Here is a 144,179-nt window from a genome sequence, read left to right as displayed (position 1 = left end):
TTCATTACTGATCCATAAATATGGATATTCCCTTTTATGATGAAGATTTTACCCCCTAATGATGTCTTATGTGTAACCATGACACAAAACCATGACATGATCTCATCACCAAGTCTCTGATAACCAGCCTTTCTGAACTTAGCAAGCCTGATTCATCAACAACAAAGGCACACAAAAATTAACATCAGTTCCCGTCTCAGAAATTTTTGGCTTTGTAGAACCAGAACTTGTATTCAATTGGCAAAAACTTCAAAAGCCTAGCATCACCTCCACATTATGGTGAGGCAATAGAATGGGTCTTTATATAAATAAGACAATGATGATTATGATAACCAACTGAAATGGAATAGTGGATAGAGTACTGGCATTTGCATCAGAATAAAAGTCTGAAATCCTCTTTCTGGCATACAATAGATTGGAAAATTTTGGTGTTGTTTGTTTGTTTGTTTTCTGCAGCTTAGTTTTCCTGGATCAAATAAGCTGTCCATGCTTTAGCAATACTTGTTCCCTTGGACTAATCCTCTTTCCCTCCTGCCCTGCCCCTTTCCTTGGGTAAGTATTCCATATCTGGAATCTTCTATGCCTAGCATTACCCAAGCTAAAACTTTTCCCTTTCCTAGCTGAATGGCCCCTCCTTGCTTGTGAGTTCAGAGGTTAGAAATTTAGTAGGATCTTAGCCATCCCTACAAATTCCCTGATCCATGAGCTACCCTGAAGAATGAAGATAGACCTATGAGTCCCACTGAGAATTTGGTGTATTGATGTACCAACTGCCTCATAACAAATTTTTGACATGATCATTGTAAATTCCTCCTCTTCCTCAGAAGCACAATGCAAAAGGCTCTCCAGCAATATCCCTGTTGCTATGTAATCCACACACACATATCTCTGTTTACTTTGAATTCATCAAAGTCCCAATGTGGCATTTTAGCAGTCTGTCTCAGATTTGGAAATGGAAGTCATGGTCCAAAGTTTTATTGTTTTGGTTTTTTGTTTTGTTTGTTTTGCTTTGTTTTGTTTTGGTGTCATCGCAGAGAGGAAGGAGGTAAGCTCAGTTTTGTAACTAGAGCTGTTATTTCAATTTAGTAAATGTTATGATGCACTGGTACTACTCAGCAAATAGTAGACATAGTGCTTAGAGTTGAGTCAGAAAGACTTGAATTCGAATATTACTATGGAGACTTGAATTATTTATGATATAATATGTGATATAATATATGTATATACAAATATATGTATAAATAAATATATACAAATACAAATATATATATATATTTATATATACATATACTTAATATATATGTATATATTATGTATCATATTGTATAATATAAATTTAAGTATCTGTGGTTGTATATATATAATATCCAAGCATATATGTACACATGTGTCTCAGTTATGTCACATATCTATGACTCTCCACTATCATCTATCTATCTATCTATCTATCTATCTATCTATCTATCTGTCTGTCTGTCTTATGTTCAAGATACCCATACTCAGTTCCTCATCTGTAAAAATGAGGATAATAGTGGCACAGAGTTCTTTTGGGGATCAAAAGAGATGTTATATTTAGAGTGATGTGTAAACTAAGTTCTATATAAGTTTTGTATTTCCTTTTGTGTGAAGAGACAATGTGACCTCTCATTATTTAATTTATTGCTACTAAACCTATGAATTTTTTGTAGAAATTTATTCTACCAATACATATTGGTACCTGCTTTATAACTCCTGGTCTTAGAGAGTTGCCTGCAGGACCAAATGTTTAAATAATTTGCACAAGTTCACACAGCCCTGTGTACTAGAGTCATTGAACTCAGGTCTTTCTTATTCTGAGATCAGCTTTCTATTCTGTATTACCTCCTGCCCTAACTTAAAATAAATTGCACTATTCCTTCCTTTATTGTCTTTCATAATCTGAGTGTTTGGTGAATCCCCTTTAAGCTTCAGCAATAGAACCAGCAAAATTAGATATGTGATCATGGGCAAGTATTAACCTCTCAGACCCTCAGTTTTCTCATCTGCAATATGAGGATAATAATGCTTATAGTACTAACCTCACAGAGTTGTAGTAAGGCTTTAATGACAAAGCATATAGAGAGTGATTTTCAATCTTTAAAGTACTACATAATGATATTTGCTGAATTGTTAAGTTTACAAAGAATGTTCCTCCCACAGCAGCCCTGTGGGAGAAACAGTGTATTAACTTCTCAATTTACCAAAAAAGGAAACTGAAAGTTCAGGCTAAGCAGCTTATCTAACATCAAAAGGCTAGTGTCAGAGCAGGTTCTACTTAAGACCTTGTGAATCCCAAGTAAATGCTAAACACAAATACAGAGTGGAATATTATAAAAGCATAAAAGACGTCCTAGGTTGTACAGTTTATAAAAGGTTGAATATTTGACTTGCCTCCCAGATAAAATCTCTAGTTTCTTTGGACCACTGACATGCTATTTCCATGTTTTTTATCAGGCACCAGGAAAAATGAAGATCCCATATGATACTTGGTTGTCTTCTTATCTAACTTATTAATACAGTCAAATGGAATGTTATTGAATTATCTGCAACCATTTTCTTTTAATGACTGCAACATATTACACCAAAGGTTGGAATTCCATTAATGATTTCCTGAACATGTACCTTTTATGTTTTCCTGAGTGATGCTCAAATCAAAGAGAACACAAACAGAAACAGTCTTTGGGTAAGGAACTTATACACATTTTCAACTGGTGCCCGAAGGAATATTCTATCATATTGGAAAAACACACCAAAATTGATTTTTAATGAGTACTTCAATAAAGCCTGCCTAATACATAAATATGAAAAAGTACTGGTTTATCAAAACAGCTCTCAGTCTACTGCTTCCTTTACTTATTCAGAGTAAACAGTTTAAAATTTTAAAGGCACAAGTGAAATTCTTTAATCTTCATTCATAACCAGACCATCTTGTTCAAATGATGCATTTGTGCCATTTTTCTCTTTGTTTGTTTTTCTGCTGCAGTATCATAAGATCAATGATTTAAAACATGCTGATATCTTTACTATCACATAGATCAACTCTCTCATTTTAAAAATCTGGAAAATGAGGGCCAGAGCAATTAAGTGGCTGGCTTTGGGTCACACAGATAAGAGGGAGAGGCAGCATTTGAACCAAGATCCTCAGACTCCTAATCTGCTACTTTTTCCAGTTTACCACACTGCTTCATATTTCTCTTTCCTGAACCAAAAGCATAAATATTCCACCTATGTTCCCTGTGTCATTGCTTTATCAATATCTCTACTACCTATGCCTTCTCTTGTCATTCCATCTCTAACTGGGAAAAAATAATAAAAGTATTTTATAACAAGAATTGTTACATCTGGGGCTTTCTGGGAGGACAACTATAAACAAATAGTGCCAGATGATTGTGTGGGCTGTCAAGGGTGGGAAAGTAACAACAATTTCCCCTGAATATGATATAGTAGACAGAATAAACTCCTGGGAAATAAAGGGATATTTTGTTCCGTGTTAAATCTGCCACTTGAGCAAACAATGCCATCCTAAGTGCACTAGAAATCTTTAATACTCAGTGCTGTGGAAAAAAAAATATGACTTTTTAATTCTCTCTATGGAATTCTTTTAATTCATTCTAAGGAAAATTGTGCAGTAAGAAGAATTTGTTTTAAACATCTGTTCACTTTCACTCTCAGGCACCCAGGATCCTCATGCCACCACTTACCCTTCTAGAAGCCTCCCAGGGCAATTTCCTGTTGACATCCTTAGCACTTAACCCTTTATCTTCATTAGAACTGAAATAATGAAAAGTCCACTGTATTTAGAGTTACAGAAGTACAGCATCTCAGATTTCAAAGGGACCCCAGTGTCCATTCAATACATTTACTTAGTCAAAACAAGGCCTAAACAAATATATATATATATATATATATATATATATATATATATATATATACATATATATATATATATATATATATGTATATATATATGTGTGTGTGTGTGTGTGTAATTAATTTTTAATTTTCAACGTTCTTTCTACAAGATTTTGAATTTTGAATTTTCTCCTTCACCCTTTCCTCCCCTCTCCCCAAGACAGCATGTAATCTGATATATCCTCTACTTATACATTCATATTAAACATATTTTCATATTAGTCATGATGTAAAGAAGAATTAGAATAGGAGGAACCACAAGAAAGAAGAAACAAAACAAAAGCAACAGAAGAAAAAGAGAGCAAATAGTATGCTTCCATATGCATTCAGACTCCTATGTTCTTTCTCTGTATGTGGATAGCATTTTCCATCATGAGTATTTTGGAGCTGTCTTAGATCCTTGCATTACTGAGAAGAGCTAAGTCTTTCAAAATCAGTCATTGCACAACGTGGCTGTTACTGCATACAATATTCTCTTGGTTCTGCTCATTTCACTCAGCATCACTTCATATAAGTTCTTCCAGGTTTTTTCAGAAGTCTCCCTGCTCATCATTTCTTATAGCACAATAGTATTCCATTATATTCATATACCAAAATTTGTTCAGCCACTTCCCAATTGATGGACATCCCCTCAATTTCTAATTCTTTGCCACCACAAAAAGAGATGCTATAAATATTTGTGTACATGTACGTCATTTTCCCATTTTTATGATCTTCCTGGGATACAGACCTAGAAGTGGTATTGCTGGGTCAAAGGGTATGCACAATTTTATAGCCCTTTGGGCATAGTTCCAAATTGCTTTCCAGAATGGTTGGATCAGTTCACAATTCCACCAACAATGCATTAGTGTTCCAATTTCCCCACATCTTCTCCAACATTTGTCATTTTCCTGCTAACAAGAATTCTTGGTATAACATGCCTGACAAATGACCACCCAAGCCATTTGGCCTTGCAGATCATTTGTCTTTTCAAAGACTACTACCTCTAATAGCAGTGTTTTCCACTCTTACATATATAGAGATAGATAGATATAGATATCTATATGTATATATATGAAGAAATTCCCCCCTTGAACCTAGATTAAATCTATCTTTCTTAAATTTCCACCTATTCTTCCCAGTTTTCTCATAAAATATTGGCTGAATGACCAGCTCCAATGTATAGCATCTATATGACTTTGCTCTAGTCCCAGGTAAAAGTTTACCTACTTCAACTCATTTATTTTACAGTTGTGGAAACTGAGCACCAGAAAGTTTGTTATGGGGAAGGCCAGAATTTGAAGGATGATCTTTTTATCCTTTCCACTAAATTGCATTTATAAGAGGTGATACTTCAACTGGATCTTAATTGGAATTACAGAATCCAAGATATAGAGGTGAAGAATGATAAAGGCAATCTGCATGAACACATGGTATTAGAAAATTTTATAAAACATATAAGGTGAAATGAGGACACATTGGTTTAGACTATCTGTGTATAACTTTTGTGAAAGGAAAATGCAGTTCATAACTACCAAAGATGATAAACTTTAAAGGAACATTGACAGGTACTTTATAGCATTCCTAGTATAAGTTCAGAGGTTAGGGTTAGAGTAAAGAGGAAGCTTGTAAGATGTGCACTAAACTTCTTAAGATAAGGAATTGTAGATGACATAGGGGCTCCTAGATAACAGCTCCTGAGACCTGAAAAGAGCAATCTGTTTTGATGGAATGAACCTTAAAAGGAGCAAATTCTGGGTAATAGAGGCAGTCAATTAATCCTACTGACCTAGTATATCAGGAAGCATGAGAGAAAAGAGATCAAATATTGGACCAGATGATGAAGTTTATCTTTAACGTTCAAATTTCAACGATTGAAAAAAGATGAAAAAAGTGAACAGAAAATGACAACTCAAAAGTCAATGAGAGTTGCAGACAGCATAATGGAAAATGAAGATGGAGAAGTAAAAATACCAGGAAAAGATAGGGCTGAGATTGATGAGTGATTGAAGAGCAGTAGTTGGGTGAAGGGAGATTTTGCTTAGACACCCTTTAATTCTGAATAATAGTTGTCTTAAATTCTGCTGTCATACCCCTGCCCAAATGACTGTACTGCGCCCCTGTTTAATAAAATCCAGTGATCCTTAATGTCTCCAGAAGCAGATTAAACTCTTTTGGAATTTAAAATATTTTACAATCTGCTACTTTATTATATGTTATTTTCCTTCTATGTCCTAGTCAAGTTGGCTTTTACTTTTTCACACAAATGATTACCTTCTGTACCTTGTTAATTTACTAGTGTTCAAGTTGTCTTCATAGTCTAGAATGTTTTCTCTCTTCAACTTTGCCAGTTTCAATGTCATTTTTTTCTTTCAAAGCTTATCTCAAATGCCACCTCCTACATCTAGCTTTTTCTAATTTTCCAATTTGTCCATGCCCCCACTCCCCCCAAAAAATAATGAAAAGTCATCATATTTATTTTGTATGTATTTTTCATTTCTCCATATTGTCTCCCCAGTTAAATATAAGGTCTTCCAGGGAAGATATGGTTTCATTTAAGTCTTTGTGTTCCCAATGTTTCTTAATAAATATGCATTGGTTGCTGATTAAGAATTTGGCAGAAAGAATTAAAAGAAAGGATGCTCATCAATTGGGAAATGGCTGAAGAAGTTGTGGTATGCGAATGAAATGGAATTACTATTGTGCTATAAGAAATGATGGACAGAGGGGTCTTCTGATTCTGGGAGCCAAGATGGTGGGGTAAAAAGGTAAAACCTCTCACCCTCCCCTATCAACCTCTGAAAACCCAGAAACTATCACCCCAGGAAAAAAAACCTGGAACAGCTGAACTAGAAGAAAGACACAGAATAGTAGTGCAGCAGCTCAGCAAACAGGTCTCCCAGTGCCTCAGCAAAAACAAGGGAAGCAGCACTACAAAGGGCCCCAGGCAGATAAGCACCCTGCAGCATTCATCTGAAAGGAGGCTAAGAAAGCAAACTAAAGTCTTCATAAATCCCCAGCCTTACTGATTACAACCTAACACCAGGTAAGCTGTCAGAATCCCAGGAAAAGATCCTGAAGCCCAGGTGGTAGAGCAGGCAAACACCAACACCTGGACCTACGAGTGCCTCAGTGAGGGCAGGGGAACTGGTGAAAACCAGCTCAGAAAACCACCAGGTGCCTCAGCACTCTACCACAAATAAATCTCCCAGTGCATTAGCAGAAAGGAGGGAGGCAGCATTACAAGGGGCCCCAGGCAGATGAACACCTTTGCAGCACCCATCTAAAAGGAACTGAAGAAAGCTAAAGGAAAGGAAAAGCAGTCAATCTAGAATTGCCTGAAAGTTCAGGCCTTTCTGATTCCAACCCAACAATAGGTAAGTTACCAGAACCCTACAGCTTCCAATTGCCAACATAAGAGGCCCCAGCACACAAAACCAGTGAGAAAGACCTAGGCTCCCAGCACAAGAAGCTTCAGTCAGTGCCCTCTGTTCCTCAGCTGGAGAGCTCAATCTTTTTAAAGGCCAAGGTATAAAGAAACATCATGAGTAAAAAAAGAAAAGTATCATAGATTCATATTATGAGAAGAGTGAAGATCAAGACAGAAATTCTGAAGAGGACAACATTGTCAACAAACCCACATCTGCAACATCAAAAGGGAATATGAACTGGTCTGAAGCCCAAAAAACCTTCTTAGAAGAGCCCAAGCAGGATTTTAAAAGCATAATGAGAGAGGTAGAACAGTCCTTAAAAAATACAATTGGCCAGTTGGAAAAAAGTACACTGAAGAAAACAAGTCCCTAAAAAACACAATTGGCAAACTGGAAAAAAAGTACATTGAAGAAAACAAATCCCTTAAAAATACAATTGGCCAATTGGAGAAGGAAGTACAAGAACTAACAGAAGAAAACAATCTGTTAAAAACTAGAACTGGACAAATGGAAACTAATGACTCTATGAAAGAGCAAGAATCAGTCAAACAGAAACACAAAAAGAATGAAAAAATAGATGAAAACTTAAAATACCTCATCGCTAAAACAACTGACCTGGAAAATCAATCCAGGAGAGACAATTTAAAAATCATTGGACTACTTGAAAATCATGATGACAAAAAGAGCCTGGACAATATCTTTCAGGAAATCATAAAAAAAAAAAAAACTGCCCCGAAGTCCTAGAACCAGAAGGTAAAATAACCATAGAAAGAATACAACAGTCACCACCTCTAAGAGATCCCAAATTGGAAACGACAAGAAATATAATAGCAAAATTCCAAAAGTACCAGATGAAAGAGAAGGTGCTGCAAGCAGCCAGAAAGAAATAATTTAAGTATCATGGAACTACAGTCAGGATTTATATAAGACCTTGCAGCTTCTACATTAAAATACTGCAGCGCATGGAACATGATACTCTGCAAGGCAAAGGAGCTTGGATTGTATCCAAGGATAAACTACCCTGCAAAGACGAGCATGATTTTTCAAGGGAGGAAATGGATATTCAATGAAATAGGGGCTTCCAAACCTTCCTGACAAAAAGACCAGAGCTCAACAAAAATTTTGATCTTCAAGTACAAGATTCAAGAAAGACATTAAAAGGTAAATGGGACAGAAAGATACAATATGTTGTTAATAAGGGTAGACTGTTTACATCCCTACAAGGGCAGATGACACTTGCAACTCTTGAGAACTGTATTGCTATTACACCATGTTAAAGGAGTAAATATAAAGGGGGTGGATAATAGTTGACTTTGACATAATGATAAAAAAAATCTAATGAAGTGGGTTAAATGGATCCGAGTTAAGTGGATTAGTCTAATTTTAGAAAATGTACTGAGAAAAGAGGAGGTAGACAAGAGTAAATTACATTACAGGAAAACACACAAAATCCTATTACAGTAGAGGGAAAGAAGGAAGGGGGGGCAATGTTTGAACCTTACTCTCATCAGATTTGGCTCAAGAAGGGAATAACATAATCAGCTAGGTATAGAAATCTAACTTGCCCTATAGGCAGTAGGAGGGGAAAGAAAAGGGAGTGTGGGGATTGAAGGGAGGGAAGAAGCAATAAGGCTAAAGGGTGAGAAAAGAGAAATGGAGGGAGGGACTGAGGGAGGCAGTGTTCAAAAGCAAAACACTAGTGAGTAATTTTTACTTACAACTTCACTAATGTGAAAATATGTTTAATAGGAATGTAAATGTATAGCCTATATCAGATTGTGTACTGTCTTGGGGAGGGTGGTAGGGAGGAAGGGGGAGAAAAATTTTTAACTCAAAAGCATATGGAAGTGATTGTTGATAAATCAAAATGAATTAATAAAATAAAAAAAAAGAAGGAAGGTAGGAAATTGGGAAATAATTTTTACAACCAGTCTCTCTGATAAGGGCCTCATTTCTAAAATACATAGAGAATTAAAACAAATTTATAAGAATACAAGCCATTCCCCAATTGATAAATGGTCAAAGGATATGAATAGACAGTTCTCAGATGAAGAAATTAAAGCCATCTACAGTCATATGAAAAAATGCTCTAAATCATTATTGATTAGAGAAATGCAAATCAAAACAACTCTGAGGTACCACATCACACCTATCAGATTGGCCAACATGACAAAACAGAAAACTGTTCAATGTTGGAGAAGATATGGGAAAATTAGAACACTAATATATTGTTGGTGGAGTTGTGAAATGATCCAACCATTTTGGAGAACAGTTTGGAACTATGCCCAAAGGACAACAAAAATGTGCATACTCTTTGGTCCAGCAATAGCACTTCTAGGGCTATATCCCAAAGAGTTCAAACAAATGGGAAAAGGACCCACATGTACAAAAATATTCATAGTGGCTGTTTTTGTGGTGGCAAAGAATTGGAAACAGAGGGGATGCCCTTCAATTGGTGAATGGCTGAGCAAGATTTGCTATATGAATGTAGTGAAATACTATTGTGCTATAAGAAATGATGAACAGGCTGACTTCAGAAAAAAAAAAAACCTGGAAAGACTTGTATGGTCTGATGCTGAGTGAAGTGAACAAAACCAAGAAAACTTTGTACACAATAGCAGCCATGTTATGCAATGACTAAAATTGACAAACTTAACCCTTCTCAGCATTACAAGGATCTAAGACATCTCCACAGTTTGATCGGTGTGATGTGGTACCTCAGTTATTTTGATTTATATTTCTCTAATCAGTAGTGATTTCCAACATTTTTTTCATGTGACTATAGATGTTTTAATTTCTTCATCTGAGAACTGCTTGTTCATATCCTTTGAGCATTTATCAATTGAGAAATGTATATTTTAGAAATGAGGCCCTTATCAGAGACACTGGTTGTAAAAATTCCCAATTTTCTACTTTCCTTCTAATCTTGGTTGCATTCGCTTTGTTTGTGCAAAAACTTTGCAGTGTAATATAATCAAAGTTATCCATTTTGCATTTCATAATGTTCTCTATCTCCTGTTTGGTCACAAATTCTTCTGTTCTCCATAAATCTAATAGGTAAAATATTCCTTGCTCTCCTAGTTTTCTTACAGTATCAGCCTTTATATCTAAGTCATGGACCAATTTTGACTTTATTATGGTGTATGTTGTCAGATTTTGATTTATGCCTAGTTTTTGCTATACTCTTTTCCAGTATTCCCATCAGTTTTTGTCAAAGAGTGAGTCCTTATCCCAGAAGCAAGGGTCTTTGAATTTATCAGATATTAGATTACTATAGTCATTGACTACTGTGTCTTACATACTTTACCTATTCATCTGATCTACCACTCTATTTCTTAGCCAGTACCAAGAAGTTTTGATGATTGCTGCTTTATGATACAATTTAAGATCTGGAATGGCTAGGCCATCTTCCCCTGTATTTCTTTTCATTAGTTTCCTTGACATTCTGTACCTTTTGTTATTCCAAAGGAATCTTTTTATTATTTTTTCTAACTACAAAATACTTTTTGGTAGTTTGCTATGGCCTGTTTTATTTTTTAAGGAATTCCTTTCCTTAGTGAGTTTTTGTGTCTTCTTTTCTGTTTGACCAATTCTACTTTTTAAGGATTTGTTTTCTACAGTTAATTTTTGTGTTTCCTTTTCCAAGCTATTAAGTGTCTTTTACATACCTCTCATTTCTTTTCCCAATTTTTTTCTACCTCTCTTATTTGATTTTTAAAATCCTTCTTGAGCTCTTCCAAGAAGACCTTTTTGATTTCAGATCAATTCATATTCCCTTTTGAGGTTCCAGATGTGTGGTTGTTGACAATGTTGTTCTCTTCAGAATTCCTGCCTCAATCTTCACTGTTCTCATAATATGAATCAATGGTACTTTTCATTTTGCTCATGATGTTTACTTATTTCCTGCTCTTTAAAGAGATTGAGCTCACTTGCTGGGGAACAGAGGGCACTGACCCAAGCTTTTTGTGTTTGATGCCTACGGCCTGGTCACTGGCTTTGTGTGCTGGTGCCTCCAACGTTGGCAGTTGGAGGCTTTAGGGTCCTGACAGCTTACCTGGTGTTGGGCTGCAATCAGCAACACTGGAACTCTAAGGATAGGATTGGGTACTGTGGCCCCTGGAGGTTGCCTGCTCACCCTGGCTTTTCTTTCCTTTTGTTTTCTTCAGCTCCTTTCAGATGGATGCTTCAGAATGTTTGTCTACTTGGAACCCTTTGTAGCACTGCTTCCCTTTGTTTGTTTTTTTAGCTTTTACTTGTTGTTGTTGTTCTTGTTGTTGTTGTTGTTGTTGTTTTCTTGGTGAGGCAATTGGGATTAAATGACTTGCTCAGGGTCACTTAGCTAGTGAATGTTATGTGTCTGAGGCTGGATTTGAACTCAGGACCTCCTGACTCCAGGGCCATTGCTCTATCCACTGAACCACCTAGCTGCACCAAGCTTCCCTTAGTTTTATTGGGAGATCTGGTTGCTGTAGAATGCCAAGGCACCTGGTGGTTTCCACCAGTTCCACTGCCCTCACTGAGGGACTCGGGGGTCTGGGTGTTGGTATTTGCTTGCTCCACCACCTGGGTTTCAGAATCTCTTCCTGGTTTGCTGAGGTGGGGCTTTCCACAACTTGGTGGGATGCCTCTCATTCTGTACTGCTACCCTTTCCCCCAGCACAAAGAGGGCATTTCTCATTAATCCCTCAAGCTACCTTGGCTACTGGACTGCTGCACCCTGTCTTTCTTCTAGTTTAGCTGTTCTAGGGTTTTTCCTGAGACAATCATTTCTGGGCTATCAGAGGTTAATAAGGGATGGCAAGAGTGACTTACTTCTTACTCCACTATCTTGGCTCTTGAAAGCAGGATCTCCCAATTCTGATTTTCAAGGAGTCATTTTCTTCCTTAAGATTCTAGATCTCCTTTTCTGATTGATTGACTTTCTTTTCATAATCTTGTATTATTCTTATTTTTTTTTTCTTTTTAGTTTTTCCTTAGTCTCTCTCATTTGATTTTTAAAGTCTTTTTTAAGTTCCTCAATGGGTTCTTTCTGGGCAGGTGACCATCTGACATTACTCTTTAAGGTAAAAGAGGGTTTCTTTGTTTCAGTATCCTCCTCTGAAGACAAACTCCAATCTTCTCTATTCTCATAATGACTCTTTGTGGTTGGATTCTTTCTCCTTTGACTGAGCATTTTTGCTTTTGGTAATAATTTAGTTTTTATAATTACTTCTAGACCTGGGGTATGGGAGATGGTACCTCTAATCCTCTTCAGTTCACCCTTCTGACCTGGAACTCAAACAAAGACCTCCAGCCTCCTTTAAGTGCCCACAGCACATGTGTTCCCACTGCATTGCTTCTGCTCTCACTAGGCATGTTCTGGTTCATTTTCATCCCCACTGCATGTCCTCATCACAGCTGGGTCTGTCAGAAGAGGTTACTTGTCAGAAGAGTTTCCCTTGATCTTCTTAAAGTCAGATGCCCAAACCCCCAGCTATCATGAGGGTAAAAGTTCTTGTGGCTGGGGCCCAGGCAACCTCTCAAATCAGCTTACCCCCAGGGCTTGCAACTTGTGGTTCAAGGAGTTTACAGGTCATTGTTGATGCAGACTGTAGCCAGGAGATGTTTACTCTTTACAGTGAGGAAATCTAGACCAGGATTTTTCTACAGATCTTCTCCAATTGTCCCAGAAGTGACCCTCTTGTGCCCCTCTTCTGATTTATTTTCATGGCTCTATGTTCACCCAGATGCACGATTTTATCTCTTTTGTGGAGGAAAATCTTGAGAGCTTGAAATTTTCTGACCTGCTCTGCCATCTTCCCAGAATCCTCTCTTCTTTATAATGTGTTGAGCTATGTCTAAGCTCTTCTCTTGTTTGTAGCTTTCTAATAATTGTTAAATTGTCTATTCATTATTTTCTAAGTCATTTGTTTTTACTATGAGCTATTTCTCTTTTTCTTTTAGTTACAGTATTTTTACTTTATTTTATTATTTCTTGATGTCTTACTCAGAAATAGCTTCTACTTGGCCAATTATTATATTTTCATGGAATTATTTATTTCAGAAAGCTTTTATACTTCTTTCCCACCATTTTGTCAGTTATGATATTGAAATAGTTATTTTCTTTAGTCTTTTTTACCTCTTTTACCATTTGACCAATTCTAGTTTCTGAGGCATTATTTTTTTCATTTTTTTCTTTATTAAAGCTGTTAATTCTTCTTTTATAATTATCTTGTATAGCTCCCTCTTCTTTTATCATAGTTTCAATAATAATAGCCTTTTAATATGTAAAAAATTCAAGAAGGAAAAACCCTTATTATGAGTTTCTTTTTTAAATGTGCTCCTTAACTGTTGGCCATTTTTTTCCTTATAAATTTATTTAGGATTTTGTCAAGCCTTGTATAGAAATCCACAATGGGTATTGAATTAAATAAAAGGCAGCAAGCATTGCCTAGCAGGTAGCAAATAAGTCTTTGGATAAAAAAGAGCCTGGGTCAAGTGATTCCTTTGGCACGTACTTGTTTATGTGATAATGAGCAAGTTATATCACCTCAGTGTTCCAAAGCAATTCCCTAAAACTAAAAGCTGTAGAATGTTTCTTATATGTATTAGTAGAGTGAGTTTCTCCCCTTTCACTACTTTATGAAATCACAAAGCTAGAGAAAAAATAATTAATTTTCAAAATACATGTGGGAAATACAGATTTTTTTTTTTCACTCTACCAATTAGGTCTATCCATGGATATTTAATGTTTCTGTAGTTGTTCATGTCCTTGTTTATTTTGGTTATTTTAGTTTTATATTTCTTATGCAGGTTCTATTTATTCTAAAGTTACGAGTGAGGGAATAAATTACCAAGTGTTTGGTGGATTTTATTCTGATTATAAATAGGATTTATTTTTATTTGATTTTTGTTATATTTATTACTAGCATATGAGAATTTCAATATTTTTATTAGGTCAGTTTTTATCTTGATATTTGGTCAAACATTTATAATCTTCATTAGTAGTGATATTTTGACTTTGGATTTATAATAGAAATATCACTTTCATCTCCTTTCAAACTTATTGGAATTGCTAAACTTTTCAATAGTTTGTCACTTAAAGGCAGCACTGATGATGAGTAGAGAGCCACTGAGAGATTTAGGAATACCACCATTCAGTTCCTCTGTCATATACGTGCATTGTGATCCTGGGCAAGTTATATAACCTCTGAATTCTACAGACAACTCTCTATAGCTCATATTATAAGAGTATCAAACATACACAAGATTGTTTTTTTAACCTGTATGTCTTTTTAACTTTTTTAGTTAATTTAATACTTTTCTTCCAATTACATGTAAAAGCAATTTTTAACATTCATTATTTTTTTAAATTTTGAGTTCCAAATTCTCTCCCTCCCCTCCCCCTTTGTTGAGAAAGGAAGCAATTTGATATAGGATAGGTAGTACATGTTCACTCAAGCAAAACATGTTTCCAAGTTAGTCATGTTGTGAAAGATAGCATAGACTTTAACTTTAAAGAAAGTTAAAGGAACAACAACAATAACAACAATGCTATGCTTCAATCTACATGCAGACTCTACCAGTTCTTTCTCTGGAGGTAGATAGCATTTTTCATCATAAGTCCCATGGAATTGTCTTGGATCATAGTATTGATGAGAATAGCTGTGTCATTCACAATATAGATTGTTGTTACTCTGTATGGTTGTTTTCTGGTCCTGCTCATTTAACTTTCCATAAGTTCCTGTAAATTTTACTAGGTATTTCTGAAATCAACCTGCTCGTTACTTCTTACAGCACAATGGTATTCCATTGAAATCATATACAACAACTTGTTCAGTCATTCCCCAATTGATGGGCATTCCCTCAGTTTCCAATACTTTGCCACCACCAAAAGAGCTATTATAAATATCTGTGCACATATGTGCTCCCACCCCTTTTTGTTTCTTTTTGAGATACATAGTTGGTAGTGGTATTGCTGGATCAAAGGGTATGCATGCTTTTATAGCCCTTTTGGCATCATTCCAAATTATTCTCCAGAGTGGTTGAATCAGTATATAACTCCATCAATAGTATGTTAATGTCTACAGGAAATTATACATCACCCAATAACTTCAAATTGACACTGATTGAAGAAGTTTCCTCATGAAGAATTATCTATGACAAAGGTGTCAACCTTGCAGCTAGGCCAAGACTCCCAGGGCTGCCAGAACAAGATTTAAAAAAATAGTAATAATTAGGAGAGGCAGCTAGGTGGCACAGTGGGTAGAGCACTGGCCCTGGATTTAGGAGGACCTGAGTTCAAGTGTGGCCTCAGACATATAACACTTACTAGCTGTGTGACCTTGGGCAAGTCGCTTAACTCCATTGCCTAACCAAAAATAATAATAATAATTAGGGAGTGCTTAACAAAATAAATACAAAATAACATAGATAAGAGAATATAACATACTATAATATAATATAAGAGCTATTAATTTGTTATGTTTGAAGTCAATACGTAGACTAAAGTCATCTTTTCCTATTTGATTTTGATACTACTGCCCTACATTAATGATTCATAGTTACAAACTACAAGGAAAAACAGATGAAGCAAAATATAGATAGGTCTCAATTACTGCAAAATTACTTAAGTGGATACATGTGTTCAAATTCATACTATTCAGAGTTACGTAAAATATGGTAATTAGTTCTACCCAAATAGAGACATACATTGTGAATTTGAATACTGTTGCCACTTAAGGGGATTCCTTACTCCTATTAATCAAGATCTAGCTGTAAAAGTAGGCAGGTTAACCATACTTCGTAACTGTTTTTAGTAGAAAATTTTTTTCTAATATTTCTCCCTTACTAATTACTCCCTTTCTAATATGTCTCCTCTCTTCTGACATTTCTTTTCAGGAAGATTTTTTTTAATCATATCAAGGAAAATTTCCTCTATCTATTTTACTCTTAGTCTAGTTATCAAGAATGCCTTTTGGCTCATACTGAATTATTTTTCTATCACTATTGTCATAATTAAATGCTTCTTTTTGAATTTTTTCCATTTATATGTTTAATTTGGGTCACAGAATTTCTGATTCTGAAGATTTTCAGATTTCAAATATACTATTTTGGAAAAAAGACTTTCTTGGTTGTACACATGGTGAAGTGTATAAATAGCCAGTCACAGGGTCAGAAAGACCTGACTAAACCTCTGTTCAATTTGCCACACATCTGACATATGACCCTAAGGAAGTTATTTAATTGCTTATGTCTCAGGCAATTATTATAAAAATAAGGCAAAGAGTAATTGTGTATCTATATTTGTACATCAGGAGGAAAAAGCAATGAAATTAGAATTCTGGACAACATTTTTTTTAAATTTTATTATACTATGGCCTCAAAATCCAAGAGGTATTTCTGGCATTTTGTAATGTGTAGTACTTCTGTATTATTTCAATCATTAAACCATTCAATCATTTTTTTTTTAAAAAACCGACCATTTCTATTTATTAATCAATGTTTTTTCAATGTTTCCCTGGGGTTTAAGTCACATTCTTAATATGAATAATGAATTTTGCTTTTATAATTCCAAAGAACTTTTCATTTTTTCCCATTTTTGTTTTAGTACTATTGTTTCCCATATGTATTAAACATTTTTTAGCATTAATACACTATAATACCTAATACAAATAATACAATAAACAATTTGATGTAATTCAAAATACAGATTTTTTTTCAATCTGAATAAGGTGCTTGTTTCTATTACATTTAGAGAAAAAATAAGACTTATTTTGATGATACACATATTCACATGCATAATTATGCACATGCATTTACTCTGAACTGTGATTTGAATAAACAAAGTATACTTTCATTTAAATTGTTATTTCTTCCTCTGCTTATAGAGATCTCTTTAGTTATGGGTTCTATTAATAAACATTCTACTTGTTGTCAGCCTGAAATAAATTCTATTTTAAAATAATTCTATTTTATATTTCATTGTGCTTGTATCCTAAAAATATCTGTCTCTATTTCTGTCTCTCTGTCTCTCTGTCTTGTGATGTCTCTGTCTATCTTTCTCTATCTCTGTGTCTCTCTGCCTGTGTCTCTTTCTCTATCTCTTTCTCTCTCTCTGCCTCTCCCTGTCTTTCTGTCTCTGTCTCTCTCTCTGTCTCTCTCTCTCTCTGTTTCTCTCTCTGTGTCTCTCTTTCTGTCTGTCTCTCTCTCTGTCTCTGTCTCAGTCTCTCTGTCTCTCTCTCTGTCTCTGTCTCTGTCTGTCTGTCTGTCTGTCTCTCTCTCTCTCTGACTCACTCTCTGTCCTTTTCTCTCACTGTATAATGAGATCCTAGTCTTTAGACTGTGTGTAATGTTTTTACCTTTTTCCTAATCCAGATGGAGCCTTGATGAACCTATTTCTGAGAAGGCATAATGGAGGGAACAATATCCATCTTCAAAAAATCTACAGTAACCTTTGTCTCTTTTCCTCTTTACTGTTTTGGTGATGAGATGTGTTTCAATTAGCTGCAGTGCAGTACTTAAACTGCCTTTGCCCTAGAATGGCTTGAATGAATGGACGAATCCTCTTTTTCTTACCCAAAGACCGCTATAAGCCTACGTACAAATGATTTGTGTTAATAAAATGACCTATAATTATACAAATATTTACAACATATTCCTAAATAGTATCTGGTAACTATAATAGTTCCAGAAATACAAGATTGAGTCACATTTGCTGCAACTCTTACATTGGAAATTCAACATCTTACCACACCAAAGTCACCTGAGTGACCCAATTTCAATACTGCCCTAGTGTGTAAGAGTCTTTTTTTTCCCCCTTTTTCAAGATAGGAGCTAGGAAGTTTCTAAATTATTTTTTCACCCTCTCATGCATCCTGTACATTGCATCACCTAAGCATATTCAGATATAAGCCAAAATTAAAAAGAAGTTTGTTCTGATGGCCACTTTGATCAGAAAAAAAATAATGAAGTTGATATTTGCTGAAAGAGATAATGCAATGAGATAATGGGACAGATTTTTCCATTGATGCTTATCAAAGGTCTTGTTGTTGTTGGAAGCCTCAGTTATAAATTACCTCTTTTTAACTTATTTTCCTTTTTAATTTTACTTCAGAGATAAATGTTCCACTACCTCTGTCCACCTTTTTCTCTTTATAAATATACCTTGACATAGAAATGGCAGGATTATAATAACCTTCTTTTGTTTAATTCATCAGTAATTTCTCAAAGGAAACCATATTATGGACTTATTAAGGAGTAGAAGGATTCTCCTCTCTTTGTACTTCTGAGCTTGGTCAGCTTTTGAAGAACCTCATCTTGATTTTATCATCCAATTTGTCATCCCCATTTACCTACTCAAAATCACCAGCAAAATGATTTAACTCCCCTCAATACTTTGTAAAGATGCAGATCTCACTGCCTTCTTTTCCCAACTTATTCCTTGTCAGGGCTGCAATCTCTTTCAACCTCATGTACCTCAGAATAGCTAGCGGTGCAAAGGCCTTTTTGTCTTTCAATTCCATCAACAAAAGGCCCTATCAGTGCCCAAACGGGAATAAAAGCACCAGTGGTGTGCTGGGACTGGCTCAAATGTTTATATTTTCATTGTTTGCCTTTACACTTTGGCCATAGCTAGAGTGGTTCAGTGGATTACAGTGCCAGGTTTGGAGTCAGAAAGACTTCAGTTAAAAGACAGCCCCAGACATTTGTTAGCTAGTGACACTGGTGACCCTGGGCAAGTCACATAATCTTTTTTTGCCTCAGTTTCCTAATCTATAAAATGCACTCGAGAGAAATGGCAAACTACTCCAGTACCTTTGCCAAGAAACCTCAAAATGGCATCACAAAGAGTTGGACATGACTGAAACAAGTGAACAACAGCAAGCAAGTGATAAAGAAAATGTTAATACAGACTAAGCTTAAAAGTTTCTTGTATATACATTTTTTAAGTGGAGAGTCAGTTCTTAAAGATGGCCAGCATGTCCCCAGCAAAGAACGCACATACTGACAAGACAGGAAGCATTGGGAAAAACCCTGATACTTGGAAAAATTTAAGACAAAAAAGAAGGGGATGACAGATGATGAGATGGATAGTTAGTTTCATGGGAGCTATGAACATGAGTTTGGACAGACTTTGGGAAATTATGGAGAAGGGCCAGGCATCACACTATAATTCATGGGGTCATGAAGAGTTGGACATAACTCAGTGACTGAACAAGAAGATTTTAATGTAACTATATATATATATATATACACATATGTATACTCATATGTATGTGTACATATATATACACATATGTGGACATTGATATAAAATATAGACATACTTCCCTGTATATATGCGTATGTGTGAGAGATAAATGATTTTATAAAATATAAAATAAATATTATATATACATATATACATACATGTAATATATCAATACATATAATTTCAAATACTTTTATAAAAATAGATGATCTACTAGGGCATAGAAAAAGTGTAAAAATTTTTAAATGTAGAAATATGGAACATTTTTCTAGATCATAATGTAATTAAAGATTAATATAAATGATTTCAGGGGATGCAAACAAAAGATACAATTCCAAATGGAGAATAAATAATGATAAACTGAATAAATACTAGGTCAATGAATGAATACATCACACAAATATTAAACAACAACCATATGAAAGGGAATAATTATTAGACAATATACCAAAATTTCAGGCAAGCTGGTACATTACTTTCCAGTGTGTTTGTGATATGACAGGAAGGGAAGGGTTTGAACAAGTAGCCATTAGATTGTTAGAGATTAAAGATAAGTGAGAGTATGCAGATGGTAGAGAGGGCAATCTGGTGGAGAAGATAAGATAGAATGGGACCCTTTGTGGTTATTGAGGAATTTGTCTTGGCTGGGAGAAGGCCAATGCATTTTCACATGTGGAGTGGAATACCTTGGCAAAGGGAAACAGAATGTATTAAATATGTGAGAGAGGATTGAAGGAGGAAATAGTAGCAGAAGATATATATATGTATGTATGTATGTATGTATGTATACATATATATGTATGTATACATATATATGTATGTATGTGTGTGTATGTATATGCATATATGATATAAGATAATGAGGAGGTGAGATGAGAGAGATCTGTGCACATGACATCAGTTAAAAAAATCAGTAAATTACAAGACTTGGTTCTCAGTTGAGAGTTGGGAAGAGATAGAACTATAGGAGTTTTGAGGAGGGATGCAAATATTTGGGAAAGATCCTATAGTGAATGAGATAATGAATTGATTGAGGCAAGGAGACCAATCAGAAGGTTTAGATGTAAAGGAGGGTGGGGCGAGCTTGTTTAAGAGAAATTTATAAGAGAATTCTATCAAATATATATGTAGTGGAATGTGGGTGTGTGAAGCAGTGCCTTTTAGGTGAACTTGGGGAGTAATGTGCTGCTCATCACTCCTCTCCATTTTTGCTTCATTTCATTATTAATTCTCTCCCTCCAGGTTCAAAGGAGTGCTGTGGAATAATCTCAATAAGTTATTCAAGTTGTAGAAACTATCAATAATCATTTCTTACCCCAGCCTAAAGTAAAACATACATATCTTCATTTTGTTTATGTGATAGTTTCTTCTCAAAATCAAACCATGCATTTATAGGCTTAGACAAAAATCATTGTTAATGACAGGAATATAATAGCAACATTAACTTACATACAAATGCTGATAAACATTCACATACTTTCCTGGTTGGTCTCAGAGTAGTCTCTAAGGAAAACAACTGAGATTTAAATTCTGTGATAAAAGAAGTTATGAATATAATTTTTGATTGTACTTCATTTTTAACAACTGTCACACCTACTAGTTTGGCCTGATCTCAGCTACAGTGCAAATTGTCATATTCTCTCCTTTTGGTCTCCACCCTACACACTTATCCACTCATATCTTGTTATTGCCTCTCTGATTCCTATCTGGAACCCCCAATGCCATAAAAAATCCAGAGGGAGAGCAAATTGAACCCTCCTGAATTTCTGCAAACCTTCTAAGTACAGTATTCTCTAACATCTCTGAAAGGTTTCATCAGAGAGATCTCCAAAAGTCTCCATTATCATGAATCTCAGCAACCCAAAGCTACAATATAATGGAATATTAAACCAACAAATTAATAAAATGAACAAGTTTTTAGAACTAAGGCAACATCGTGCACTATGTACATAGGTATGAAGCTCATTATAGAAAAAAGTATGGCAAACTGAAATGATAACTAAAAAACAAAAGGACCAAATGAAAAATTATCAAAATAATGAAGGACAAGGATTCATAATAGATGTGTGAATAGTCCATGCAACTACAATTCCACATTATAGTGAAAGTAATACAAGTAGCTCTAGGTGACAATATGGACAACATGGTAAAAAAAGTTTTACTTTTTAGTTGGAAATGGCTATGAAACTATATTCTTCTATACTTTTAACCAATAGATAAGAAGATCAGAGGGTTTTTTTGCCCATAAATACAAGGAATGAGGAAGTTTAAATCTGCTGGAATTAGCAGTTTCTCCATACACCCCCTTCCTAATCAAGGCCTTACAACCCATTCATCCACAGAAAGGGGGCCAGCTCAATTTTATAGCATATTGTAGACATAATTTCAGGATTTGTCCATTAAGCAAATCTTGAGCAGGAGATAAGTCACTCTTGTTCGTGATGACAAGCAGATGTTCAGAGCAGCTTGTGTCCGATTATGACGCAAATATTTAAAGTCTGCAGTTGATAGACAGTCATGAGTCTTTGTAATCAGAAACAAAGATGAGGGTGCTTATTCATAAGCTGTATCTTAATAGCATTATCATGGTGAACACGAGCTACAGTGGATAAAGTGAATGCTGACAGGTGGCACAGAATGTGAAGATGAACTACATTTCTGTATTCCACAGTGTGGTTTTATGGTCATGTTTTATTTACATTCCTTTATTTCACCTCACCACATTGAACACACTGACCTCAGATCATCCTCATGCTTCTTCAAATTGTGCTATGAGGCAAGTGGATTGTAGTAGAATCTATAGTTTCAAGTAACAAAAGATCAGGAGATTTGATAAGAAATTGGATTTGGAGGGAAATCAGTGACATTTTAAAAAGGTCTAGAGCCCTGCAGTTTTGCAATGTCATTAGCCTTAGAGGTAAAGTCATCCTTTAAACATAAGCTGTTTGAAGGAAAGGATAATTCCCTTTGTATAAATCTAGTACAATAATGATAGCATTTGTGTCATGGCTAAAGATGTAAATGAGCTATTTTTTCAAACAAATATTTTAATTAATTATTTCAAACAATGTAATGAAATGGGTTAAGGTTTTAAATGACCATGACATATAATTATAGAACACATTCACAAGCAATGGAACAAGCACTCTCCAAGAGACATAACAAGTTTGGACTCATTTACCAGTATTTTCTTGCCTAGAATTCCTAACAGAAGAGCTGTTAGCAATCATTTTGAAGTTAGGGTGCTGTTTATATTGTTATTTTCAACTACAGTTATTTGATCATTGGATAGAAGCATCACTACTAATAATTGCACGTTGATGAGGAAAAAATGTAAAATTTAAATTCACAAATATATGAGGAATTTAGTCTTTTATTTCCTACCAGGGGTATTTGAATTGTAATGGCAAAGTCTTATGTAAGCCAATATATTATTATATATTAAAATAAGACGGAAAATGACTGGTTTAGTGAGTTGGTGACTAAGTTTTTTTCTCCTAATTCTGAACATCCAATCAAGTCTCGAGATATAACATTTTGATATTGAGATATAATAAATGATATTGATAAGATATGAAAATATAATACTTTTAATGATGGAGGAAGTATAGTTGACTCTCAGGAAGTGTTATAAAAATTTATTTTCTTCAGTTGTAATTTAACATGCTGTTAAAATGAGAATAAAACTACACACCACTGAAATTTACATACTCACTTTTGGTGTCCTGGGTGACTTTCTAAGAATATAGAATAAATTAAGATAAGATATTAAGTCTTTGTCAGTGGAGTGAAATTCTACATTAAAAGCTCCATTTTGGTTCCAAGATGGAGGAGTAAAAAGCAAATTACTCTCTCCTTCCCTTATTGACCTCTGAAAGCCTAGAAAATATAACCTCAGAAAAATCCTGGAAAGCTGAGCCAGCAGAAAGATGACATACAGGAGTCTTCTAGCTGAGGAAGCTTGAGGGATTAATAGGAAAGGCCCCTCTACCTCTGGAGGGAGGAGAGCAGAACAGGATGGGATGTATCCCAGCAAGACAGTGGCAAACCCCACCTCAGCAAACCAGAGGAAGATCCTGAGCCCTAGGGTGGTGTAGCAGAGGGCACCAACACCAGGCCCCCCAAGCGCCTCAGTCAGGTGAATCAATAGATAGGAGCTCAGAAAACCACCACATAAGACAATGTTCTCCAGCAGCTAAATCTCCCTGTGCCTCAGCAAAACTCCAAGAGGCAAAGCTTCAGGGTGACAGACATCCTCCAGCAGCCAAACATTGAGTGCAAGACCAAGGTGAGCTTCCATCCCCCAGGTGCCAGACTCCCCACCACTACTGCAAGAGCTCCAGTGTTGCTGACCCCAGCCCAGCACCAGGTAAGTAACCAGAATCCTGACAGCCTCCAACTGCCAGCACCTGAAGCACCAGAACACAAAGCCAGTGGTCCCAGCACAAGAAACTTGGGTCAGTACACCCTGTGCCCTAGTAGGAGAGCTCAACTTTAAAAAAAAAAATGTCAAGAAATAAGCAAGCACCATGAGCAAAAAGCAGAAGGAGACAATGACCACAGATTCTTACTATGGGGACAGGAAGATCAAGGCACAAATTCAGCTGAGAGCAACACTGTTAATATATCCACATCCGAATCCTTAAAGGGGAATATGAACTGATCTCAAGTCCATAAAGCCTTTTTAGAAGACCTCAAGAAAGATTTTTAAAGTCCAATAAGATAAGTAGAAGAAAAAATGGAAAAAGAAATGAGAAGTATGCAAGAGAGAGTCAATAGCTTAGAAAAGAAAGAACAAGAGTTCCATTTTGAATTGTCACAGTCACATAGCCAGGATATTTCTGGGATGGGACTTGAACCTAGACCACCTAATTCCAAAATTAGCTTTTATCCAGTATGCCTTGCTATCTACACCTAACAGGTCTGGACAAAAACCAACATTTAAAAAAAATGTTTTGTGCTATCTCTTATCATTCAACTTTCCTTCGTGGAGCTTAACTATTTCATGAAGCTCTGAGAAGGCTGGAATTTCAGAATATCCAGCTGTAAATTCTCCGTCATTGTTCACAGTGGAGATGAGGCAAGAAGGCTATACTATTAGATGAGTGCAGAAATATCATCTCTATTGGAGAGCATTTGCTCCATTGCTTATGGGTGTGTTAGACAACCACATCTGAAGGACATTTCAATCATTAATCCATTCCATTTAATTGTTTGAAATAAACTTCTATTAAAGGTACTGTCCAAGGCCACAGATTAATTAAACAACTCAACACTCAACTGCCTAGTGCAATGGGGTGGCAAACAAGTATTAATCATTACCATTGTACTGATGGAAAAACTAGAGCCTTAAAATATGTTGAATGGTTTTCACAAGAACACATGATAACCCGGGAGGGGGGGAGGTCAGAGCACTAACAATCCCCTAGGCTGCCAGATCGAAATAAATCCTTTTATTGTAAAGACATTTAGAGGAAGAAAGACATTTCCAATTTTATGAGGTTCTACCTATCAATTAATGGGAACTTTGTCATAACAAAAAATGAACATTCCCCCATTTTTAGGTAGATCATGATCCTTGAACATGAATTTCCTTTATGAAAATCTGATTTCAGAGGATGTATTAATCATTAGAGATTGATTTATTGTACTTAATTTCTTTCTTAAAACTAAACTTTCTGGGCACTGCAATGTAACTGTCATTTTTTTTCATAAAAATGATGGTTATCATTTTCAATGCCAGAACTAAAGCCTAGAAATAAATAGGAAAACAGGGTTGCAAATAAAGAAATTCATTTTCCAGGTAATTTTTCAGAAATGTATCTCATTTGTATATCAAATGATGCTTATGTGTCAAAAGGTCATTGTACTTTACAATAATAAACAAATATTTTTATTTGATGCTGGAGGTATTAGAGAGCCACTGGGGTTTATTGACTATGGAAGTGGCATGGCCAGACTTGAGCTTCAAGATAATTACTTTGGTGGCTGAATGGAGGATAGATTAGAGTAGAGAAAGAGTTAAGGAAGGCAGGCTCACCAGAAGGATACTGTAATAGTCCAGGTGTGAGGTGATGAGTACCTGCACTGTAGCAGTATCAGTGTTAGAGGAGAGGAAATTATACACACACACACACACACACACACACACACACACACACATACACATATACACATATTTATTTATTCAAGAGATGCTGCAAATGTGTAGCAGATAAATGTAGGTGACAAGTTACGTACAGTGAATGAGATATAATGAGGAGTCAGATGATTCTTAGCTTGTGAACCTGAGGGACTGGGAGGATGGTGTTGCCCTCTACAGTAACAGAGAATATAAGAGGTGGCAAGGGTTTAGGGGGAAAATAATAATACAGACAGAGATAGAGATGGAGATAAACAGAGAGACAAAGAGAGACACTGAGAGCAGAGATGAAGAAAGAGGCAAAGAAATTTATTTTCCAACTTAAATTGAACTTCCTAGGGAACTCTTCCTCTTCAGATCACAGCCATTTCAGACACAGCAGCCCTCCCCTCACTGCCTAGTGATGAGGCCACACAGGAAGAGACCTAGTACCTCTGGTCAACATATGCTTTTTTAGCAATTGGTAAGTGCCACAGAAAGTGACTAAGGAACAGCCTCAGCTCCATGTGAAGTACCGTAGTCTAGCAAGAGGGCTGATTAACCCCTCCCAATCATCCTCATTGTCAAGATATTAGGTCTAAGTCTCACAAGAGATAGGTAAATGTAAGGTAATTTGAGGAAGGAGAAAGTAGAAATCCCTATATAGCCCTGGGGAAAAAGGAGGGATCCAAGAAGACTTACTAGAGAAAGTGGCACATGAGAAGAGCCATGAAGCAAAATAGGAGTTAAAAGAAGTAAAAGCTTGTGGAATGAGTTTTTTGTCCCCATATCATGATAATATTATTTCTCTCTTTATGGTTATGTCAGTAGGTTATTCAACAAGCATTTATTAAGTGCCTAAAATATTCAAAACACTGTACTAAGCATTGTAGATGTAGAGAAAGGTCCAAACGGTCCTGCCCTCATATGTATATATATATATATATATATATATATATATATATATATATATATATATATATATATATGTATGTATACACACACACACACATATATATGTGTGTGTGTGTGTGTGTGTATATATATATACATACATAAAGAGAGACATTGAGAGAGAGAATCAATAATTTTAGAGCATCTTGTTTATGCTTTTCTTTCTCTTTTTTCCCTTTCCCTCCTCACCAGTGTTTTCCTTTGGACCATTGCCTCCCTCAGTCCCACCTCCCATCTATTAACCTCCTCCTTTTCTTCCCCTTTATCCTTACTACTTCTTCCCTCCCTTCTATCCCCACTCCCCTTTTTTCCCCTTTTCCCTCCTACTGCCTATAAGGCAAGTTATATTTCTATACCTGATTAAGTTATTCCCTCCTTGAGCCAAATCTGATGAGAGTAAAGTTCAAACAATATTGGTTCCTCTCCCTCCCTTCTTTCCCTCTACCGTAATATGTTTTTGTACCTTTTCATGTATTGTAATTTGCCCTTGTCTGCCTCCTGCTTTCCTTTTCTGCAACTACAATCCTTTAATTAGATCAGACTAATCCAATTGCTTAGATCCATTTAACCTACTTGATAATATTGTTTTATCATTATATCAAAGTCAACTTATACCCACTCCCTCTATAGAAACCCTTTAAAAAATGGTGTAATAACAATACAGTTCTCAAGAATTACAAGTGTCATCTTCCCTTGTAGGGATGTAAACAGTTTGCCCTTATTAACAATATGCTTGGTTTTTTTTCTTTCCCATTTACCTTTCTATGTCTCTCTTGAGCCTTATATTTGAAGATCAAATTTCCTCTTGAGCTCTGGTCTTTTTATCAGGAAGGTTTGGAAGTCTCCTATTGCACTGAATGTCCAATGTCCACCTCCTTTCTTGAAGGATTATGCTCATTTTCACTGGGTAGTTGATCCTTGGTTATAATCCAAGCTCCTTTGCCTTAGGGAATATAGTATTCCACACCCCACAGTCTTTTAGTATAGAAGCTGCAAGGTCCTGCGTAATCCTGACTGTGGTTTCATGATATTTAAATTGTTTCTCTCTGACTGCTTGCATTATTTTCTCTTTGAACTGATAATGGTGGAATTCAGTATCTACATTCCTTGGCATTTTCATTTTGGGATCTCTTTCAGGAGATGATTGGTGGATTCTTTCTATGGCTATTTTGCCCTCTGGCTCTAGGACCTCAGCAGAGTTTTCCTTGATGATTTCCTCAAAGATGCTGTCCAGGCTCTTTTTTTCATCTTGATTTTCAGGTAGACCAATAATTTTTAAACTCTCTCTCTTGCATCTATTTTCCAAGTCAGTTATTTTACCAGTGAAGTATTTTATGTTTTCATCTTTTTTTCATTCTTTTAATTCTATTTCATTGATTCTTGCTCTCTAATAGAGTTATTAGCTTCCATTTACCCTATTCTAATTTTTAACAAATTGTTTTCTTCTATTTTATTTTGTACCTCCTTTTCCATTTGGCCCATTTTATTTTTTAAGGAATTCTTTTCCTGGGGCAGCTAGATGGCACAGTGGATAGAGCACTGGCTCTGGATTCAGGAGGACCTGAGTTCAAATCTGACCTGAGACACACAACACTTACTAGCTGTGTGACCCCAGGCAAGTCACTTAACCCCATTGCCTAGCCAAAGAGAGAGAGAGAGAGAGAGAGAGAGAGAGAGAGAGAGAGAGAAATAAAAAAAAATATATATATAGGAATTATTTTCCTCAGTTAGTTTTTCTGTCTCCTTTTCTGTTTGGCTAATTCTGCTTTTAAAGGAATTGTTTTCTAAAGTTAATTTGTGTCATTCCTTTTGCAAGGTATTGACTCTCTTTTGCATACCTCTCATTTATTTTCCCAATTTTTCTTCTACCTCTCTTATTTGACTTTGCTTTCAGTATTATGGATTCCTTTACTAATCTGTCAAAAATCTTTTCTCAGAATAAGGTTTTGAAATAAAATATATAAGCTTACCATTTTTTTTTTGGAAAAGTTCACAGATCCTAGGTTGAGAAACCCTGACTTAATATTTTCCTTCTTTTAAATGGGCAATTTCAATAGCATCCCAATATATTCCATGGCCATAGAGAAAAATTGTCATCAAATGTTTTATAGCTGGAGGAGACTTTAGGGTCATCTTGGACAACACCTTATTTTTATTTATTTATTTATTTGTTTACTTTTAGTTTTCAACATTCACTTCCACAATATTTTGCGTTCAAAATTTTTCTCCATCTCATCACTCCCCTACCCCAAAATGGCATGCATTCTGAATACCATCTCACCTAATCTGCCCTCCCCTCTATTTCTGCTCCCCCCCTTTTCTTATCCCCCTCCACTTCAATTTTTTTTGTAAGGCAGGATAGATTTATATAACCCATTGCCTGTATATCTTATTTCCCAGTTATATGTAAAAACAATTTTTAACATTTTTTTAAAACTTTGGGTTCCAAATTTTATCCCTTTCTCCCTCCCCACCTACCCTCATTGCGAAGGCAAGCAATTTGATACAGGTTATACATGTGTAGCCATGCAAAGCACTTCCACAGTAGTCATGTTGTGGAAAACTAACTATATTTCCCTTCATCCTATCCCTCCCCCTTTTTATTCTGTTCTTTCTTTTGATCCTGTCCCTCCTTTAGAAGTGTTTGCTTTTGATTATCTCCTCCCCCAATATGCCCTCACCTCTATCATCCCCCCTGCTCTCTTGTCCCATTCTGCCCCCCTTGTTCTCCTGTAGGGTAAGATAGATTTTCACGCTCAATTTAGTGTATATGCTATTCCCTCCTTAAACTAAATCTAATGAGAATAAGATTCCATCTCACTTTTCCCCCTTCCCCTCCACTGTAAAAACCTTTTCTTGTCTGTTTTATGTCAGATAATTTATCCCATTCTACCTCTCCTTTTCTCCTTCTCCCAGTGTAATCCTCTCTCCCCTCTTAATTTTAATCTCTAGATATCACCCATTCATCTAAAACTCACCCTGTGCCATCTATCTATCTATCTATCTATCTATCTATCTATCTATCTATCTACCTACGTACCTATAAATATGAAGATATATACATACATATGATTTTTTTCCCTCCAATTACCCTAATATTGACAAAGGTCTCATGAATTGTAAATGTCATCTTTCCACACAGGAATGTACACATTTCAGTCTTCATAAGTCTCTTATGATTTCTCTTTCTTGTTTACCTCTTCATGGTCCACTTGTGTCTTGTATTTGAAAGTCAAATTTCCCATTCAGCTCTGATCTTTTCATCAAAAATGCCAAAAAGTCCTCTATTTCATTGAATGTCAATTTTTCCCCTGAAGGATTATACTCAGTTTTGCTGGGTAGGTGATTCTTGGTTGTAATCCTATCTCCTTTGCCCTCCAGAATATTGTATTCCATGCCCTGCAGTCCCTTAATGTAGAAGTTGCTAAATCCTGTCTTATCCTGATTGTGTTCCCATAATATTTGATTTATTTCTTTCTGGTTGCTTGCAATATTTTCTCCTTGACCTGAGAACTCTGTAATTTGGCTACAATATTCCTAGGAGTTTTCTTTTGGGGATCTCTTTCAGGAGGAAATTGGTGGATTCTTTCCATTTCTATTTTGCCCTCTGGTTCTAAAATATCAGGGCAGTTTTCCTTGATAATTTCTTGGAAGATGATGTCTAGGCTCTTTTTTTGATCATGGCTTTCAGATAGTCCAATAATTTTTAAGTTCTCTCTCCTGGATCTATTTTCCATGTGAGTTGCTTTTCCAATGAGATATTTCACATTCTCTTCTATTTTTTTATTCATTTGGATAGATGTTACAGTGCCTTGATTTTTCAAATTGTCACTAGCTTCCAATTTCTCCATTCTAATTTTTAAAGAAATATTTTCTTCAGTAAGCTTTTGGACTTCCTTTTCCATTTGGCCAATTTTGCTTTTGAAGGCATTCTTCTACTCATTGGATTTTTGGATCTCTTTTGCCATTTGGGTTAGACTATTTTTAAGGTGTTATTTTCTCCAGTAGTTTTTCTTTTTTCTCATAGTGTCTGCTTATTTCCTGGTTTTTAAAAAGACTGAACTCTCCTCCTGGGAAGTAGGGGGCACTGGCCCAAGTTTCCTGTGCAGAGAGGCTGGGGTCTGGTCACTGGGCTTCTGTTGTGGGGCCTCTGATACTGGCAGTTGGAGGCTATAGTGTTGTGGCAGGTTACCTGGTGTTGGGCTGGAATCACTACCACTGGAACTCTAGGGATAGGATTAGGTGGTCTGACACCTGGAGGTTTCCTGCTCACCTGCACCTTTCTATCCTTCCTTTCATTTTCTTCAGCTCCTTGTAGATGCATGTTTGTCCTCCTGGGGCTTTTCCCCTTTGAACACTTCCCAGAGTTTTGCTGAGGCACTGGGAGACTTGGCTGCCATAGAACACCAAGGCACATGATGGCTTTCTGAGATAGTTTCCACTAGTTCCCCTGCCAGTACTGATGCACTTGGGTGTCCTGGTGTGGTACTTGCTTACTCCACCACCTGAGATTCAGGATCTCCCCTTGGTAAGCTGAGGTGGGGCTTTCTGCTAGCTTGCTTTGATACCTCTCATTCTCTACTACTCTCCCTCCCACAGGTCAAGAGGGGCCTTTCCCATTATTCTCTCAAGCTACCTGGCCTACTGGACTGCTGCACCCTGTCTTTCCACTGGTTCAGCTGTTCTATGGTTTTTCTGGGGGCAGTATTTTCTGGGCTTGAGGATGTTAATAAGGGAGGGTGAGAGTAACTTACTTCTTACTCTGCCATCTTGACTGCCAGAAGCAAAAATCTAGAATATCTTAATGCAGAAGGTACTATCAACTAGGGAGACTGGGAAAGGTCAACTGAAGAAGGAAGGATTTAAACTGAATCTTCAAGGAAGTCAGGGAAGCCAGAATGCATAGATAAGGAAGGGCAGCATTTTAATCATGGAGAAGAGCCAGTAGAAAGTCATTGAGATTGGAGAGATTGTGCCTGTGCACAAGGAGCATGAGATTTTAGAGTGAATGGAGGGAAGGAAATATAAGGTACATACATGTAACAAATAATTGTGAACCTGAAAATAAAGAGTACTGCTTCTTATACATTTATCCTGGTGGAAGATAGCAATCTCATATTTAGCATATTTAGTTAAAATTGACAATGCTGTATCTTCATATGTGGGTCTCTGTGTGTATGCATACATACACACATGTATGTATATGAATGTATGCATGTCTAAATGCACGAGTATGTATATGCATGTAATGTATTTATGTGCATTGCTACATATATCCACACATGCAGTTACATATTGCTTGCACCTGTGCTGTGTAGACACATGCTTGTATATGTACACATATACTTGTGTGCATGTAGATTTTTATTGCACATGCACATAAATACACAATATACATATGTGCATATCTGTGTATATATGTGTGTGCATATACACATGTGTGTATGCATGTATATTTGTATAAACATGATGTCAAGAAATTCACCCATATGTACTTTATTCCCAGTTCTCTTCTAAAGTGGATTCCATGTATTCAATCTTTGTAATGCTGGTCTACAAACCAATCATCTTTCAAGTGCCCTATACTCCAAGAAGGAAGAATATACATTACTTTTTTTTTCTGTGAGTGATGACTTCTCTTATGATACTTTCTCATTGATAGAGAGCCAAAACTGAAGGAAATGCCTTTTTGCATTGTTCTCTCCTTGTGAGCCAAATGGAAAATAGAAATGTTTTTAAACACCTGTTTTCAGATTCTTCTAGCTGCTTAATATGGCTGAGTATGGTACAGATAAGCAGAGACAATAATCTTGGATTTGAAAAAAAATCTAAATGATATTTAACAGTGCAGGAAAATTTGAACAAAAGATGAGAATGTTCATGGATCTTCTAGGAACAGATTCAATGAATGTTAAATAAAGCATTTCTCTGTCTACAATACTATGGTTGCCTGAGATTTGGGGCCCCATCTGTTTCATACAGTGACTTTTTCTCCCTGTGAGTTCAGGCACATTCCTCAGAGTAAACACTTCTTTTAAACATATAGAACTCTCATTATGGTAAATAACATATGAGAAACCCACTAAGACCTTGAATTTGGGCAGAGGAAGATGATGGGAGATATTAATGCTATCCTAATTCATAGACTTGATCTTGTCCCCCACAATCAATAAGTCAGCACCAATTGCAGCACCTTTGGCAATCACAGCACATGGTGAATCAAAAGTCCCCCAATGAGTGCAAAAAACTCATTCACACATTCTCAAGTTTCAAGTACAAATTAAATCTTATCTCAGTGAATAACCAACACTGAACCATGATGTTAAACAGAGATATAACAAAAAATCTGCCTATCTGCTGTAATTTAAGGGGCATTTGGCAGAACATCAATCCTGCTCCTAAAATATGTGTTGCATCATTTTTCCATGAAGCCTGGTCTTCTGTGATTAGAGATTTCATTCAGTTCAACCATTTTCCCCTGTTAAAATACAAATACCTCTGAAAAAAATAGTACATTAGAGTACTATCAGTACCTAACACTGTTTTGTGAAATCATTTCTCATATCCCTTTCAGACTGACAGCTAATGGAAGACAAAGCCCTGTTAGGATATTGATAGGAAAGGTGAGAGGGTCCAGAATAAAATGTTGCCTTATTCAACTTTACTGAAGTCTACCTTGGACCACTGAACACAATAAACAACTCAGTATAATGAAAATATTCCCCAAATGAAGTTATTATGGAACTGTGGCAATGTTTGTTTGTTTTCTCACAGAGATTATAACCAATAATGACAGTTAAATTCTCCCTACCCCACATCCTTGTCACTATAATAGTCATTGTCTGTAACAAAAATACAACACTTGACTATATGATAGAATCACAGAAATAGAAACTAATACTGTTGGCATGTTGGGAAAGAAATTGAATCTTACAGCCTCTTTTGGATAAAGGATGGGTCTCTTATTTTATTGGTAGAGATAAATTTGGGGTAAGGAAATTCACATGGTCAATGCAAGCTAGTACTTCTTTTTCAACTTAGAGTCATAAAAGTTACATAGAGCACTAAACCTTTAATTAAATGACTTGCCCAGTGTCTCAAAATCAGCATGTGTTGGAGGGACAGCTTGAACCTTTGTCTTTCTTGCTCAAATTCTGTGTAGACTTTCCTTCAAAAAACTCTTCTCAATCTCGCTGGGTCTTAGCACTGCCTCCCTTCTCAAATTATTTTGACTTTACTTATCTGCGTTCATGTTTTACCTTCCCAATTAAATGCATTTTCCTTGAAGTCAGTAGACATTTTAAAAATTTACGTGTGTACTTGCATGTATATGTGTGTATACATGTATATACACATACATACTTATATGTATGTGTGTATACACATGCATATATATATATATATATATATATAAATGTGTGTGTGTATGTGTGTGTATTCCCTTCCCAAGCACAGGGCCTTGAAACTAGAAGCATCTTAAAAACAAAAAAGTAGAAGCATCTTAAAACAATGTTAATATTTAATCTCTCTCTCTCTCTCTCTCTCTCTCTCTCTCTCTCTCTCTCTCTTTCTCTCTCTCTCCTTCTCTCTCTTTCTCTCTGTCTTGGTTTCTCTATTTCTGTCTCTCTCTCTTATACCCTGACAACAGGGCTGATTTTACATGAAGTAGAAGAGATAAATGCGATATAAAAGAAGTGCCAGAAATTCTACCCTCCAAAAAAATATTCCCACTGTGTAGATCTGACATTCCATTTGCAGGTTATTATTATTATTAATATTGTTAATATTAGTATTGACTTCTCATCCTCTTATAACAGGTAAAAGCCTCTAAATGGATTAGCGAGTAATTCTTAAGTGAGAATGAGTTTTTTTCTTTTGCATCACATTCTATACTGAAGTGGGGTACCAGGCATTTTGAATGCATAGTGACAATGCCTTAGAACTGTCTTAGCTATGGGCAGCCATTGTTCAGGAGAAAGTGAAATTCCCTAAACCAAAGGTTATCACTACAGAACTAGGGAATAAGCCATTACTTTCTGTTTCCATCCCACATGTGTGCAGAGAAGATGTCTCTTCCTTTCACAAGTTTCTGTGATATAGGATAATATGGAGGTTTTCCTCATACTAATTATGCTTGAGTTACTTGAACTCTTTTCAGCTTTACTGGGAGTGCTTCTTCTGGAAATAGCACTGTTAAATTTGTCTGGAATATGTTTTGTTTAGAAAGTCTAACTCTATAGTATATAGTGCAGAGGTTCTTAATCTGGGATTCATAAGTTTTTAAAAATATATTTGATAACTGTTTCAATAAAATTTATATCCTTTTTAATCTTATGAATTTTATTTCTACAGATTTAATAAAAAAAATATTCTGAGAAGTGGATGTAGGCATCACTGGACTGCCAAAGTTTCCTATAATAAAGAAAAGGTTGATCTCTTCTCCCTCCTCCCTCCTTTGCCTCCATATGCCCTTCCACAGTGCTGAACTTCACCTTCTACCTGTATTGTGAGTGAATGTATTTACTTCTTCACTGGACATTCATTCAGGAGATGTATGGGTGTTCATTTGTAACACCAAGATGATATAAATCCCTAGCAGGAATACCTTGGTCTGTCTTTGCTGAAAATTGTAGTAGAGATGTTCAATTTACAGAAGGCAGGAGTCATTGATGATAATTAGCCTAATTCTATTTTGCTTGGATTCATGTCTAAGATTGAGTTTCTGAGATCATGCCTTACATTGACCACCAAAGAGAAATAATGGGGAAGGAGTAGTATTATCACATATGCTCCCATCAGACAAATGGTTATAGAAGATCTTATCATACCTATATTGTCTATAGACAAAATGGCCACTTATTGAGGGAATCTAGATTACAACCATTTCATATACATCCCTTTGCTTTCCTGGGTAAAATGAATGTTAGTGTTAGTACTTAATGCTACCTAAAAAGCAAATAAACAAAATGTATCCATTCATTACAGAGAAAATTTGGCTAAAACTGAAGAACATGTCTACCCCACTGATGCTTATTTTCATATGTTTTGGCCTATATTGACAACGATATATTTGTCTGGCATGGTGAGCACAGAGAAAGAAATCACAAGCACTTATGTAGGTGCAGCAGCTGCTATTTTCCCCCACTAATAGCTAATTTCTTTCAGAAACCAGGGCACAGGCTGTCAGGAACCTTCTTCTGTATTCTGTGCCTTTCACTGCTGGGTCAGCAGGTAATAACATTTTCCCCATACATTATCTAATCATGGGTGAGGCTCCTCATTTTATTGCAATTGCTATGCTGGATGATAGAATAGGACTATTATTGTCTTAGCTTTCCCATGCTGGTAAAAAGTGGGGAAGAAGTACTGCTTTGAGAATTTTTCTCAGCTTCAAGAAGCATTTCTCCCCATAGTCACATTGCTGTTTGACTCTTAGACATGACTGAGGCTAAGAAAAAAAGTTAGCAATGGATTGTGCTGATCTTGCTTATATTTCTAAGTTGACATTATTGAACATATTTCCAACTGAGCCTCTTATCTGTGCTCCCTAAAATTTAGTCTTAGGAAATTCAAAGACTTTGGGTAATATTATGAAATTTACTCAATGCTCATAGTTCACTTTAATAACTAGACATGATATAAAATGAAAAACATTGAGGACTAGAATTTAGGGTTAAGATTAGGGACACACAGAAGTAGATCATAATGACTTGCATCAGCATGACTGTTTCAAGCCATACCAAAGGGATATGTATGGATACATATATACATAGATACATACATACATATATGCGTATATGTGTGTGTATATGAGTGTGTGTGCATGTATGTGTGTCAGCATATTTCATAATTTGGCTAAGTAATAGTATGAACATTATCTTCATTCTCTTGAGTCAACTTAATCTTTGCCCAGTTTGTCCTGAACTTCTTAATTCCTACTTATGAGTCCACATTTATCTCCAACTTGACAGAATCAAAACTAATCATCAGCAATAGCCCTTGAGGTGAAAGATTACTTGAATAACAGTCAGAAGACCAGAAAGAATTCATGATGAAATGTGTAGGCCATAGAATCATAGATTTAAAGCCAGAAGAGTCTTCAAGGTCATGAAGTCCAACTCCTTCATTTTCCAGTTAAAGAAACAGGCTCATTGGGAATAAATGATTCAGGACTTTGTAATCATAGATTTAGAAATAATGTGGACCCTAGAGGCCATTTTGTTTAAATTTCTCACTTTTGAGATGAGGAATTGGGACACAAAGAGGTTAAATGATTTACCAAAGTTCACATTGTTAGTTAGTAATTGCCAGGTATTTTCACTGAAAATACAGCTTTCTTTATATTACATCACATTGAGCATTGGGGTTGGAGTCAGGAAGATGTGTGTTCAATTTTTACTTCTGATTCTTACTATCTGGGTGAGTATAGACAAGTCAGTGGGTTGCTATAAATATCAGTCTGTTTCACTCAGGGACTGGAAAATGCTTAAATTTTGTACTTTTTATTTTCACAGTACTCCAGGGCCTTATCAGACAAAGTACTCCAAAAAGGATCCAGACAAATAAATTAAGCTGTGTGGAAAAGACAGTGTCTAATTTTGTGATGTTACCTAATTCAGCTTTGGTCTGGTATTATTTAATATATTGGATGATTGCCCAAACATTTCACATAATGGACATATTTTTGTTAATCCAAAGAAAACATAATCCTGCCTTTCAAAATAGAACCTGGAAGATAAATGAATGGTGATATCAAAATATGGTTTGAAATGAAAGGATCCTGTCCTGTCAGGGGCCTGACTATTTAACCTTGGCAATGATGCCATTGCTGATCCATACTGCACTCTGTGCATCTGCTCCCACTAACCTTCTGCCAGGATAATGAGACTTGGAAAAGGGGTGGCCATGGGCCTTGTGTCAGGATGAAGAAATAACTTTCTGTAGTTAACAGGATAGAGTCCACTTCTAAAAAATAACTTGAACTCAAAGGGACAACACTCCCAGTAACTCTCAAATCTGCTACAGAGCTTAGAAATCTTAAGTTTTCACTCTAATTCTCTGTTTTCTCTGTGTCTGTCTCTGCCTCTCTCCCTCTGTCCTCTCTCCTCTCTTTCTGCTTTTTTTAATGTATTTTTTCTACCTGATGTATTTTCTTTCTTGCTTTGTACATTAGGGCAGAACTCTTGAAGGAGAACTGGTTTTCCTTTCTGATGGTCAGACCATCAACTAGGAAAAGCAATCTATTCTTAGCCTATTGGCAGAAGTGTTTATATAAATGTAGGACTAATGTTCAAGCATATTCTTGATTTTTAGAAGTAACTTTTTGCAGATTTACTTTATTTGAATTGACCAATTTTTTCCTAAATTCCAAGTATTTGCTTGTCCTTATTAAATAACATTTTGATTTCCACTTTTCACACATACTTGTGTGTATGTTGTTGAATGAGATTTAGTCAGATATTCAGTTAATTAACATTTACCAAGTGCCTGCTATGTGCTAGACACTGTGCCAAGTGCTGGGGGTACAAATACAATTAAAGATTCAGTCACCTGCCATCAGCTCTTTTCTTGAGAAAAAAAATCTCAAATTGCTTCATCATTGACTAAGGTGGATTGTCAGTAGAACTCAAAGTATGCCCATAGCATTATTTCTAACAATCTGTTGAGAATATGGGCACTGAATCTGAAAAGACTGAAGAATTAAATATTACTTTATAACCTTGGTATATTACTTGGTATGTTATTTTAAAACTTTGTCATCCATTTGGATTGTTATCAGTTTGACAAATATTTATACATGTATGCTACTTAAATCTTAACAAATCACTCAATTAATCAAAGAATTTAATAAATAAATATCTGAATATAGAAAAAAGAGGGTGCTCATTAATTAGGGAATGACTAAACAAATTATTGTATATAAATGTAACAATATCATTGACTCATAAGAAATGACTAAAATTAGAGTTTCAAACAAACTTTGTGGAGTAAAGTGGTCAGAACCAGGAGAAAAAAATATATATTATAAACAACATTGAAAAGGAAAATAAGTTTAAAAGACAAGAATACTGATCAGTGCAATGACTTGACCATGATGAGAGAAAACATGATAAATACCCTACCCACCTAATTGACAGAGAGGGTTTCAGACATGGAAAAATATGTTGTTTTGTCTGACTTGGTTACAAGGCCATCTTTCTTGTTATACTATGTTATATTACTTTTCTCACAAAAATATTTTCTTTGTTTTTTTGTGATGGGGGTAGGATACATGCCATAATAGTTATTCTTTTTGCTTTACAGTAGAGATTTCACTTCTGTGCAACAGATAAGTATTTGGTGAATATTTATTGAGTTAAAAAAATGAAATTGAATTTGGCTTATTATAAAGGATAAATTTGTTGTATGGTTTTTTATATACAGATACTAAATTTTCTTTTGTATCCTTTTATAAGCATATTTTATATAATTTTTTTGAAAATAATTACACTAAAATCTTCAAGTGGAATAATGGTTATAAAAATATTTCAAATAAAATTTAAATGCAATACTCCTGTATTCCATATATGCTAGCACAGGAAATTGGGTTTTATATATATATATATATATATATGTATATATATATATATATATATATATATATATATATATATATATATATTTGGGCCAGTGACACAGTTTTATCTTCAAGGAAATTATATTTTATTGAGAAAGGGGTGTATTATATACATGTGTACATACATACACACACACACATATATATGTTAAAAGTAGATTAAACTAGACATATAAGAAAATTAAAATGACGTGTTACATGTAATTAGAAAAAAGGAAGAATTTAAGGGTACTGGGAAAAGATTTATGAAATGTACCTTTAAGGAAGAAAAATATTGCAAGGAGAGGTGGGTCATTGAGGGGAGAGGGGAATTTTATCACATACAGAATTGTTTGTTATTAATCATTTTTACTACTTATTTTTAATTTAAAATATTTTTGAATTTTTGTTGTTTGTTATTATTACTAAACAAATGTTTTGAGGGTGAAGAGGGTGGATGAGATTGGAGGATAGAGTCCAGTTTGTTTTGACTATAAAATACATGGAAGGGTTAATGTGAGATAAATTTATTTAAGTGGGCTAACCACCACTTTGATTTAATAAGGATAAGCTCATTTTATTGTGACTTTCCATCTCTCTGCATGGTGAGATTCACTGGACTTTTAACTCAAAGAAGCAATAAAAGAAAAAAAAGAAAAAAGAAATGAATGATTATTTGTGCCATCTTTATTGTCCATTCAGTAAGTAATTCAATATCCCTGATTGGTAATGTGCTGATTGCAGCTAATTAGCTGACAGTATAAGAAATAGAGCACCTACACTTTCTAACAGACAAGAGGTTTTTAAATATCTATTGACCAAAGGTTGGGATATGGCGAGTGGTTTGAATAAATGAGAAAAGAAAGACTGTTAGTCAATAAATTGCTAAAAATGTTTCCCAAATTCTTTCTTCAAAGTAATTTTGAATGAAGCCCTGAAATTCAGGGAGCTGAGAAACTCAATTCAATGGCAATTCAGAAAAGTTTTTTTTTTTTTTAATGTTGGGGGTCAATTTGATTTGATGTTATACCAAGGCCCTGAAAAGTTTCTGAGCTTGGAAGAATTGGACAAACAGGCAAACAAAATTCTAACATCTTATAGAGGTGAATGAGTTTCAGCTGGGACCTCCAGGGTAGTGAAGGGGAAATAATCATTCAGAGAATCTAGTTTTTATATAAGGTCAAAAGGTCAGATGTCAGGAAATTGGACAAATAAATAGAATGTACTCTGTGTTAAGGAATAAAGGCCAAAACTAAGGGATTTTCAATAAAAATGATAATGAGTAGGGTCCATATAGGACTAAGAATAATAAATAAAAAAATCATCTGACAAGAAATACAATTCTACACTTTTTGAGAAGATGCAGAAAAGACATTTCAAAAAAAGTCCAATGAGAAATTGGGAGTCATGGGGCTAGGTTGCATATTAAATAATGTCCTTTCACCTTAAAGGACTTTAGATATAAATCACCAAATTGATCTAGACCTCTGTGGTGGAAGAAATAGGTTACTGAATAGTTAACAAGCCTGCCTCACAAAATTGTGCCCAAAGAACAGCTGGGCACAACTCACCACAGCTGTTGGTGTTCAGGAAGAGGCTATTCATGTATTCTTCATGGAAACAATTCAAGTGTTTGGCAGAACAGCCTAAAAAAATTAGTTGTCACTTTAAACTAATTGCAGGTTTTTACACTCATATTAACATTTAAAAATATCCAAAAAAGCAATTCTAATTCACTAACTTTCTAGGCTGTTTGGGACAGTCATTCAAATTCCCTGTTAGAAAATGAGTACATCTCTGGCATTGACTTTAGATAAGATGACTGAGAAATGCTTATCAGGAACCTTGCAAGAAGTTTAATTGAAGCAGTATTATTCATATAGCTGATGAGAAGCTCTATGAGCTTTTCTCTAACAACTGATTATTATTATTATTAGAGATTATAACTCAACCTGAAGAAGAATACTACTTGTTATGAAAGTGGAAAAGTGACTTTTAATTCATGAGAACATATTTATTGAATTTAATTCAATTCAGCAGAACAAGTAAATGTTTGCCATTATTTTAGGATATTAGTTGGCTAAGTTATTTAGTAGATGAAGTCATAAAAACCAAAGAAAAAAATGTGAGGTAGTTTCTGACTTTAGGGAGCAAACATTGGACTGGATATGACATAGATTAATAAACTTAAAATATTTTGATCACAGAGATCATTGATAACTGGGGTGCAGAATACTAGGTGGCAACTGAGCTAAGTCTCAAGGGCAGTTAAAGAAGCATAGGTGAGAACAAAGGGCACTGCAAGTGTAGAGATCAGTTTGCTCAGTGGGTCAGAGGACAGGATGGAAGGTATACTTTAGAGATTTAGAGGATGGCAAATAAAACAATTTGACTGGGGCATAAAAAAATGCATGAAAGGAGCAATGGGAAATAAGTCTTAAAAGGTAGTCTAGAATGAGATTATGGGGGACTTAAAGTACTAAACCAAAAGTGTACTTTTTGGGGACAATATGGAATCACTGCTATCTTTCAAAAACAGTTTCATGATCAAATTTGAAATATTAATTCAGCACCTATGTGCTGGATTTTAATATTGAAGAAGGAAAAGATTGAGAGAAATGATACCAGTTAAGACACTATGTCAATAACTTAAAGGTAACATAAGTCTGAAATTCAGTCATGGCTACTTAAGTAAAGAAAAAAAGGAAGGGTAAATTCAGTTTAAATGAAGAATCCATGGTAACATCAAAATTTTGGAGCTGGGTTGCTTTGAGAACTGTGTGTCATCTTTAATAAACCTAATAAATTTAGAGAGAAATAGTTCTATTTAGTGGGAGGAGTGAGAATATTAATTCAATTTTGAACATGTTATATACATGTCACCCCTTCATTTCTCATTCCCCCACTTTCCACCACAGAGACTTTGTGAGAACTGAGGCAAATACCAAGCAGTAGCCTTGGTCATCCAAATTCTTAAAGAAAAGTTAAATAAATTATAGGAGGAAATAGAGAGCAAAATTATACAAGTGGGCAAACTCAAACTTCCCCTCTAAGAGCTAGATAAATCCAACCACAAAATAAATAAGAAAGAAGTCAAGGAAATAAAGCTAATTTTGTAAGATTTTAAAATGATAGACCTTTGGAGAAAAAAAATGAACAAGAATAGAAGAGTATACCTTTTTGTCATCTGTATATGGCATCTCCATAAAAATTAACTATGTATAAAAACTTCAAAATCAATTGCAGAAAAGCAGAAATGTAAAATGTACTTTGTTTAGACCATAATGCAATAAAATTACATTTAATAAAGGGCTATGGAAGCAACTATTAAAAGTTAACTTGAGGGGCAGAGCCAAGATGGCAGTGTAAAAGAAGTGACTTGCTTGAGCTCTCCCCTAAACCCCTGAAAATACTTGTAAAAATTGTTCTAAACACATTATAGAGAAGCAGAACCCACAAAAAGACACAGTGAAACAAATTTCCAGTCCAAGGCAACCTAGATGGTTGATTGGAAAGGTCTATTGCACTGGGCTGTGATAGGAATGCAGTTCAAAGTGGGCATGCAGGCAAAGAACAGGCCTCAGCCAACCTGGAGAAGACCTCAGAGAACTTAATTACAGACAACTTTGTCAGAATCCAGACTTCTCAATGTAGAAATGCCAAAGACAACTTAGAAGGTCAGTAAGAAAAGTCTGTGACCATGGTGAAAGAGAAGCTTGGTCCCCATTGGGAGCAATCCCAGGGTGGTGGATTCTTCCTGAGCTCAGACCACAGTCTGAGGGGGAATCAATTGTGTGGCTAATTAGGGGGGGATTGCATGGATCTCTTGGCTGCCACTGAGGCAGGATTCTCTTCCTTTTCCCAAGCTTGGATCTGGGTTGCAGTTCTGGCTAGCAGTCTTGGGTGAGGAGGAAGGCTGGCATGGTACTGCTTGTAAAAGAGGTACACAGCAAATCCTCCTCACAGTTCCAAGGCAGAAAGGAGTGCTTGTTGTAACTCATGGACCAGAGCACAGGCCAGGAAAGGAGTAAAGACCTCATCATTGATCATAACACCTTGGAAGAATGGAAAATTTGCAGGTCCTTTGAAGTATCTCTGAAAACAGCTGCACAAAACCCCTGAAGCTTGGAACAGTACTTCTCTCTTTTTTTTTCTTGATATATTATTTTATTAATTTATTTTGATTTATCAAAAATCACTTCCATATGCTTTTGAGTTTAAAATTTTTCTCCTCCTTCTTCCCTCCCTCCCCAAGACAGTGCACAACCTTATTTATGCTACACATTTAGATTCCTTTTAAACATATTTTCACATTAGTGAAGTTGTAAGTAAAAATTAAAACCAATAAGAAGATCCATCAGAAAGGAAACAAAACTCAACAGAAGAGAAAAAGAAAAAGATAGTGATTCAACTTCTATGGTTCTTTCTTTGGATGTGGATAGCATTTTCCATCATGAGGCCTCTGGAGATGTCTAAGATCCTTGTATTGCTGAGAAGGGCTAAGTTTATCAATATCAGTCATCACATAACATGGCTGTTACTGTGTACAACATTCTCTTGTTTCTGCTCATTTCACTCAGCATCAGACCACACAAGTTTTTCCAGGTTTTTCTGAAGTCAGCCTGTTCATCATTTCTTAAAGAACAATAGTATTCCACTACATTCATATACCACAACTTGTGCAGCCATTCCCCAATTGATGGGCATCCTCTCAATTTCCAATTCTTTGCCACCACAGAAAGAGTTGCCATGAATAGTTTTGTACATGTGTGTCCTTTTCCCATTTGTATAATCTCTTTGGGACATAGGCCTAGAAGTGCTATTGTTGGGTCAAAGGGTATGCACATTTTTATATCCCTTTGGGCACACTTCCAAATTGTTCTCCAAAATGGTTGAATCATTTCAGAAATCCAACACTGCAGTAATGTTCCAATTTTCCCACATCTTCTCCAACATTAATCGTTTTCCTGTTTTGTCATGTTGGCCTATCTGATATGTGTGATATAGTACCTCAGAGTTGTTTTGATTTGCATTTCTCTAATCAGTACTGATTTAGAGCATTTTTTCATATGACATTAGATGGCTTTAATTTTTTTCATCTGAGAGCTGTCTGTTCATATTTTTTGACCATTTATCAATTGGAGTATGGCCTATATTCTTATAATTTTTTTTTTAATTCTCTATACATTTTAGAAATGAGGCCCTTATGAAAGAAACTGGTTGTAAAAATTCTTTGCCAATTTTCTACCTTCCTTCTAATCTTAGTTGCATTAGCTTTGTTTGTGCAAAAACTTTTCAATTTAATGTAATCAAAATTGTCCATTTTGCTTTTCGTAATGTTTTCTATCTCCTATTTGATCATGAATTCTTCTGTTCTCCATAAATCTGATAGGTAAATTATTTTGTCTTCTCCCAGTTTGCTTATGATATCAGCATTTACATCTAAATCATGAACCCATTTTGACTTTATTTAGGTGTATGGTGTGAGATTTGGGTCTATGCTTAGTTTCTGCCATACTCTTTTCCAATTTTCCCAGCAGTTTTTTTCAAAAAGTGGGTTCTTATCCCAGAAGTTGTGGTCTTTGGGTTTATAAAATAATAGATTACTATAGTCATTATCCACTTTGTCTTACATATTTAACTTGTTCCACTGATCCACCACTCTATTTCTTAGCCAGTACCAAGCAGTTTTGATGATTACTGCTTTATAATACAATTTAAGATCTGGAATTGCTGGTCCACCTTCCCCTGTATTTCTTTTCATTAGTTCCTTTGATATTTTGGACATTTTGTTCTTCCAAATGAATCTTGCTATTATTTTTTCTAACTCTATAAAATAATTTTTTGGTAGTTTGATTGGTATGGCACTGAACAAGTAAATGAGCTTAGGTAGGATTGTCATTTTTATTATTTTAGCTCAGCCTACCCATGAGCAACGGATGTTTTTTCAATTATTTAGATAGGAAAGTGTTTCCTATTTCTGTTCAAAGAGTTCCTGGGTTTCTTTCGGGAGATAGACTCCTAAACACTTTATAAGGGACAGTGCATTCTCACATTAGAAGAAGACCTATACCTTAATAAAGAGTTTATAACTCAAGTAATTGGATGGGATCATGAGCAAACCTCACAAAAAGAGTCAGACCATAGAATCTCTTTTTGGTAACAAAGAAGATCAAAATATACAACCAGTAGAAGACAAGAAAGTCAAAGCACCTGCATCCAAAGCCTCCAAGAAAAATATGAATCAGTCCCAGGCCTTGGAAGAGCTCAAAAAGGATTTTGAGAAGCAGTAAAAGAAGTAGAGGAAAAACTGGGAAGAGAAATGACAGTGACGCAAGAAAATCATCAAAAAGAAAAACAGATTTACTGAAGAAAATAACACCTTAAAAAAATAGTTTAACCCAAAAGGAAAAACAGGTCCAAAAAGTCAATAAGGAAAAGAATGCCCTAAAAACCAAAATTGGCCAAATGGAAAAGAAAGATCAAAAGCTTCCTGAAGAAAATACTTCCTTAAAAATTAGAATAGAGTAATTGAAAGCTAGTGACTTTATGAGAAATCAAGACACTGTAAAACAAATCTAAAAGAATGAAAAATTACAAAACAATGTGAAATATCTCACTGGAAAAAAGACCTGACCTGAGAAATAGTTCCAGGAGAGAGAATTGAAAAATTATTGGACCACCTGAAAGCCATGATCAAAAATAAACAAAAAAAAAAAGAGCCTAGACATCATCTTCCAAGAAATTATCAAGGAAAAGTGCCGTGATATTTTAGAACCAGAGGGCAAAATAGAAATGGAAAGAATCCACCAGTCTCCTGAAAGATATCTCCAAAGGAAAACTCCTAGGAATATTGTAGCCAAATTCCAGAGTTCCCAAGAAAAGGAGAAAATATTGCAAGCAGCCAGAAAGAAACAATTCAAGTATTGTGGAAACAAAATCAGGATAACACAGGATTTAGCAGCTTCTACATGAAGGGACTGCAGAGCATGGAATATAATATTCCTGAAGGCAAAGGAGATAGGATTACAACCAAGAATCACCTACCTAGCAAAACTGAGTGTAATCCTTCAGGGGAAAAAGTGATCATTCAGTGAAATTGAGGACTTTCAAGCACTCTTGATGAAAAGACCAAAGCTGAAAAAAAATTTGATTTTCAAAAACAAGACACAAGTGGAACACAAAGAGGTGAACAGGAAAGAGAAATCGTAAAAGACTTGTTAAGGTTGAACTTTTTACATTCCTTCACTGAGATAGATGATATTTGTAACTCATCAGACCCTTGTAAGTATTAGGGTAATTGAAGGGTAAAAAAATTATATGTATGTATACATACACACACATATATACATATATATATAAATATACATACACACATATGTAAACATATGTGTGTGTATACATATATATATACGTGTGTGTGTGTGTGTATATATATATGATATATATATATATATCATATATATATATATATATATATATATATATATATATATATAGAGAGAGAGAGAGAGAGAGAGAGAGAGAGAGAGAGAGAGAGAGAGAGAGAGAGAGAGAGAGAGGGCACAGGGTGAGATGAAGATGAAGGGGTGATACTTGGAGAATAAAATTAAGTGGTGAGAGAGGATTATACTGGGAGAAGGAGAAAGGGAGGGGTACAATGGGGTAAATTATCTCAAAGAAACAGAAAAGAAAAAGTTCTTTACAGTGTAGGGGAAACAGAGGAAAGTGAGAGAGAATGAGTGAATCTTATTGTTATCAGATTTGGCTTAAGGAGTGAATAACATACACACTCAATTGGGTATGGAAATCTATCTTACCCTACAGAATAATGGGGTGGGGGGAAGGGTACAAGAGAGTGGGAGGATGATAGAGGGGAGGGCAGTTTGGGAGAGGGGGCAATCAGAAGCAAATACTTCTGAGGAGGGAGAGGGTCAAAAGAAGGAATAGAATAAAGGGGGGCAAATAGGATTAAGGGAAATAGAGTTAGTTTTTCACAACATAACTACTATGGAAGTATTTTGCATAACTGCAAATATATAACTTGCATTGTGTTGCTTGCCTTTTCAATAAGGGTGGTTGGGGAGGGAGGAAGGGAGAAAATTTGGAACCCAAAGTTTTAAAAACACATGTTTAAAAACATGTTTTCACATGCAACTGGGAAATAAGAAATGTGGGAAATGGGGTATAGAAATCTATCCTACCCTGCAGGAAAATAGGAAGTGAAGGGGATAAGAGAAGGGGAAGAGAGACAGCAGGGAGGGCAGACTAGGGAAAGAGGTATTCAGAATGAATGCCATCTTGGTTGGGGAGAGGAGTGAGATGGGGTGAAAATTTGGAACTAAAAATCTTGTGGAAGTAAATGTTGGAAACTAAAAATAAATAAATTTTAAAAAGACAAAGAAAATAACATCTTAAAAATAGCCTAATGCAAACGACAAAAGAGGTCCAAAAAGCCAACGAGGAGAAGAATGCTTTAAAAAGCTGAATTGGTCAAATGGAAAAGGAGGTACAAAAGCTCCCTGAAGAAAACACTTCTATAAAAATTAAAATTAGAAAATTAGATTTTTACAATCTAGCTACTGCTCTGATTCTTACAATCCAGCCAATAGCTCACTAATGTTCAGACTCCTTAACAGTCTACCCAATATGAATCTTTCCAGGTTTTTCTGAAGTGAACCTGCTCATCATCTCTTATAGCACCACAGTATTCCATTATATTCATGTACCACAACTTTTTCAACTACTCCCAAATTGATGGGCATCCTCTCAGTTTCCAATTCATGGCCACCACAAAAAGAGCTGCTATAAATATTTTGTACATATGGGTTCTTTTCCCATTTGTATGATCTCTTGTTGGGTCAAAGTGTATGCACATTTTTATATTCCTTTGGGCATACTTCCAAATTGCTCTCCAAAATAGTTGCATCGTTTTACAACTCCACCAACAATGCATTAGTGTTCCAATTTTCCCACATCTTCTCCAACATTTATCATTTTCTTGTTTTGTCATCTTGGCCAATCTGATAAGTGTGATGTGGTACCTGAGAGTTGTTTTGATTTGCATTTCTCTAATCAATAGTGATTTAGAGCATTTTTTCATATGACTATAGAAGGCTTTAATTTTTTCATCTATGAACTGTCTGTTCATATCCTATCACCATTTATCAATTGGGGAATGAATTGAATACTTACAAATTGTACTTAATTCTTTATATATTTTAGAAATGAGGCTCATATCAGAAACACTGGCTATAAAAATTCTTTCCCATTTCCTACTTTCCTTCTCATCATAGTTGCATTGGTTTTGCTTGTGCAAAAACTTTTCAATTTAATGTAGTCAAAGTTATTCATTTTGCTTTTCATAATGTTTTCTGTCTCATGTTTGGTCAGGAATTCTTATGTTCTCCATTAATCTGATAGATAAATTAGTACTTGCTCTTTCAGTTTGCTTACAGTATCAGCCTTTATATCTAAATCAGGAAGCCATTTTGACTATATTTTGGTATATGGTGTGAGATTTTAATCTACGTCTATTTTCTACCATACTCTTTTCCAGTTTTTCTAGCAGTTTTGGTTAAAGAGCGAATTCATATCCCAGAAGCTGGCATCTTTGGGTTTATCAAACCCATTGACTACTGTTTCTTGCATACATAACCTATTTCACTGATCCACCACTCTATTTCCTAGCCAGTACCAAGCAGTTTTGATGATTGCTGCTTTATAACACAATTTAAGATTTGGAATGACTATGCCACCTTCACCTCTGTTTCTTTACATTAGTTCCTTTGATATTCTGGACCTTTTGTTCTTCCAAATGAATCTTGTTATCAATTTTTCTAACTCAATAAAATATTTTTTGGTGGTTTGATTGGTATGGCACTGAATAAGTAAATTTGTTTAGGTAGAATAGTCATTTTTATTATATTAGTTCGGCCTACCCATGAGCAACTGATGTTTTACCAGTTATTTAGATCTGACTTGATTTCTGTGAAAAGTTTTGTATTTGTGTTCATATAGTTCCTGGGTTTGTTTTGGGAGGTAGACTCCTAAATATTTTATAATGTCTACAGTAGGTTTAAATGTAATTTCTCTTTCTATCTCTTGCTGTTAGGCTTTCTTGGTAATAAATAGAAATCCCAATGATTTATGTGGGTTTATTTCACAGCCTGCAACTTTGCTAAAGTTGTTCATTATTTCAAGTAGTTTTCTACTTGATTCTCTAGGATTCTGTATCATCATGCCATCTGCAAAGAGTGATAGCTTTGTTTCTTCTTTGCCTATTTTAATACCTTCAATTTATTTTTCTTCTCTTATTCATACAGCTAATATTCCCAGTACCATGTTGAACAACAGTGGTGATAATGGACATCCTTGTTTCACCCCTGATCTTATCAGAAATGCTCCTAGTTTGTCCTCATTACATATGATGACTGCTGAAGATTTTAGGTTGATGCTGTTTATTATTTTGAGGAAGACTACATTTATTTCTATAGTCTCTACTGTTTTTTTTTAATAGCAAATGGTGTTGTATTTTGTCAAATGCTTTTTCTTCATCTATTGAGAGGATCATGTGGTTTCTGTCAGTTTTGGTGTTGATATGATCAATTATGATGATAGTTTTCCTAATATTGAACCACCACTGCATTCGTGATATAAATTCTACCTGGTCATAGTGTATAATTCTTGTGATAAGTTGCTGTAATCTATTTGCTATTATTTTATTTAAAATTTTTGCATCTATGTTCATTAGAGAAATTGGTCTATAATTTGCTTTCTCTGTTTTGACTCTTCCAGGTTTAGGTATCAGCGCCATGTTTGTATCATAAAAAGAATTTGGTAAGACTCTTTCTTCATCTATTTTCCCAAATAGTCTACATAGTATTAGAATTAATTTTTCTTTAAAAGTTTGAGAGAATTTGCTTGCAAATCCATCTGGCCCTGGAAATTTTTCCTAAGGAGTTCATCAATGGCCTGTTCAATTTCTTTTCTGAGATGGAGTTATTTAAATATTTTACTTCCTCTTCTTTTAATCTGGGCAATTTGTATTTTGTAAATATGTATCCAATTCACTAAGATTGTCAAATTTATGGGAATACAGTTGGGAAAAACAGTTCCTAATTATTGTTTTAGTTTGCTCCTCCTTGGTGGTGGATTCACCCTTTTCATTTTTTATGCTGGTAATTTGGTTTTCTTCTTTCTTTTTTTCTAATTAAATTAACCAAAGGTTTATCTATTTTGTTTTTTTTTCATAAAAGCATCTTTTAGTTTTATTTATTAGTTCAATAGTTTTCTTAATTTCAATTTTCTTAATTTTTCTTTCATTTTCAAAATTTCTAATTTGATGTTTAATTGAAGATTTTTAATATTTCCTTTTCTATTATTTTTAGTTGCATGCCCAATTCATTGATCTCCTCTTCCTCCATTTTATTTATGTAAGTCTTTTTGCATTGGATCATGAGGTTTTTATTATCTACTACATGGACAATTTTTGTGTATGTGCCATGTACTGTTGAGAAAAAAAAAGTATATTCCTTTCTATCCCCATTCAGTTTTTCCCAGAGGTCTATCATACCTAATTTTTCTAATGTTCTATTCACCTCCTTAACTTCTTTCGTGTTTATTTTGTGGGTAGATTTTTCTATTTCAGAGAGGAGGAGGTTGAGGTCCCCCACTAGTACAGTTTTGCTGTCTATTTCTTCCTGTAACTCCCTGAACTTCTCCTCTAAGAATTTGGGTGCTATACCATTTGGTGCACATATGTTTACTAACAATATTGCTTCATTTTCTATGGTACCTTTTAGCGGGATGTATTTTCCTTCCTTACCTCTTTTGATAAGATCTAGTTTTGGTTTTGCTTTGTCTGAGATCAGGATTGCTAGCCCTGTTTTTTTTGTTGTTGTTGTTTGTTTGTTTCTTTGTTTGTGATTTTTTTTTTACTTTAGCTGAAGCAAAATATATTCTGCTCCAGCCATTTACCTTTATCCTGTGTGTGGCACTCTTTTTCAAATGTCTTTCCTCTAAACAACATATTGTAAGATTATGGTTTTTAATCCATTCTGCTATCTGCTTCCATTTTATGGGAAAGTTCACCTTATTCACATTAATAGTTATAATTACTAATTGTGTATTTTTCCTTCATCCTTTCCCCCCCATTTATGCTTTTCTTTTTCCTTTCTCCTTTTCCCTCCTCACTAGTATTTTGCTTTTAACCACTGTCTCCCTCAGTCCCGCCTCACTTTTATTAGCCTTTTTTCCTTTTTTTCCCCTTTACTCTTACGGCTTCTTCCCTCCTTTCTTTCCTCCCTCCCTTTTCTTTCCTCTTTTCCCTCCTCCTGTCTATATGGCAAGTTAAATTTCTATACCTAACTGATTATGTTATTCCCTTCTTGAGCCAAATCTGATGAGAGTAAGGTTCAAACAATGCTCATCTCCCTCCCTTCTTTCCCTCTGATGGAATAGGTTTATGTGTCTTTTCCTGTAATGTAATTTACCCTTGTCTGCCTCCTGCTTTCTCAGTATATTTTCTTAGATCAGACTAATCCACTTACTTGATTCCATTTATCCACTTGATTAGATTTCTTTTTATCATTATATCAAAGACAACTTATATCCATTCTCTTTATGTACACTCCTTGAACTTACTGTAATAACAATACAGTTTTCAAGAATTGCAAGTGTCATCTTCCCTTGTAGGAATGTAAACAGTTTGCCCTTATTAACAACACATTGTATTTTTCCATCCCATTTACTTTTTTATGTCTCTCTTGAGTCATGTACTTGAAAATCAAATTTTCTCTTGAGCTCTGGTCTTTTTATCAGGAATGTTTTGAAGTCCCCTATTTCACTGAATATCCATCTCCTCCCCTGAAAGATCATATGTATTTTCTCTGGGAAGTTGATCCTTGGCTTTAATCCAAACTCCTTTGCCTTAAAGAATATCATGTTCCACAGCTTTTAGTCTTTTAATGCAGAAGCTGCAAGGTCCTGTGTAATCCTGACTGTGGTTCCATGATATTTAAATTGTTTTCATTTGTTTGTTTGTTTGTTTGTTTGTTTGTTTTTGGCTGCTTGCAGTATTTTCTCTTTGACCTGGTAATTTTGGAATTTGGTTACTATATTCCTTGGCATTTTGAATTTGGGATCTCTTTCAGGAGGTGAGCGGTGGATTCTTTCTGTGGCTATTTTACCTTCTGCTTCTAGGACTTCAGGGCAGTTTTCCTTTATGATTTCCTGAAAGATACTGTACATGCTTTTTTTCATCGTGATTTTGAGGTAGGCCAATAATTTTTAAATTGTCTGTCCTGTATTGATTTTCCACGTCAGTTGTTTTATCAATGAGGTATTTTATGTTTTCATATTTTTTTTTCATTTTTTTGTTTCTATTTGACTGATTCTTGCTCTCTCATAGAGTCATTAGCTTCCATTTGCCCCATTCTACTTTTTAACAAATTGTTTTCTTCTATTAGAGTTTGAACTTCCTTCCCCAAATGGCCAATTGTATTTTTAAGGGATTTGTTTTCTTTAGTGTACTGTTTTTCCAGTTGGACAATTTTAAGGACTCTTCTACCTCTCTCATTTGACTTTTAGAATCCTTCCTGAGCTCTTCTAAGAAGTCTTTTTGGGCTTTAGACCAGTTTATATTCCCTTTTGATGTGGGAGATGTGGGTTTGTTGACAATGTTTTCCTCTTCAGAATTTCTGTCTTGATCTGCAGTCTTCTCATAATGTGAATCTATGGTATGTTTCTTTTTACTCATGGTGTTTCTTTATTCCCTGGCCTTTAAAGAGATTGAGCTTTCCTGCTGAGGAACAGAGGGTACTGACCCAAGCTTTATGTGTTGGGAGGCTAGGTCTTGGTTACTGGCTTTGTGTGCTGTGGCCTCTGATGTTGGCAATTGGAGGCTGTAGGGTTCTGGCACCTTACCTGGTGTTGGGCTGGAATCAGCAAGACTGGAACTTTCAGGAAATTCTAGGTGGCCTGCTTTTCCTTTCCTTTAGCTTTCTTCAGTTCCTTTCAGGTGGATGTTACAGGGTGTTTCTCTGCCTGGGGTCCTTTGTAGTGCTCCCTCCCTTATTTTTGCTGAGGAACAGGGAGACTGTTTGCTTTAGAATGCCGAGGGACCTGGTGGTTTTCTGAGCTGATTTCCACCAGTTCCCCCATCCTCACTGAGCTACTTGGAGGTCCAGGCGTGCATGCTCCACCACCTGGGTTTGAGGATCTCCTCCTGGTTGGCAGTTGGAGGCTGTGGGGTTCTGGTAGCTTACCTGGTACTGGGCAGGAATCAGGAATGCTGGAACTTTTGGGCAACTCAAGGTTGCTTTCTTCAGCTCCTTTCAGATAAATGTTGCAGGCTGATTCCCTTATTTTTGCTGAGGCACTGAGAGACCCATTTACTGTAGAATGCCAAGGCACCAGTATCTCCTCCTGGTGTGCTCAAGTGGGGCTTTCTACTAGCTGTCTGGGACACCTCCTTTTCTGTACTGCTCCCCTTCCCCCAGGGCAAGAGGGGCCTTTTCCATTAATCCCTCAAGCTACCTGGGCTACTGCACTGCTGCTCCCCATTTTTCTTCTGGTTCAGCTGTTCCAGGGTTTTTCCTGGGATGATATATTCTCCACTTTCAGAGGGTGGTAGGGGAGGGTGAGAGCGACCACCTTTTTACTCTGCCATCTTGGCTCCCAGAAACAATATTTTCTCAAAAATAAACACAAAAATAAACACTGGGAGGGCAAAAAAGTGGCACAGTGGGTTGTGTCCTGTGCCTGGAGACTCCTCTGCCTGAGTTGAAATCTGGATGCAGACAGTTATTGGCTATGTGACCCTGGGCAGTCACTTAACCCTATTTTCCTCAGTTTCCTCATCTGTAAAATTAGCTGAGGAAGGAAATAAATCATTCTAGGATCTTTGCTAAGAAAACCTCAAAAGACATAATGAAGAGTTGGATATAACTGAAATGACTCAATAACAACACCAACTGAGAAATATTAATTGCTCATGGGTTGGTCAAGGCAATAACATAAAAATGACAATTTTACATGAGTTCATTTGTTGATTCATGTCATACCACTCAATTTATCAAAGAGTAATTTATAAAGCTAGAAAAAAATAGCAGAATTCAACTGAAAGAAGAAAAGGTATAGAATTTCAAGGAATCATAGAAACAAAATGTGAAGGAAGGAGACATAACAGTTTCAAATTTCAATATTTGTGCAGTTTTTGTTGTTGTTGTTTGTTATTTGTTGTTTTGGGAATTGTGATCTCATTTGTGGTTGTCTTGGCAAAGATATTAGAGTGATTTGCCATTCCCTTTCCCAGTACATTTTACACATGAGGAAACTGAGGCAAACAAAGTTAGGTGACTTTTCCAGAGTCACATAGCTAGTAAGCATCTGAGTCCAGATATGACCTCATGAAAATGAGTCTTCCTAATGTCCAACCTGGCCCTCTATCCACTATAGAATCAATGGAATAGAATAGCTATGCAGTACACAGTAGTAAATTACCATAGCAATCTAGTGTTTGAGAAACCCAATCATCCAAGGTTTTCAGATAAGAACTCAACATTTGACAAAAATCACAGAGAAAACTCGAAAGTAGTTTGGCATAAATTTGATATGGACATTGTATACCAAGATAAGGTCAAAATTCGTACATGATTTAGACATAAAGGATGATATCATAAACAAATTAAGAGAAAATGGAAAAAAATTGAAAAAAAATAATTTAAAAAAATATATAAAATGTTAGATGTACAGAGAAGATTTTGTGGCCAAACAAGAAATAGAGAGGATCATAGGAATTAAAAAAGATGATTTTGATTACTTGAGAATTGTCCAAACAAAACTAATGTGGTCAAAATTAGAAGGAAAACAGGAAACTGGGAATGGGATTAAAGCAAGTTTCTCTGATAAATTCAGTATTTCTCAAATATATAGGGAAATTAACGAATTTATTTAAAAAAATAGTCACTCCTAACTTGATAAATGGCCAAATGATAAGAAATGGCAGTTTTTAGGAGAAGAAATCAAAATGATTAGTCATATAAAAATATACTCTAAATAATTACTGATTAGAGAAAATAAAAGTTTAAAAAAAATCTGAAATGCCACCTCACACCTACCAGATTTGATAACATGACAAATGATGTAATGACAAATGCTAAAGGAGATATGGAAAAATTGGGACACAAATTCATTGTTGATGGAGTTGTGAACTAGTCATTCTGGAGAATAACTTAGAGCTATGACCAGAGAGCTATAAAATTGTGCATACCTTTCGACTTAGCAATAACCTTACTAGATTCATATCCCAAAGAAATAAAAGGAAAATGATAAAAAGGGCTTACATGCACAAAAAATATTTATAGCACTTCTTTTTATGGTAACCAAATATTGGAAATACAGGGGATTCTCATTAATTAGGGAATGGCTGAACAAGTTCTATATGTTTCTGAGGAAATACCATTGTGTTATAAGAAATGATAAACAAGACAATTTCAGAAAACGAACAAACAAACTTGGGAATAGTTGTATAAATTCATGTAGAGTCAAGTGAGCAGAATAAGAAAAAAATGTATACAATAACAATAATATTGTAAAATTGATCAATAGTGAAAATCTTAGCTGTTCTGAGCAACATAATGATCCAAGATATTTCTAAAATACCCATGATGAAAAATGCTTTCCACATTAGAGAAAGAGTTAGAGAGAGAGAGAGAGAGAGAGAGAGAGAGAGAGAGAGAGAGAGAGAGAGAGAGAGAACTGTTAAATTATAAATGCATATTGAAACTTACTTATTTTTAACTTTTAAATATTTTTACATATGTGTTTTCTTTTGCAACATGGCTATTATGAAAATATGTTTTGCATGACTTCAAAGGTATAGTCATTATAAAATTGTTTGGCTTCTCAAAGATAGGGGCACATCAGGAGGGAAAGATAGAATATGGAATTAAAAGTTAAAAGAAAAAGAATGTTAACAATTTTTGTACATGCAATTGGGAAATACTTAGGAAAATAAAAATAATTTTAAAAATAACAAAATAGTTGTAAGACTGAAAGTACAAAATCAGAGGTGAGAAAGATCATAAGTAAAACAACTGGCCTGAAAAATAGATGAAGGAAAGATAATATAACAATCATTGGACTAAATGAAAACCATGAAGAAACCATGAAGTCAGCATAGACACCTAATTTCAAGAAATTCTAAAGGAAAACTGTCCAAATATCATAGAACTAGAAGGCAAAGTGGAAATTGAAAGAATCCGCTAGCCTCCTCTTGAAAGAAACACCAAATTGCAGTCTCCCCATAATATATCCTAAATCCAGAATTCCTATATCATGGAGAAAATATTGCAAGCAGACAGGAATAGTTCATATACAGTGAAGCAGTAGTCAGGATTACATTAGATTTAGATGTTCCCACCATAAAGGTATAGAGTGATTGGAAATTGAAATTCCAGAATCAGAAGAGCTAGGTTTACTAAAAAGTAAGTTACCCAGAAATGAGCATAACCTTGAAGGGAAAATTTAATGAAAGAGTAGGCTATTAAATCAGTCATTCTTGATTTAAAAACCTGAATAGAAAAGAACTGAATAGAAACTTTGATTTTCAAATTCAAGACTCAAGGAAAGTATAAAAACATAAACATTATTCAGAACCATAATGGACTAAAGAAAACTAGTCTGTCTCCTTTCTACATGAAGAGACACCATATGCTAGTACTCAGAACTTTATCATCACTTGGGATGTTAGAAGGAATCAACTTGGAGGGAATGGATATGATCTTATTATGTTGATACATGATGATGATGATGATGATGATGATGATGATGATGATGATGATGATGATGATTTCAAAAGAAGAATAGAAGAATTATAAAAAGGGATGACCTGGGAGGTGTAAATGGAGAGAAAGAATGGGGAAAATTATTTCACATTAATGGAGCATGCAAAGGAAAATGTATACAATTAGAGTAAGAATGAGCAAGAGGGATTGGTCAACATGAACCAAATATAATTTAACCTACACACTTTCCATTCTAAGAAACAGCTGATTTTCAATCTATACTTCTGATTCAATTCAAATGGTTAGCAATACAATTAAATGTCATAATTCTCATGCTACCTTTCATCTACTAATTTATAACTTACTTGTGCCAATATACATACATATTACTATTCCCTTTAGAATATAACCTCCTTTAAGGAAGTTAATGTGTTTGCTTTTTCATTTTATCTCAATAACTCATCATTATGCCTACCACACAGCAGACACTTAAAAAATGCTTATTGATTGAGTGACTGATATGTACGCTACACTTTTGGAGAATATCTTTCTCATTGTGCATAGCCAGAATAAATCAGAACAGTTGGTCCAGTCAGAATAGTGTTAGAAAGATTAAAGACCAATATGACCTAGGACTTGTGAAATAAATATTAAAGACCAGTAAAGAGAACATTTTTGGCAAGCTATATCATGGGTCAGAACAAGATTAATAAAGAGTCCCTACTTAGAATGGATATAGAGAGCATATGATGGTTGGATTTAAAGCTGAAAGGCATATTAGGCAACACATGTATCTAAATTCTTCATTTTACAATGAGGTGACTAACATCCAGAAAGGTCAAGTGACTTGGCCAAGGTAACAGATCTAAGAAGTTACAGAGGTGAATCCAAATTCAAATCTATGTTGCTTCATGCCAGTGCTTTTTCGACAACACCAAACTTCTTTTCAAATTCATAAGGTAAGGATGCTAATAGGATTGACAATAGAACTGGAATCTAAAATTATCTCAACAGGCTATAACCGTAGGCTGAAATTTTTTTAAAAAAGTTTAATTCCATAGGAATGATTGTAAGATTTACTCTTGAGTTAAAAAAGAAATCACAAGTACATAATGAGAGAGATGGACAAAAACTAGTTTATGTAATAAGCCAAATAAAACTCAAGGTTTTAGTTGATTTAGCAATCAAAGGTCATCAACAGGCAATTCTCAATTGATTAATTAATTAAGAGCCAGGAATTGGGAATAAAATACAAAAGTGAAACAACTATCTGATTTCAAGGAACTTGCATTCAAATATTGTGATACTGTAGTTAAAAGGAGTAATAAAATCACAGACGTTAATACAAGGATAGGGTCAAGTACAAGGCTGAATATAGTCTGCCATCTTCTGCTCTGGCAAAACTACATATGAATTATTATTGTTCAGTTTTGTGCACCACATTTTTGGAAGGGTAGTAAAAAGTTGTAGCATGTGAAGAGGAGGGTAACTCAAACCTATTATAAATAAGGAATAGTTTAAGAAATTGAGCATGATTGATTAGTCTGAATGAAAAATAGTAATGAGTGGGTGTGAGGTGCATTCAACATCTTTAAAACTTGAAGGGACGACTTGTATGTGAGAGAATGAACTTTATTTTTTGGTTGGCCTCAGAGGAAAGAATTAGGATCAAAAAGTGAAAGTTATAGGGAGGCCGATTTTGGCTGAATAGAAGAAAAAAATCATAAGATTAAGAGCTCTCCAAAAATGAAATAAGCTGACCCAGGAAGCAATTTGCCCTATCAATGAATGTCTTTAATCAGAGGGTTATACAGGGGCAGCTAAGTGGTGCAGTGGATAGAGCACTGGCCCTGAGTTCAAATCCGACCTCAGACCAAACACTTGACACTAGCTGTATGACCCTGGGTAAGTCACTTACTCCCAATTGCCTAAAAAAGAATCAGAGGGTTAATTAACTCCTTTTGGGGAAAATCTTGAGGCTTCATCTCTCAGGAATGGGAGGGCTAGAAGACGTCTGAGGTAAGTTCCAACTCTGTAATCTTATTGTTCTATTAAATAAAACACTGTCTCTATTCTGAATTAGCTTTAAATTATTTTTGGTGGGGCAGGGTGAGAATAGACAGAGAGTGTAGTTTGAAAGCCAAGGTAGAAGCTTAGGCAGAATTGTGCTGCAATGGAAAGGTCACTTAATTTCGAGCCAGTGTAGCTGGGTTCAAATCCTGGCTCTGCCTAACAAGCCATTTAAAATCATTCCACATCTCTGGGTCTCATTTTTCTCTCATGTAAAATGAGTCAGCCTAGGTGACCTTTAAAGATTCTTTCAACTCTGTATCTTTGTTCTCAAAGTTAGCATTAAATTGATAGTAAATTGTAGTTGAAATGTATATTTAACCATAGTAGTATGGCAATTGTAAACAATTATTAAATTCCAACTTTTTTCACTGGTGAAGTAGCAGATAGATGTAATTTACTTTAACTCAATGAGTTACTAATAACCTACAGCAAATCCCTTAACATATTTTCTTATTTTTCTTCAAGGAAATGAAATAGCACAAAATTATTAAGTCTCTGATCTTTGCGGCTTCATGATTTCTCAGTCATGCATAGTTGAATGAGACTATTTTCTGATATTTCACTCCAGATTTTTAGGGTCCAAAGCAGTCAACAAGCAGTAATTCTTCCTATATGATAATAGTTGATACTCTTATCTAGCAGGAAATCACCTGTAGTTAACTGTATGTTTTTCTTATTTATCTAGGTACAAACTTGCACAGGTTAGACAACCTTTCAGTCAAAGCTGAGAAAGGTTTTCCTCTATCCAGTCCTAAGACATCATCTTGGTTATATTATAATGGATCCAAAGGGCATATTTGAGCTTTTGTCACTTGCAGTTGCATTTTTTTTACCCAGCTTTTAGTGTTTTATGTAATTTGTAATTTCAGAAAGTTTGAGATCAAAACGCCTGGAGTAATTAGAGATGATGTACAATGAAACAAAACATTGATTTTTTTTTTAGGGGGATGAAATTCTAATATAAGTACTGCATTACATCATTTAGAAACCTGGTTTAATCTCTGTTTGGCCTCCTTTTTCCTTTCAAACAATATTTTTTTAAATATATTTTTATCTTATTAAGTCTTTCTCAATTACATCTAAATTTTTCAACAATTTTTCTTTAGTTCTGAGTTTGAATTTTTCTCCCTTTCTCCTATCTTTCCCCCTTCTTGAGAATGTAAGCAATTTGATATTGATTATATAAGTGAAGTCATGCAAAACATATTTTCATGTTTTAAGAGAACACACAGACAAAAAACCAGAAAAATAAGTGGAAAACTACTATTTGTGCCATAAAAGGAATTTTTAATTTTTTCCAAATGTTTTATATTGTATTATGATTAATTATTTCTTAAATACTTTTTAGAATTCATTTGTAAAATCATTTGATCATAGGGATTTTTTCTTAGGGAATTGACTTATAGATTGTTCAATTTATTTTTCTAAGGTGGAGTTATTTAGTCATCCTAGGTTTTTTTCCTGTTTTTTTTTAAAGTTAAAATTTCTGACCTTTTAATGACCAAGAACAATTTTTATATAATGTAACTTAATAAGCCTCAACACTCTTGTGAGGTAGGTAAGTAAACAATACTACCCATTTAAATATATGGATAGATTAGAGGTATGAGTAAATAATATACTCACATATTAAGCAATGAGAATTGGAATAGAACTCTCTCCCTACCGTTCAACCCCAAGACCATAATAAATTTAACATTAACAATAATGATCTTTAAAGGGTTATTATGATTTAAAATTTTGTCCACTGGTTCTTCATTCACTCTTGCATGTTGGTAGATGCAGGGCTGCTTTTTAAAGTCTGGTCTGTTCTCCTAAATAATGTCCATTAGTTACAACTGTCAAGGTCAACTTCCAAATGTGTCAAATTAAGACATTATCCTGTGAGGACTAACATTCTGCTTGGTAATTTATTTTTAAATTGCAACAAAAGAACTTTCAGTGGGCTTCTATCAGGTGGTGTAAGTGATCATTTTCAGTGAAGGTACACCACAATACCACTAAGAAAGGGAAAGATGCTTTCAGTTTGAATGGACACAGTTACACAAGTATAAGAGGACGCTAACTTCTGAAAATACTAGGTTTTATTCACACCCCAGTGGTAAACAATAACCTTAATAGGATGACTAAGCTTCTTTGTAGATCACTATGTCACATTAAAATACAAAAATCCATAAACAAGCAGACAGTTAACGAACATTAGATGTCTTACTGGAAATTTTTAACCGTATACTAGTCTCTTCTCAAATCAAATTTCAAAATGCTTTGTCTGCTACTTAGTACAAGTCACTGCATTTCTCTAACAAAGTAACGAAGGCACAGCTAGTGCAAGCAGACTTAAACCCATTCAGCTACTGGGCTGAAAAAATACTTTGGTTGGTTCTTCAGAAGGATTTCTTTTTTTTCTAAACCAATATTGGTCTCAAATAACAGTTTGAACAATTTTCGCAGCTGCAGTCTAATAGCTACATAACAAAAGACTTCCCAAGAAACAAACTATGTAGCAATGGACATGCGTTAGGGGATTCACTGCATTCTACATATCCGGCAAAAATTATACTATTAAATTGCTAGGTAGAATGAACCTATAGTTTGAACTGGTTCTTAAACGTTGATTTTTTCTTTTTTTCCTTTTTTAACAAAAATTGTTTACTTGATTCTACCAAGAAAATACAAAACAAGGCTGTAAGTAACTACTAGTTGTGTTTAGGCTGGGACAGTGCAGTAATCCTCAAGGCCACAGCACACACTGCTCACTGCTGCTTGCACTCAGCTGGGTTTGGGTCTTTCTTCAGATCATATTCTGGATCGTTTTCCTCATCAGCTTCTTCTTCCCCTTCCTCATCATCAGCCTCTTCACCTTCTTCATCATAATCATCATCATCATCATCTTCAATAGCTTCTCCTGTGAAGTATAATACTGATCTCAGGACTATACCCTCATGTAAAAAGTGACCAATTTCAAAGTCTGCTGCAAGGATAGCTTCCGCATCATCATCCAGGTCTCCACTCTCAGGAACTTCAGGAGGAGAAAAGAAATTGAAGAAAGAATCATTGGAAACTGTTTTTGTCACAGTTCGAACAGTCCCACGTTCCTTGTGTTTCTGTTTCTTCTTAATAGTTTTCAAAGTGACATTTTTCTCTTTTTTCCAATCTACCTGACACCCTGTGCAACTCATAATTTCTGGTCCATCAAAGGAGAAAGGATCAGAATCATCTGGCTCTGACCACATACGATACGTCTTTGTCAACACCTCATTTGTGAAATATTCATTGCGTTCAAAGTGAAATTCTAATGTAAAACTCATAGGTTGGCCAGCATCTGAGAACTTCACTTTAATATCTTTCAAGTGCTTCAGAATAGGTTCATCATGTTCCTGAACCATATCATTGAGCAAGTCAACATTTTTAAAAACAGTCAGCCAAAATTCAGGAATTCCTTTAGGGTCTTCTTTTTCTTCATCTTTTTTCTCCTCTTCAAGCTTAGCTTTCTCTTTCATTTACTCTGAAATCTCTTCATCATCATCTGGTTTCCATTCACACTCTTCTGTAGGTTCATAAATTGCATTGATGATTTCACTTCTCTTACCAAAAAGTGGCTGGTAAAGAACAGCATACTTTCTTTCAAGAACATGAACTTCCTCATAGAACTCGGCTTCTATCTGTGCACATTTCACCTGAAGGTTTTTGAGGGCATTCACACGCCGCTTAACTGCTTTTGGCAAGCTTTCAATGTATCCAGTTGATGTTCCAACTAAACCATCCAGTCTTTCTTAAAGAGCTGCAAGAATCTGAGGATTCTGCATCATCTGAACAGTCAACTGACGAGCTTTGCTGTTTGCATCTTCACCAGTTTCTTCTTCTTCCACTTCTTCAACATTTTCCATATTTTGCTGGTCATGTTCAGTTTCTTTATTAATCAATGTCCGCCATGTTGTAAGACCTCTGAATATTTGAGATCCGCGGGACCAAGCGGCCGGAGCTGCGCAGGCTGTGACTCAGGGCGGCGGCGGCAGCGGCAGCAGGAGGAGAGGAAGGAGGCTGAGGAGAAGAAGGAGGCAGCGCCCTGAGCAGATGGCGCTAAAAAAGTGTTTTTTTTTTCTTAAGGGAGTATTAATGGTAAACTAAGGTAGCCTAAGACTCTTTAATAAAGTTTTGCCTGATTCACCAGGCAGAAATTCTCTCTCATTCTCGTGAATTTTCAAATATCTTCTAGCATTTATACTACAACTTACAGTAGAATTGTATGCACAACTGGCTTATCTTCTATACTTGAAGGTTATACAAAGGGAGTAAGTAGCAAGGTAACACATTGCCAGACATGTAGGATGTATTTAATGAATGTCTCTTGAATTTATCCATCTATATGTCTTATCTACATGCCCATATAGATAGATTTAAATGTAGATACCAAGATACCTCAATCTCAATATCTATTCAGATATTTGTATCTAGATTTATATCTAGATAGCTATAGCTATCCACAGCCAGCTAACTCAAATTATCTTCCCATATATATCTGTAACTACCTATGGGAAGAAAGGGAAAGAGAGAGAGACAGAGAGAGAGAGAGAAAGAGAGACAGAGAGAGACAGGGAGAGATAAGGAGAGACAGAGAATAATGAGGATGATATCACAGATGAAATAAGATGCTAACACCATTTGTATAGTTGATGGATCCAATTATCCCAATTGAATATGCAGATTAATCTCCAATATTGTTTTAATGTCACAAGGATTTATTGAAGACTTACTATGTCTCAAGAACTACACTAACAAGCATTTATTAAACACTTACTCTATGTCAAGCACTGTTCTAGCGACTGGGTTCTAAACCTTCCTTCAAGTGTAATACACAAAAATGTGTGAAGCAAAGTTTAGTATACATGATAGAGAAACAATTTTGATGTGAGGATTTTTGGGGAGGGTGGTGCATTTTAATTTTAAAGAAAATACTGATGACAAACAATACTGAACCTAGAGCAAAAAAGACCAGGACTTAATCACCATTTCTAACACTAGCTACATGAACATAAGAAAATCATGCAACTTATTTAAACCTTGGTTCCTCCATCTGTAAAATGGAGATAATAGTAAGTACATTACCTACTTCACAAAGTTCTCCTGAGAAACAAAGTACATAAAGGACTTTGAAAAATTTGAAATGCTCTGTAAGTAGCAGTTATTATCATTATCATTAGAAGTATTACTAGGGAAAAACTATCAGGTTATAGGTGTAGAAGAGACAGTTCATGTGGTAGTTGTCCATTAAGTTTTTATTGATTGCTGATGCTAATGTATATCTTCTCAGTAACTAAAAAAAAAATAGGAATTTAATTTAAATTGAGCTTTGTCTTCTAAATTCAACAGAAAAAGAGTATAAATGAATGATGGTGGTTAACATAAGTTTCTATTTGAATAAGTATTTATACAGGTGTACCTTATTTTTCCAAAATAGATATATTCATCTAATGTGTATATTAATTTATATTTTGCAAAACAAAATGAACTAGTGTAGTTTATTTTTTAATAAGTCATCACCTTTATTTCTTTTGAAAATCTGGATTTTCTCTTAAGGTATAGGTACATCTGTATTGATGCTTTTCTTTTTTTATCTCTTGTTATTTTTTCCTCCTTTAATTAATTAATTAATTGATTGATTGATTGATTTTTGGTTTTCAACATTTACTTCTACAAGATTTTGAGCTCCGAATTTTCTCCCCAATCTCCCCTCTCCCCACCCCAAGATGGTGTGCATTCTTAATACCCTTTCCCTGAATCTGCCATCCCTTCTGTCACTGCCTCTCCCACCTTCTCTTATCCCCTTCCCCTTCTGTTTTCCTGTTGGGCAGGATAGATTTCTATCCCCTTTGCCTGTATATCTTATTTAAGAGTTGGTTGTAAAAACAATCTTTAACATTTGTTTTTAAAACTTTGAGTTCCAAATTCTCTCCCTTTCTTCCTTCCCACTCACTCTCATTGAAAAAGCATGCAACTCAATACAGATTATACATGTGTAGTCATGCAAAACACTTTCATAATGGTCCTGTTTATTCTATTCTCTTCTTTGAAGCTGGCCCTTCTCAAAAGTGTTTGCTTCGGATTACCCACTTCCCCAATCTGGACTCCCTTCCATTATCCTCCCTCTCTTATCCCCCCATTTCCCTGTAGGGTAAGATAGATTTCCAAATCAACTGAGTGCATATATTATTCCCTCCTTAAGCCAAATCCAATGAGAGGAAGATTCACTTATTCCCTTTCACCCCACCCCTCTTCTAACTCTAAAAGTTTTTTCTTGCCTCTTTCATGTGAGCTAATTTACCTCATTCTACCTTTTCTTTTCTCCTTCTCCCAGGACAATCCTTTCTCAACTCTTAATTTTATTTTTTTAGATATCGTCCCTTCGTATTCAACTCATCCTGTGCCCTCTGTCCCTAAATATGTATGTATGTATGTATGTATGTATGTATGTATGTATGTATGTATGTATGTATGTATATGCATATACGAATGTATATATGTAAACATATATGTGTGTATATGTATGCATATATGCACACACATTTATACATATATATACATACATACACACATACATATATGTGTGTATGTGTATATGCGTGTGTGTGCGTGTGTGTGCGTGTATGTATAGTCATATCCAAACACTTGCAAAGCAAGAGAATCCTGCCTCAGCACCAGAAAAGAGATCCCTGCAATCCCCCTCTGATCAGCAGCTTGATCCCCCCCACATCATCTGTGGGCCAAGAGCTCCAGAAGAAGCCACTGCCCACCCCAGGGTTGCAGCAGGGCTGGGATTAGAAGAGTCTCCACTCTCATCCTGGTGGGACAGACCTTTACTACCAACCTTCTAACTCTTCTTTGGTTTTGGGGGGTTAGGAAGTCTTGAAACTACCACAGCTGCCAGTGGTTCAGTCCCCTGAGGCCTGCTCCAGTTTCACTGGGGCCCTGTCTTTGCCTTCCTGGTTGAAATAGGGTCTTCTCCCAGCCAGGCACGATAGACCTTTCCCATCAACATCCAGATTTTCTTGGACTGGAAATTTGTTTCACTCTGTCTTTCTGTGGGTTCTGCTGCTTTAGAGTTTGTTTAGTCATTTTTACAGGTATTTGGAGGGCTTTGAGGGAGCGCTCAAGCAAGTAACGGCTTTTACTCCACTATCTTGACTCCCCCTCAATTTTTTTCTTATTTAAGAAAAAAAATTATTTTAATAGGATTTTATTTTATTTTATTTTGTAAAACAATTGGGGTGAAGTGACTTGCCCAGAATCACACAGCTAGTAAGTGTCAAGTGTCTTGTCTGAGACTGAATTTGAGGTCAGATCCTCCTGACTCACGGCCAGTGCTCAATCCACTGTGCCACCTAGCTGCCCCTAGTATTTGATTTTTTGCAATTGCATGTAAAGATAGTTTTCAACATTTTCTTTTCTGAGAGTTTGAGATTCATATTTTTCCCCTTCCCTCCTCTACCTGCTCCCCAATACGGTGTGCAATCAAATATAGGCTACACATGAAAAAGCATATTAAACCTATTTGCACGTTACTCAAGTTGTGAAAGAAGAATCAGAAAAAAAGTGAAAAACCTTGAGAGAAAAAAGTAAAAAAAAGAGAAAATAATGTCCTTCAATCTGCGTTCAGACTCCATAGTTCTTTATCTGGATGTGGATGACATTTTCCGTCATGAGTCTTGGAATTTTCTTAGATCATTGTGTTACTGAGAAGAGATAAGTTTATGGGAGTTGGTTATCATAGTTATTTCTGTCATTATGTACAATGTTCTCCTAGTTCTGCTCACTTCTCTCAGCATTAGTTCATACAAGGCTTTCCAGGTTTTTCTCAAATCTGACTGGTCATCATTTCTTATAGAAAAATAGGATTCTATGACATTCATACACCACAGCTTGTTCAGCCATTCCCTAATTGATGGACATCCCCTCAATCTCCAATTCTTTGCCACTACAAAAAGAGCTGCTATAAATATTTTTTGTACATGTAGATCTTTTCCCCTTTTTTGTAATCTCTTTGGGATATAAACCTAGTAGTGGAATTACAAGATCAAAGGATATGCACAGTTTTATAACCCTTTGGGCATAGTTCCAAATTGCTCTCCAAAATGGTTGGATCAGCTCACTACCCCACCAGCAATGCATTACTGTTCCAATTTTACCAAATCTTCTCCAATATTTATAATTTTGCTATTTTGTCATGTTAACCAACATTATTGGTTTGAGGTAGTACCTCAGAGTTGTTTTTAATTTCATTTCTCTGAGCCACAGTAATTTAGAGCCTTTTTACATATGACTATAGAGGGCTTTATTTTTTTCATCTGAAAAGTGCCTGTTCATATCCTTTGAACATTTATCAATTGGGGAATGATTTGTATTCTTATAAATTTTATGGAGTTCTCTATGTATTTGAGAAATGAGGATTTCATCAGAGACACTGGCTACAAAATTTGTTTCCCAACTTTCTGCTTCCCTTCTAATCTTGGTTGCATTGGCTTTCTTTTTGAAAAATATTTTTAATTAAATATAATCAAAATGATCGATATTGCATTTCATAATGTTCTCTGTCTCTTCTTTATTCATAAATTATTGCCTTCTCCATAGTCAAATAAACTATTCCTTGTTCTCCTAATTTGCTTAACATATCTAAAATATCTAAGGTATCTTTATATCTAAATCATGTACCCATTTTGACCTTATCTTGGTATACGGTATTAGGTGTTGGTCTATGCCCATTTTCTGCGATGTTATTTTCCAGTTTCCCCAGCAGTTTTTGTCATATAGTGAATTCTTGCCACAGCAGCTGGAGTTTTGTGTTTATTAAACAGTAGATTGCTATGGTCATTGAGTACTCTGTCTTATGTACCTAACCCATTCCACTGATCCACCATTCTGTTTCTTAGCCAATACCAAATAGTTTTTGATGATTGCTGCTTTATAATACAGTTTTAGATCTGATACTGCTTAGCCACCTTCCCTTCCATTTATTTTCATCAATTCCTTTGATATTCTGGAAATTTTGTTCTTCCAGATGAAATGTTATTTTTATTTTGCTCCATAAAATATTTTAAGCAATTTTATTCATATGTTACTGAATAAGTAAATTAATTTAGATTAGAATTGTCATTTTTAATTATTTGAGTTCAGCCTACCCATGAGCAGCTAATATTTTTCAAATTACTTAGATCTGACTATTTGTATGAAAAGTGTTTTGTAATTGTGTTCATTTGGTTACTGGGTTTATCTTGGCAAATAGACTCCCAAATATTTTATATTGTTTAAAGTTATTTAAAATGGAATTTGTCTTTCTATTTCTTGCTGTTGAATTATATGAGTTTATTTTATGTCCTGCAACTTTCTTAAAAGTGTTAATTATTTTTTAGTAATTTTTAGTTGATTCTATAGGATTCTCTAAGTCTACCACAATATCATCTGCAAAAAATGATAGCTTTGTTTCTGCATTGCCTATCTTCATTCCTTCAATCTCTTTTTCTTCTTTAATTGCAAAATGTAACATTTCCAGTACGATATGGAATGACTGGTTATAATGGACACCCTTGTTTCACCACTGATATTACTGAGAAACACTCTAGCTAATCTCCATTATGCATAATGCTTGCATAGGTAGATGCTACTCATTTTAAGGAAGACTCCATTTATTGTTATGTTCTTTCATGTTTTTGTTTTATTTTAAAAAGGAATGGGTGTGGTATTTTGTCAAAAGTTCTGTCTGCATCTATTAAGATTATTATACGATATCTGTTTATTTCGTTATTGAAATAGTTAATGTGAAAAGGTATGTATGGGGACCTGGTGTTCACATTTGTCTGCTCCACCACACCTGCCTCAGAACTTTCTGCTGGCTTGCTTAGAAACTTGTCATCCTGGACTGCCCTCCCCTTTTACTTGAGTGATATGAACCTTTTTTGCTGGTCCTACAAGTCCCCGAGACCAAAAGATTTTTCCAATCCATCTTTCTGCTGGCTCAACTCTTCTAGAATCTGTTCTATGGTCTGACTTTTTTTTTTTCAAGGTTTGCTCATGATCCCAGCCAATTACTTGAGTTATAAACTCTTTGTTAAGGTAAGGGTCTACTTCCAGTGTGGAGAATGTACTGTCCCAAGCTTCAGGGTTTTTATGCAGCTATTTTCAGCGATACTTCTAGCAAACTATAAAATTTCAGTTCTTCAAAGTTGGTATGAAAAGAGGTGAGGTGTTTACTTCTTTCCTGGCCTGTGCTCTGGTCTCTGAGTGACCGCAAACACTCTTTTCTGCCTTGTAACTGTGAGGAGGATTTTCTCTTCACCACTACTACAAACTCCACCATGCCAAGCACTCTTCCTTGCCCCAGGACTGCCACCCAGAACTGCAATCCAGATCCAAGCATGGCAAAGCAAGAGAATCCTGCCTCAGCACCAGCAAAGAAATCCTTGAAATCTCCTTCTCATCAGTCACTCTATTCCCCTTCAGTCTGTGGGCCAGAAGCTCCTAAACCAGCCACTACCCTGTGGCCATGAAGTGGGACTGGGTCTGGGACTCTGTCATCACAGTCACAGACCTATCCTACTGATTTTCTAAGTTGTCTTTGATGTTTGTGGGTTGAGAAGTCTGGAAACCTCCACAGTTGCCCATGATCTGAGGGCTGCTCCAGTTTCAGTGAGGGCTATTTTGTCCGTGCACCCCAGCTAAACTGCATTTCTCTCCTGCCCAGCATGGTATACCTTTCCAATCAACCATCCAGGTTGTGTTGGGCTGGAAATTTCTTTCACTCAGTCTTTTTGTGGGTTCTACAGCTTTAAAATTTATTTAGAGTCATTTTTTACAAATATTTGGAAGGGTTTGGGGGAGAGCTCGAGCAAATCACTGCTTTTACTCCACCACCATGGCTCCCCTCTCAAGATCTGTTCTGGGGTGCTTTTTTATGGTTCTTTGAAGATGAGAATAGGAGAGGTTTGCAGATCTACTGTTTACTGTGCCATCTTGGCTTCCAGAAGTCTATGCTTTTCAATGAACTATATGAGATAAGAAACATGACATAATTATTTATACTAGGCAGGTAGCATATTTAAAATAAGTATAAAAACATTAAAATAGGTAGTACATGGGTAAGTGAATGACTACAAAGACTTTAGTGGAAAAATAAAATACATGTCAAAAATATTACTCAATGCTAGAGGAGGCCAGACAAGGAAAAAATACCACAGATTAGCTTGAAACTAGAAAAAGACCAATATCATGTCGATTTCTAGTAATTATTGCTGAGTATTTGATATTTTTAAGATATTCAGAAATCCCAGGGAAGGGAAGGGAAGAGAAGGAAAGAGAAGAGGAGGGAAGGGAGGGGAAGGGAAGGGAGGGGAGGGGAAGAAAACGTTCAGTGGAGTGGAATGAAAGTAATTGAATTAGAGTTCAGTGGAATGAGAATACAAGTTGAAGTAGGACCCCAGTACTTCAATGGATTTATGGGAGCATATAGACAAGAGTTACATAGGACAAATAGCATGGATGAACTTTGATATATCTCTAAGTATGATAGACTTTTCTCTTCTCAGCGATACAATGATCTAAGACAATTCCAAAAGACTCATGATGGAAAATACTAACCACATCCAGAGAAAAAACTATGTAGTCTGAATGCAGATCAAAGCATAATATTTTCACTATTTTTTATTTTTGTTTTTACTTTCTCATGTTTTTTTTTCACCTTTTTTATGATTCTTCTTTCAAAACATGACTTATGTGGAAACATGTTTAACATTATTGCACATGTATAACCTATATCAGATGTGTTGCTGTCTTAGGGAGAGTAGAAGGAAGAAAATTTAGAACTTTGTTTTTTACAAAAATGAATATTGAAAACAATCTTTCCATGAAATTGGAAAAAATAAAATACTATTAAGGAAAAAAAAAACCTTTAATATATCTTACTTGAGGGAATGTTTTTAACAGTGATATTAGAGGTCCTTTGGTACATGGTTCTAAAGAAATGCAAATAATCATATTTAAAAGGAAAAGATTGTTCAAAGTAGAAAAATTCAGTCACAACACTGACTTTTCTGACAACTAGACTTAAATACTAGTCAATGTGTTTCTTCTGTCTAGCTTTGCTTTTCTGTGAAACTTTAAGATTGTCATGCCTTCCTATTTTCCTTTTATGTCTTGGATTGTAGTTGTCACCAATTCAGAGAGCTGCCATGAGTGTCAATGAAGTGACTAGGTAATGCCTGAACTTCTTAGACTAAAGTAAGTTGTCAGTATTGTGCAAAATACTTGCAATAATGACTGCTTTATGGAATCACTGGGTATTCTCTGCCAAGCACACTTGAGAAGTAACCCTTTTCTGAGAGCAAGTTGTTCCATGATGCTGGAGACAAGCTGTCTCATGTGTAAAGGTACATGAAGACATTTAAAAAAAATAATATAGGAGAAAGTTAAGAAAACCTGCATTTTGTCAGTGTTATGAAGAATGCCATTGTAAGAAGAAGAAAAACTTTATATAGGAACCCAGAAGCATCTCTACCAGAGAAAAAGTCAAATGTCCAAACACTGTCAGAAAATAGCAAAGCTATTACCAGTCTTCTAGCAGTTTGGTACAGAAGGGACCTTGTGATCCATCTTCCAGGAAAAAAAAAAAAAACACTGGGAAAACTGAAGCAGAAAATTTCAGTCAATCATCTTAAGTTAATATGAGAAACAAAACCCCTCCTTACCTCCTGAATATTGTCAATGTGAAAAGATAGTGGACTGAACAAAAATACTTTTGGCTAGGTATTAGGAAAATGAAATGAATTAAAATCTGAAGGACAAAATGTGATTTCTGTATTAGGTTATGGAGAAAGTTAAAACTCAATAGCCTGGTACTTAAAATCTTTCCAAGTCAACAGTCCACACAACTTTTCTAGTCTAATTTCTGGAAATTACCTGATATTTACATATTTTTCCCCCTGGTGAAACCTATCCACTGTCCCTTAAGTGCTTTTCTCCTTTTATGTCTTATTCATGACATCCTCCTTGCCTAAATTCCTCCTTCCGTATGTACCGTCCACTATGATATCTCAGTGCCTGCTACACTTAATATCTCTGAAACTAATATGGCATTTGTATTGTACCACATTATATTTCTTTGTCTATATGTCATCTCCCTTAGGGTATCATAAACTCCAGAAGTGAGGGGCTATGGTTTATCTTCTTTTCACCCTCCATGAAGTTAAGCACAGTGTCTTGCATATATACTTGTTGAATGAATGAATGGATGAATGAATGAAAATTGTTAATCCAGAAGTTATGATGAGTTAATTAATTATTCTGTATATTTTATCTACTTGATGAGTTAAATAATCTTTTGCAGGCAAGCTTAAGACACTTATTTTTCTTGGACAGTATAATCTCAGCTCTACTGAATTTGCAAATTATCTTTAATTTTTAAGTCTGAGGCTGTTTGTAAACATGGATGAGAAGTGGATGCTCAATGAAGAACTGAGAAATAACACATATATCACTTAAAGTTGCATAATAATTTACATGAATTCCCTCATTGATTCACAATAACCATATAAGTTAGGAATTATTATCATCTCTATTTGCAAATGGGGAAACTGGGTCATACAGATAATAAGCTATTGAGGCAAGATTTAAAGTAAAAATCTTCCTTAGTTAAAGGCAGTGCTCTATCCATTGAGTAGCTTACCAGCATGTGAAGGATAGCTGTGGCCAAAATATCTACAGAAAAGTGGAGAACTGCTACAGTTGCCTCATCTTCAGATAATTAAAGTGTAACTGCTTGGAGATAGTAGATTCTGGATTTTTTGAAAGTAAATGTCTACAATGCATAATTTCAATTTTTTTTAAACTATGCATTCTATTTATACAATTACTCTGGACAGTATTGCATATAGCAAATGCTGAAAAAATGTTTAGATAATTGAATTAAAATTGCTTCTACCCACCTACAGGATAAACTTCCTTTGGGTATACCACATATCTTCTATGTATTCCATTTCAGTTCATATCATGTCTACTACTTTCCTATCTCAGAGGACTGTAGCTTGCTGTAAGTTATTATATTTGTTTCTCATATCCTCCTCTTGTATTTAATTTATTCTAATTTTGTCAAAGGCATATAAAATGCTTTAAAATATATAATTTAATTCTCCTGATAGCACAGTAGAAGGCCTAGAAAACAAAAGCATAGAAAACAAAAACTACCAATGGCTTATGTGGTTTTCTCCAAGTTATTTCATATGTTATGACAATGTTACAATGGCTTCAAGGCAGTTATTTCAAACGGCTTTGTGGTCAAATAAATTTACAGCTCAACTCTTCCTATTGATAGCATGATAATTAACATTAATATGCCCTCCTTCAACCCTTTGTCACCCAAATGGACAATTACCAATTAAATAGCCTATTTTGTGTTCTATATTTTCTCTGTAGAATATCATACATGGAGAATTAAAAAAAAATATGTTCACAGCTTAGCACCTTGAATTCTAGAGTAATGTGGTGAAATGGAAATATAATAGAATCTAAAATCACAGGATATGAGTTGGAGACATGACTGCTATTTACTACTGGTGTGCTATTAGGCAAATCAGTATGCCTCTTGGGGCCTTAATTTCCCCATGTGTGAAACAAGGTGCTTGAACCAGGTCATCTTTAAGGTGGTCTCTTCCAGTCCCAAATTTATGATCAAGTGACTTAATTAACCTTGTCTCACTATAGAACAAATCTCATTTGAGTTATTTAGATTAATTGTGAATGTATGTATCTTTACAACGGGGCATGAAATGTCCAATTTCTGAATGTCATTCCCACTTAAGAATTGTGCCTGAGAGGCACATTGATTTTTATTTTTTTCATGGATTGCAATGAAATGGCACATAGTGAGCATGACTCATTATAAACAAAGAATTATGGAAAAGAGAATTATGCTGGACATTATCATATCTAATCATGTATTAGATAACTAATCCTATCCATATTTGTGTCAACACCCCGTTAAGTGAACTAGTGAAGACTGCCAGCAAATTGAGTAGACACATTTGGACGGTTTACAAACAGTCATGAACAAAGTCTAACAGGATGGATGGACTATTGTCTGGATTATTAGAAGGAAAATTTGCGTCAGAATCAGAAATCTACTGAAGAGTTGAGAACAAGTAATCAATTGATCAACAAGTATTTATTAAGCCCCTATTATATGTCAGACATTGTGATTAATTATGAAAAAAAGACAAAACTAAAACATGTCCCACCCTCAAGAAACTTACACATTGGAGGAAAGAGAGATAACATGAACACGTATAAGAATACATTATGTATAATATAACATAAATGTCTATATATGTCCAATAACATAATATATAACATGTACTTACACAAATATGTATCATATAGGTAACATATTTTATAACATATATCATATAACTATACAGCTATATCTATCTATCTCTATCATCTCTGTGTCTTTATCCATCTATCCATATATCTATCTAAATGGGGGTACCAGAAGCTGTGGAATTTAGGAAAGCATCATAAGGAACTGGTAAGAAACTAGAAAATCTAAGTTAGAAAGGAAAGGGGGGTGTACACTCCAGGACTGACCAAGAACTATGTATGGAGATTGGAGATAGAGGTTCTGATGTGAGGAAAAGCAAATAAATATATTTGGCTATAATATGTGAAGAAGAGTAACCCTTAAGTCTGGAAAAATAGGTTGGGGCCAGCTTATAATTGCCAAATGATCAAAATAAACACTGAAATATATGGTTTTTACTAGCAAGTAGACTTGAAGTCAGGAGTGCCAGAGTCTGAATCCTACTTCAAACACTTACCTGTGGGACTTAAGGCCTGTTAACTTTCTCTTCCATAAAATGAGAATATAATACAATGAGATAATGTATGTAAAGCACTTTGAAAATTTGAAAAGACTATACACAAACATGAACAATAATGACTATTGCAGATCATTAGTAGATGTCACCTGTAATGGGTATAGAAAGTTTAATTCAACATAAAATACCAAATGCTTTTTACAAAGAGGAAAATGTGATTTTTTTCCAGTTGATTTGTTTTCTGAAAACTCTAGTTTATTCCTTCTTCCCCTCTCTTAAGCACTCATACATTTGTTCCTGGCTGATTTATATTTCCCACACTATTTCAAGGATCTGTGATTTATTCGATGTGAGCACTCCTTGAATCACTGTAGATCCCTCTCTCCTTTAGTAGGGAGGAAATCTTTATCTATCTCTCTAGCTGCCTTTCATCTGTCTCTCTATATGGGAGGCAGCATGGAAAAGTGGATAAAGAATTAGCTTAAGTGCCAGGGAGTCCTTGGTTCACGTCCTGTTTCTGACACATACTATTTGTCCCTAAACAAATAACTTAATATCTCAGTGTTCTAGGCAAATTTCTAAAGTTATAATTTTCAGAGAATATAACAACCTGCATAAGTAAAGAGAGTTTCCTTACTAAGGGAGCTCCCTGTATTAAAGAAATCACAAGTCCAGTATTTGATTTGTTGAATTTTCACTGGGTCTGAAGTCAGGAAGACCCAAATTCAAATCTAACCTCAGACACTTAGTAGCTGCATGTGTTGGGTGAATCACTTAAAGTGTTTGCTCAGTTTCTTCATCTATAAAACAGAGATATTAACAGCATTATATTCCCAGGGTTGTTGAAAGGATCATATGAGAAAATATTTATAGAACAGTTACCACAGTATCTGGCACATAGCAGGTGTTATATAAATGTTAGTGATGATGATGATGATGATGATGATGATGGTGATGATGGTAGTGGTGGTGGTGGTGATGGTGGACCTCTTTGGCAGTTTGATAAAACTTATGAACCCTTTCTTATAATATTTTAATACATGAAATAAACCACAGAGGATTATAAAGGATATCAACTTACTGACATTCAATTCTCTATCTAGGAATACTTAGATGATACAGTTGATAGGGTGCTGGACCTAGAGTCAGGAAGATGTATCTTTATGAGTTCAAATCTGGGCTCAGACATTAACTATCTATGTGACCCTGGGCAAGTCCCTTAACTCTCTTTACCTCAGTTTCCTCATCTGTAAATTTGGCTTGAGTAGGAAATGGCAAACCACTCCATTATCTTTACCAAGAAAACCCTAAATGGGGTCATAAGGAGTTAGAGACAAATTAACAGAGCAACTCTCTCTCTCTCTCTTAAATTCATAGACCTAAGGTGAACAACTTTTGCTCTAAGATGATGAATTTTACAGAGTGTTACACTAATTGTGTAACTTCCTCATCTTATACTAATGAAATCACATGTGAAATCTCTATCCTGGTAGACATAGATTCAGACATAGACAAAGATGATATATGTGTGCATATGTACATAAACATGAGGAAACTCAATGTATGTATCATAAACACATGTATCTTACATATGTGTGCAAATTTAATATACACCCATATCTGTATTATCTGTGTCTTTGTGTGTATATGTATGTGTGTATACAGACATGTGAATATGCAGACAAGTAAACACACAAAAATACCCCTGCAAGCCAGCCCTTTAGTTATTATCCCCTTTCTTATTTACCATGGGCTACAGAGGAGAGACATTTTATCTTTTGCCAAGCTTGGCATTAAAGTCTAAACAGTTCAGTTGGACCTGCCCGAGCTTAGACTCAGCACAATATCCTAGAATCCAGGGTCACTTCCATATCACAGTGAGTCATCATACTGTGGCATTGTGGAATAAAAATTATAACACTCCTTAAAAGTGAAGACAATAGGAATACTGATGGACTCTTGTCAAACTCCTTCAAAAAGGGTCTTCTACTTATTTCTGCCAGCATATTTCAATGCTGATACCTGTGGTTCTGAGATTTTGCCATTTAAAATTGAGTCTCTTGACTCAGTAGGAAAAGCAGAAGATGTTGGAAAGACTTTCTAATCAATCTTAACTGGAATCAGCCTAAAGGTGTCTGATCACTTGATTTCTCTTCATGAACTGACTGAGGGGTGAACTGCATTTTTCATTAAAATAACTCAATTGATTAGAGAAATCATGCAAGCCTTAAGGAGCTACCATAATCATCAAAACAAAACACCTGGTGGTGAGAAGGTATAGAAAGTATAATGGTTCCAGACCTCTAAGTAAGCTAAGTTTTCACAGGCATTTGTATTTTCTAAGGTAGCACTTACAATCTATTATCTGCTACCTCTGCTGCTCTAAGGAGGAAATATGGTAAAAAGAACTCTGGGTTTGAACCCCAGTTCTGACATTTGACATTTATCTGAATTTGTTTCCTCATTTACAAAATGAAACTGTTATGATATATGACATTGGGGTGAACTTTCAGTTCAAAATCAGTAATTGTAAGCTTATCAGATCTGGCTCTCAGATTTTGTTCCTAACCGTTCACCACAGCCATCAATATTTTCTATGTCTGATGGTGTAGTGTCTTCATGAGTTTCATACTATTTCTCATAGCTTTTGATATCTGAAAACTTCATAGCTTACTTTGCTAACCCTCTAATCCTTTCACTATATTAAAAAAAATCCATCTTTATTTGAAAGAAATTTAATCCATCTTTTCTCCTTATTTATTTTTATATTTATTTACAGAACTCAAAGCAAAAAATGTAAGTCACATTACTGTGCTTTTTATTTTAAAATTTACTGTCTATCCAACCATTTTGGAGAACAACTTGGAACTATGCCCAAAGGGCTACAAAAATGTGCATATCCTTTGATCCAGCAATAGCATTTCTAGGGCTATATCCCAAACAGATCAAACAAATGAGAAAAGGACCCACATGTACAAAAATACACATAGCAGCTCTTTTTGTGGTGGCAAAGAATTGGAAATTGAGAGGATGCCCATCAGTTGGGGAATGGCTGAGCAAGTTGTGGTATATGAATATAATGGAATAGTATTGTGCTATAAGAAATGATGAACATGCTGACTTCAGAAAAATCTGGAAAGACTTACATGGTCTGATGCTGAGTGAAGTGAGCAGAACCAAGAGGACTTTGTACACAATAACAGCCATGTTATGCAATGACTAAGATTGTTAAACTGAACCTTTCTCAGCATTATGAGGATCTAAGACATTTCCAGAGGCCCCGGGATGGATAATGCTGTTCACATCCAAAGAAAGAACTATGGAAGTCGAATCGCTATCAATTATTTTTGCCTTCTGTTGAGCTTTGTTTCATCTTTCTGATGGTTCCTCATATTGATTTTAATATTTACTTACAACTCCACTAATGTGAAAACATGTTTAATGGGTATGTAAATGTAAAGCCTATATCAGATTGCACGCCGTCTTGGGGAGGGTGGGGGGAGGAAAAAGGAGAAAAATTTTCAACTCAAAAGCATATGGAAAAAATAAAAAAATTAAAACAAAAAAATTAAAAAAGTTACTGTCTATAAGGAAATGATATTTTCAATGATTAAACATGTATTAAGCATCTACTATGTGTCAGTCACTGTGCTAAGCACTGGGAATACAAAGGCAAATATATTTCTTGCTCTCAAGGAGCTCACAGTTGAATGGAGAGATAATATGTAAACAACTATGTATAAACAAAATATATAGAGAAAAAACTGGAGATAATCAACATATGAAAGGCACTCAAATTGTATTCTTCTGTGTTAAATCAGTTTACTGTCAGCCCCTTGATCTTACCATCGACTCTGGATATTAAACTTCCATGGTCATGAACTCTGAAATTCTGTTAATTGATCAAAATCCTTTTTATAACTTGTTTTTTTTTTAGGTCCCCTAAACCTATTCTTCATCCCCACTGTAACATCTATTTTGATGCCCTCCTCAGTTATTTCCCAAGTCATCACTCTTATGCTAGCTATTCTTTGTGCTATTACCAGGGATACTCTGACAAATCACAGCCCCGGATCACCACCACCAAAATCCTCCTTCACTTCCATTCACATGCTGCTGAAATGAGTTGAAGAAGATCATAAAATCATACCAGGTTGGTTGTGTCCACTACAAATTAGTTATCTAATATGGGTCTTCACAGAAGCAATGAAACCATTTTTTTCTTTCTTAGTTGATTCATTATCCCACTTCCCAAAGTATCTATTCCAAACCTTTCCATCTCTCCTTAAGCCTCAGATGGCCCCCACCCCACTCAACCTTTCTGCTGAGGATACTTAAACAGAATAAAAAAAAATTCATCAAGAGCTCCCTTTTACCTCACCCTCCCAAGTTATGTTACTCAAATATCACACACCACTAACTCCTGTTTCATTTTTGTCTTACATGAAGAAGTGGTATTTCTCTTTGCCAACATCAACCAACCATACTCATATAATTGAATTTCTACTCTCCTGTCCTGTCCAATTATTTGTCCCTAACATCGTCCTCACTCTTTCTATAACTGCAATTTTATTCCACTCCTCCCCGTTGTTTATGAACATGTCCACACTAATCCTCACTTGATCTCAACATTCCTGCAAACCAGCTTGCTATATATCTCCTCCCCTAAAGGAGGCAAAATTCCTTAAGAAATTACACTATATTATATAATGTAACTTTCTCTCCTCTTACTATGTTCTTAATCTTCTACAATCTTCTAGCCTTATCGTTCAACTTAAACTGTATTTTGCAAAGTTACTAGTAACCTCTTACTTACCAAATCTAATAACCTTTTCTAAGTCCTAATTATTCTCGATCTCTACAGTACTTGACATTGTTTACCACCTTCTCTTCCTTGATGGTCTTTTTAAATTTTTTTTTTATTTTAATGATTTGGCTTTTTCTTTGCTCTCTTTGTACTTATCTGACCAGTCCTTAATTTCTTTTACTGGCTCCTCACTCAAATTGTGCCAGCTAACTGTGAGTGTCTCCTGCGACTCAGCCCTGGGCCCTCTTTAATTTTTTTTCACCTATATTATATCACTTAATGATTTGATTAATTGTTTCTGATTGAATTATTGCCTCTATGTGGATGATTCTCAGATCAATTTGGCTTTGATCTCTTTCTTGAACTCTATTCTCACACCAATACCTATACTTTAGATATACTGAATCAGATGTCCCACTGGCATTTCAAACTCAATATATTCAAAACAGCTCTTTATTTCCTTCTTACTAATGCTCCTGTTTTTTTACTTTTCTTCTTCCTGTTGAGGGTATCATTATGCTCCCACTTAACCAGACTTACAGACTACACATTTTCATCAACTCCTCACATTCACTCATGCTTTAAGTAAAATCTTTTGTCAAATCTTTATTTTTTGTGTCCACATCTCTTATTTGATCTCTATTCACATAAGCACCCACCTAGTTCAGACTTTTCTCATCTCACAATTAGAGTATTGCAATAGCCTTCTATTTATTCTCCCTACCTCAAATCTCTCCCTACTCTAATCCTTTATCCAGATTCCAAAGTGATCTTATTAAACACAGATCTAATCATAGTACCTAGCTACTCAATAACCTGCAATGTGTCCTTCACAACCTAGGACCTGCCTACCTTTCTATTTTTTTTTTTACACTTTACCTTTCCACTCCACAAATACTAACAGCTAGGAATTTTGGCCCATACTTCCATTTTACACACACGCGCGCGCGCACACACACACACACACACACACACACACACACACACTCTATTTCTGTACTCTCTACATCTGTACTTGCTGTCTCCAATGCTTATAGTGTTCCCCACTCCCATCTCACTATTGACTCCTTGCTTCCCAGGATTTTTTTAAGACAGCTCAAATCCTGCCTTCCCCTATAGAGGGTCTCCCTGGTTCCTTCTTCCTCTAGTTTACTTTATCTAAGACTATCTTTGGCATAAACTGTTTATATCTTGAATGTCCATAGTTATTTTCATGTTGTCTTCTTTTCTTTGAATCCCTAGTATTTATCATAGCACATAACACATAGTGAGAGTTAATAAATGTTTGCTGCCTAATATAGATGAGGGGATTGAAATCTACAGAAGTTAAGTAATTTGCCCAAAGTCATATAGGAAGCATCAGTGGTAGGATTAGAAATTAGATTATCTGAGTCTGGGGGAGGAAATGGGGAGAGGGAGTTTTGAATTAGGAAACCACTAAGTTTCTTTCTATTTTAAAATTCAATTTAAAGGAAATGGGGAGAGGGAGTTTTGAATTAGGAAACCACTAAGTTTCTTTCTATTTTAAAGTTCAATTTAAAAAAGCATAAATTTATCAAGCAGCTATAATGTATAATATCTTATACTAGGCACTGTTAACAAAAAAATAAAGATGAATAATTCCACTTACCAAAAGATTGTATTTTTATATTCCTACAATCTTTGATCTCATGATTTCCAAAACAAACAAACAAAAAAGTAGAAGAAAAAATTTCTGAAACTGGGAAGTTGTTATTTTTTTTTTCTTTCTTAAATATAGAGTCACTGGACAAGAATATTATTTCTCTAAAAGCACATCCCAAGAATCTAGGGAGTTGAAGAGCATTCTATATTTTTTTCAGAACCAAAAAAAAAAAAAACTAAGATAAAGGATAAAAAGAGTAAAACTGGCATAGACCCTGTGATGCCTAGAGTCAGAGACTAGAGAAAGAAATTACATGTGAAATGAAATGCTTGTATTTCTTGGCAAACTAAATCCATCAGGGGAAAAAAAAAACATGCAAACAAATTAAATTTCTTGTTGCCCAGAAATGAGTGAGTTAACTGATACAAAGGACATGATATGGCAGAATATGTGACCAATCAAAATTAAAGTGGAGCTAAGAAAAATATAAACAAACAAAACCTCTGTAAATTTTAAATCGTCCTATTAAATTTGTAACTTGTCTTTAATGTATATTTTGTGGAGTTCAATAGTAAAAGCTTAACAACACTTAAAGAATAGTTTTGTGTTTTTGTTAGGAATCTAGAAGTGAGGGAGTGGAAGTGGAGGGAGAAGCTGACATCATTGACTGAAACCCAGGCCAAAGAGAAAAGATAGTAACAGCAAGAAACCAGGAGCAAGTGATATTAAGTCAAGTCATGAAGTTTGCTTGTGAGAAAATAAATAAATAAATAAGTCCATAGACTGCAAATTACTTCTGTCACTGCCAAAATGCAGTTCACTTCCCTCTCATCAGTACACTCAGAATTGTCCAATATTGAAGCTTCCTGTTTCACTTTCCTTAAAGCCAGGGGCATCTAAATCTCAGCTCTCACCTGCTGTGGCCCTTTCTCCAGGGGAATAGTAAGTTAGAATGTTTTAAATTCCTTCATCACATTGAGCTCAGTATCTGAACTCCTCTGTAACAGATGATGACCCAAATTTTCAAAATCTTCTTAATTTCTTATATCTCCACTTTTGACTAACCTCAATCTGCATAGCAGTTAGATACTTTCACTAATATAATATACACATGCTTATATGTATGAACATAGCATAGATAGATATGCATAATTATAAGCCATTGTGTGAGTATGCACAAAATAAATTTGCATATAATTCAGTGAAGGGACAATAGGAGGCAGATATTCAAAGAATCAACACATAAATTGAGAGAAGAGAGAAGCAGAGAAGGTGAGAGACAGGCAGGAAAAAAAGGCAGAGAGATACACACATAGAGGCAAATATAGACAGACAGACAAATAGAGAGTTCAGGAGTGAAACAGTATACAGTAGATAGAGGCTGAGTCTCATATCACAGTTTCCGATCTTAAAGATATTAATTATGACTACAAGAGAATAATTTAATCTCTTAGTACCATAAGCACCTACTAAAACCAAAAATTTCAAACTACTGCCAATGTGACAGTTTCTACATATAGAGACAACTTTTTACCTTAGACTCCACACAGTAAAATTCAGAGTTGGGACAAATATATGATATATAGATACATAGAGAAAGAAAGAGGAGGAATCAAGTGGCTGGTCACAGGGGAAATGCAGGAATCTGTTTGCTAGTACTGAGGATTCTCTTGGTATACTTGTGCTTGGATCAGGGTTGCAACTCTGGGTGGTGGTCTTGGGGCAAGGAGTGCTGGCATGGTGGAGCTTGTAGTGGAGGTAGAGAGCCAATCCTCCTCATATTTCCAAGGCAGAAAAGAGTGTTTGTGGTCACTCATAGACTAGAACACAGGCCAAGAAAGAAGTAAACACATCACCCTTCATCATACCATCTTGGAAGAAATGAAAACTTACAGGTCCCTAGAAGTATCTTTGAAAACAGATGCACAAAACCCCCGAAGCTTGGGACAGTACGTTCTCCACACTGGAAGCAGATCTCCACCTTAACAAAGAGTTGAAAACTCAAGTAAATGGTTGGGAACATAAACAAACTGCACAAAAATAGTCAGATCATAGAATCTTTCTTTGTTGATAAAGTAGATCAAAACATACAACCAGAAGAAAACAAAGTGAAAGCTCCTACAACAAAAGCCTCCAAGAAAAATATGAATTGGTCCTAGACCATGGAGGAGCTCAAAAGAAATTTTGAGAAGAAAGTAAGAGAAGTAAAGGAAACACTTGGAAGAGAAATGTGAGTGAAGCAAGAAAATCATGAAAAACAAGTCAACAGCTTGTTAAAGGAGACCCCCCAAAATACTGAAGAAAATAGCACCTTAAAAATAGCTTAACCCAAATGGCAAAAGAGGTCCAAAAAGCCAAATGAGGAGAAGAATGCCTTAAAAAGTGAATTTTTTAAATGGAAAAGAAAGTCCAAAAGTTCACTGAAGAAAATATTTCCTTAAAAAATAGAATAGAGCAAATGGAAGCTAGTGACTTTATAAGAAATGAAAGCATTGTAAAATAAATCCAAAAGAATGAAAAAATAGAAGACAACGTGAAATATCTCATCGGAAAAACAACTGACCTGGAAAATAGATCCGGGAGAGATAATTTTAAAATTATTGGACTTTCTGAAAGCCATGATCAAAAGAAGAAGAAGAAGAAGAAGAAGAAGAAGAAGAAGAAGAAGAAGAAGAAGAAGAAGAAGAAGAAGAAGAAGAAGAAGAACCTAAACATCATCTTTCAAGAAATTATCAGGAAAACTGCATTGATGTTCTAGAACCAGAGGGTAAAATAGAAATTGAAAGAATCCACCAATCACCTCCGGAAAGAGATCCCCAAAGGAAAACTCCTAGGAATACTGTAGCCAAATTCCAGAGTTTCCAGGTCAAGGAGAAAATATTTCAAGGAACCAGAAAAAAATGATTCAAGTATTGTGGAAACATAATCAGGATAACGTAAGATTTAGAAGCTTCTACATTTGGGTACCAAAGGGTTTGTAACATAATATTCTGGAGGTCAAAGGAGTTAGCATTATAACCAAGAATCACCTACCCAGTAAAACTGAGTATAATCCTTCAAGGGAAAAATGGATATTCAGTGAAACAGAGGACTTTCAAGCATACTTGATGAAAATGCCAGAGTTGAATTGAAAATTTGACTTTCAAATACAAAGCTCAAAAGAAGCTTGAAGGGGTAAACAGGAAAGAGAAATCATAGGGGACTTATTAAAGTTGAAACTGTTTACATTCCTACATAGTAAGATGGTATTTGTAATTCATGTGATCTTTGTCAGTATTAGGGTAGTTGGAGGGAAAAAATTATATGTATGTATGTATGTATGTATAGATAGATACATTCATACATGCACACATACAAACATAGAGGTCACAAGGTGAGTTAAAGACAAAGGGGTGATATCTAAAATTTAAAATTAAGGAGTGAGAGAGGAGAAGGAGAAAGGGAGAGGTAGAATGGGGTAAATTATCTCATAAAACAGACAAGGAAAATCTTTTACAGTGGAGGGGAAGTGAGGGAAGGTGAGAGGTAATGAATGAATATCATTCTTATTGGATTTGGCTTAAGGAGGGAATAACATACACACTCAATTGGGTATGGAAATCAATCTTACTTTACAGGAAAATAGGACAAAGGGGATAAGAAAGCAAGGGAATGATAAAAGGGAGGGCACAATTGGGTAGGGGCTAATCAGTACCAAACACTTATGAGGAGGGACTGGGTCAAGAGAAAGAATAGTATAAATGGGGGGTGGGATAGGATGAAGAGACATATGGTTAGTTTTTCAAAACATGATTACTATGGCAGTGTTTTGCATGATTACACATGTATAACCTGTATTGAGTTCCTTGCCTTCTCAATGAGGGTGGTTGAGAAGGGAGGAAGGGAGAGAATTTGGAACCCAAAATTTAAAAAGAAAAAGAAATGTTAAAAATTATTTTCACATGCAACTGGGAAATAAGATACACAGGCAGTGGGGTATAGAAATTTATCCTGCTCTACAGGAAAATAGGAGAAAAGGGTCACAGAAGAGGAAGGGATGACAAATGGGAGGACAGATTAGAGGAAGGGGTATTCAGGATGAATGCTGTCTTGTGAGGGGGAGGGGTGAGATGGGGAGAAAATTTGGAACTCAAAATCTAGTGGAAGTGAATGTTGAAAATTAAAAACAAATAAATATTTAAAATGCATGTATGTGTATGCATATGTGTGTATGTTTAGTTTACTCCTCTACTGGGATAAATTTTAAAAATATAGAAATATTCTCTATCAGCATGAAGTATTGCAGTAGACTTCAGGAAAACTTTGCAGAGGATCAAGTATATTCATAAAATATCTAGTTTGATCTCCTACCAACTTTCTTTAAGTGTCTAGGTATGGCCTGAAGAAGACAGAAATGAGAGGGATAGAGGAAATCTAATCATTAATTCAGAATTTGAGGCAATTTATACAAGTTTTGAACTAAAGTTTGATTTTCTCTGAGAAAAAAAGTAGACAAAACAATTCTTGGAAAGGAAATATTTGAAATTTTAAGATAAAATATTTGAAGTATTTGAAGTACTTTAAAAGTTTATAGAGAAGCAACTGTATTTCAATTACCAGTAATTTCTATTTTCATATACATTCAAAGATATGACTGTACTTCTTTGGGAATATTATATAGTTTGTACTTTTCAACAAATTAAACTGATCAATCCATTTAGTCTGAATTAGTAAAATTTTACTACCTAACGTGTGTGTGTGTGTGTGTGTGTGTATGTGTATTAGTTGAATTAGTAATTATGGTTCCTAACACTTACTACTTTTACATATTTATGTTCTATTTTGTGTTATATTCAAGTCACCAGGTCAGACTCACTCTGGTGAGCCTCCTGCATGAACCTTCTGATGTTACATGCATGTGGTGAATCCACGCTTGCTGGTTTCTGAATCTAGAATAGAGGACAAATAAATACTGTACTGAATAAATAGCCTTCTGATGTGGTAAATTGATGCTGTCCAGTTTCTGAATCTACACTAGATGATGAATAAATATGTTCTGAAATTTTTAAAGATGATTTGAAAATCTGTGATTCTTCATGCCTTTCCCCATCCCTGATCTGTAATGTTCCATTCTCAATGAGCAGCACTGGTTCAGCCTCTATAGGCAATCAACTTTCTGTATTCATCTAATTCATTTAACATGACAAAAATTCACAGCAAAATGTTTCAGAGCTCCCATGTAAGTGATCTATATCCCAGAACCTCCCTTTATATTCAAAAGTCAGGGGGAAAAAATGATAAGTGGAGGGATGCTTATGGTGATGTCCATCTATAGCTCCTGATATAGAACACTGAAAACAAGGTAAAAAATGTGAAGGCAATGTAAAGGTAAAAAAAAAAATTCAGATTAATGTTGAGAGTTAAATTACTCTCCTTGCCTTATTTCCTGCCAAGTAGGCTTTCAAGCGTTATGTATCAGATACTGGAATCAATTTCCACTGTGTAGTCAGGCCAAATTTTCTATATTCGGAGTCTGGAAAACTTCTCTTGATGGCCCATCTTATGGCCTTGGGTCTACGGTCAGTTCTCATACTACTATGAACTAAAGCTATTCTAGTCATAAAAACAACCTTAAATGGTCATTAATGTGGTCTCCAGGAAGTTTTCAATTGTAAGTGCAGAAACTGAAGACAAAGACAAAAGGTACACAAAAAGAAAACTAAATTCAAATATTGTGGAGCCACAATGAGAATCACACAAGACCTAGCAGCAGTGACATTAAAATACCACAGGTATTGGAACACTATATATTGAAGAGCAAAAGAACTGTGGTTCTGACCAAAAATGTCATACTCAGGAAAGTTAAGTATACTTCTGAATGAAAAAAAAAAGTGGATATTCAATGAATTGCCAGATTTTCAGGTTTTTATTGGGAAAAAAAAAAAAACCTCTGAACTTCATACAAGATCCAGAGAAATATAAGGTACATATCAATGACTAATTACAAGGGACTGAATTAGGACAGACTGTTTATACGAGGAAATGTAAAACATATGTCTAAGATTGTTATCACTAATTGGGTAGTTTGAAAGAAAAATTGGGGTAGACTTGAGTATGGTGTGATTATAAAAGTAAAAATATTTAGGAAAAGGTAAAAATAGTAATTATCTTATACAAATGAAATGCAAGAGGAAGAACTGACACAGAGAATTTAGATGGGGGAAAGTTCTGGAACCCTACTCATTGGGAATGGGTTAAAGAGGGAGCAATACATATTTATCTAGAAAGGTATAAAACTCTTTTAAATTTACAAAGAAATAAAAAGTGAAGGGAATAGGGAGGTAGGAGATGATGAGAGAAGAATTTTTAGAAGGAATGCTACTGACATCATATCTCGGTTAAAGAGAAAATGACATACATTTAGAAGAGAATAAAAGTCTTCTAAATGTATAAAGAAATGAGAGAGTGAGGGAATAGAATAAGGGAGGGGCTATAGAAGGGTATTTAGATTAATGGGAATTGGGATAAGGAGGCAATAACATATTTTAACACTTATAAAAGTCTTCTAAATTCAGATAGAAATAATAGGGTAAGAAAAAAGGGTTGGGGTCAGAGGATAAGGTAGGAATCTTGTGAGTAGAGTAGATTAAGTAATAGGAGGGCAAGATAGTGGGTAGAAGTAAAGTAGAGGTGCCAAGAGGTGCCAAGAAATACAGACAAACATAAAATAAAGATTAGAAGTAGAATTTATTAGGGAAAAAAGCAGGGGTGGTAATCTTGATCTCAGACAAAGTTAAAGCTAAAATGGTTTTAATCAAAAGAGAAAAATGGGGAAACTACATTATATGTCAGCCATATTAATAGACACTGTTTTGGACTATTTAAAATAACTAGACAGTATGAGGTTGGAATACTGCTGTTGTGTAGGAAATGATGAGTTGGTGGACTTAGCAAAATATGTGAAGACTTGGACTTATGAAGGAATATGTTATCCATCCTCAGAGAAACAGTGGACAAACACATTTAGTATGGTCTTACATAGATTCATCTGAATATATGTTTCTATGTATGATTATAAATATCTAAATACATGTGTGTATATGTAAATGTATGCATGTGTGTTTATATGTGTGTATACTTAATTATAGCCTTCTTTGCTACATACATATGTATATCTATGTGCATCTATATACATACATGTATATATGTGTGTATATGTATGAATGTGTATATGTATATATGTGTGTGTGTGTGTATGTGTGTCTGTATATATACATATATACAGACACACACACACACACACACACATATATATATATATGTTTATATATATAAATATATATATAAATATATATATATATATATATATATATATATATATATATATATATATTATATATATATATTTAATTGTAGCTTTCTTGGCAGAGGGAGGAGAGGAAGTAATGGAGGGGAACAAGGGGAAAATGCCTAGCAGAGAAAAGAAGAAAACTTACAAGGGAGCAAAGATAAGATAGCTCTGAACAGACTGTGTAATATTTATTATACAGGCTTTCTTGAACTGAAAATTTGTTGTGTATATTTTGAATCTTCTATTACATTCTGCTATGCACATGGCAATGTTTTTTTTTTCTTTCCTTATTTTGAATTTAAATTTCAGCATTTAAGTTTATAATATATTTTTTATTTTCCTATTGCATATTTGTTTTAGTATTTAAGTTTCAACTTAATTAATAAAAAAAAACAAGTAGTACAAGTGATGACAAGTACACCATTCACCAAATGTCATGAGCATCTCTCTTCTTTCACACAATCCTGTCAAGTCATAAGCGTGAAGTATCAATATTTACCTAGTGAAAGAGAGACCAGCACTCTTTGCCCTGGGCCAAATGACAATTTGAGGAGTTATCATGAATATTGGTTACACTTGCCAATGTCTACCTTTTACAGTGAATAGGGTTAGAAAAGAGTGCATGTATCATTGGCTAACTATAATCCATTTCTGTCATTAGAAAAATAACTGATAGGAGTCATTTCTAGGGAGAGGGTGGAGGTGAAAGAAATTAAAGAAAAAAGATAAATGTTTGTGATATCTTTGCTGTGTATTTAGAAGGAATAGCAAGCTGTACATGGTGGATTTGCAGTTTCATATGTAATCTTTTTTTACTGTACTATATTATGGAAGTGCAAAAAAAAGTATTTATTGTACTATGTTATGGAAATGCGAAGAACATGGAGAAAAAGAAAAAAAACTGAAAAACATATGTCTTCTAAATAATAAATCAGCAATAATATTTTCATTGTGAAATACAACATATTCCCATACATTTCAGGCACAATTAAGTGAAATATTTCTGACCTTATAAATTTTTGCCACTTTGAACTCTATTTTATACACTGTAAAATACTATGGTATAGAATACCATTGTATAGAATAGCATAGAATATAATGTATTACCTATACACTATAAGAACACAAAGTGATAGAAAAAAAGTAAGAAAGATTTTTAAAAATCTGTTAATATTTCTATAACACTTTGCTTTCCAATTTAGTTACACTTTTGAACTCTAACATCACTATACTCTGCAACAGGAGACAGCAGGAATGACACAAGAAGCTGATCTTAAATTAGTCTGCACAAAGGAGTTCCTTGCTGTGTCTGGAACAATTCTGAAGACAATTTAGGATTGATTTGCAAGATATCTGCAGATGGAGGAGATATCAATAGCTCAAGGGAATATATATATATATATACATATATATATATATACATATACACACATATATGTATATGTATATATGTACATGTACATATGTATGTATGTGTATATGTATTAAAAGGACAAGTTTTCTATTTATATAGAATGTTTGTAGGAATATTCATTATGAACCAGAATGGTATCCTTGATCAGGCTGTAAGTACAGAATAAGACAACTTACACAGGACATTTTGTATAGCAGATCACAGTATTGCAAGTTTGAAACTGATTTTAAGATACAAAAGGCACAAAATCTCACTTGCCTGTAGTTTGCTGCCTAGAAATCTCTTCCCTCTCCCAAGAGCTGAACAGTCAACTGCCAAATTAATCACCCCAACCATATGCCTACCCAGCTAAATAAAAACAAAACAAAAGAAATAAAAATACTTTAATAACTCCTTATTGCCCATGCCGCAAAATACTGGTACCATGACTTGCTAATTAAGGACCTCCATAATTGATATCCTACTTAATTATCCTTTTCCTCATTTGTAAATATTTATTTCTTGTTTTTGTCTTCCCCAATTAGATTGTAAGCTCCTTGAGGGCAGGGGGTATATTTGCCTCTTTTTGTATCCCTAGAACTTAGCACATAGCCTAGTAAGTAGGAAGTGCTTAATAAATGCATATTTACTAAGTGACTTTCCAGCTACCTCACCTTCTTCCTTTAGTCCATAGTGTTACTGGGGGGTTGAACATAGTATTGGCTAAATTGTGAATTCTTATTCTAGCAACACACGTGTTCCAGAGATGACATCTGGATGCTTTTATGCTTTTATCATGTTCATCACTGAGCACTTAGGAGGCTTGTTGTTTGAATGGATAAAGTAATTACCTTACTGGACACTGATAATGAAAAGCCTTAAAAAGCTCATCAGACCTTAAAATAGTGGGTGACTTTCACCGTCTGATATTTTCCTTTGAAATCTCCATGTGGCAAGTAGCTCTCCTGAGGGAAAGGAGGAAATACACTGCCCTTCCTCTTACCCCAGAAGAAATGACAAATTACCAAACAAATGGAAGCTAAAGCCCATGTCCTACCTAGGGGGAACTAATCCCAAGTTTAAAGTTTTGGGTGGACTTTTCTGTGTTTATTCCTCCTTGATCTTAGGTGAATGAATATTGTTCTTGAGTTGAAAATGCCTATAATTGGAAGTAAACCTTATGAATTCAGTGGTTTCAGAAATATTGACTACTCAGTTGGTGCTGGTTCTATTTAGGAGAACTGACAACTATTCTTGTCTTTTTGGAGATGATGACCCCTGGGCATTTGATGACATTATTCCTTTGCCTGCCTTGTAAGAAGACATAGACATTTAAGGAAACAATGCAGAGCAAAAATGAAATGTGAAATGCCCAAAGGGCATTGCTAAAAATTGCTTATTAGAGCTTCTTGAACTTTTTCAACTTGCCACCCCTTCAGCATTTCTTAAACTATGGGTCGTCACCCCACAGTTAAAGAATGGTTTTAAATATTGACTTCCCAGCTGAGTGTAATACTGGTTAGTTAGCTTCTTGTTTAATCTGAGCCTGTCAATTTCTGCTTATGAATGCTTGAATGTTGAGAATTTATTTTGCATTTAAAAAATAAATATCTACCCCATTCCTTTTTATTACTATACCTCGAATATATATTTTACTACTGTGGAAGTGTTTTGCATGACTACATATGTATGACCTCTATCGAGCTGCTTGCCTTCTCAAAGAGAGTGGGTGGGGAGGGAGGAAGGGAGAAAATTTGGAACCCAAAGTTTTAAAACAAAAGCTAGAAATTGTTTTCTAAAGCAACTGGGAAACAAGATATACAGGAAATTGGTTAGATAAATTTTTCCTGCCCTACAGGAAAATTGAAGGGGAAAGGGATAAGTGAAGGGGAGGGGGAAGAGATAGAAGAGAGATGGCAGATTAGGGGAAGAGGTATTCAGAATGCATGCCATCCCATGGTGGGGGGAGAGATGAGATGGGAAGAAAATTTGTAACTCAAAATCTTGTGGAAGTAAATGTTGAAAAACAAAAAAAAATATTAAATTAATTAAAAAATAAGAAATTATCAAGCAAAACTGCCCTAGTATCCTAGAACCAGAGGGTAAAAGAGAAATTGAAAGAATCTACCAATCACCTCCTGAAAGACTTCCCCAAAGGAAAACTCCTAGGAATATTTTAGCCAAATTCCAGAGCTCAAGGAGTATAAGCAGCCAGAAAGAAATAATTCAATTATTGTGGAAACACAATCAGGATAACACAGGATTTAGCAGCTTCTACATTAAAGGACCACAGGGCTTGAAACATGATATTCTAGAGGGCAAAGGAGATAGGATTACAACCAAGAATCACCTACCCAGCAAAACTGAGTATAATACTTCGGGGGGGGGGGGATGGCCATTCAGTGAAATAGAGGACTTTCAAACATTCTTGGTGAAAAGACCAGAGCTGAATAGAAAATTTGACTTTCAAATACAAGACTCAAATGGAACATGAAGAGGTAAACAGAAGGAGAAATCATAAGGGACTTATTAAGTTTGAACTGTTTACATTCCTACATGGAGAGATGATATTTGTAACTCACGAGACTTTTGTCAGTATTAGGATAGTTGGAGGGAAAAAAATTGTATGTATAGATAGATTGATAGAGGGTGCAGGATGAGTTGAAGATGAATGGGTTATATTTGAAGAATAAAGTTAAGGGGTGAGAGAGGATTATACTGGGAGGAGAAAGGGAGAGGTAGAATAAGTTATATTATCTCACATAAAACAAACAAGAAAAGGCTTTTACAGTGGAGGGAAATTGGGTGAAGGTGAGAGAGAATAAGTGAATCTTATTCTCATTGAATTTGGCTTAAAGAAAGAGTAACATACATACTCAATTGGGTATGGAAAGCTTTTTTACCCTCCAGTAAAATATGGCAGGAGGGAATAAGAGAATGGGGAGATTATAGAGAGGACAGCAGATGAGGGGAGAGGGTAATCAGAAGCAAACACTTCTGAGGAGGGACAGGGTCAGAAGAGAGAATAGAATAAACAGGAGGTGGGATAAGATGAAGGGATATATGGTTAGTTTTCCACAGCATGACTACTATGGAGATGTTTTGCATGACTACACAAGTATAACCTGTATCGAGTTGCTTGCCATCTCAATGAAGCTGAGTGGGGAGGGAGGAAGGGAGAAAATTTGGAACCCAAATTTTAAAAACAAATGTTAAAAATTGTTTTCACCTGAAACTGGAAAATATGATATACCAGCAATGGGGTATGGAAATCTATCCTGCCCTACAGGAAAATAAAGAGGAAGGGGATAAGAGAAAAGGAGAGAGATAAAAAGGAGGGCAGATTAGAGAAAAGGGTATTCAGAATGTGTGTTGTCTTGGGATTGGAGGAGGGATAAGATGGGGAGAAAATTTGGAACTCAAAATTTTGTGGATGTGAATATTAAAAACTAAATATAAATTAATTAATGAATCTTAAAAAAAATAGCATTAAGTAGGACCTTGAATGTTTTCCATTCAAATGCCAAAATCATGAAACATTATTGGAAAACGCTACTAACAGAGATAAGTTTTTTCCACAAATCTGACTCTCGATATGAAGTGGGGAATAGGGTAGGAAGACATGCTCACTCTTGATGTTTGCCACTGTCATTAGAGGTGTGCACTCTGGAATCTAGGTGGAAAAAGTTTTTCTATAAATGATGAAATCCTTTCATTGCTCAGGTATGTAAAGAAAAATACTGGAATGAGAAAGGATGGACTGTTTCTTCTCTGCAGTGTTGGAGGCAGAGTACATGTTGATAAAAGTCACATATATTGAAGATGTAAAAGTGATATGTCAACCAAGTGTAGAATAAAGATGCAGGAAAAAAATACTTCAGTATTTAATTGTAAGAATTGTCAAGCCCCATCATTCTGGAAACAATTTTTGTTGTCCCATGTTCTAAGAATTTTATGTATCTAAATCCTCTTCAAACCATAGGTGAAGATTATTTGCCAATGTAATTTTTTTTAAAATAAATTTGTAATGATCTACTTTTACATCGCCTAAATTTCTCCCTAAGTATCTCATCCTCATGCTTCCAAAGAGTTATGAGGAAGATAAGAAAACCAGCAAAACCAAACTGGACACAAAAAAGTGATAATATATTTAATGTTACACACCCAGAGAACCATCCTGTAAGAAAAGTAGTCAGAGCTGTCTTCTCCTTCGGGCATATACTTGTTCTTTATGATTCTGCAATGTTCATTTTCATGTTCTTGTTTTTGTTTGGGTTGTTCTTTCCTTTTACCTTGTTGTAGTCATTGGGTATATTGTTTTCTTGGTTATGTTTATTTCACTCTACATCAGTTCATATGTCTTTCCATGCTGCTTCATATAAAACGTAGCCATCATTTCTTACAGAATATTATTTTCCTTACATTCATGAAAATAAATTTGCTTACCCATTCCTCTATTAATGGACACTACTTTATTTCTAAGTTTTTGATGGCATACAAAAAAAAAAACTGTTGCTATAAATGCTTTTGTGAACATGGTAAGTGAAAGTATGAGTTAAAGGATAGGGATGCTTTAAGCACATAATTCCAAACTGTTTTCTAAAATGAGAATACGAATTCATAGTTCCAACAGCAACTCACTAACATGTCTATTTTGCCACAACATGTACAGTATTGCTAAGTTTTGTTTTTGTAGTCTTTGCCAATTTGACAGTTTTGAAGTGAAAATTCAACATTATATTGATTTACATTTCCATTATTAATAGTGAATTGGAGCCTTGGAGCCTTTTTTAATATGGTAGATAATAATTTGCAATTCTTATTTAGAGAACTGTTCATATCCTTTGACCAACTATCTATTGGAGAATGTGGGGTTTTTTTGTTGTTGTTGCTTACTTAAACCTATACACACATTTATGCATATGTATGTACCCATGCATATAAATATGTATATGTCATTTGTGTCTATGTATTTAATCTATATCTACAAATCTTTAAACTATCTCTACTTACACTTAATACAAAAACAACTGCTTATGTGAAAAATATCATAAAAAGAATTTTCCTCAGTCTTCCATTTTTTTCTTAATCAAGATACATTAATTTTGTTTGTGCAGTACCTTCCCAGTTTCATAAATTAAAATACTCTATTTCATCTTTTCTCATTGCTTGTATCCCTTGTTTTCTTAGCACACATCTCCTAAAAATAGTTGTAAAAAGTATATCATCTGTGCAACTACTATTTTTTAAGTGATGGCTTTGATATTAAAGTCCATTTTTAATTTACTATTTTTTTAAATTTTATCAATTTATTTTGATTTATCAGCAATCACTTCCATATGCTTTTGAGTTGAAAAATTTTCTCCCCCTTCCTCCCACCCGCCCTCCCCAAGATGGTGCACAGTCTGATATAGGCTTTACATTTACATTCCTATTAAACATATTTTTGTACTAGTGAAGTTGTAAGTAAAAATTAAAAACAATAGGAGGAACCATCAGAAAGACGAAACAAAACTCAACATAAGGTAAAAATAGGTGATAGCTATTGGACTTCCATAGTTCTTTCTTTGAATGTGGATAGCATTTCACATTCTGAGGCCTCTGGAGATGTCTTAGATCCTTGTAATGCTGAGAAGGGTTCACTTTAACAGTATCAGTCATTGCATAACATGGCTGTTATTGTGCACAAAGTCCTCTTGGCTCTGTTCACTTCACTCAGCATCAAATCATATAAGTCTTTCCAGGTTTTTCTGAAGTCAGCATGTTCATCATTTCTTATAGCACAATAGTATTCCATTACATCCATATACCACAACTTGCTCAGCCATTCCCCAGTTGATGGGCATCCTCTCAATTTCCAATTATTTGCCACCACAAAAAAACCTGCTATGTATATTTTTGTACATATGGGTCCTTTTCCCATTTGTTTGATCTCTTTGGGATATAGCCCTAGAAATGCTATAGCTGGATCAAAGGGTATGCACATTTTTGTAGCCTTTTGGGCATAGTTCCAAATTGTTCTCCAAAATGATTGGATCATTTCACCACTCCACCAACAATGTATTAGTATTCCAATTTCCCCACATCTTCTCCAACATTTATCATTTTCCTGTTTTGTCATGTTGGCCAATCTGATAGGTGTGATGTGGTACCTCAGAGCTGTTTTGATTTGCATTTCTCTAATCAATAACGATTTAGAGCATTTTTTCATATCACTATAGATGGCTTTAATTTCTTCATCTGAGAACTGTCTGTCCATATGCTTTGACAATTTATCAGTTGGGGAATGGCTTGCGTTCTCATAAATTTGTCTTAATTCTCTATATGTTTTACAAATGAGGCTTTTATCAGAGAGACTGGTTGTGAAATCGTGCTCATTGTTGCTGGGTAGTTGATCCTTGGCCGCATTCCAAGCTCCTTTGCCTTACAAAATATCATGTTCCATGCCCTGTGGTAGAGATCCCAAATTGAAAATGCCACAGAATATAATAGCAAAATTCCAAAATTACCAGATGAAAGAGACGGTGCTGCAAGTAGCCAGAAAGAAACTGTAAATATCATGGAACCACAGTGAGAATTACACAGGACCTTACAGCTTCTACATTAAAATACCTCAGGGCATGGAACATGTTATTCTGTAAGGCAAGGGAGCTTGGATTGCAAGCAAGGATCAACTACCCTGCAAAAATGAGCCTGATTTTTCAAGGAAGGAGACAGACATCCAGCGAAATACAGAACTTCCAAACCTTCCTGATAAAAAGACCAGAGCTAAACAAAAAAATTGATCTTCAAGTACAAGATTCAAGACAGACATAAAAATGTAAATGGGACACAAAGACACTATATGTTGTTAATAAAGGCAGACTGATTACATCCCTACAAGGGAAGATGACACTTGCAACTTTTGAGAACTGTATTGTTATTACACCATGTTAAAGGAGTATACGTAAAGTGGGTGGACATTAGTTGACTTTGAGAACTGCATTGTTATTACACCATGTTAAAGGAGTATACATAAAGTGGGTGGACATTAGTTGACTTTGATGTAATGGTTAAAAAAAATCTAATCAAATGCATTAAAGGAAAATGTACTGAGAAAGAGGAGGCAGACAAGGGTAAATTACATTAGAAGAAAAAGACAGAAAATCCTATTACAGCAGAGGGAAGGAAAGGAGGGTGGTGATCACTGTTTGAACCTTACTCTCATCAAATTTGGCTCAAGAAGGGCATAACATAATCAGTTAGGTATAGAAATCTAACTTGCCCTATAGGTAGTAGGAGGGAAAAGGGGAAAGAAAAGGGACAGGGGATAGAAGGGAGGGAAGAAGCAGTAAGGATAAAGAGGAAAGAAAAGGGAAAGGGATAATAGAAAGGAGGAGAGACAGAAAGAGGAGCTGGTCAAAAGCAAAACACTAGTGGGGGGGGAAGGAGAAAGGAGAAAGAAAAGCATGAGTAGGGGGAAAATGTATGGAGAAAAAGACACAGATAGTAATAATAACTGTGAATGTGAATGGGATGAACTCTCCTATAAAACAGAAGCAGATAGCAGAATGGATTAAAAACCACAATCCTACAATATGTTGTTTACAGGAAACACATTTGAAAAAGAGTGACACATACAGGGTTAAGGTAAAAGGCTGCAACAGAACATATTATGCTTCAGCTGAAGTAAAAAAAAAGTAGGGGTAGCAATCCTGATCTCAGACAAAGCAAAGGCAAAAATAGATGTAATCAAAAGAGACAAGGAAGGAAACTACATCCTGCTAAAAGTCACCATAGACAATGAAGTAATATCATTACAAAACACATATGCACCAAATAGTATAACATCCAGATTCTTAGAGGAGAAGTTCAGGGAGTTACAGGAAGAAAAAGACAGAAAAACTATACTAGTGGGCTTCCTCAACCTCCCCCTCTCTGTACTAGATAAATCTAACCAAAAAAAAAAAACAAGAAAGAAGTTAAGGAGGTGAATAAAACATTAGAAGAGTTACATATAATAGACCTCTGGAGAAAACCAAACAGGAATAGAAAGGAATATACTTTTTTTTTTTCTCAGCAGTACATGGCACATATACAAAATCTGATCAGGTACTAAGGCATAAAAATCTCATGATCCAATGAAAAAAGGCAGAAATATTTAACGCATTCTTTTCAGATCATGATGCATGAAAATTATATGTAATAAAGGGCCAAGGAAAGATAGACTAAAAAATAATTGGAAACTAAAGAATGTAATCCTAAAAAATGATTGGATGAAACAAGAAATCATAGAAACAATCAATAATTTCTTTCAAGAGAATGACAGTAATGAGATGACATACCAAAACTTATGGGATACAGCGAAAGCAATTCTTAGGGGAAGTTTATATCTCTAAATGCTTACATACATAAAACGGAAAAAGAGGAGATTAATTAATTGAGCATACAACTAAAAAAGCTAGAAAAAGAACAACTTAAAAATCCTCAACTAAACAGTAAATTAAAAATATTGAAAACCAAAGGAAAAATTAATAAACTTGAAATTAAGAAAATTATTAAACTAATGAATGAAGCTAAGAGTGGTTTTATGAAAAAAAAAACAATAAAATAGATAAACCTTTGGTTAATTTAATTTTAAAAAAAAAAGAAGAAAACCAAATTACTAGTATCAGCAATGAAAATGGTGATGCTATCACCAAGGAAGAGGAAATTAAAACAATAATTAAGAATTATTTTGCCCAACTATATGCCAACAAATTTGACAATCTTAGTGAAATGGATGCATATTTACAAAAATATAAATTGCCCAAATTAACAGAAGAGGGATGAAATACCTAAATGACCCCATGTCAGAAAAAGAAATTGAAGAAGCCATTGATGAACTGCCTAGGGAAAAAAAAATCTCCAGGGCCAGACAGATTTACATGGGATTTCTATCAAATAGTTAAAGAATTATTAATTCAAATACTTTATCAACTATTTGGGAAAATAGGTGAAGACAGTCTTACCAAATTGTTTTTATGTTACAAATATGATGCTGATACCTAGACCAGGAAAAGTGAAAGCAGAGAAAGAAAATTATAGACCAATTTCTCTAATGAAATTTTGAACAAAATATTAACAAGTAGACTGCAGCAAGTTATCACAAGAATAATACATTATGACCAGGTATGATTTACACCAGGAATGCAGGGTTGGTTTAATATTAGGAAAACTATCAGCATAAATGAGTGCATCAACACCAAAACCAACAGAAATCATCTCAATAGATGCAGAAATAGCAGATCTTAAATTGTATTATAAAGCAGCAATCATCAAAACTGCTTGGTACTGGCTAAGAAATAGGGTGATGGATCAGGGGTATAGGTTAAGTATGCAAGACACTGTAGTCACTGACTGCAGTAATCTATTATTTGATAAACCCAAAGACCCCAGCTTCTGGGATAAGAATCCACTCTTTCAAAAAAATTGCTGGGAAAACTGGAAAAGACTATGGCAGAAAACAGGCACAGACCCAAATCTCACACCATATACCAAAATAAAGTCAAAATGGGTTCATGATTTAGATATAAAGGATGATACCATAAGCAAACTAGGAGAACAAGGAATAGTTTACCTATCAAATCTATGGAGAGCAGAAGAATTCATGAACAAACAGGACACCAAATATTATGAGAAGCAAAATGGATAATTTTGATTACATTAAATTGAAAAGTTTTTACACAAACAAAGCCAATGCAACTAAGATTAGAAGGAAGGTAGATAATTGGGGGGAAAAAATTTTACAACCAGTCTCTCTGATAAGGGCCTCATTTCTAAAATGTATAGAGAATTAAGACAAATTTATAAGAACACAAGCCATTCCCCAATTAATAATTGGTCATAGGATATGAACAGACAGTTCTCAGATGAAGAAATTAAAGCCACCTGTAGTCATAAGAAAAAAATGCTGTAAATCATTATTGATTAAAGAAATGCAAATCGAAGTAACTCTGAGGTACCACATCACACCTATCAGATTGTCCAACGTGACAAAAGAGGAAAATGGCAAATGTTGGAGAAGATGTGGGAAAATTGGTACACTAATGCATTGTTGGTGGAGTTGTGAAATGATCCAACCATTTTGGAGAACAATTTGGAACTATGCCCAAAGGGCTATAAAAGTGTGCATATCCTTTCAGTCACTAATAGCACTTCTAGGGCTATGTCCCAAAGCGATCATACAAATGGGAAATGGATCCAAATGCACAAAACTATTCATAGCAACTCTTTTTGTGGTGTCAAAGAATTGGAAATTGAGAGGATGCCCATCAATTGGGGAATGGCTGAGCAAGTTGTGGTATATGAATGTAATGGAATACTATTGCACTATAAGAAATGATGAACAGGCTGACTTCAGAAAAAAAACCTGGAAAGACTTGTAGGGTATTAGGCTGAGTGAAGTGAGCAGAACCAAGGGAACATTGAATACAATAACAGCCACATTGTGTGATGACTGATATTGATAAACTTAACCCTTCTCAGCAATACAAGGATCTCCAAGGGCCTCATGATAGAAAATGCTATCCACATACAAAGAAAGAACTATGAAAATTGAATCGCTATCTTTTTTTTTTCTCTTCTGTTGAGTTTTGTTTCCTCTTTCTGATGGTTCTTCTTATTGGTTTAAATGTTTATTTACAACTTCACTAATGTGAAAATATGTTTAATAGGAGTGTAAATGTTTAGCCTGTATAAGATTATGTGCCATCTTGTGGAGGGTATTGGGGAGGAAGGGGAAGAAAAGTTTTAAACTCAAAAGTGTATGGAAGTGATTGTTGATAAATCAAAATAAATTAATAAAAGAAAAAGAAAGAAAAAGAAAAGCAGGACTCAAAGCTCATTTCAGAAGCTACATCTGTGACCTTGGACAAGTCATTTAATCTCTATAAGCCTCAGTTTACTCATCTATATAATGAGGGGCAGATAGACTTGATAGCCTCTCAGGTCCTTCGTAGCTCTAAAGCTATTTTGTTTGGAGCCTACGAAATATAGAGAAAGACTCTATTGCAGATATGCATAACTTGAAAAGGAATTGGGTTGATTATGTCTGATGAATGGGAAAAAACAGATGGACAACCAGAGTGTTACAGAGATGATGAAAAGACCTATAGGAAGTCCTTCTGTGCCCTTGCATGGAGTTGTTACAAATGGATGCTAATGAGAATGATACAAAAATCACAGTGATGGTAGTCAATCTCAAACAGTGATTGGGTTGTTATTCAGCATACCATCATGCAACTGTTGTTTATTGATTACTAAAAACACAGAGAGACATTTGATTGAATAAAGCAAAGTCTTGACTTAAAAAAATTGTTCCTTAAATTTTTGATGGAATTTTCCAGTGAATCCATCATGACTAGGATATTTTTTTTTGGTAGTTTCTTTACAGATAGTTCTATTTGCTTTTCTGAGATAAGATTTGTTGTGATCTCTATTTGATGTTCTCTTTGTCTATTTTTGAAGATTTTTTTTCTATTTGTGTGTGTGTGTGTCAGTTTTGTTAGCATGTGACTATACATTAAAATATTCTAGTACAGACAGTAGTCACTGAAAGCAAATTCACATTATAAATTCAAATTTGTCTAAAGAAAGAAATCTTCATTCCAAAAAAAATTAAAAGGAAACATGTTATCATTTTTATACAGTATTATGTTTGCATACTCTCTCTCTCTCTCTCTCTCTCTCTCTCTCTCTCTCTCTCTCTATCTCTCTCTCTCTCTCCCCTCCCTCTCTCTCCACTCCTGCCCCTTGCCTTGGCCTTCTGTCATCCCATCCCAACAACCCCGTGAAAAAAAAATGTTAAAACCTAAAAACATCCTTGCCAAATTAAAACAAAAAAATGAGTGTTCGAAGACTTCTTCTGTGTGATAGAGAAGACCTTTGCTCACCTGCCCACACTTATGTTCAGCCCCCATTTTTCTGCCCTCCATATGTTTTTCTTCTTGGTTCTGGTCAGGCTCACACGTAGCTGGCCCCACCTCCCACATGGTTCTCCTTCTACTCTTGTTTCTTTGTCCTCAGGCCTCATGTGTCCTTCAGCCATGTGCAGGCCTCCTTCCTCCATGGGCTTAGGGCGTCCTTCCTGCCTCCTTATCTCACTCCCTTCCTCATTCCTTCCATAAAATTCAAATTATATAAAATCACTTTATGTAGAAGTTTGCAAAATGATCCACTTATATAAAGTGAGAACTGTTACAATTATCATTATTATATTTTATATCTTGTAGTTATTCTGTAATTTCATCTTATTAATTTGCTATTTTGCTGATTTGATTTCATGTCCTTTTCTGTGTATTTGTAATCCAAAGAAGTTATCCTATATTTTGTTTCTTTGGAGAGACTTGGCACTGTAGATTTAAGGTTTTTTGTTTGTTTTCTATTCAGCCAATTATGTTTGATGTCCAGGCTATAAATTTTGAGTTCTCCTTAAAATAGTCTTTTTGGTAAGCTTACATTTTGCATTCAAACAATATAGTCAGTCCATCAGAATTGTGCTCTCTGAAACAGAGTTTGAATGCTTGGCAGTTTAGTTCAAGAAAGGACCTCAGTATCTGGAATCTTATCCAGCCATCTTCAGAATCTTACTTAGGCAATTCAAATGGAAGCTATTCAGTTTCCTAACATGGCACTGGTATACTGTGCAGGTTTCACAGACATACAATAATGAAGTCAGCACAATGACTCTGTAGATCTTCAGTTTGGCAGTCAATCTAATACCTCTTCTCTTCCATACTTTCCTTTGGAGCCTCCCAAACACTGAGCTACCTCTGGCAATGCATTCATCAGCCTCATTATCAATGTGTACATCCCTAGAAAGTACATTACCAAGGTAAGTGAACTTATCCACAGCATTCAAAACTTTTCCATTAGTTGTAACTGATGTAAATGGTGTGCTGGTAGCTGATGGAGCACCTGTGTTTTCTTGGCGTTAACTGTTAGGCACAATCATCAGAGAATCAATCCATACTTTGTTTCATCTCAGCTTCAGAGGATACATTGAGTGCACAATTATCTACAAACAGAATATCATGTGCTAACACTCCCTCCACTTTGGTTTTGCCTTGTAGTTCCAATTGAAGAAGAGATCTTGAATGCCATCAGGCTCCTTTCGTGTGGCAAAGCACCTGGTGCTGATTCTATTACAGCTGAGATTTACAAGTTGAAGAATTTGCCATCAGTGTGGTAGTTGATCTTGATATCATATTCATCCTCATTGAAATCATTTGACAACATGGCTGAAAACACCATGCTAAAAAGGATGCCAGCAAGCACACAGACTTGTTTTACTACATTGGTGACTGGAAAAGCACAAGAACATTGCCCATTATCCAGAATTCTGGCAAACATGCCATCATGAAATTGACATACAATGCAGATGAACTTTTTTGGGCAACCAAATTTTGACATAGTTGTCCATACGTCCTTATGACTGACAGTATCAAAGGCCTTGGTCAGATCTACAAACATTGTGTACAGACCTCTGTCCTGCTGCTAACATTTCTCCTGGAGTTATCAGATAGCAAACATCATATCAATTGTTCCCTGACTCTTTCTGAGGCCACACTGGCTCTCAGGTAAATGATCGTCTTCCAGGTGAAGACTGAGCTTAATAAGGAGGCACTGGCAAGAATCTTGCCAGTAATGACTAAGAGAGAGGATTCCCTACCCATGATTGTCACAGGACAATCTATTCCCTTTACTTTTACAGAGATGAACAATGAAGGCATCCTTGAAGACCTGGGGGATAATCTCTTCTTGCCATATAACCTGGAAAATTTCAGTCAGCTTTTGGATGAACAATGGACCCCCTACCTTGTAAATCTCAGCTGGAATAGAATCAGCAACAGGTGCTTTGTCACATGAAAGGAGCTTGATGGCATTCAAAACCTCTTCTTCAGTTGGAACTTCAGCTAGGGAGAGATTGACTTCAATCTGAGATAAATGGTCAATGGCCTCAGCATTTCTTGATGATAGTCTGTTAAGAACACTATGGAAATGTTCAGTCCATGTCTCTGGATCACATCCTTATCACTCATCAATGTGGCTCCATCATCACTAATTAGTTTAGAGGTACCATAGGTCTTTGAATCACAAATAGCATTCAGGGCATCATAAAAGTGCTTTGGATGCTTACTATAGCATATAACTGAATTTTATCTGCCTTCTAACTGAGCCAAGAATCCTGCATCTCTCTAAGGTTTGCTTGTACTTTATTTTTGATGGAATTAAATACTGCCTTCTTAGAGATGGACGAACTATCCTGTTGGTAAATCCCATGGAGTTCTCATTTTTAATTTGGCAGCTTCTGAATTTCCCCATCATTTTCATCAAACCAGTCTTGATGTTTGCAAGTGTTCTGATCCAAATAAGCAAATGCAGTGCTATACACCAAATACCTAAAAGCTGCTTACTCCTTTTCTGCTCCACTGTTGCCAGCTGTATGTTGGCTCAACTTTCCCTCCAAGTTAGCAACAAACTGTTCTTGCTCAGAGGAGAGCTTCTGATCTGTTCACATTAATTCTTCTGGTATTTATTTTGCTTTGGAGCCTCCACTTTTGTTGAATGGGAATATTTAGCTTGGAAAGGATAATTCTATGATTGGTCCAGCACTCTGTGCCACACATTGCCTTCATCACTCTCACATCTTGTCTGTCTCTTCTCCTTACAATCACACAATCTATTAAATGTCAGTGGTTGCTTTGAGGGTGCATCCATGAAGTTTTATTGCATTTAAGTAAATAGAAGACAGTGTTGGTGATGAGAAGGTCATGAGATGCACAGGTCTTCAATAGTAAATGACCATTGCTGTTGCTGTTTCCAATTCCATTATTCACTCAGACTCCCTGCCAAGTCTGGTAGTCTGAGAGTATTCTAGCATTAAACTTACCCAGAATTATAAGTTTATCCTCTTTCAGCACATTGATGATAAGGGTCCCCAGGTCTCAATAAAATTTATCTTTTACCTTGTCAGGCTTCATCATGGTGAGTGCATAGGCACTGATAATGGTGGTGTTATGTTTTCCTACAAGCGGCAATCACATTGTCACGAGCATGTCCTTAATTCCTTTTGGTAGGCATACAATCTTGTTGACTAGATTAATTTTGATTTCAAAACCTATGCCAGCTTCCAGATACTCCCCTTCACTGAAGTCACTCCAGAAAAATGTATATCCAGCTCCAATTCCAGTAAGTTGGCCTTCATTAGCCAGCCTTGTTTCACTTAGGGCTGCTATCTTGATGTGATACCTGCTGAGTTCTCTTGCAACAAGAGCTGATTGCCTTTCAAGTCTACTGACTTTTGCATTGTCAATAAGCGTGTGTGCATTCCACATGCAGATAGCTAGTGGAAACATCTTTGCAGATATTTTTGTAAATGTTTTGTGTTCCAAACACAGAGTGGGATTCACTGCCTACCTTGACAATCAGGCCAGAGTTGGGTAAGCAGACAATTTGAAGGGCACCTTTTCTAGCCCCTTCCTCATACCAGGAAGTAGACAGTGTAATCCTTAAAAGGCTGCTCAGGGGGTTGCTGAATCCCAATGCTGCTTCCAGTAGAAAACAAAAACAAAAACAACCAAAAAAAACCCCATATGCCCTGGGCCACCTGAGTACAGCATTGTGACTATTGCTCAGAGCGTATCCACACCTGCTGCTTCATCACTTGTCAGTTGCCAGATAGGTAACATGGTAAAATAATATAGGTGATGTATTTTGATTTGTGTGTAAATTGGATTTAAGTGAGGCAGAGTTACACAAAGTCATTGGCCTCACTCTATCCTCCAGAGGCATCACAGTCCAATGGCAGGACAGAATCAAGATGACTGGTGATGGCTCAAGATGCAGTGGATTACCTTGGTGTCTTCAATGTCTAACCAAGCTCTAAGCACTCCACAGCACCTGTTTCAGCTGCCTTTGTGGCCACTGGAACAAATTATTCTCTGCACCCATTCCACCAGGGGAATCTTTGAAGTAGATACGTGCTTAATTCACCATTGGGTTTGAGATCCCTTGGTTACTCCCAACCTGGCTTACCCGGCTGCTGAAATAGTTTACTTAGGTGTGGCCATTGGGCATGATTCAGCTTCTTGGGAGGCACAGCTGAGAGTTAGGTGGAACAGGTGGACATGAAAGGTAGAAAGCAGCCCCAAAAAGGGCTCAGCAGCCTTTACACCAGAGGCACTAGTCTTCCCTGAACATATCCTACACCCTAGATCTTCATGGGAATTATGTGTGGAATATACACCCATGGTGAACATATATGTATCAATATTCAAAGAGATATGTGCAGAGGCCATGTGTTATTAAGGTATATATGTGAGAGGACAACTCAAATCTTAGCTGCTCAAAACCTGCCAATGTGTTCTCCTGATTTCTTCATGCTGCACTCTCTCAGATCTGTTCCCTACCATAGCATAGACATTGCTGTCTGCTACTTTTACTTTGGCTGCTACTCATTTTTGCTCTCCTTCCAGGCACTTTTGTTATTATTATTATTAAAACTGGTCAACAATTCTGGCTTTTTGTTTGGAGTCATCTAATACACTGGAATAATATCTATTACAGATGTTGTAGTAGTTGCTTATTCACCAGCTCTTTTAATAATTTATGCCATCCACTTGGGGTGCTGTGGTTAATCTGCTCTACAGATAATATTCTTTAGTATGCTTCTATGCTTTATAGTTCTTTGTTCATATGCTGTTACCTGGGTTCAAAACCTGTCTCGCTTACTGTGTGCCCTTGAAGAAGTCATTTAAAGATTTTTAGCTTTGTTTCTTCATCTTTGAAATAAGAATACTAGTAGCACCTACCTATGAGGCTTTTATGAGGATCAAACGTGATAATATAAATAAAATGCTTTGTTAACCTTAAAGGACATTAGCTAAGATTACTATTGTTAGTGTTACAATTATTAATCTTTTTTCTTGCAAAAAGGGTAGCCACTGTCCTAAGATAGCATTTTTGACCAAAGGTTATCCTGCTTTCTTAAGCTCTGTCAATCAGACTTAGTGGCCCGCAATTATGAAGCTCTCTTGTAGCCTTAGCCAGACTTTTTTCAGCCAATGACCATGAAGATCTGTTGCCCCCTGGGAAGCAACTGAAGGAAGCACAGAAGCCAATTCTGAGATTAGGTTTGCCATTTAACTTCTTGGAATTCTTCTGTTCACAATTTCTCTTCTAAGCTCTTCTCATTTGAACTCTGAACTTTGCTGTGCTGAACTACTTTTAACATCTCCTTAACTTTTATTAACCCTGAACAGAATTGCACTATCATTCCCTGGTTCTTGGAGTTCAACTGTTGCCTAACATGACCATAACTATATTTTAGAATTTGTCATACTCCTTGGCTGAAATAAATCTCACTGGGGCTTCTCTTTCTCAAAAGGAAAGAGGACCAAGAGATGTGGTAAGGCAACTTCTATGTAGTGTAAATTCAGCAGTTTCTTTGTTCAATGCACAATGGTAACTGGTGTGTTGGCTGGAGAATTTTTGGGATACAGTGAAATCATTCTGACATCCTTCAACTAGGTCCCTCTCTGATATCTTTAAGTAAAAGTGACAGATTGGGTACCATTTCTTAAAGTTGAAAAAAAAATATTTCATTTAAAAGGCATATTGTCCTATTATGTAATTGTTATTAAGTGATTGTTTTCAGCAAGAAATTATACAATACTTGTATCCCAAAATTTGGAAGCCTTTTCAGAAATAAACATTTTAAATGAAAGGAGTTTTGTAATACTTTTTGTTTGTATGTTAATAGTTAATAGTCTTCCTTTAATAGAACCCCTTGAAATAGCATAGTTTGTTTACTAAAATTTCATTTTATCCCTCTTTTTGCAAGGATGTGAGTGAGATTTTGATTCTTTCTCCCTATCTAGACCCCTGACCATATTAGTCCAACCTTCTGTTTTTGTAGATGAGAAAACTAAGGAACAGATAAGTTACTTCAGGTCACACAAGTGGTAAGGGGTAGAGTCAGACCTCTAACAAATGTCATCTAACTACAAATATTGTGATTATTTCCAGTGAAATATATTACCTCCTTTATTTTCTTCTGTTCTCAGGGTGGTTATTATTCCAACTGAAAAGTTTACCAACTCTAATATAATTGTTACTTTCTCAGGTCACTGTATGTATATGTTATCAATAAAAGTTCAGTTTAGATCTTCCCTTGTTACCCTTCATCCCCCACCAAAAAAAAATTGCCTTGATTTGAGCCTACTAGGAATCTTTGATGTGTATCAAAGTCTAATAATGAATTTAAAAATATGCACAGGTTGGCCACATGATCCCTGATAATTAGCATTCTCCAATTATGAAGTAATAAGTTGCTGATAATAGAATTCAGAAAAGGAACTTTTCTTTCTGTTAAGAAGAGAAACTCATTGTCAGATCTTACTCTTTCAAAGAATCACTGTGCTAAAGATGTGTGCTGCTAAAGATCATTCTACTGTAGAAGAGTACTGCTGCTAGCTCTCCAGGCACGGAGTTGACAAGTCAGGAAAATATTTAACAGTCTTAGGAGAAACTTCACAAGTAATTTCATCTTGTGACTTGACCAGCTATGTTATATAATTTAATAATCTCTGCTAAGATATCTGATTCTTTTGTTGGTCTTTTTGTCTGTCTGTTTTCATGGCATGGAGGGAACATTCAGCATACGATTATCTATTTAGAGAGTATTTGCTAATAAATGATAGGGAATGTGTGGCAGAGACTGACCATCTTTCCAACTTCTGAAATTATTCCATCAAATCTAGCACAGGTACCATTCAAATACCAAACACATTTCTTGAAGTTACCCATACACAAAAGCCATTATGATACTTAAATAATAATTTACACCTGATTGTTGCATGTTTTTGCACTATTCTCCTTACTTTTCCTCTATTCTGTTCTACCTCTACCCTCCCCCTTTTAGACATCCACTTTCCTCATGTTTTTCCTTTCTCCCCCAAACTAAATAAGCAATTATTAGAAGAAAATGCCTGTCTTTTCCACATTAATATAAATGAAGTTTCCCCTTCAATGAATCCATATAGAAATGGATCTGCTCGGCAGATCCCCTAAAGATATTCATATATTAAATTGAACTCTAATGCCAAAATGAAAGGCCATGTTCTCATTAAAAGGAATTTTTTAGCTCAGTGTATAGTAGGTATTTGGGGTCTTATAGCAAAGGATAGTCTTGAAAATAGTTACCTACCTAGGAATGTAAACACAACATAATATGCATGAATATAAAAGCTAAGAGATACGTTAAGGATTACAATGTCCAATAAATTTTTTACATAGTTATAGAAAATAAGATCCAAAAAATTAAGAGATTTACCCAATATGATACAAATCATTAATAACAAAACCTTAAATAAAAGCATATTTTCTTGACTCTTTGTGATAGGAATAGCATTTGCTAGGATCTTAATGTGTGACTTGGACTAACTTTTTCAGTGCCTTACCCCATGATGGCAAGTTTATTTTACTTTAAGGATCTCTTAATTAGTCCATTCAGCTAAGTATCAAATCATAATTTTGGCTCCTCAGTTGCTTAAATTACTAAATGATGTTAACCTAATATTCAGGGCCCCTTAGCTATGTGGGTGTTTCATTGCCATGTATATTTACATACCCTGCCCTGCCAAGCCAATGTGTTTTTATGTGAAGACAATGTGAACAGTTCTATATACTTGCCATGGTTACAGCTAACTAAATCTCCTTTTGTTATATGTTAAGAAGCTTATGAATATATCATTTCATTGTAATAGCAAACCTGAACTACCATATTGTGTAAAAAATATTTACATTAAAATCTTTTCTTCCACCATTCATTTCATTTTAAGGTACTTAAAGGTACTACACACATCTTAGGGACAGTAACATCACTCATAGCTACCTTCATGTTTTGATTCAATAGAATCAAATTAAGGTCCACAACAATGAATTTACTGATTGAATCAAATCTACTATATTGGAATTCTTAAGTATGTAATGGAATTTCTAAGCCCATGGCAAATTGAGAATCAGATTTAGAGCTGGAAGTGTTTTTAAAAGTCATCAAAGCCAAACTTCTTATATTAGAGATTAAAAAACAGATGCCTAGGGAGGATGTGGCATATCTAGGATTAAAGCCTAAATCTTCTAATTTCAAATCCATATTTCTTTCCACTGAATCATTCCTAGGTTTCCACTGAACTGATGCTCCAAAATCCTCAAGGTTTCCATAACTGAATTATCATTAATAATGTTACAATTTCCATTCAATTTCAAATTAACAATAGCATCAAGTCACATTTAGAACAGACATTTCTAACAGCATCCCTGTGAAGTAACTAAAATTTCATTAAAAGTATTCTTATGGTAATTAGAGTCTGAGGATTCATTACTTGTAACTTATTTTGTTACCTGTTCTGAGATAGGTCTTCTATGTTAGCCTTCTACAACTTTGGCAAACTGCTTGGCCATGGAGAATAAGTAGAGGAGTAGATATCTCAGTATAAGACTGCAAATATTCCAGGGTTAATCTACATTGAAATGAAGATGATATCATTTTATATCTTTGTCTAAAATGATCATCAATTCCTTAAGTGCTTTCCTATTAAAAAAATAGATAAAATAATTTATTTTTTAATCACAAGAATTAAAATTTCTATTTTATTTTTCTTTGACTTTTATCTCATATAAAAAAGCAGAAAATTTTTAGAAATATTTCTAGTATGATTAGTAAGAAAGCATGATGAGTCAGATGCAAAAAATTAGAAAATGTTCATTGCTCATGGGTAGGCCAAGCCAATATAATAACAAAATGACAATTCCACTTAAATTATTTTACTTATTCACTGTCATATCAATCAAACTACTAAAATTATTTTATAGAGCTAGAAAAAATAAAAACAAAATCCATTTGGAAGAACACAAGGACAAGAATTTGAAGGGAATTAATGAAAAAAAAATGTGAAAGTGCCTTGGCTGTATCAAATATCAAATGTATTATACAGAGGAAATCATTGAAACAATCTGGTACTGGCTAAGAAATAGAATGGTGGATCAGTGGAAGAGTTTAAGTACACATTACAGAGTAATAAATGACCAGAGTAATCTAATATTTGAAAAAGATAAATGCTCAGGCTTTTGGGACAAGAACCAATTATTTGACAAAAAAACTTCTATCAAAACTAGAACATAGCTTGGCAAAAGCTAACCAACACTGCACTCAGCATACCAAGGTAAGGTAAAAATAGGCATATGATTTAGACATAAAGCATGATATCATGGACAAATAAGGAGATCATAGACTACTTTAACTTTTAGATCTATGGATGAGCAAAAATATGACTAAATAAGAGATAGAAAGCATTATAAGATGTAAAATGGATAATTTTTATTATATTGTTAAAAAAGATTTTGCGCAACAAAACCAATAAAGCCAAGATTAGAAGAAAAGCAGAAAGTTTTGTGGAAAATTTACAGCAATGAGGGGCAGCTAGATGGTGCAGTGGATAGAGCACTGACCCAGAAATCAGGAGGACCTGAATTCAAATCCTGCCTCAGACCAAACACTTGACACTTACTAGCTGTGTGACCCTGGGCAAGTCACTTAACTCTAATTGCCTAGAAACAAAAAAAAAAAAGAGAAAAAAAAGAAAATTTACACGAAGTGTTTCTGATAAAGAACTCATTTCTCACATATATAGAGAACTGAGTCAAATGTATGTGAATATAAGTCATTTCCAAATTAATAAATTCTCAAAAAATTTGAATAGGCAGTTTTCAGATGAAGAAATCAAAGCTATCTAAAGTCATAAAATGTTCTAAATCATTATTAGTTAGAATAAATGCAATTTTAAAACAACTTTGAGATATCACCTCACACCTATCATATTGACTAATATGAAAGAAATGAAAATGATAAATGGTGGAGATGTGGGAAAATTGGGGCAGTAATGCACTGTTGGTGAAGTTGTGAACTGATCTAACCATTCTGGAGAGCAATTTGGTACTATGCCCAAAGGCCCACAAAACTGTAACCCTTGGACCCAGGAATACAACTACCGGGTCTGTATCCCAAAGAGATAAAAAAAAAAGGACAAAGACCTGTTTGTACAAAAATATATAAAATAACTCCTTTTGTGATGATAAAGAACTGGAAATTAAGGGGATGTCCATTAATTAGAGAGTGGCTGAACAAGTCACATTATGTGATTATAATGGAACACTATTGCGTTATAAGAAATGATGAGAAGACTGATTTCAGAAAAAAAAAACCTGGAAAGACTTGCATAGACTGATTCAGAATGAAGCAGAACTAGGAGAATATTGTACACAGTGACAGCAATATCGTAAGATGATCAACTAAGAATAACCTTAGCTATTCTCAGCAAAATAATGATTCAAGACAATTCCAAAGGATTCGTGATGAAAAATGCTATCCACCTCCAGAGAATGACATGGTGGAGTCTGAATGCAGATGAAAGTATACCATTTTTCCCATTCTTTTTTTTTATTTTTGGGGGGTTGTTGTGCTATCATTTATAACATGACTAACATGGAAATATGTTTTGCATGATTGCACACAGATAACCTACATCAAGTTGCTTGCTGGCCTTTGATGGGGACAGAAAAGTGGGAGGTTGGGTATTTGGAACTCAACTATTTTTAAAAATAATGAATTTTAAAATTGTTTTAACATCAATTGAGAAAATATATTATTAAAAGGGGAGAAGAGCACAATGGCTGTGGCAAACAGTACATAGATTGAAATGTAATATCAAGAATACTTATCAGAGGTATACATGACTTCAAGTAACTTTGTAGCTGAAAGATGAAATTTGAGGTGAGGAGTAGGGGAAGAAATGGACAAGAATGAAAAGAGAAATGGAAGCAGAGCAAGAAGATTCTTAAACTGGTTATTGAAGTTAAAGGAGCATAAATGTCACAGGATAGTTCTGAAGGAATCATAAAGGACTAAGTTATTGAACTTAAAATCTATATTTCATAATGGTGGGAGCCTGCTTATAAAATGTCCCTTTTTCTATCCTCTCTCTTTCAACTACAGTCCTAGAAAATAACCTTCATATATTTCATAAGAAGTTTTGTTCAAAGTATGAAGCTTTTTATTCCATCTTATATTGTATCAGAATTCTAGAAAATCCTTCTCAGATGGTGCCCTGAGGGATAATGGTTAATTTTAAAATGTTGATTCAAGATTTACAGAGCAAGAGCAGAGCCAAGATGGTGGTGAGAAGACAATAAGTTACCTGAGTTCTCCTCAGTTTCCTTCAGAAACAACATTAAGTAAAGCCTCTAAAATAATTCTGGAACAACAAAATCTCCCCCACAGAAGAAAAAGAAGAAGAAAAACAGGAATGAAACAATTTTCCAGCCCAAGAGAACTTAGAAGGACATAAGGAAAGGAATATATCACTTCAGTAAATGGGGAGTGGAGCCCAGCACAGGTGGTGTCCAGGAAAGCCAGTGGGAGGCTCTTAGCCACAACACAGATCAGCAACCTGGCTCAGCAGACCAGCAATGAGGTCTGTAATCACAGTGTCAAAGGTAAATTACTAGCCCAGGAATCCTGATAAGTCAGGAATGATTAGACTGGGCCACCCCAGTGCAATGGACAAGGCACCAGCTCCTCAGGCCCCAGAGCAGAGAACCAGTGACTAGAGCCCTATGCAAACATATGGGAGGCAGTGCAAGTGGTTCTTAGAAGAAAATATATATCTCTAAATCCTTAAATTAATAAAATAGAGAAAGAGGAGATCAATGAATTGGGCATGCAAGTATAAAAGCTAGAAAAAGAACAAATTAAAAATCCCCAATTAAATACCAAATTAGAAATTCTGAAAATCAAAGGAGAAACTGATAAAACTGAAATTAAGAAAATTATTGAACCAATGAAACTAAGAGCTAGTTTTATGGGAAAAATATATAAACTTTTGGCAAATTTGATTAAAAAAAGAAGAAAACCAAATTACCAGTATCAAAAATGAAAAGGTTGAATTGACCATGAATTAAGCTATTTTACCCAACTGTAAATAAATAGATAAATCTGACAATCTAAGGGGAATGGATCAATATTTACAAAAATATAAATTACCCAGATTAACAGAAGAGGACATAAAATACTTACATAACCCCAATTTAGAAAAAAAAAATTCAATAAGCCATCAATTAACTCCCCAAGAAAAATTCTCCAGGGCCAGATAGATGTATAAGTGAATTCTACCAAACATTTAAGGAACAATTAATTCCAACACTATATAAATTCTTTGGAAAAATTGGTGTCCTACCAAATTTCTTTTTCTTTTTTCATTCAAAGTCAAGGTTTATTAGAACATCTGCCATATTAGACAGACTCTTAAGGAGTCTGAACATTAGTGAGCTATTGGCTAGATAATAAGAATCTAAACAGTGGCTAGATTTCAGGAATCTGAGAACCTTAATGGTGAAAAGATAGCCCTTATATATAGAAAGACTGTGGGAGGGGTCTAGGAGCAAATTTAATATACACCCATATCTGAAACAAACCCATTACCAACCAGGTGACTACAGTTTTGACAAATGCGTTTCCAAATTACTTTACACAGAGACTCAACATCTCATCATTAACAGTTAAAACTACAACTTTAAGAAGAGCTTGCTTACCCAAGTTCAGAGACCAGCTTCTTTACCTTGAGCAGGAAGTGCTTAACCTGAGTGATGCTTCCAGGCAAAGGTTGCCCTAAGGCCCACGGCCCACTCTATAGCTGCAGCCTCTCCCACCCCCTTCCTTTCCCAGGTATGGGAGGGCAAAATCAAAGGTGAGGGGTGAAGGGTGAAACTCTCTTCTCCAATGAGAGGGGTTAACAGATACCCTCTTGACTCAAGGGAAGGGAGTGACCAGGTTGTAAAGGTGCTTCAAAACTTCTTAATGATCAATCACAAAACCTCCAGAATATGCCAAGATATTTTCAGCTGTTCTAACTTTCCCTGTAACCTCCATGAAGGAGGATTCAGGGGTGCAGAGGGAAGGGAGTAAGTAAGCCTCAGGGAACCAAAAAGGAATTGCAGTTTTCCTCAGTTCCCTAGCCCCGAGGGAATGAACAGAATTGAGCATACAGTTCCAGATAAAGCATCCATCTTTGTCCTCTATGCTGCAGAAGGTGTACCCAGGTCCATTGTCTTCAACTGACCCAGTGGACCAAGAGCCTGAGAGCATCAGGCTGAGTGCAAAGCAGCTGCGTAACTGTCTGCCCAAAAGGCACCTCCAATCCTTGGTGCTTCGAGAGCAACCCTAACTGCAGAGCAAGAAGGGGGGAGGGGAGGCTCACATACCTTCCAGTCTTGGATGGATAAGAACTTGGGGTTAGACAGTTTCCCTGCACAGGACACCAATATGATGCAGTTTAGGGGTTCAGGGGTCCTGGGACCCCAAAATCACATCATACAGATCCTGCCTGAAAGAATTTGACCTAAGCCTTCTTTCAGCCAAAGCCAAGTTTTATTAGAACATCTTCCATATTAGGCAGACTCTTAAGGAGTCTGAACAATAGGGAGCTGTTGGTTAGATTTTAAGGATCTATACTGTGGCTAGATTTTAAGAATCTAAGCCCCAAATTTATTTTATGACACAAATATGGTACTGATACTTAAACCACAAAGAGCCAAAACAGAGAAATAAAATTATAGGCAAATGTTCCTAATGAATATTGATGCAAAATTTTAAATAAAACATATGCAAAGAAATTATAGCAATTTATCATGAGAATAATTCACTATTACCAGGTGGGATTTATAATAGGAATGCAGGGCAGCTTAAATATTAGGAAAACTATCAACATAATTGAACATATCAATAACAAAACTAACAGAAATCATAATATTACCTCAATAGATGCAGAAAAAGTATTTGAAAAAATACAGCATCCATTCATATTAAAAACACTAAGAACACAGGAATTAATGAAGTTTTCCTTAAAACAACAGGTAGTATCTAAGTAAAACCTTGAGCAAGCATTATCTGTAATGGAGATAAGCTAGAAACTTTTCTAATAAGATCAGGAGTGAACCAAGGATTCCCATTTTCACCACAATTATTCAATATTATACTAGAGATGTTAGCTTTAGGAATAAGAGAAGAAAAAGAAATTGAGGGAATTAGAATAATCAATGAGGAAATAAAACTATCAATCTTTGAAGATGATATTATGGTATACATAGAGAATACCAGAGATTGAACTGAAAAAGAAAACTACTTGAAATAATTAAAAACTTTAGCAAAGTTGCAGGGTATAAAATAAACCCATATGAATCATTGGCATTTCTATATATTACCAACAAAGTCCAGCAGCAAGAGACAGAAAGACAAATTCCATTTAAAGTTCCTGTACATATTATAAAATATTTGAGAGTCTACCTGCCAAGATAAACCCAGGAACTATATGAACACAAATACAAAATACTATTTCCTCAAATAAAGTCAGATTTAAACAATTAGCAAAATATTAATTGCTCATTGGTAGGAAGAGATAATATAATACAAATGACAATTCTACATAAATTGTTTTGTTCACTCAGTGCCGTACATATCACAAAACCAAAAATATTTTATAGAGCTAGCAAAAAATAATAACAAATTCATTTGGAAGAAAAAAAAATTCAAGAATATCATGGGAATTAATGAAAAAAAAGGCAAAGTAGGGTGGCCTCACCATACCAGACATAAAACTGTATTGTAAAGTGACAATCATGTAAATTATTTGGTGCTGGCTTAGAAATAGAGAAATGGATAAAAAAAGAAAAATTAGGTACACAAAAAAATAGTCAATGACAACAGTAATCTACTGTTGATAAACCCAACACCTCCAGCTTCTGGGTTAAGAACTCAGTATTTGACAAAAACTTGTGGGAAAAACTGAAAATGGTATGGCAGAAACTAACCACAGAACAATATCACACATATTATACCATGATAAGGTTTAAATGGGTACATGATTTAGGTATAATAATGATACCATAAGCAAATTAGGAGAGCAAGGAATAGTTTCTGCCAGATCTATGGAGGAGGGGAGAATTTGTGACCAAACAAGAGATAGAGAACATTATGAAATATAAAATGGACAAGTTCAATTTCATTAATTTATATTTTTTTGTGCAAGCAAAAACAATGCAACCAAGCTTAGAACAAAAGTATAAAGCTGGGAAACATTTTTATAGTTAGTGTTTCTGACAAAGGCCTCATTTCTCAAATATATAGAGAATTGAGTCAAATTTATCAGAATACAAGTCATTTCACAATTGATAAATGCTCAAAGGATATGAGCAGATAGTTTTCAAAAGAAATTGAAACTATGCATAGTCATAGGAAAAATTCTCTAAATCACTACTGATGAGAGAAAATTGAAACAACTTCACCCCTACCAGATTAGCTAATATGACAATAAAGGAAAATGACAGATGTTGGAGAAGATGTGTGAAAAATTGAATACTAGTACATTATTTGTGGAATTGTGAACTAATCCAACCATTCTGGAGACCAAGGGACTATAAAATTGTGCATACCCTTAAATTCAGTAATATTACTACTAGGTTTGTATCCCAAAGAGATCATAAAAAAGCAAAAGGACCTACAAAAATATTTATAGTGGCTCTTTTTATGGTGTCCAAGAACTGGAAATTGAGGGGATGCACATCTGGGAAACAGCTGAACAAGTTGTGGTCTATGAATGCCATGGAATACTATTGTGTTATAAGAAAGGATGAACAGATGTTCTGCTTCTGGGAGTCAAGATGGCAGAGTAAGAAGTAAGTCACTCCTAATCTCTCTTATTAACCCCTGAAAGCCTAGAAAATATTGCCCCAAGAAAAACCCTGGAACAGCTGAACCATCATAAAGACAAGATACAGCAGTCCTGTAGTGCAGGAAGCTTGAGGGGTTAACGGGAAAGGGCCCTCTTGCACTGGGACAGGAGGAGAAGTATAGAACAAGAAGCTCCACCTCAGCTTACCAGGGGAGATGATGAGCCCCAAGTGGTGGAGCAGGCAAATACCAACACCAGGACCCCCAATTGCTTCAGTGTTGGCAGAGGAAGCAGAGAAAACTGCCTGGGAAAACCACCATGTGCCATGACATTCTCTGGCAGCCAAGTCTTCCAGTGCCTCACCAAAACTCCAGGAAGTACAGCTCCAAAGGGGAAAGCCCTAGGCTGAGAGACATCCTGTAGCAGTGAAACATTGAGCTTCAAGAAGTCAAAGAAAGCAAAAGGCCTGGGTGAGCAGGAAATCTCCAGGGGCCAGACTATCAAACCCTACCCTTAAAGCTCTAGTGTTACTCATTCCAGCCCAACACCAGGTAAGCTTCCAGAACCTTACAGCCTCCAACTATCAGCATCTGAGGCTCCAACACACAAAGCCAGTGACCAGACCCTGGGTTCCAAGCACCAAAAACTTGGGTCAGTGCCCCTTCCTACTCAGCAGAAGAGCTCAATTTTTTAAAGGCTAAGAAATAAGCAAACATCACTAGCAAAAAAGAAACATACCATAGATTCTTATTATGAAGACAGTGAAGATCAAGGCAGAAATTCTGAAGAGGACAACATTGTCAATAAACCCACATCTGAAACCTCAAAAGGAAATATGAACTGGTCTGAAGGCCAAAAAGCCTCCTTGGAAGAGCTCAAGAAGGATTTTAAAAGTCAAATAAGAGAGATAGAAGAAAAAATGGGAAAAGAAATAGGAGGTAAGCAAGAAAGAGTAAATAGCTTGGAATAAGAAGTACAAAAATTAACTGTAGAAAACAAGCCCTTAAAAAATAAAATTGTCCAACTGGAAAAAAAGTACATTGAAGAAAACAATTCCTTAAAAATTAGAATAGGCCAAATGGAAAGGGAGACAGAAAAACTAACTAAGGAGAAAAACTCCTTAAAAAACGGATCCAATGCAAAAAGGCAGAAATATTAAATGCATCCTTTTCAGATCATGATGCAACAAAAATTATATGTAATAAAGGGCCATGGAAAGATAGACTAAAAAAAAAATTGGAAACTAAATAATCTAATCCTAAAAAATGATTGGGTCAAACAACGAATCATAGAAACAATCAATAATTTCATTCAAGAGAATGACAATAATAAGACAACATACCAAAACCTATGGGATGCAGCGAAAGCAGTTCTTAGGGGAAGTTTTATATCTCTAAATGCTTGCATAAATAAAATAGAAAAAGAAGGGGATTAATGAATTGGGCATACAACTACAAAAACTAGAAAAAGAACAAATTAAAAATCCTCAACTAAACACCAAATTAGAAATATTGTAAACCAAAGGAAAAATTAATAAAATTGAAATTAAGAAAACTATTGAACTCACAAATAAAACTAAGAGCTGGTTTTATGAAAAAACCAATAAAACAGACAAGCCTTTAGTTAATTTGATTAAAAAAAAAAAGAAAACCAAATTACTAGTATCAAGACTGAAAAGGGTAAAGCTACCACCAAGGAAAAGGAAATTAAGACAATAATTAGGAATTACTTTGCCCAAGTATATGCCAACAAATTTGGCAATCTTAGTGAAATGGATACATATTTACAAAACTATAAATTGCCCAGATTAACCGAAGAGAAAGTAAAATACTTAAATAACCCCATCTCAGAAAAAGAAATTGAAGAAGCCATTGATGAACTCCCTAGCAAAAAATCTCCAGGGCCAGATGGATTTACATGTGAATTCTATTAAACATTTAAAGAACAATTAATTCCAATACTATATACACTATTTAGGAAAATAGGTCAAGAAGGAGTCTTACCAAATTCTTTTTATGATACAAATATGGTGTTGATACCTAAACCAGGAAGAGTCAAAATAGAGAAAGAAAATTATAGACCAATTTCTCTCATGAATATAGATGCAAAAATTTTAAACAGAATATTAGCAAGTAGATTACAGCAACTTATCACAAGAATAATACACTATAACCAAATAGGATTTATACCAGGAATGCAGGGTTGGTTCAATATTAAGAAAACTATCAGCATCATTGAGCATATCAACAACAAAACCAACAGAAACCAGATGATCATCTCAATAGATGCAGAAAAAGGTTTTGATAAAATACAACACACATTCCTATGAAATACACTAGAAAGCATAGGTATAAATGGAGTCTTCCTTAAAATAATGAACAGCATCTATCTAAAACCTTCAGCAAGCATTATATGTACTGGGGACAGGCTAGAAGCATCTTATAAGATCAGGGGTGAAACAAGGGTGTCCATTATCACAACTGTTATTCAACATTGTACTGGAAACCTTAGCTTTAGCAATAAGAGAAGAAAAAGAAATTGAAGGCATTAGAATAGGCAAAGAAGAAACAAGCTATCACTCTTTGCAGATGACATGATGATATACTTAGAGAATCCTAGAGAATCAAGTAAAAAACTACTTGAAATAATAAACAACTTTAGCAAAGTTGCAGGCTATAAAATAAACCCACAGAAATCATCAGCATTTCTGTATATTAGCAACAAAGCCCAACACCAAGAGATAGAAAGAGAAATCCCATTTAAACTTACTGTAGACATTATGAAATATTTAGGAGACTACCACCTGAAACAAACCCAGGAACTTTATGAACACAATTACAAAACACTTTTCACACAAATTAAATCAGATCTAAATAATTGGAAAAATCAGTTGCTCATGGGTAGGCGAGCTAATATAATAGACAATCCTACCTAAGCTAATTTACTTATTCAGTGCCATACCAATCAAACTACCAAAAATTATTTTATAGAGTTAGAAAAAATAATAACAAGATTCATTTGGAAAAACAAAAGGTCCAGAATATCAAAGGAACTAATGAAAAGAAATGCAGGGGAAGGTGGCCTAGCAATTCCAGATCTTAAATTGTATTATAAAGCAGCAATCATCAAAACTGCTTGGTACTGGCTAAGAAATAGGGAGGTGGATCAGTGGAATAGGTTAAATATGCAAGACACAGTAGTCAATGAATAGTAATCTATTATTTGATAAACCCAAAGACCCAGCTTCTGGGATAAGAACCCACTCTTTGAAAAAAACTGCTGGGAAAACTGGAAAAGAGTATGGCAGAAACTAGGCATAGACCCAAATCTCACACCATATACCAAAATAAAGTCAAAATGGGTTCAGGACTTAGATATAAAGGCTGATACCATAAGTAAACTGGGAGAACAAGGAATAGTTTACCTATCAGATCTATGGAGAACAGAAGAATTCATGACCAAACAGGAGATAGAGAACATTATGAAAAGCAAAATGGATAATTTTGATTACATTAAATTGAAAAGTTTTTGCACAAAGCCAATGCAACTAAGATTAGAAGGAAGGTAGAAAATTGGGAAAGAATTTTTACAACCAGTCTTTCTGATAAAGGCCTCATTTCTAAAATATATAGAGAATTAAGACAAATTTATAAGAACACAAGCCATTCCCCAATTGATAAATGGTCAAAGGATATGAACAGACAGTTCTCAGATGAAGAAATTAAAGCCATCTATAGTCATATGAAAAAATGCTCTAAATCGTTATTGATTAGAGAAATGCAAATCAAAACAACTCTGAGGTACCACATCACACCTATCAGATTGGCCAACATGACAAAACAGGAAAATGATAAATGTTGGAGAAGATGTGGGAAAATTGGAACTAATACATTGTTGGTGGAGTTGTGAAATGATCCAACCATTTTGGAGAACAATTTGGAACTATGCCCAAAGGGCTACAAAAATGTGCATACCCTTTGATCCAGCAATAGCACTTCTAGGGCTATATCCCAAAGAGATCAAACAAATGGGAAAAGGACCCACATGTACAAAAATATTCATAGCAGCTCTTTTTGTGGTGGCAAAGAATTGGAAATTGAGAGGATGCCCATCAATTGGGGAATGGCTGAGCAAGTTGTGGTATATGAATGTAATGGAATACTATTGTGCTATAAGAAATGATGAACAGGCTGACTTCAGAAAAACCTGGAAAGACTTATATGGTCTGATGCTGAGTGAAGTGAGCAGAACCAAGAGGACTTTGTACACAATAACAGCCACATTATGCAATGACTAAGATTGTTAAACTGAACCTTTCTCAGCATTATGAGGATCTAAGACATTTCCAGAGGCCGTGGGATGGAAATGCTGTCACATTCAAAGAAAGAACTATGGAAGTCGAATCGCTATCACTTATTTTTACCTTCTGTTGAGTTTTGTTTCTCTTTCTGATGGTTCCTCTATTGGTTTTAATTTTTACTTACAACTTCATTAATGTGAAAATATGTTTAATGAGTATGTAAATGTAAAACCTATATCAGATTGTGTGCCGTCTTGGGGAGGGTGGGGGGGAGGAAAGGGGAGAAAAATTTTCAACTCAAAAGCATATGGAAAAAATAAAAAAATTTAAATTAAAAAAATGGATCAAGTGAAGGAGGTACAAAATTTAATACAAGAAAAAAAAATTGTTAAAAATTAGACTTGTGCAGGTAGAACCTAATGGCTCTGTGAGAGTGTGAATAACTCAGAAAATTTGATCTTCAAATAGTAGACTCAAGAGAAACATAAAAAGGTAAACAAGAAAGAAAAAAAAAAAACAACTACAACATATTAGTATTGTTATTAATAAGATCAAACTGTTTGCATCCCAGCAAGGGAAGATGACACTTGTAACTCTTTTTTTTTAAATATAAATTTATTTATTTTAGATTTCAACATTCATTTCCACAAGTTTTTGAGTTCCAAATTTTCACCCCGTCTCACCCCTCCCCCCACTCCAAGATGGCATGCATTCTGAATATCCCTTCCCCTATTCTGTCCTCTTTTCTTTCTCTCCACCCTTCTCTTATCCCCTTCCCTTTCTATTTTCCTGTAGGGGAGGATAGACTTCTGTACCCCATTTCCTGCATTTCTTATTTCCCGGTAGCATGTGAAAACATTTTTTAAACATATGTTTTGAAAACTTTAGATTTCAAATTTTCTCTCTTCCTCCCTCCCCACCCACCCTCATTGAAAAGGCAAGCAACTCAATATAGGTTATACATGTGCAGTTATGCAAAACACTTCCATAGTAGACATGTTGTGAAAAACTAACTCTATTTCCCTTAATCCTATCCTGCCCTCCCATTTATTCTATTCTTTCTTTTGACCCTGTCCTCCTCAGAAGTATTTACTTCTGATTACCCTTTTCCAATCTGCCCTCCTCTCTATCATCCCCCTGCTCTCTTGTCCCCTTCTCCCCCTATTTTCTGTAGGGTAAGACAATTTCCATACCCAATTGAATGTGTATGTTATTCCCTCCTTAAGCCAAATCCTATGAGAATAAGATTCACTCATTCCCTCTCACCTTCCCCTTTCCCCTCCACTGTAAGAGACTTTTCTGTTTTTTTTTTTTGTGAGATAATTTACCCCATTCTACCTCTCCCTTTCTTCTTCTCTGATAAATCCTCCTCATCCCTTAATTTTATTCTCCAGATATGACCCCTTAATCTTCAACTCACCCTGTGCTCTATCTATCTATCTATCTATCTATCTATGTATCTATCTATCTATCTATCTATCTATCTATCTATCTATCTATCTATCATCTGTCTATCTATCTATATATCCATATATTTTTTTTCCTCCAACTACCCTAATACTGACAAAGATCTCATGAGTTATAAATATCATCTTTCCATGCAGGAATGTAAACAGTTCAATCTTAATAAGTCTCTTATGATTTCTCTTTCCTGTTTACCTCTTCATGTTCCACTTGAGTCCTGTATTTGAAAGTCAAATTTTCTATTCAGCTCTGGTCTTTTCATCAGGAATGCTTGAAAGTCCTCTATTTCACTGAATGACCATTTTTTCCCTGAAGGATTATACTCAGTTTTGCTGGGTAGGTGATTCTTGGTTGTAATCCTATCTCCTTTGCCCTCCAAATTATATTCCATGCCCTGTGGTCCTTTAATGTAGAAGCTGCTAAATCTTGTGTTATCTTGATTGTGTTTCCACAGTACTTGAATTGTTTCCTTCTGGCATCTTGTAATATTTTGTCCTTGACCTAGGAACTCTAGAATTTGGGTGTAATATTTCTAGGAGTTTTCCTTTAGGGATCTCTTTCAGGAGGAGATCTGTGGATTCTTTCCATTTCTATTTTGCCTCTGGTTCTACTATATCAGGGCAGTTTTCCTTGATAATTTCTTGAAAGATGATGTCTAGGCTCTTTTTTTGATCATGGCTTTCAGATAGTCCAATAATTTTTAAATTCTCTCTCCTGGATCTATTTTCCAGGTCAGTTGTTTTTCCAATGAGATATTTCACATTGTTTTCTAATTTTTCATTCTTTTGGATTTGTTTTACAGTGTCTTGATTTCTCATAAAGTCACTAGCTTCCAATTGCTCTATTCTAATTTTTAAGGAAGTATTTTCTTCAGTAATCTTTTGGACTTCCTTTTCCATTTGGCCAATTTTTCTTTTTAGGGCATTTTTCTCCTCATTGGCTTTTTGGACCTCTTTTGCCATTTGGGTTAGGCTATTTTTTAAGGTGTTATTTTCTTCAGTATTTTTTGGGTCTTCTTTAGCAAGCTGTTGACTTGTTTTTCATGATTTTCTTGCATCACTCTCATTTCTCTTCCAGTTTTTCCTCTGCTTCCCTTACTTGCTTCTCAAAATCCCTTTTGAGCTCTTCCAAGGCCTGGGACTGATTCATATTTTTCTTGGAGGCTTTGGATGTAGGAGCTTTGACTTTGTTGTCTTCTTCTGGTTGTATATTTTGATCTTCTTTGTTACCAAAGTAAGTTAATATAGTCTGACTCTTTTTGTGCTGCCTGCTCATGAGCCCGGCCAATTTCTTAAGTTTTAAACTCTTTGTTAAGGTAAGAGTCTGCTTCCAATGTGGAGAAAGTACTGTCTCAAGCTTCAGGGGTTTGTATAGCTGTTTTCAGAGATACTTGCAGGGACTTGTAAATTTTCAGTTCTTCCAAGGTGGTATGATAAGGGGCGAGGTGTTTACTCCTTTCCTGGCCTGTGACCGCAAGTATTCCTTTCTGTCCCATAACTGTGAGGAGGGGCTCCTTTCCACAGCCACTACAAGCTCCACCATGCCAGCATTCCTTCTCACCCCAGCACTGCTGCTCAGAACTGTGACCCAGATCCAAACAGGGACAAAGCAAGAGATTCCTGCGTCAGCACTGGCAAAGAGATCCCTGCAATTCCTCTCTTATCAGCCACTGGATTCCCCCTCAGTCTGTGGGCTGGAAGCTTGGGAAGCAGCTGCCCCCAGCCACCCAGGGCCAAGCTCTTGGGGAATGTAGCTGAGACCCTGTCTTCCTTTCTCAGCACTGACAGAAACAGACTTTTCCCACTGACCTTCTAAGTTGTCTTTGGCAATAGTGAATTGAGCAGTCTGGAAACCTCCACTGCTGCCCTTGATTCACTCCTCTGAAGCCTGCTCTATGTTTGCTGCGGCCTGCATGCCCATGCTGCGCTGTGCTCCCAGCCCGGGGTGATACACCTTTCTGATCAATCATCCAGGTTGTCTTGGGCTGGAAATTTGTTTCACTCTGTCTTTTTGTGGGTTCTGCTGCTTCAGAATTTGTTTAGAGCCATTTTTTTATGAGTATTTGGAGGAGTTTGGGGAAGAGCTCAAGCAACTCACTGCTTTCAACCATCTTGGCTCTGCCCCTTCTCAACATTTCTAACTCTTAAGAACTACGTTGTTATTACACCATTTTAAAGGGGTATACATCCATGGGGTGGGTATAAGTTGACCTTTGAGGTAACGATAAAAAAAAATCCAATTAAGTGGGTTAAACTGATCTAAGTAAGTGGAGTAATCTGATCTAATTAAGGACTTGAAGTTGGAGAAAAAGAAAGAAGGAAGCAGACAATTTTAAACTAGGTTACAGGAAAAGGCACATAAACCTATTACAGTAGAGGGAAAGAAGGGAGGCAGGTGAGCATAGTTTGAACTTTACTCTCATCATATTGGGCTCAAAGAGGGAATAACATAATCAGGTATAGAAGTCTAACTTGGCCTATAGACAGTAGAAGGGAAAGGGGGGAAGAAAAGTTGGGAGTATAAAAGGGCATGAAGAAGTAATAAGGGCAAAGGGGAAGAAAAGGGAGGGGGCTAGTAGAAGAGAGGTGGGACTTAGGGAGGTGGTCAAAAGCAAAACACTAGTGAAAAGAGAACTGGCAAAAGGAGAAAGAAAAGAATAAACAAGGGGGAAGTAGGATGGAGGGAAAGACACACATACTCATCATAACTGTGAATGTGAATGGGGTATAAACTCTCTCCTAAAAGAGAAGCAAATAGCAGAATGGATTAAAAATCATAATCCTACAATATGTTGTTTACAGGAAACACATTTGAAATAGGACACACACAGGGTAAATGTAAAAGGCTGGAGTAAAATGTATTATGTTTCAGCTGAAGTAAAAACAATTAAGACAATTAATTCAGACAAGTAATTTTATGAAAAAATAAAATAGATAAAACTTTGGTCAATTCAATTCAAAAAAGAAGACACCCAACGTACCAGCACCAAAAATGAAAAGTGAATCATCCACCAAATAAGAGGAAATTAAAACAATAATTAGGACCTATTTTGCACAATTATATGCTGATAAATTTGACAATCTTAGTGAAATGGATAGATATTTGCAAAAAATATAAATTGTCCATATTAAAAGAAGTAAAATACTTAAATAACCCCATCTCAGAAAAAGAAATTGAACAAGCCATCAATGAATGAGTCAAAATAGAAAGAAAATTATCGACCAATTTCCCTAATGAATGTAGATGCAAACATTTTAAATGAAATATTAGCAAATACATTATAGCAACTTATCACAAGAATAAGACACTATTGAGGTAGGATTCATACCAGGGATGCATGGCTGGTTCAATATTAGGAAAACTATAAGCATAATTGATCATATCACCAACAAAACTAGCAGAAACCACATGAACATCTCAATAGATGCAGAAAGAGCTTTTGATAAAATACAACACCCAATTCTATTATAAACACTGGAGACTATAGGAATAAATGGTGTATTTCTTAAAATAATAAGTAGCATCTATTTAAAACCTTCAGTAAGCATTATATGTATTGGAGATAAAGTAGAAACCTTTCCAATAAAATCAGGGGTGAAAGAAGGATATCCATTACCACTACTGTTGTTCAGTGTGGTACTGGAAGCATTATATTTAGCAATAAGAGAAAAAAAAAGAAATTGAAGGAATTAGAATAGGCAAAGAAGAAACAAAGCTATCACTTTGAAGATGATATGATGATATACTTAGAGAATTCTAATGAATCAAGTGAAAAACTACTTGAAATAATCAACAACTTTAGCAAAGTTGCAGGCTTTAAAATAAACCGAGATAAAACAGTGGCATTTCTATGTATTACCAACAAACCCTACAGCAAGAGATAGAAAGAGAAAATCCATTTAAACTTACTGTAGACATTATAAAATATTTAGGATTCTACCTCCCGAAACAAACCCAGGAACTATATGAACACAATTACAAAACACTTTTCACACAAATACTGTCAGATCTAAATAATTGGAAAAAACATCAGTTGCTTATGGGTAGGCTGAGCTAATATAATAAAAATGACTATTCTACCTCAGCTAATATCAAAAATTATTACATAGAGCTAGAAAAATAATAAGAAGATTCATTTGGGATTACAAAAGGTCCAGAATATCAAAGGAAATAATGAAAAGAAATTCAAGGGAAGGTGGCCTAGCTATCCAAGATCTTAAATTGTATTACAAAGCAGCAATCATCAAAACTGCTTCATACTATATAAGAAAGAGAGTAGTTCATCAGTGGAATAGATTAGTTATGCAACACACAGTAATCAATGGTATGGTAATCTAGTATTTGACAAACTTAAAGACCCCAGCTTCTGAGATAAGAACTCACTATTTGGCAAAAACTCCTGGGAAAATTGGACAAGAGCATGGCAGAAAGTAGGCCTAGACCAAAATCTCACACGATATACCAAAATAAAGTAAAAATGGGTTCATAATTTAGATATAAAGGCTGATACTATAAGTAAACTGGGAGAGCAAGGAATATTTTACCTACCAGATCTATGGAGAACAGAAGAATTCATGACAAAACAGGAAGTAAAGAATTTTATGAAATGCAAAATATGTAATTTTGATTACATTATATTGGAAAGCTTTTACATGAACAAAGCCAATGTGACCAAGATTAGGAGGGAAGCAACAAATTTGGAAAGAATTTTTACAACCAGTGTCTCTGATTATGGCCCCATTTCTAAAATTTACGGAGAACTAAGTCAAATTTATAAAAAATAAGAGTCGTTCCCCAATTGATAAATGGACAAAAGATATGAACAGGCAGTTCTCAGATGAAGGAATTAAAGCCATCTATTGTCATATGAAAAAAAATGTTCTAAATCACTATTAGAGAAATGCAAATCAAAACAACTCTGAGGTTACTGCAGCACACCTATCAGATTGGTGAACATGACAAAACAAGTAAGTTATAAATGTTGGAAAAGATGTGGGAAAATTGGAACATCAGTCCATTATTGGTGGAGTTGTGAAATGATCTATCCATTTTGGAGAGTAATTTGGAACTATGCTATAAAAATGTGCATAACCTTGGACCCAGCAATACCACTTCTAGGTCTGCATCTCTAAAAGATCATAAAAACAGGAAAAGGACCCACATGTACAAAAATATTTATAGCAGCTCCTTTGTGGTGGCCAAGAATTGGAAATTGAGGACATGTCCAGCAATTGGGGAATGGCTGAACAAGTTGTGATATATTAATGTAATGGTATACTATTGTGCTATAAGAAATGATGAGCAGGCAGACTTTGGAAAAACCTGGAAAGACTCATATGGACTGATACTGAGTGAAGTGAGCAGAACCAAAGAACGCTGAATTCAGTAAGTCATGTTGTGTGATGGCTAACTTTGATAGACTTAGCCCTTCTCAGCAATGCAAGGATCTAAGACATCTTCAAAAGTTTCTTGATGGAAAATGCCATCCACATACAAGGAAAAAGCTATGGAGTTTGAATGCAGATTGAAGCATATCATTTACTATTTTTTCTTCTGTTTTTTTTTCCTCTTTCTTGTAGTTCCTCCCGTTGGTTCTAATTCTTGCTTGCAACATGACTAATGTGAAAAAGAAAGAAAGAAATGATGAGCAGGCAGATTTCAGAAAAACCTAAAAAACCTATATGAGCTAATGCTGAGTGAAGTGAGTAGAATCAGTATAATATTGTACAATGTAATAACAGTGTGTGATGATCAACTATGATAGACATGACTTTTCTTAGCAATACAATGTTACAAGACATTTCTGAAAGACTCATGATGGAAAATCCTATCCACATCTAGAATAATAACTATACAGTCTGAATGCACATGGACACATACTATTTTCACCTTTTTTTTCCATGATTTTTTCCTTTTGTTCTGAGTCTTCTTTCACAACATGACTAATATGGAAATATGATTAATATAATTATGCATGTACATCCTATATCAGATTACTTGTTGTCTTGGGAAAGGGGGAAGGAAGGGACTGAGGGGGGGAATTTGGTACTCAAAATCTTATAAATGAATGTTGATAATTATCTTTATATGTAATTAAAAATAAAAACAAGACTTACAGATACCTTGATACGCAAGTTGTATAAGCAATGATCTCCATTTTACAAATTAGGAAATATAAGTTCCTTCCCTTGCTTGAGGTCATGCAGTAAGTGTTACAGAAAGATTTCGACTCAAGTCTGTAATCTCTAGAACCAATTTCTTTTGCTTGTTTTATGATTTTTTTAATATCATACTGCTTCTCCTGAAGAGTATTTAGATGGACACTGAAAAAATAGATAGAACTGCTCATCTAACCAGAAAAGATTTATCAGGTTTTTTTTTTTGTTTTGTTTTAGTCAGAACTTAACATTATCAATGCTCCAGAAATGAATTTTTTATTTGGGTTGTGAATCAAAGAAGAAATAATACCCATTTAGGAGGTCCAAAAGGACTCTAGTCTGGTACTGTTCCCTTTGCTTTTATGAACAAGACAATCTATCTCCTGACTTCGGGCATTTTCACTAGCTGCAACTTATGCTGGAATCCTTCCATCCCTTTTCCTGGCTTCCCTGACTTACTTCAAGCACCAGTTAAAATTAAACTTTCTGCAAAACTTCCCTCAATCTCCTTCAATTCTAGTCTTTTCTGTATGTTATTTCAAATTTATCCTAAATGTATCTTTTTTGTAAATAGTTGTCTGCAGGTTGTCTCCTTAATTAGATTGTGTACTCAGAGACTTTCTTTTACTTTTTTATTAGTGTACTTTTTGCCTCTTTTTGTAAATCCAATGCTTAATGCAGTGCTTAGAGCATAGTAGATGCTTGCTGAATAAATGCTTATTGAGTTGAACTAGACATAATAAGTGCTTAATAAATGTTTACTGACTGCCTGCAATCTTGTCCAAAGGTCAATAATTGTACATAATTCTAGAAGAGCAAAATAATATCAATCTTATTATTCTTTCCATAAAGCTAACTAGAAGGAAGAACAAAGTTATAGACAGATGGAAAGATGGCTTTCAGATATTCTTTGGAGAGGTCAAATAGACAGGTAGAGTGTTTTTTTTTTATTATATCACAAAAGGCAACAAGAAACATTCCTTCATAATATATGTATTTGTCCTATAATATATTGCTAATGATATCTCTGCAATAAAAATGCAGCTTATACACTAAATCAATTGGTGAGGATAACACAGTAAAGAAATTCTGCAAATAATTTGTTAAGAAGTTAAGTCAATATACACTTTGATACTACTTGAACTTAATTCAAAGATGAGAATGGGGACAAATATATGGACAAGCTTGGTTAAGAAGGAAGGAGCCAGAGAGGCTGGATGTATAGATTATAAATAAGCCTTATATGTTTTATAATAACAAATGATGGGCATAATAAATACCAGATATCACCATGAGTGTTAAAATAGATTATATTCTAAGACAAAATAAAATTATTTCAGACATTTTTGAACATTGAGATAAGAAATTTACACTACTTAAGATCAGTATTAGTTAAAACCAGAAGGAAGAATGATAAAAGGTATGATATGTAATTGGAAAAACTTAAGCTTGAGATATTTAAACAAATAGTTGACAATTGAAAATAAGGATACACAATAGAAATGACATAGAAAGCAATTGTATTTTTTTCTACAACTTTAACCAAGGTAATTTAATTGTCATAATAATAGTAAAAAAAAGAACCCAGAAAAAATCTTATTATTTGCCAGAGATATTTACCCAAAGCAATAATATTTTATAATGTAAATGTGTTCATAACATTTTAATGAATAATGATGAATAATTATTACTATAAACTACACAGAGAAGCAGGAAATGTTAAAAAAAATATGAAACATCCAACCTAGCAATGTTATCCCAAGGATATTTAAGGTTTTTGACCTATAAAAGACAAAAATGGAAGAAAAATTATTAAAAATGGGAAAAATAGAAAAAATATATAAAGTATATTTTTCATCAAGATAATAAAGTTATCAAACTAGAATCATAACATGAAATCCTGAATGTGCATCTAGAGGATGCAGAAATAGCAAGAAAGAGAATAATTATGGGGAAAACTGCTAAACTAAATGAAATAAAAATAGATGTTCTTGAGTTGAGACTATTGTGAGTATATTGAAGAAGTTGTATAGAAAATATCTAAAGGAGGAGTAGATATCACAGGAATAAAAAGATAATACGATATTATTAATATTAAAATTACTGAAAGTATATCAATAATTGCTACTAACCTATATTCTTTTCTCCCACATACTCACAAGCTTTACAAGCATAAGCTATATATAAATCAAGTTCATTCTCAATGAAAGAATTAGTAGGGTATCAGCGCTTTCTGGCAATTGATATTCAGCAATGAACCACATTTTTTTAATTTTCCTGTTAACTGATAGATATAGAGGATATAAGATCCCACTGTGCTTATTTTTGTTGATTACAATAAGACATTTGCTTTAGTAGGAAAAAAAATACCACATTTCAAGCTCTGTTTTGAACAAAGCATGACCTACACATCTGAATATTCCTGTATAACAGCAGAAATAACTGTTGAATGTCTCTCAGATCATAAAGATATGGTAAGGAATTAAACCAGGAAAGGAATGGCCAGCAGAGGTGTTCATTGATATGAAGGAGGAGATCTAGTACAAGCTGAAGATAGGCTTTTTATAGATGCCATGATCTTGTAGTTGTTTCTGCTTGTGAATGACATTGTGCTGATTACATCAAGTCCTAGAATATTGCAAAACTTTTTGGGAGAAATTCATAATCACTCAAAGGAGTTTTTCCTGACCATCCATACAGGAAAGATGAAGTAGAAGCATGTCTGGTGCCAAGTTTACAACATGCATTTGGATGGAGAAACTACAGAACTTTTCTATCAGTCTGTGTATCTGGGAGGTATTGTATAAAAGGACAATGAGTTACAGACAGAGTTTAAGAGGAGAAGAAAAGAATGCAGGATTGCTTTTTGGAACTAGTAAAGCTCCTTAAAAGCTCTCAACCTCCCTTGAAGTTAGAGGATTTTAATACCAATATTATACTGGTATTGCTATATGGCATTGAGATATGATATAAAACCATCTCCAAAGAAGTAAAAAGAATATCACACAGAAGGCAATGAAGAAGAAATGAATATATAGAATAGAGAATACAGTCTTCGAATTGAACAAAGTAGAAGCTCTTTTAAAACTCCTATATACCTGCAACTGCCAGCATAAAAATATTTGAGAGAAAGGATCATGGCCTTGTTTCAGAGACAAACACTTATGGTAGACCTGGGAGTTGAGAAAGAAGGATTTCAGTCATTCAAACACTGAACAAGTATTTATTAAATGCTTAGTATGTGCTAAGTACTATGCCAAGTGTTAAGACTACATAGTCTAAGAGAAAGATATCCATGCCCTCATGGAGCTTACATTCTTATTAGGCAAAACAATAACAAAAGGAAGCAGAAGCAATGGGGAGGAGGAGGCAAAGTAGATGGAAAGGAGCAATGATGGAGGAATTTGGATTAATGTATGGTGAGGATTGATAAGATGTCTATATTGAGAACTCTCCTTAAATTGAGCTTCTAGGAGAAGTCATCTAATTAGAAGGGAAATCTAAGGGTGCAGGATATTTCTAAGATGTGAGTTTCCAGGCTGATGTAATCTTTCAGAATGAAGAAGTTGGAAGGATTGGTGGAGAAGTCTGAAGTGCAGCTTAGTGAAAAATGCAGTAGAAGACTGGCAGTAAAAGAGACTATCAGCCAGGCTATGCCCCTGAGATCATAAACAAAAAGAAAAATAAAGAGATTCAACCTGAGACCAATAAAGGCATGTATAACTCTAACAGGGATAGGAAGCCTCTCTGCTCTATACCACTGTTCTTTAACTATCCACAGCCTATTCTCATTCAGCCAGCTTCTTCTTGTTATCTATTCTCTTGCTCTCCCCTGTTAGCTTTTTTTTTTTTTTTTGATACATAGCTCTGGCATACTGTGACATTCTTGGAAACCTGGGAGATAGCTATGATATTAAAAAAAAAATTTAAAAAAAAGCTCACAAGGGTCCTGTCTTCTCTTCTGGAGAGGAAGGTTAAAGAAATATTCTCCACGTGTCTAAAGAAAATACTGAATGTTATGTAAAAAAGCAAACCAAAAACATTAAAAAAAACATGATCTTAAAGGATTTGGTACAGATATGTATCTGATCAGCCCTGTAAAATCGAGAAAACAGTTTTGTGCCATTTATAATCAAAATAACAATGCATTTTGAAAGAGGCCTGTTAACTGGTTAACTGTCTGAGTGACTTTAAACAAATGAGTCATTGAACAAGCATTTATTAAATGTCTACTATATGTGAAGATCTGGGGATGCAGAGAGTGGAGGGGAGAAATCACTGCTCTCAAGAAGCTAGCATACTGCATCCAAGCAACTATGTATAAATGTTTATAGACAAGCTAAGTTGAGATAATCTTAGAGGGAAGGCACTAAGAATAAGGACTGGAAAAAAAAAAACCAACTTCTTGAACAAGAGAGGAATTTAGTTGATACTTAATTAGAGACAACTAGTGAAACAAACAACAAGGAAACCTGTATCCCTAGATCACAGAGTACGTGTAGGGAAGCAAGGGGGGAGCAGAAAAATTGGCCTTAATTTTTTCAACTGTCAAATGCAAGAGCTACCTCTGCTTTTCCAAGGCCTCTTCTTTTAGAAGAAGTATATAGAAAATTCCATGATTCTATCAGTGATTTAAATGTCAGTTTATTTAGAATATATGATAAACAGAATAAAACAATTCTGAAACCATTAGATGGCCTTTATTAAACATACTGTGATTTAGAAAATTTCCCCAGTGATTTTTGAAATGTGAGGCAGCCCTGAATATTTCCCTCTTACTCTTTGCTTCAGTTAGAGCTAATAGTAGTAATGGTTTTGAAAGGTCCTAAATAATTCTGCAAATGCAAGCTCTCTGGAAGTGGGCAGTTTTCTGTTAATGGCCCCTGGCATATACCTACATTTACAGTTTCTAAATGAAGATATTCATTTCAATTTACTTATTGTAGCTGCTAAAAGCTGAAATACTTCATTGTAATGATATTGCTAAAATATCATAGGGTAAGTACAAGGGAAATTTTATTAGGTTTAAAAAATAATAAATTGTATAATTATCATCAGTGACCTGAGACATAAAGTTTCCTTAGGGTAAAATCCATTCTCATAATAGGTACTTTCACCTACAAGAAAAAGTGATGTAATTTCATTTTTAGAGTCATTTTTAATCAGATAAATATTTGGATTCAGGTTAATTTTGATTGAATCATCAAAGCTTATTTGATGTTTGTAATCCAGGGTACTTGATTTTATCATCTGCACATTTAAAAATTACATAGAGAAAATCGTGTCTTCTGTTAGCCAATAGAATAAAGCATTTTCTCTGTTATAGGTCAATACATTTAATTATTTGATTTCTTGTTAAGACAAATCATTACATTCCAAATTTTTGTAGTTCTTAATTATTTATGATAGCATGTTATATTTATTACTGTTAATCCTATTGATTTTAACTCATCTATTTGCCAACTTTTTTCTTTAAGAACAAAATTCATTGCTAATATGTAAATACTCCTGCAATTAAATGTATAAGACTAAGAGCATTTCAAAGAGAAGTGGATTCAATTAAACAGTAGCTAATCAATAGCTGAATCAGCATTTAAACTCAGGCTTTGTGACTGTAAGTTCAGAGCTCCCAGTTCATTACTTTTCCCATAGTTCCATGTATGGTTACAAAGCCAGTATATTAATGGACAGACCTGGAAACAGTCTATCTGCTTATAAAACCAGCCCTCTATGGGAAGACCTATAAGTAGGGAGGAAGGTTGCCTCTTGCCTTCCTTTCTCATCCATAGAATTGATTTTATACCCAGGAATTGTTTCCCCTTATCATGGCAATTCTTTGGTATAGAAAAATTACAAAATCATTCAACCACATCCCTTATTTCACTATGAAAGCCATTCAAAGTAAACCCATTATTTTACAGTGGAAGAGAGACTGAGACTGAGAGAGGTGTTGTAAGTTGCCCAAGGTCTCAGAACTTGAAAGTGGCATAGTCAGAATTCAAAATGATGCCTTCTGATTGTAAGAGCAGTATGCCTTATTCTAAACCATGTCTTTCTGGGTCAGAAAAATCTTTTGGGTGAAGGCATTTGAGACACATATTGAAATCAAGATAAAAAGAGTTATCTATTGCATCTGAATAGTTTTAAGCACATAATAAAGTTGGTAGTGGAAAAAATTGTTGGCAGCAAATCAGTATTCAAATCCTGGTTTTGACACTTACTATATTACTATAAGCAAATCTCTTAATCTTTTTGATTGTCATTTTTCTCATCAATACTACTTATACTGCCTCATTGGACTATTTTAGAGTAAAATCTACATAAAACTTAAAATACTGTATAAATGTATGTTACATGATCATGATGACAGTGGTGGTGGTGGTGGCAGTGGCAGCAGTAGTGGCAGCTTGTTTTGTTTTGGTCTTTTTATTTGCACAGATTATTTAAATAAGAGATTTGGTCCTAACTATTCTGTATAGCATTTATGCTTCCAGATATGCTTCTGAAATGGAATCAATTTCATATTTACAAACATTAGTGAAGAATTTACTTTTTTTCAAAGTAGAAGTGTATGTTTGACTTATCTTTGTTGTTGTTATTCAGTCTTTTTTTTTTTCACTCACATTCAACTCTCCATGACCCCATTCAAGGTTTTCTTGGCACAGATTTTGGAGTGGTTTGCCATTTCTTTCTCCAGCTCATTTTACATATGAGAAACTCAGACAAATAGGGTTTAAGTGCCTTACACTGCTTACCTTCAAATGTAGTATTAATAATCAATTTGTATAACAGTGCCATTAATATGTGCTGAAAGATGCTAATTTTCCAAACAGTGGTTCACCTGAAAATCCCAAAGACACTACTGAATCCAGAGGAGCCACCCTACTCCACTGTCTTCATTATCAACACTCTTCTACTTCTTTCTAGATTCTTCCTTTCTTGACCTGGATTTTTGCTGGTGTTGCCTTATTAATCTGTGGTATTACTCATCTGTTAATTCTAACTAAAGAGATATGGGAAGAATTTATCCATTTTAGAAATAGTTAACAGTGTACAGACACACCTAAATAAGGACAAACAATCTGCCACTTCTCATCATCATGGAAATTCTCTATTTCTCTATGAGAGATGGTGCTATGAGGTTGTAGACTGTGAGCTTTGAAGTCCCCTAAGAAGACTGTGTGACTAAAAGTTGGAAAACCATTGATGCAAAGCCTCTTTAAAGATAAATGAATAGTTGATAATTATTTACCTAATTTGGGATTTCCAAAAGGGGATGGCGAGAGAGAGTGACACTTCTTACCTTCTTTTATTTCAATTAACCAGATTCATGGTAAGTTCTTTTGGATCATTTATTATCCAAATTTGATTAATCTGAAATAATGCTTATTTTGCTTTCCCTTCTTGTCTAATTTTTGGCTAATTTGTCATTTTTATATTCACTTTTCTAACTCATTTTCATCTTCATTAGAGAATGGATAAGAAAGTTAAAGTGATCTTTATATCCTAAACTGATTTTTATCATTTTTTTTCTATTTTTTGTAGAAGAATGTTGGTTCTAGTAGATTGTTTGACTACCTGTAAATTGTATTTATCAATATCATTTTTGTTTCTCTTTGCCACAAGTAACAGAGTGTTGTTCCTGTTTGTCAGTATAAGTATTCCTGCTGCCGAGATACATTGTAATCTCGGATATGGCCTCCCTGAAGTTAAACTTTTAACTTTCAGTTGATCTTCAACATTTCAATGAATGATCCATCCCTGTGTCCAATTTTGAAGATTTTGCATGTTGATAAGACTAGTTAGAACTCCACCCCTCTTCAGTCATAGACTTGTAGAACCTACTTTATAATGAGTCATTAGAGTAAGACTTTATTAGATGTTTTTAAAATCAATCAATGTGTATTTAATACTCAACTCATTACTAAGTGTAGCATAAAATACTACTTGAAAAGATTGTTCTTTGCCCTAGGAAGGTTTATGATCAGTTTAAGTGAGAATAAAATTATAAGAGAGAGCACTGGTAAATTTCCAAGACTATTGACATTCTTCTTTGTGCTATGGGATCCCTCATCTATTGCCTTTTCTGGATGTCCATGATAACAAAGTGAAACATGAATATATTTGCACAAAAGCTGGACGGATAATTAGAGAATGTGATTAAGATCTTGCCACAGCTACTAAATATATGTATGGCTTTGAACAAGTCAACTAATTTCTCTCAACTTTAATTTCATCATTTTAAAATTTAAAAAAGTTGGACTAAATGATCCCTGAGGTCAATTTCAGCTCCAGATCTACGATATTCCTGTGCTTCCTTTCCCCCACTTGATTCAGGATTTCTGATGTTTTACTTCCTAGTGATACAACAATGCTTCAGTTTCCTTTTTCATTTATTCTTTTTTTATGCAACAAGGTATATTTGTCAATACCTTCTATCTTTTTGGTGATGGCCATAATTATACAAAGGATGAGGGACACCCCCTATCCTTCTCACATCCCTCTAAAGGCCAGCACTTTCACACAAAATCAAACAAAAATTATTACTTGGACAAAATAAAGTATCAGTTTGCGTAATAGTTAAATTATTTGCTTGTTTATCATGGTCAACCATTTTAGAAGATATAAACTTTCTTTCAGTTTTGATTCAAGAAGAAATATAAATTGCCTTAGAAAATACAGATTTAATGGTATTTTAATAGGCCATTAAAACTTAAAACCAAGACTATTGGGATATACTGCATAATTGATGGTTCAGTTACAATTTTATTACTAGATGTAAAAATAAACAAACTCTTCCTCAAAAAAAGATTTGGTTTTTATTCAAGATTAAATTGAGAAGTAAAACTATCATAATCATATTTATATTCCAGAATTATTTTTTTTTGCAGTTGCTTTTTCAACTCAAGTCCTTGGGCAGAAATTTTGAGATCTTTATAATTTTAGTTAAAGATACTACCACTCATATTAAAGAAGACACAGTGGCATTTAAGGATAGATCTCATATTCTACTGCTTTCTCAATTCAGATACTGTCACAAAAGGATCTAGCTTTATGCCAGAAGTGGGATTAGTACATTTGGTTAAAAAGCCTCTAACCAGAGTTAATTTGAGAAGAGGGAAGAAAACTAAAGATGGAGGAGTAAGGAAATGAGAGATAAAATATTAAAACTTGAGTGAAAAGTTAATCTACACAAAAGAGTCCAGCCCTATAAATAACAGTTCACAATCAACACTGTCATCTGCAGTCCCCTTCTTATTACAAGCTATGCTTCCCCTTCCCAATCTCAAGAACAGAAGCAACTGAAATACTTTAAACTATGGGAAAGTAAGGGGATAATGGAGAAAAGTGGAAGAGAGATAAAGAAATTGTAAACTCAAATGGTGACTGTAATAAAGGTCTCATTGCACCTAAAGTTTTCATTCCAATTGTCTCAATTATCTATTTCCTTTTGATTGTTGCTGAGAGAAAGATATATATAAAAAAAAAAACCCTTCTGTTTTAGCCTATTTGTGATTGCTGTATGCATTGACAGGAATTACCTCAAGTAGATAAAAGAATGATCACATATATATGCATAACTCACATTAGTGCTAATCAGAATCCTTTGTATAAATCTGAGCATATCAAGGATAAGAGAATACACATATATAAACACACAGGCAAGATCTCTTAGTTACTTGCAATTTAAATATATTAATATTTTAGAGCATGTAGTGAGTGCTTGCAATCCTCTCTTTGCATGGCTAACTATTCATGAGTGCATACTGAGTGACATGAGGCTGCAAGAAATTGCAGGACTTTTTCACCAAAAATTCTGCATTTCTATGTATAGTCTTTACAGTTTCAATTTGCTAATCAAGAGATATCTCTTTTAAAATCTCAATAGAATGAAATCCAAAGGTCTACAGGAAGACTCAGTAAGGCTTCAGATGCTTTGGGGAATGTGGGGGGGGGGATGCGGTGTGAAAGGACACTTGATCTTGCAATGGAAAATTCTTCTGAAATATTTGGTAGATTAGGCCAACAGGGATTTTATGGCAAATGAAACATTTTTGGGGTTGGTGGTAGAAATAAATTGTGATAGACTAGTTAGTAAATTCCAAGATAAGAAAAATAAAGATTTCTATGAAATTTTTTCACTGAAGAAAAACCTATATTAGTCACTATTGACACTAAGTCAATCCCAATTTTTTAAATTAATATTTTCTTTTTTAACCTCAACTACTTGTTATGATGTTTAACATTCATGTCATTAGAAATTTTTCTTCATATTTTAGCATTATCTTTAGATGGTGTCTGTTAATACGCATATCAAATGGATGGAATGTTTGTGAATGTTTGGATAATTAATATGATTACAGAGCCTCCATCATTGGGAGAAGTTGTCTAGACTGAATTTCTGTTTAGCAATTTTTGTACATTTTTTTCCATTTTTGTTCTTCCTTCAGTAAGCTGTTGTTGTTGTTGTTGTTGTTGTTGTTGTTTCATAGTTTTCTTGCACATCTCTCATTTTGTTCCCAATTGCTTTTTTTTTTCTTTTACTACTCCCATTTTTAAAATCCTTTTTAAATTCCCCAAGAGTTCTTTTTGGGCCTAGACCAATTTATATTTTTATGTGAGGCTTCACATATAAGCTGTTTTGACATTGCTGTCCTCTTCTGAGTTTGTGTTTTGATCTTCCCTGTTACAATTGTAATTTATATGGTGAAATTTTCTTTCTTTCTGTCTTTCTTTGCTTATTTCCCAGCATATTTTGTGGCTTTCAGCTTTATTTTAAAGTTGAGCTCTGCTCCTAGGGTGAAAGGGATGCTGTCCAAGACTTCTTGTATTGGGGCATGGGGCCTCATTCAGGGCTATACTGAGGTCATGGGGCCTTGCTATTTGACTGGACTGAATTTCCAAGCAGATTGAGTTTCAACTTTGCAGCAAGGTGATGACTCCCAAAATAGACTTTTGTTGAGAAGAACTTGAAGTATGAGAAAGGTAGGTGTTACAGTAGATTGAGTGCTGGGCTTGAAGTTGGGAAGACTTATCTGTTTAAATTCAGTCTGGACTCAGCACTTACCACCTGTGTGACCCCGCACCAATAACTTAACGTTGTTTGCCATAGTTTCCTCATTTATAAAATACCTGGAGAAGTAAATGGCAAACCATTACACTCTCTGCCAAGAAAACCCTAAATATGATCACAAAGAGACAGACACAACTGAAAGACAAAGAAATAAAAAAAAAACAAATATGAGCAGTGAAAAGAAGGTGAGAGTAGAAAAAGGTGTTGGTGAAATGACAGTTGCTGAAACTCATAATAAAAGTAAATGTAAGGAGAAGAGAGGCAGAAAGAAACCATGATGAAGGCATGGATACGATATGAAAAAGCCAAGGTAGCATAGGGAGAAATTTCAGAGAAAGAAGAGATATACAGATAGTTATGGAGCTGTGGATATGGGCCAAAGTTTCGGAAGCTATAGTTGCTCTATTTATTCATCCATCCACTTATTTATTTATTTATTTATTCAATCCCTAAATTATTTATTTATTTACCTACTTATTTATTTATTTTACCATTCAGTCATTTATTTATTTATTTGCTCACTTATTAATTCATTCATTTATCCCTTTATTTACTTATAGGCTTGCTCATTCATCTATTTATTTATTTGTTTATTTATTTATTTGCTCATTTATTTATTCATTCATTCATCCGTTTATTTACTTATATGCTTGCTCATTCATTCATTCATTTATTTATTTGTTTGTTTGTTTGCTCATTTATTTATTCATTCATTTATCCATTCATTTACTTATATGCTTGCTCATTTATTTATTTATTTATTTGTTTGTTTGTTTGCTCATTTATTTATTCATGCATTTATCCATTTATTTACTCATATGCTTGCCCATTCATGTATTTATTTATTCATTCATTTATTTGTTTATTTATTTATTCATTTATTTATTTATTTGCTTATTTATTTATTTATTTATTTATTTGTTTGTGTTTTTAGACTTATTTATTTCTTTGATTTCCTTAAGGGAGCACATATGCTAACACTTCAGGAAGTTGAAATAGAAAGTGACTGAGTAGACTAATTATTTTAAACATTGTTCTCCACTTTTCTGCCATGTGTATGAAGTGATATTTACCTCTTCTGCTTATTTGGGTGGCAGAAAGGGGTTATTTGGGATAGATTTATAACCCTGTTTAATTTCCTTATCAATTATTTTGCATTTTTTAAAATTAAGTACCTTTAATTTTTGTCTCACTCATAATCTGGAAAATACAGACTATAAACTCTGAGAGGGAAGGAAATAGTTTCATTTCTGTCATTCTATTCCCAATGTCTAAAATATTGCCTTAGATAAATTAGTATCTAAATCAGTATTCATTGTGTTAAACTTAATTATTTTTTTATTTTTTTATTTATTAATTTATTTTGATTTATTAACAATCACTTCCATTAGATTGTGAGTTTTAAATTTCTCTATATCTCTCTTCCCACCTCCCTCCCCAAGATGGCACACAATCTGATATAGGCTACACATATAGATTCCTATTAAACATATTTTCACATTAGTGATGTTGTAAGGAAGAATCAGAACAAATAGGAGGAAGTACAAGAAAGAAAAAAAAACAAAACAGAAGAAGAAAAAGAGCAAACAGTATGCTTTGATCTGCATTCAAATTCCATAGTTCCAATGCTTGAAGCCCAGAAAAGAGTTACTCCTAAGGTGAACTTCAGGAAAATTTCACAAAAGAGAAAAGGACTTCCATGACCAGGAGTTAGAAGTACACATAACCAGCCTTCCTAGTAAGCCTGGGGAGTTTTGAGTTGTGCTATATATAGGAAAGGAGACATTACACCAAATTGATGGAGAGAATCCTGAGCTGAAAACCAATGACATTATTCATGAGAATAAAACCCCAACATTTGAAATACCTGTAGAAAAAGCATATTAGATCTTTTGATAGAGTGACCTGGAAAGGAGGTGTGGTTCCTTCCCTCCCCAGGTTAAGGAAAATTTACCTTATATTGAATTTTGACAACGACAAGCCTCACCAAAATCAAATGAATTCATTGAGCAATCTTGCCAAAAAGACAACTTGAAAGCAAGGTCAATTGATGAAGATATCAGTAATGTAAATGTAAATGTAAACATAAACAATCAATAAAATTGGGGTGGAATCCAAAACCCAAGGGAAATCCAAAACATAAGCTTGAGTGGACATACCTAAAACAAGTGGATCCAAAATGTAAGTATTTTGGTAGATCCAGGTCCTGACAAAACCCAAAATTGATTGTAACCATCTCCAGCCTTCCTAGAGAGTTAATTCATTATGGATTCAAACAATCTCTAGTCACATAAAATTATATTTAAATAGCATAATAATTAAGACTTTTTCCAAACAATATGTAAAAGCATTTTTTCCACAAGGTAATACAAACTTCTTCTATGAAGAACAGGGTTTGTGCCATTACTTCTTGGGACAGAGATACTCTTTACTTCCAGACATTCTTTGGGAAAGAAAGAAAGAAAGAAAGAAAGAAAGAAAGAAAGAAAGAAAGAAAGAAAGAAAGAAAGAAAGAAAGAAAGAAAGAAAGAAAGAAAGAAAGAAAGAAAGAAAGAAAGAGAGAAAGAGAGAAAGAGAGAAAGAGAGAAAGAGAGAAAGAGAAAGAGAGAAATGAAAGAAGGAAGGAAGGAAGGAAGGAAGGAAGGAAGGAAGGAAGGAAGGAAGGAAGGAAGGAAAGAAGGAAGGAAGGAAGGAAGGAAGGAAAGAAGGAAGGAAGGAAGGAAGGAAGGAAGGAAGGAAGGAAGGAAGGAAGGAAGAAAGGAAGGAAGGAAGAAAGGAAGGAAGGAAGGAAAGAAGACTTAGAAGCTACAGACCTATAAAGAAAAAAAAAGAGAAAAGCTTCCTCCCTATAGATTTTTTGGTACAGTTTCTTGGGGTGAGACAGGGCCCCCTCTACTGGTTTGATATGAGATCACATCTCACCCTCATCTAGGGAGCTCATTTGTCTTGTGTATTTTTGGTATATTCTAATTTTTATAATCTCTCTGATTTCTATGTTGTTTGCCTTGATAAATGAGTTTATTTTCTATTAGATGTTTCTGATGTGCCTTTTATTTAACCAGTTTTTGTAGTGGGAAAGGGCTGCACCTACTGGCATAAATTTGGCATTATTCATTCCCTTAAGAACAACTAGAGAGGTATCTTTCCTTCTGAACTTTCCTCAAATATCATACCCCTAGACCAGTCATATTTGAGGGAGCTCATAGATATAAACCTACCCCGATACACTTCTGGGAATTAAGTCTAGTTCTGACCCTTCTCCTGTTCC

At 35.0% G+C, this 144,179-nt stretch overlaps 1 pseudogene; it reads right to left on the bottom strand.

Moving 5' to 3' along the window:
• Positions 1-61,611: 61,611 nt before the first annotated feature.
• On the bottom strand, positions 61,612-63,039 carry LOC110217512 (nucleosome assembly protein 1-like 1 pseudogene; annotated as a pseudogene).
• Positions 63,040-144,179: the final 81,140 nt, after the last annotated feature.

Source organism: Phascolarctos cinereus, unplaced genomic scaffold (assembly GCF_003287225.1).
Source record: "Phascolarctos cinereus isolate Bilbo 61053 unplaced genomic scaffold, phaCin_HiC Scaffold_726;HRSCAF=1367, whole genome shotgun sequence".
Lineage (NCBI taxonomy): Eukaryota > Metazoa > Chordata > Mammalia > Diprotodontia > Phascolarctidae > Phascolarctos > Phascolarctos cinereus.
This window is presented reverse-complemented; position numbering and strand designations above follow the sequence as displayed.